The sequence below is a fragment of the Pomacea canaliculata genome, linkage group LG3 (assembly GCF_003073045.1).
Source record: "Pomacea canaliculata isolate SZHN2017 linkage group LG3, ASM307304v1, whole genome shotgun sequence".
Classification (NCBI taxonomy): domain Eukaryota; kingdom Metazoa; phylum Mollusca; class Gastropoda; order Architaenioglossa; family Ampullariidae; genus Pomacea; species Pomacea canaliculata.
This window is the reverse complement of record NC_037592.1, coordinates 743,567-865,462: the sequence shown is the minus strand read 5'-3', so window position 1 is coordinate 865,462 and position 121,896 is coordinate 743,567. Positions and strand designations below refer to the sequence as shown.

The following is a 121,896-nucleotide window of genomic DNA, read 5'->3' as shown; positions in this document are numbered from 1 at the left end:
TTTCGTGTCTCAAGCGCTGAGAGCATGCTCTTTCCCTAACGTGATCACACATTTTATTATTATGAGCTAAAATTTTGGTGCTGTAACCCTCGAGTTCTTGTGGCCATTGAAATGTATGAGCTTTCATCATCATAAGAACTTAACTATTTAAATCTTTTTATGTGTAAAAGAGTTCAACCATAATATTACTTCCTAGGAATGGCATGTAGAAGTCGTTCAGCATAGTGATGTGGAAAAAAAGTATGTTAGCTGAGGACTGATCACCACCAGTATATGAAGGCTGACAAAAATTTACAGTTTGCTGTATGTTTACAGGCTGACAAAAGTGCACTGTGTTTGTGTTTGGTGCATGTACCCTTTGTTTTTTTATATGAATTTTCTAGTCTATAAGTCTTTACAGGCCTCTATAGTTTGTAGTGATAGGAGTTGGGTGGTGGTCAAGAATAATTGGTAATTTTTTTCTCCTGCATACAGTGAAAACATTTGCAGCCTTGCAGGATGCTTTTGGCCATCTTCTCACTTAAATTCTCCATAGGAACATATGGACTACAAAGCACCTTACTCCAAGCATCTCTGATCACATTTAATGAGGAAATAGATCAACATTGATGAATATGTACACAATAATTCATATGAACAATACATGGACATGCTCATAACCTTGTACATGGTGTTACTACAAACACACAACATCCTTATGAACATGTGCATATGCCTATCAGGGCATTATATTACTGCCAGCCAGTCTTAGTCTTGCAACTGTACCAGTGTGGTAAATAATTTAAGACAAAGGTGTAGGTAGTTTTGTAGTCATTTTTATTAAGAATAACCTATCTTACACACATATGCCTGAGTGTTTGCACATGCACACAAACATAGGTATCTGAGCTCTTGCACACACACACACACGCAAACATAACATGCACACAACCACCTAAATTAGCTCAGCAGAATAAAACAACATGGTTTCATATTTACAAACTTTTCACACTCAAGATTACCAATGTGCCTGCAGTTTTCCTCGCCAGGTATGCCAACACTGCACCTAAACATATACAACTGTACTGCAGTGAAAGAGCCTAGACTGGACACAGAAAAGTAGCGCTAGTTATCAAATGCTGTCCCTTGTACAGTGGTACTGCAGTGAAATGGTTTGGATTTGACATTGACATTTCCTTATTAGCTCCAATGTAATCAGCAAACTCAGTAGCGGCTTTCAGGTGATATCTCTTGAAAGTCCTCCTCAAAGCCTCCATCAGGTTTAGAGTTCCAAGATGAAAAAAACACAGAAAAAGCAGTCTTTTTCTGGGTCATTGCTCCTTGCAAAGCCCCACAAGATCTGGAGCACCAATATATGAAAAACAGAAATACAAGAAAAAAATAAAGAGCGAATTAAGTCCTTAAATCTAACAAACATTCAGTTTTAAATTAATGATACTAGTATCAAGTATTCTCCAATTAATCATTTTAAATACAGTCAATTACATCATATAAAATCAAATGCAACTCAAAAATTCTCCCCTTCTACCCTCCTCCTGCCCCAGAACTGACAGACTCAAAAAAGACTCAACAATTTGCTAACTCACAAATAAAAACTGACTTGGACTCACTGCAACAGTGAATAGAGTTCTAACAAGTTTTATCAGGACTTCACAACAATGAGGAAAACTCTCAGGTTCCTCAACCTAGTCGAGAAAGAGACTACTCCAACAGAGGACACAAAACTGGCAAAAATCCCTCCTGGCCTTAGCCCTGACTTTCACGATTTATACTAGTGGAGCCTTTCAATGACATTGTTACATTTTTTTTTAAAAAGCAGCTGTCGTGAGATGCTCACATCCCCACACACATCCATAGGCAAATCCCTCATCATCCGCCCAACTTTGTCCTTTCCCATTTGCTTCTCAACTGAATGACATGAAAAAATAAAGCAGGTTTGTGATCCCCAGTCCCAAAAGATGCATAGTAACTTGAGTACACAATGGAATATATTGAACACAACGCACACAGAATTACCTAGAAAACATATACAATTTGCAAGATGTGTAAAATGTTTACAATCATATACAGCAGTCTACATATAAATGACCATCACTCCTAATTTTGAAAAATGCATAGCAGACTTAATAAAGTATATAAGGTACAGCAATCAGGCTGACTGAACGTGGATAGGTAATGCATAGCAGTTCATACTGACTGCAGCATGTAAAACAGTCCACACATATATAGGGAGAAATACACCGCAGTGTTATGGCAGCACTAATTGTAAAACAGTCATCACTTGACAATAATGTCTCAAAAGCCATCCATTCTCTGCAACAAAGGGGCACTTTTGGGTTGGAAGTAAGTTACAAAGTGGGAAAATACTGAATATAGTAAAAAGAAAATAGGAAGTGCATTTTTGCTTTGTGGCCTCGACTTCAAAATGGCCCAGCCTAAAAAAGGAAGTAATCCATTGGCAAAAATTGGACATCTACAAATCTACAAATTCAAATGACTTGGTCACAAAAGAACGCAGAAACACTGAACAATTCTTCCTTTCCATATAGGAAACAAGTTAACTGATCTATGAAGCATGTCCATTCAGACTTCTCTCCCCTTTATCTCAACCTTGTTTTTGTCACACTGTTTCATGTTTTCTTTGTACAGCTTTCATTGCTGTTTTGTACATGAATGTTTACAACTGACAGCCACTTCCCCCACAATAATGGAATATGTTCTTGACATTATTTTGTTTAGGGTGGTAAGTGTATGTGTTTGTGTGTGGGAGGGTGAGGTTGCAAGTGTTCTTGTGTGAGCCAAAGATGCATTTCTGTTATGGATGTGTGCCTTATACAGACAATAAATTTAATAAATGAATAAATGCTAACATACTCTTGGGGTTTTTTAATTTTAGATTCTTTGTGTTGTAATAGTGCTAAATGGCTGTCATATATCCTGCTTCTCTAGATAATACCACTGTCAAAAAGTATGCACATGAAGATAACAGTTCTCTCTTCTTAGGATTTTTTTCTTGGAAAGAAAAAAATTGGGGGGTAGAATTTTTTCCAAATGTAGAAGCTCTCTGTTATCCTGTGTTGGATCCTTCATTCAGTTTAGTTAGCTTAGGTCAATTGAATGATACTGAAATATGCCCCTTTTAGCAGCTGAAAAGAGAACTTGAAAAATTATGCTAGCACTTTGAACTTATAGGATAGTCGTGTGAAGCTACAATTTTAATTATCAAAACAAAATTATAATTAATAAACACTACCACCATTATCATCATGATCATTACGTGCATTGATGATAAGTTATTTTGTGAGTGAAGTGCAGCGAGCGATGAAAATACCATCAGCAGCACCAATATCTAAATTACAACAAATCATAGGAGTGGATAAAAGATCAATGTTTGATACACTAGAAAAATGACCATCAAAATCAGATACTTGATAGCAAACAATGACAGGAATAAAGTAGTATTTTGAACATCATCTTGGGGATGGTGCTAAATCTGGCAGCACAGACTGATCACATGGTAAATCACAGGGATATTTACAGTTCTGGCTTTCAAATGTGTTGCGGCCCTATGCTCCTCAAAGGAGCAACAAAGAATAAACTAAACTAAACTAAACTTTCAAATGTGTACAACACTACCCTCTAGTGCTAGGCAAGTTCAGTTCTGCCTTCTAGTGGGGAGAAACCTCCTAGTGTCATTCCTCTAGTGACTCAGTATGTCTGAAGGGCAGCCTGGTGGCAAATGGTTAATGCCTGTCACCAATAAAATGAGGGTTCAGTCAGTCAGTCATCCCTTGACTGGCACTTGTCGTTGGGGGTAAGCACATGGGCAGACGCGGCAACTGACATGGCCTGCCACTCTTGGCTATTGTGGGTGATAGTCATCACGTCCTGTACAGGGCGTCCTTACAGGTTGGCTGCCTTGCCGTGCTATTGCCTTAGTTGCTGGCTCAGTGTACAACACCAATTCCCTTCTCAGTATGTCTGAAGCTTTCATGCAGCTAGATCTTCCTTGTGCTTTCCTCTAGTGACTCAAAAGATCACCATGTCTCTAGTGCGGTTTGCTGTGCAAAGTAGTGATTGAATGCTGATAAAAAACATCAGAATGGTTCGTTTCCTGTAATATTTAGGATGATGCATGTTCTAGAACTGGAATGATAAATGCACTACACTGATATTAATCATTAGTAATCAGTACTCCCTGGACAAATACTACGTCAGATATTTAGCATCCTATACTCTGAAAAAAATATCCTGTTGCAAATAGCATCCTGTATTTTCTAAAGAGATACTGCAAATCACATATATAGCATCGTAAATTGTCTTGGAAGACAGATGTAAGAAATGGCTGAGTTTGGAGGTTATGCTGTATGGAGAAGAGGAAATGACAGTGGAAACCAGAAGTGAAAAAGTGGCCAACTGATCCTCATGAAAAGACTTATTGTTGCCACAGTCATTAAATGATGATGCATTTCCACCTCTCCTCAAACTTGTTGCTGTCTCGTGTTTTCTTTGTACAGTTTTCATGGTTGTTTCTAAGATTCAGCATAAAAATAGACACAAAATTTAATTCATTAATTCTCTCTCAGGCATAAATGGTGTAGCATGTGGAAATCTTAAGGAATTTTACAACTGACAGCAATTCCCCATCCCCCCAATGATGGAATAGACATAAAAATTCTCAGCTTTTAAGATCTTTGCGTTATATTAGCCAAGGCTAAATAGCTGTCCTATATCCTCTATCTTGCTGGTGTCTTCACACAGTCAGTGATGGCTAGTTCAACAGTTGTACAGTTCTCAGGTTTGCATCTGCATTTCCATGTCTGTTTCATGCACCTCATCAGCTGTTGGGGATGGTGTAAGCTCAGTCTGTCAACTTTCTTGAGCCTGGTAAGAATGCTGATAGCCACATCTGTAGCAAAGACCCACAGTGTATTACTTTTAACCCACAAAAATGATTGCTTTTAACCCACAGTGTCTCACTCTTAACTGACCAGATTTTTACTGCATAATTCTGAGTACTATCATGTTTATGTGGAGTGACTGAATATTGCACGAGAACAATAGCTGTAATCCAGGCCTATGTTGTTGCTTTTACACAACAGTGTATTAACTGTACTAATAACCCACAGTATAAAACTTCTTTTCTGAAAAGCTACTCAACACTTAAACATTAAACTCTGTAACAAAACAGTGAAAATTCTTGCTATGAATTTAAGAAGAGAATATTGAGTAATAAGAAAAACCCAATAGTTTACTAAAAGACATGGGTTTGATTTCAAAATTAACACTGAAGGAAAAGTACACAAAGTACTAACCCCTTTGCTTTATGACATGCTGTCCTGTTCCAACTTTATTGCTGCAAATTGTCTGTGAAGATCAGAAACTGATGACATCATTGGTGCAAATATCAGGATTCGCTAACCAATCTGCTGGTATTTGTTCACATTGTTAAAAAATGAGTACCTGATAACATTATAAAACGTACCTTTCATGTCATGTACTGAAAGGAAACATTCCAACAGTTCTTGATCAAAGAGAACGAAATGGATGAATACTGGTATTGTACTGTAAAGTATGATCCTATAGACAATCCCTAACCCTAACCCTAACCCTGCAGCACTGTGCCATTTCTAGAGGAATACTGAAGACACCCAAATGCCGCCAGCGGATCATCCTCCTCCACTTGCACAATGGACACTGCTAACTGTGCCTATACATGTACTGCCTGGGGCAGTCACAATCAGAAGACTGCTCATGTGAGACAGGCCTACAGACACCTAAGCATGTCCTGCACCTCTTCCCATTACTAAACAGCAATGGGGAGCCTCAGGAAACCACACCAACAGAAAAATCAAACAAAGGAAACAGCCTAGTTCATAATAAAAAAAGCCTTCAAGTCTGAAAAGCACGTTCTCTTGAACACAACAGGAAAAGAAACAAAGTCCTTATCAAGTGTTCTTTGATAAAAACTGCCAAAAATTTATTCATCGATTCTTTCTCTCAAAGACATTAAAGCTCCAGCTTGTGAAAATCTTTAGGGACCCTCAAAGTCACTAGAACCACTGAACCACTTTCTTAATACTTACGATCTAATAACAGATGCTTCTGTCAATGTTTCTGTGAAGTCATCAACATTGCCAATGTTTTCCTCAAAGTAATCATCAGCTGGAGGCAGCACCTGGGCTTCACGGGCTTGTTGAATGACTTCCTTCAGTTCCTACAACAATGAATGACTTTATTCAGTTCCTACAACACTGAACGACATGAGTTTTTTTACTGCTCTTCCAACTAGAACCTGTTACCTTGTGATCTGAGCTTTTACTGCTCTTCCAAGCAGGTCCTGTGACAATATATATTGTGACAATATATATACATAATGATGTGATAGCTTTCCTATGTGCTTAATTCACCAGAACACCAGATACAAATATTTTGTTTGTTTAAACTTTATTTGATGTGAGTACACCTCAAAACAACTGGATAACCAATAATTGTATTATCAAGTTTGACTTACCTTTGTTGGTCTATTAGTCAAAAATCACTAACCAGCCATATATATCAAATATGACTTATACCCTCTGGGTTATATGGCTTGAAATGATTTACTCAATTTAAATAAAATGTCACCTACCTCCCCTGAGTCATAGTCTTCAAAATCATCAAAATACTGGGTTGTCTCCTCTTCACTTAAAATCCCAGTGATTGCCTCCTCTCTTTCTCCTTGTATATCTAAAAGATACAAGCAGAAAATATCATATGACTGATGTCTTCCAATTTCTCTCCATATATTTGAATGGTATACAACTCTATTTTTCCCTCTTGATCTGGATTCATATTGAAAGAGTATGTAAACAGGTTAGCCTACTGTGCACACATTCACAGAGAATGTTAATATAGCAGGCGATTGGTTCTCCAACTATGGCTATATCATATGGTAATCTTGTGTTAAAACATTTAGGGACAAATCCTACAAGTGATATAACCACAAAATCTTAATAAAAGCCAAAACAAGAAGCAAGAAAACAGGAAAAAGAGTGGGTTAAGTATAAACAGGAGTGTTGTGGCCCAAAAAGCCACCAACTAATCAAAACCAAAAACAAAAAAAAACTACCAGAACATGAAAAGCTTAAGTCTTACAGGGCTTCTGCTAAGGCTAAATTCTTTTGGACCCCTTCTTCAGATTTTTAAGGGGTCCCTGTTCTTCGCCCTAATTTGAAGGGGACCCCATTGACGAAAATTGAAGGGGTCCTCCGAACTTTTAATGCGTACTGTACGCAATTTTTTGCGTAAGCAGAAGCCCTGGTCTTATGACAGAGCCCTATCAGTCTTAACAATGTAAAAATAGCTGCCAATAGAATGGACTTAAACAAGGAAAACAAAGAGTCTGTGGTAACAAAATTGCTGGCGGATACTCTGGAGTTCAGGACAAGTAATTAAAATATGAACTACACTACAATTTCTTTGACACCATGGAAAAACTGGTGGTGCTTCCCCTCATAAAAGGTGCAGTTGCATGACTGGTACTGCTGGTGTAGTTCACTTTGACTAATGTGTTATAAAGACTGGAGTTTATCTGCTCGATTTGCTCTGAGGTGACAGAAACAAACATGACAGCACCATAGCAACCACGAACTTGTATTACTGGACTGCTGGCAGATGATTTTTTCCAGTTAACTACTAAAACGAGGCATGAGACTACAAAGCTTCCAGTTTAGTCACATTCTTTGTTTGGGCTCGCCGAAACTAACAGCGGAGAATTTTGCAAGAAGCTAAGCGTTGGTCTTGGCAGACAGACAGCAATCCACCTATACACATCCATGATAGCAGCTAATGTGTTATAGCCCCACAGATTCCACGCTTATACAGTGAGCAAGGTCCAAGATGACAGTGAAATGTTCATCTGGTCATGTGATGGTCTCCTGCTCAGCTGCACTCCTTACTTCTTACCCTCGTCAATCTCTGAGTCTGAGGATTCATCAAAGTCATCTGAATAGTCCAAGCTGTCATCAGCCTCCTTCACCTGGGCAAGATGTTGATGGCCTGTGGAGGGTAGAAGCGATACTATATAGCTAAACACAATATGATGACACTACATAGCTAAATACACGATGTAATATGGTGTTGATGGCTTGTAGCGGGTAGAAGTGACACTATACCTTCATCCTTGTCTTAGATAGTATCAGTTGATTATGATTATGCTTGTTTTTTGGAACTGATCAGGGTAAACAAACTGAACAGACAGCAGTTGACAGGGTATGGCACTTGGGCCTGTGTTGACTGGTGGTCAATAGGTCCAAACCAGTTCCACCTTGGAGTTTACCCCCCCCCCTCTCCAAGACTCTGAAAAATGGTTTTAGACAGAGTATTGTGCTGGCTCACATGGCTGAAAGATGGTTTTAGATTATTGTGCTGGCTCACATGGCTGAAAGATGTTTTTTTTCATACTATTGTGCTCACTTACATGGCTGAAAGATTTTTTTATATACTATTGTGCTCACTTACATGGCTGAAAGATGGTTTTAGGCTATTATGCTGTCTCACATGGCTAAAAGATGATGTTAGACTGAGTATTGTGCTGGCTCACATGGCTAAATGAGATCAGCTGGCACCACTTGTCTGCTGTGAGAAGGGATTCCTATGAGGGTGACAACCATACCCTGTCCAAAGTCACTAGTTTGATGTTTCCTGTATAAGATTTGGATTAGCCGTTTAAAGTACTGGGAACATAAAACCACTGACCAGGCAACATAAGCCCAAGTGGTGTGTCCTGTAAACTGCTGTCTGCCCAGTTGTTCCCCCTGCCCAGTACAGAGGCTAGAAAGGGGTAGTGTGGTAGTGGTACTGAGGCTAGGCAGGGATAGTGTAGTAGTGGTACTGAGGCTAGGCAGGGATAGTGTGCTAGTGGTACTGACCAGTAATGCTAGAAAGGGATAGTCTGGTTAGTGGTACTGAGCGGAAGTCACTGCATCTACACTGATGACATTCACCTTCTTCTCAACATGAGTAGCTACACTAACCATGAACACAATGAACTCTTTGTTTTGAGACCTTTATTATTATTTTGTGTGTTTATATTTTTTGGTGAAACACTTTGATGGCAGGTTAAAGCGCTATATAAGTTAACTTTATTGTTATTACTACTATTCTGCTTCACTCTTGCTGTTAACCATGACTGCACTTATCAGTGATAGTCTCCTTTCCATATGACTTCAAACTGTTTGTTACTCTCTTGGTAAAATCTTGCAGTTCCTTTCTGGTGACTGCAATCAGATCTATGTTGTTTGCAAAGCATGTAGGCTGCACATAGGCCTCCCACCAATAAAAATCAAGGTGGGATGGTCTTGAAGGGTTTCTGATATGATGTGCTGTAGAAAGATGTCAAAGAGTACTTGCAGTGGGCGCCACTTATGTGAAGGACAGTCCCATATATGGTTATCTAGTAGCACTGCACTCACTGAGCTATTGCAGCGTTTTGAAGACTTGAGCAAGACCCTCTTCAATGCTGAATTTTCGCATCATGTATCACTTTCCTCAAACCAGGGAAATGCCTTTCTAAAGTCAATGAAGTTTTGGAAGAGATGCTGCTGGAGTTGGAGATGTTAGTACTGTTTAAAATCAATGTATCAACCGACATGAATACCTAACAATCCAGAAGAAACACACCAGAAACCACCAGAATATCATTTTTCCCTTCTAGGTAAAATATGAAGAACAGACTGCACACTTTTCCTTCAACAGCTGGTACTCACCTTCTCCTGATGCTCCAGGGTCCTTCACCTTAACACCAGCAACCTTCTCTGCATGACTGTCTAATTCTGTTCGGAAACTATGTTTTGTTCCTGGAGTGCCTTCCCAAGCTTTTAGGCGCATGTTATGAATTAGGTGTGCAGCACTGTGATAAAAAGCAAAAGTTTCATGCCCTTTACTTCTACAAACTCTAATCAGACAGCATCACAGGGTCATTTCTATGTTAACCTAAGCAGAGAACATCACAGGGTAATTATCTAATCATTTTTCCAGTAGAAAAACCCTTGGTACAACTAAAAAGTGTATATTTGGGCTGTTTTTACGTAGTCTTGATCTTAGCAGTGTGCTTGTAAGTGGAGTGTACAATGTTTACTTGTCCAATTCTGCATGTAATTTCAATTACCATGTGGCAAGGGTTTGTTGTATGCTCTTTCTCACCTGGTTGCCTGTTGTTTGAGAGGAGAGTTTTCACAAGACTGATCAGAGCACACTGGACTTCGTCCACTGCCAAGCTGCTGTCGGTAAGTCTCAGTCTCTGCTATAAAAGTTGCCAAGTGCTCCTTGACAAATGGCTTGTTCAAAATAGTACTGGCACTATCACAAAACACAGGAAAGAAACTGTGTTGGTGTCAGGGAAATATAAACAATGTCTTGTTCACAACAGTGAAAGTGTTGTCACAAAACACATGTAAAACAGCAGACTTTTTGAAACTGCAAACTGGCACTATTGGTAAATACACACAACCAGTGGCTAACTGAAATTAACTCTATGTAAATTTCTAAAAATGTATCACACAATTAAGTATATACACAGATGGTTGTTCTTACCTAGGTCTGTTATCTGGGGACTTGACCAAAATTGTGTTGACAATGTCTTGAAGGCCATCAGAGAAATAAGCAGGTAAGGGCTGGCATTAAAACAATAACACTATCATCCTGTATGTCAATTGATAGAGGCTTTTACTGCATGATATTTGGTTCCTTTTACTTAAGGGATTTTTATATGACAAATTGGTGTTTTTATGGAATGATATTGCATGAATGACAAATAGTTATTAGTTACAGAAGATGGCTGAGTTACCTCACACCATTTATGTATGCTTGAGAGGAAGCAAGAGAGATTTGGAAATAGGGAAGCAGGTTTAAGATTCAAACTTCAAGTATGTTGCATTCAGATGAGGTTTGATCATGTGGTGCAAGCACAAAAGTTCAAAATGAAGGCATATTATTTTTTTATCACATTTTCCCATAAAACTATGATTTAAATAAGCCTTTAAAATGAGACACAGCTCATGAGAAAGTACTGATAAAAGAAAACCAGAAGAAAATGCTGATTAAAACAGTACACATGAAAATTCTCCGATTTTATGTGCATTTAACTTGTTTTTACCCTGTAACTTTGCTTCGTCATATAAACTGACTTGAACAAGAATTTTCCAATACCTCAAACTCAGCCTTGACAATTTTATAAAACAGGCTGATAAGGCTGGTGCCAGAAAAGGGTGGATGAAGTGCACACATCTCATACAGCAGGCATCCCAAAGCCTGTTTAAAAAATAATCAAACTTTTAATTTCATAAATAACACTACAGTTTATGTTTACAGTTTACACTATAGTTTATGCTCCATTCTTTGAACTGTCAACCTTATGTATAAAGCACATGAAGAAATGAGAGGGAATACATGAGAGAGAGAGAAAGAAAGAAAGGGGGTAGATGTTATGCAAATACATGCCATCTGTCCAGTCCTAACCAAATGTTGAAGGAATATTCTGTCAATGAAAATTCCAGACATTTTGCTGAGACACCATTATTTTAATATCTAATAAGATGAGCAAATATTGAGACTGATGTCATTTCAGAGGACACCCTGTGGCAAAAAGAGACATATTTATATCCCCTTTGCTAGAAAGGTTGACAGTGTCTTTTCCTTTAACCCCATTATGATCAAATTAAGTTCCAAATTAAGTGCTGCACACTGCATTGTTTGCCAATGTAAATTCATTACATTTAAGACTGGTCTATCGAAGCTCACACAATTCTTACACCAGCTCATCAACTCAGGTTTATTATGCTCATGGCTATCTTTATAAAGATGGAATTTTTTGGTGGAAGAGCATAGTATGGAAAGGAAGTATAGTCAAAGAAATCACTGTCATAGCATAGTCATAGAAATCCCTTTCACAGTATAGTCATAGAATTCACTATCACAGCATAGTCATAGAAATCAGATTAAAACCTGTAATCAAATAAAAATGTTAATACACAGCCATCACATCATCGCTACAACAAGCAGCTACCAATCAAGCGCATAGGAGCATCTGTCATAATAACAATAATGCTGCACATTCCTTGACTGTACTGTAGACTGAATGTGCTTTACAAACATTTTCAAGCTACAAAACACTGAAAGCTCACATTCAACCTATACAAAATGTATATAACACACATACTGACTACACAGACAAAAGCTGGAATTGCACTTGTGGATAAATAAAGTTCTATTGTACTGTAACATATCAGCAAGAAACCAGCTAGAGACACATCAACAGACATAAAAGACAAACAAAATCTGTGCATGAAGCATGCCAGGTGTTTGGCATAGGAAAGGACTGGTAGACTGTGAGTAGGAAAAAGTGAATTTGAGAAGAGATCGGTTCAGATATCTGACTTGAGGTAGCGCAGTAAACCCGGCTTGCTTATAGACTTCTACTCCAATTGTTACTATTGCAAAACCTTCAAAGGTCTTTAAAATCTAATAATCATTTAGCTTAAATTTACAATGCCATTAATCAAATATTCCCCAATGTACATTCAACAAAAACATTAAAAAAGATTCAAAAAGAAAACTGACATACACTCACCTCAACAGGTTTTCACATGCATAAATTACACTCTTCTAGCAAGTCTGTTCAGGACTTAAAAACATAGCATAGAGGAAAACTGCTTGATTTCCCTATCCCAGTTAAGGACGCAGAACAGCTGCGAAAATCTCTTCTTCTTTCTCAGACTTGATCTTCACAATTTATGCTTGTGGAGCCTCTCAATGATGCCGTTACATCAAAGAAAAAGCGGTCATCGTGAGACACTTGCACCTATGCACTCCCATGCAAATCAACCACCATCCATCTTTTACATTTCCTTTCCATCCAAATGATTTGAAAATAAAATAGCAGGATTGCGACAAAGTTCACAAGTGCTGTCTATAACTCAATTACAAAATACTATCAACAAACATTTGTAACTTTCAATTTCAAACTATATGATCATTTTCCAGAAAGTATTGCTCACCCATATGTCAGACTTTGAATTATAAGGGATGTCTTGACAAAGTTCAGGGCTCAAATAGGATGGAGTCCCCACCACTGTCTTGGCAACATCAATAGTATTGTCCATAATCTTAGAGATGCCAAAGTCACCTACACAAAAAAATTAAGAAGATAAGATAAACTGAATGAATAATATTATTCTATTTTGTTCTAAGCCTCAGCCAAAAAGTTGTGGGTTTGTTGTTTCAAGGGTTAATGATCTTTTATTAATCAACTGTGAAAAGGTTCCTGATATTTTAGAGCAGAGGGAGAGAGATGAGCTTCCATCTGCATGCCAAGCCCTCTCAAGCCCTCTCACAGTTGTCTGTGTGCTACTGCCATTAGACTATAGGATTTTTTTCCCTTATCTTTACCTTGTCATTCTATCAGATTCCACATTTTTTAAAGTATTTGAGTACTGCACACATGATCTCAATATGTAGACTAATTTTACATGTACACTAGTGATAGCATGCCTTCCTGTCTTAAATACAGAGCAACATGATGAAGTTTTGCTTCCAAATCTCATCATCAATATTCACCATCAGTCACAGAACACAGGGAAAAGTAAAATAAAAGGAATCCCAATTAAAGAAATGTTGATAACCTGAAGAAACAGCTAACAACACAGCACATGTTAAATCCACTATCAATGTGACTCATGCTTATCAACAACAGCTCAAATATTTCAATCCAGTATCACAGTGACACAATATGTCAATAAATATGCATTGCAGCTACATTACACTCAGTTTAGATATTTAAAAAAAAGTGACAAACTTGTGATTTTTCCACAAAAGCAAGGTGAAGTCTAGTACTGAAACAGTGCTTTGCTAACAGAAATATCAGAGAATGTCTAAAACTGCAACAAAACCCTATTACATATCTCATTGCATATTGTATTTTACATCACAAAAGTTGCTGTGCTTAGAAACTCCAGTGATATGTTCTCACACTCTTGCCATCAAAGTAAAGAATTACAGTTCAATCTTGCCCATACTGACCAATTTTCACCACATTTTTCTTTGTCAGGAATACATTCTCTGTCTTCAAGTCTCTGCAAAAAAGCAAAATATATCATAAAACAGACTGCAAAAAATCATAATGAAATTTTTCCTTGTTTCAGAATCTTTAGCTTCTTTAAATCCTCTTCACAGATTTCAGAAAGAAACTGAAAATGCTATAGAAAGAAAATATTACCAATAGTTTTTGCTTTAAAAATACTTAATGTCTACAGTTTGAAAGTATTTGGTACAGTAAGCTTCTACCATGGGCATAGTGTTAACCTGCTAAGATATATTGCTATCTGCTGTTTATGACCTGCTAGGGCAGGGGTGGGCAAAGTACTCTCTGTGGGCTAGATTCAGCCCATGAGTGTTTTTAGACCAGCCTGTCGGCCAAAATGCAAAATGAACTTGTTTTAATAACTTTTCTTTATTTAACTTAGGTTAATTTGGCTGAAATTTTATTTATTAAATACGACAGTGTGAGGAATCATCAGTCTGTAACATTCTAATAGAAAAAATAGAAAAAATAACAAATAATGTGTCTCATGGAGCTGTGAGCATCAGTCAGTTGCCTTCAACAGAAAGATAGTTTAAATTTTTATTGTCAGCAAATTTAAACAGCTTCACTTTTCAAATTAAGTTCGGTAAGTGAAATTATTGTGTACGTATTTCCATTCCATTTTCACTAGATTTGTTGTGTAGTCACGGCAAGAATTTTTGGTATGTTACTGGCCTTGAAACATAGTTTAGAATTTTGAGATCGGCCTGCTAAAAATAAATTTGCCCACCCCAATGCTAGGGTTTACTACAAACTGCTGTCTATGACTTGTTAAGATTTACTACTATGACCTGCTAAGGTTTACTACTAACTGGTGTCTTTGACCTGTAACCTTTTTACAAGCAAACATTCAATCTATGAAAAATGAATGAAGCTTTGTTCATCTTCGATATGAGGATGCTCTGATATTCATTAATACCCAACTCGCCCCTATTAGTCTTTCTTAGCAGGTTGACTGCAAATGCTTTGACTTAACACGATTGAGGATTTGTCTGTTGGCTGCAGGACTGATGCAGGGGAAAAACCCTGACCTTGATATTAGGACAGCACATGCCATTTTAAAATTACAGTCGGACTAGATAAGTCGAACTCAAAGGGACCACAAAAAAAATTCGACTTACGGAGTTTTTGAGTTAGGGAAAATGGCGTAATAGGCGCAGGTATTTGGCCAGGAACTAACCATTAATTCAATATAGGGAGGTTTTCGACTTAGGAAAGGTCGAATTATCAAGGTCTGACTGTATATATATATTTGAACTCTCATAAATTATGAGATGACTAAAAGTGAATCTAAAGTCATAAAAGTCATAAAGTCATAAAATACTCTGTAAATCAATATCTCCATAAAATACTTTGCCTTTTGATGCATGCTAGTGGGTGCTTCTAATGCCTATACAGAACTTCCTAAGCAGAAACCTTTCTTCACCGTTTATATTCCTCATGTTGTTATATATAATGTCAGCATTCAATATGCATTGTAATTCTAGTTCATCTTACTAAAGCCAGGACTTACCTGTGTAAAATTTTTTGTGAATGAATGTACTGAACAGCTATGGCAATCTGCACAAACCACTGAAACATAAAGCCAACATCAACATTCTGATCTAGGAACAAGCACAAATAAAAATCGATGCTGGCTTTCTTAATCTAGAAAGAATCAACTGTTAATATGTAAAAAGTTGTGTTTGCATATGCACATGTAAATGAATGCATGGAGATGACTATGGCTCTGAAAACATTATCATCACTATAAACATATATATCTCATGATTTCAATACGATTTACTAATAAGGTTGACTCGAAAAAGCTTTTTGACTCTTAGATCAGCGGCTCTTTTAATTATTCTTAGTTTTTTATTTTTAATTAGTTATTAATCAAGTGATTATAGCGAAAAAAAATTATAGTTTAGGTAGAACATTGGTTTTGGGAGCTAAAAGCCAGAAAGTATCCTGTATTTCGGATGAGTACTAGCTAGAATCCTACTTAGATTTTCTTTGGCAATAGCTTTTATACTGCCATTGATAAGGCAACCTCTAAGATTAGGCTTGGCCCTAATACCTTCTATGCTATTGATATGTGTTTTAGCAAGCCTTTTTTTCTCCTCCTGGTATGCTTATATCTCGTTTTTATTTGATTTACGCCAGTGGGTTAATTGACTAACCCAAAACAAGTATGTAATCATCAACATGTATAACACTATATTTACTATATATAAGATTGCCCATCAGCATGTATAACATCATCATCACGATATATCTCACTACCCATCAGCATGCAACATTACAAGATCTTATTTACCTTACCTTTATTTAACTCATTCAGTGCAGAAGTATCAACACAAGTGAGCTATAGCTATGGACACAATGGTATTAGCAGATGCAAACTGTAAGGGAAGAGCTAATCCGACATCTATATGTATAAACTATCTGCTGACTTACAACACACACTAATCTCTCTTCATGCTTTATGTTGCAATATCAATTAACAACAGACCTGCATGATTTGTTTTTCTTTCAGCTTGATACCAGTCTGAAATGAAATTATAAAAAGAAGACAGCAAAATTTTTATGTTGTCCTCAACTTGAGCACAGACAAAGAAATTCCCTTCAATCTATCTCACTTGACCAATATTTTCTGAAAAGGATATAGATAAAAATGGAAAAAAAATGTGATTTATCCTACAGTTTAATTACTCAAGTATTAAGAGGGGCACAAAGAGCAAGATAATTAGGTATTAAGACAGACAAGAAACAGCAAGGTACTGAGGCATTAAAACAACAAAGACAAAGGTAATTAGGTATTAAGACAACAAACAGAAAGGTAATGTCAAAAACAAAAGTCACATTTAGCTTTCAAGTTAAATAGCATACAGAGCACAACTTACACTAGAAGCTGTTTGTATTTGGTCAGCAAGCGTTCCACCATCACAGTAGTCCTAGAAGACAAGCAACAGTGGGTTAAGTGCACACAAGAGAAATGGATCAATATATTTTATGTTTTGAAAGCATGTGTAAAAAATAGTTTTATTTTTATTTGAACAAACCAGACAACCTGAACTGAATATAGAGAACAACAAACACGTGGCAGAAAAGGCAGCCTTAACCATGAACACTCCAAGAAGACATAAAAGAAAGAAAAGCCCAGCTTCCGCTGGGTAGACAGCTAGGAGGCAACACCCCCACCCCCAAGAAGATGGCTGGATGGCTAAAGTGATGGTTAGCTGCTGTGCCACAAAAATGTTGCCCACAGCAGAGACAGAGTGATAAGCAAGATCTTTTCGACAGAACTGAGCAAAGGTCACCATGGAATCTTCCAGACAAGGAGATGGAGGTCTGGAGGGAGTGCCCCTACCCCCTTGTCTGCACAGATCCACTACTGCGGAGATGATGTTTGGGAGGATCATGATGTTCACACCTTGCAGTATTTCCTCCCTGATCTGGAGAGCTTTTCATGTTTCCAAGGACTCCAGGAGACTGAAGTGTACCTCATTGGTAAGCTCCTGGGAAAGGACAGTGCAAAATCTGCTACTAGAGCCAACCCTCCAATCAAGCTGAGAAAGAGAGAAAACTGTAGACATCAACACATTACACAAGTACAGCAAGGTTTAATAACTCACTCATGAGTTATAATGATACCAGTGGGGCATGGGGCTGGCTGAGATCTGATGGTCTAGCTTTGGGGAGACAGTAATGGACACAAGCTTTGGTACAGTGAAAAGGAAACTAGACAGAAGTATGACTTGCACTTTTTTAATATTTTATTATACTTATGCCTGGCACTTTTATGGATGTTGCTTCACTGAAGCATTGTTCCATGCTGTTATATTAAGCTGGATCTGAAGCTGCCTGCAGAGCTGGAGTAGATAACATTGGTTACACTAATGAATATACCCAGCCACCTGCATAGCTGAAGAAGTGGACAGCATAGTGGTTAAAGCACATTAGCTGGTTTGATACCCAAGTGACCCAAAGTACTTTCCCCAGTTGATTTGTCTGTCTGACTCATTAAACAGCTGGGGAAGGTATGGCAGTGAGAAAGAAGATATGTGACCTATGTCAACAACAAAACAAGCTGGTTCCCCCAGATAAGTGTGATCTCACTCCTCTTTAACCATAAAGCCACAGGACTACCTTTATTTCTGACCTGATATAACATGTGTAACATACACATATGCTGCAGGGGATACAGAACAGCTGGACAAGATATTCTGGAATTGCCTTGGATCTAGAACAGCTGCATAAGCATCCACATTCCAAAAACTGCACATAACAAGCCAAAGCCATTTTCAACATTAAAGACTACCTATTTTACTTTTTTTTAATAACTGTGGGTGTTAAATGACAATTTACCTGTATAATGCACACATGATGTTCATCATGATGGACAAAGCTGTCATAGAAGGCCACAATGTGTGGATGCTTGAGACGAGATAGAATGCTGATGAAAACATATAATCTGTTATCAAATTGAAAAACTGCTAAAAGAATTGTGTGAAATAACTACTGCAAGATAACTAGCAGTATGAATTCAATTTACAAAAGTATTGTTCTTGGTAAAATGCATGGTTATGACAAACTAATGAGAGCAATGCCACATACTATTTTTAAGTGAGAGATATCTATAGGAGAAATACAATACAAACACAAAACATCTTTATTAATCATTTTCAGGAAATTGTTTGTCTGCCAATGTTCTTCTTCTTGTTCCTAATCACCCCCAGTGGAGCATAGGGCCACAACTACACCCCGCCATCGGACCCAGTTCTGGGCATCCCTTTCCAGTTGAGACCATGTCATGCCAGCTGCCTCTGCCTTGCTGTGGACCAATCTCCTCCATGTCTGTCTGGGTGTCCCAACCTTGCACCTCCCCTGTGGGTTCCAGCCCAGAGCTTGTCTTGTTAAATTGTCAGCTGGCTTTCGCAACGTGTGACCAATCCAGCCCCACTTCTGCTTCTTGATGTCTTGGCTGGCAGGTTTTTAGTTAGTTCTCTCACAAAGGTCTGTATTGGAGATCTTCTTGGGCCATCTGATGTTGAGAATGTGGCTCAGACATCTGTTGACGAATGTCTGAATCTTGTTGGTGATGGTGCTTGTCACATGCCATGTCTCAGATCCATACAGAAGGACTGACTTTACATTTGTGTTAATGAAGCGGATCTTGATGTGTAGAGATAAAGCCTTGGAGTTCCAGAAAGGTCACAGGGTGTGAAATGCAAGCCTGGCTTTGTTTATTCGGCTTCTTACATCTTCATCTGTACCTCCATTTTCATGCACAGCAACACACACACATATATGCACATGCCCTTACAAAGTGTTTCTACCCATCTGCTACTATAACACTCACATTGATGGCACTGACATGCATAGCAGGACACACACATACATACGTACATGCCCTTACAGGTGTTTCTACCACTCTATTCTCTTTGTGTATAACTAGAAGAAATCCATACAGTCTCACTGTTTCCAGAAATGTATTCTGCCATGATACTGACTCTTCTTACTTGTAGATCATCATGTGATGATATATTCCCATAGGTATGACTGTTCTATCATTTCCTTTATCGATGATATCCTTGCTATCCATTATATTTATGATCGCTTACAACCACAATAAAGATAGTCTTAACTTTGGTCAGTAACAATAAAACACATTCAATTTTAAGACAACCTTCTCTTACATCAGGGGTGGGAAACGTCTGGCCTGTGTGTTGTACAAGGTCTGTGAAATCATTTGGTCTGTCCTGCCAAGGCAACCGCAGGTGGTAATAAAAATTCAATGCAACTAAGAGCTTTCCCATAGCAACATAGATTTATATTAAGTGAATCATAATAATATTGTAAATTTTGAAGGACAACCAAGGAACATTCTGAGGGGATTGACAGGACAGATATGAGCACATGACAGACAAGTATGCATCTTGTCAGCTGCCCATGGCCTGTATTATGATGACCCAGGACAGTCAGTGTCAGGCAGGTTAGGAGTGCACATGCTGCAAAAAGTGTTAACAAACCATCGCAAAACTACAGCTTGACCAAGTATACCAGGCTGATTTTTAAGTTGATAATTTTGTTTGGCCTGTAATTAATATTATAAATAATATGTACAGCCATAGCTATCACATCTAAACAAGATGACAATCATGTGACCTGTGATCATTGACAGCTGCATTTATTGGTAATGAAGACGTAATGATTAACAAACATATATTAATTCTACCTGCCTATAATAACATCTAGAGCACCTCAAATATCTGTGATAATGTACAACTGCATCTATATTTATTGGCCCAACTTTACCTGGCTTCTTTAAGCACTGCATCTTTGGTCCTCGTTTTCCTCTTTTCATCTATTTCTATCTTCTTCATGGCATAGAGCCTAGACAGAAATCAGTCAATAATAATAATAATTTGCAAGCAGGAGGAATTTAATCTTACTAGTAGAGCAGTAATTATATTCAGCATATATCCTACCTTTTGGATGTGGTATGTCGGACCAGATACACTGAACCACAAGCACCAAGCCCCAGTCTTTGTACACACTCATACTGTTCCATGGTTCCTGCCTGGAAAGCAAGAGTTCATTATTTCATGGTAAGTCTATTAACAATTGATACTCTGTACTAAATGAACTATAGGTGAAGCGCCACCCTGCTGTAATACAAACACTAGATACTGCAAGGTTTGAGTTTCTGTTACTGATACAAGTACTAGGTACTGCACAGTTTCACTTTCTGTTATGATGCCTGTTGTAATAGAAGATGTTGGTACTGCACAGTTTGACCGTCTATTACTGATAACGTGTCCGCGTTGATCTATTCACTTCCTTTTTGTTATTTACTGTGATCGAAAGACACACAGAACTGATTAAAACACAATTTTTTTAATACAATTAAATTATAAATGCATGTATACTCATAGACATTGGTCCATACTATCGTCACGGATAACTGATCATTAAAGAGCTTAAACTGTTTTAATCAAACTGAAGCCATGTTACTCGTGGACCAGAGACAACTTAACTGTTACCCTAATTCCGGTATTCAGTCGGTAAAATACCCGCTATCTTTGGTGCTGACATTGTTAAATTTGGAAGTTGAACACAAGAAGAGCACATTTTTATTCTATCGACGACATGCTGGATTGCTAACTTACAGTGGTTTTACCCGCGGAGACCTGCAGCCATGATGTCAACAAAACCTATTTCTATACATGAATTGTAAGACCGATTCTCATTGGCTACAGGAAAACAAGAGACCAATGATATGATAGATCTCAAAGTCATGGTGGAGTCCAGCATGGCATCAAACATGTCTTCTGTGAAATCGAAACTGCGAATTCTGGAATTGTACAGTGGGATAGGCGGCATGCACTGGGCTCTGAAAGGTTTCCGTTTTGTTAAAAAAATTTTGTTCATATTTCTTACGATTTTTATGTTATTTGTTTCGAGGAAAAAGTTTATTTCCTATGCGTTTGGATAGGATAAACCTAAAGACACCACACTCGCTCTCGTAGTGATAGGCGAACAACCGCTCAGTTAATTTGTAAAATGCCTTTAACTGTTGAATAGATACAGTCTGTACTTCTCGATGACGCGCACCAAGCCGTACTGACGTAGGAAGCAGGTATCGAGGTACAGTTGTGATCATTGAACAGAAGGGAGTGGAGCATAAACTCTTGAGACAAAATTAACAGGGAGATAGGGATATTTTATTTTGTTGGGTCATTTTAAATGAGAGCCTCTACAAAGAGCAGTTGTATTTGTAACTGACTTACCGTATTTTTGAATAACTTTTTAATAAGGATAAGATTTATGGGAGTCGGTAATTTCGCCCCAGTCATATTGGTCCACAGCCAAAATCAGTTCGTCCCAAGACTGATAAGTCAAATCGTTCCAGGCCCAAAAAGACACCGATGAACCCCTTCTACTGAAGGGGGTTCTTACCAAACATGTAAATGCTTTATTACTTCATCACATCACAGCACAAAAAAACATGCACAATTTCCAACAGATTCAGATAATCAGCCCAAAGAAGCAGATTCCTGCCCCTTCCATATGTTCATTTTATCAAGCCTGTTGAGAGACTATTTAGACATTGACGTGTATCTCAAATGGCTGACAGTCTTCCCAGATCCAGGGCTTCTGTTTACGCAAAAAATTGCGTACAGTACGCATTAAAAGTTTGGAGGACCCCTTCAATTTTCGTCAATTTTCAAAGACTTAAAAATCTGAAGAAGGGGTCCCTGGGACCCCAAAGAATTTAGCCTTAGCAGAAGCCCTGCAGATCAATAAACTTATACAAAATTTTAGACTGTCAGGTCTTGGTGAGCCCTTTGACTGTCAATATCCAGAATTCTTAATATTAAGAGTATACTTTTGATAAGTTTTAGAATAACTTTCTTATTTTTTTTCTTTTTTGAAAGAAATCATCGACCTCCTCTTCCCATTACTTGGATCTAATAAACCAAAAACATAACAGACCATATGGCTAGAGATTTTGTACCTCAGTCGAAGCAAAAGCTCACATTGTCTGCTCTTCTTGCTGGTGAAACTGAAAACCTGCTTGACCAGGGCCTTGTTTGAGAATTTAACCCGGAAAATTCATCCTGATTGATGTAGATGTATGTCTGTGATGTAGGTGTCACTGTTGGTAGCCTGAAAATGAAATGGAAGAACACCAGAACCATTTGGTCTTGGTCCAGTCTAGATTATTGGTGTTTTTGAATTAAATGTGAAGTTTGATTAGGACTTAATTCAGTTTCACACTTTTCTGTACCCATTGAAACCACTGAATAATTTGCATAAAACATTTATTTTCAGAGAGCGGTGTCCCATTTGAGGTGATAAAAGCCATGGATATCAACACCACTGCAAACAGAATCTATCGCCACAACTTTCCAGATATAGATGTTTGTACAACAAGGATTGAAGTAAGTTGAGACACTACACCAGGTACACTCACAATGCACCATAAAATTTGTGTACACCCTGATGCAATACAACTTTATTGATCCCCAGGGACAATTCAAGATGTTTCTCAGTTTGTTTCATAAATTCAACATTGTATGTATTTTATGTGATAAAGTAATATAGTTTTTAGTATTTGAGAGTTTATGCTTTAAATGCTTATTTAAGATTCTATAACCAATAAGTAAAACAATTCACAAAATATCATTAACCAACAGCTAAATGCTCTTCACCTGAGTCATCAAAGTATAAATTGTTCAGCAATGAACCAAGACCACCAGTCTAGGATCAATCTTCTGTAAAAGAACATTCAGTGTCTGGAATAGTCTTTTTCCTCCATCTATTTCCATCACTAAAAATGGAAATATTCTTAATTTGCCTGGTTTAGCATAGATCGGCATAGTCGCTCGCTTGGAAGAAATGCTCTACCACTGGTTCAGCTGATGGTCGGTGTTCTATGATGTTCCTGTATTTGACTTGCGACACACACATTGGCTGTATTGTGTCCCCCCCTGTCTCAGGCAGCAGCACAGCATTATCCTCATACATTCTCCCATGCATCGATTGCTTCAAGGTGGTGGGCCTGTATCTCCATAGTACGTCCCCACAGTCTTAGGCAGCTGCACTGCGTTACCCACACGCACTCTTCTGTTCAGAACTGGCCAGCCTGGTCTCCCATTGTTTTAAACTGGACCTGAGTCCAATGGCTGTCCAGTGTCTCGGCAGAGGTACTAACAGGTCTCCCACTTGTTGATGTTATACCAGTGGGTACTCAACCAGTTGCCAGGCTGTGCCTGGGTGGCCTTAAATTCCCACCCTGGTCAGGCTTCACATGGCTTGCACATGAAGCCCAGTAATTGTGCCAGCCTTCTAGCATGTCAAGTGCAGGGGAGGTGGGGGCCTTTGAATACAAATGTACTGACACCACCCCCACCCCCTTCTGTACTCTGACTGTGACAACTATAAACACTGCTTAGCCCAATAACCACACTCTTAACACCAGATTTAGTAGTACATTGGGTTAAAAATACTTGGAATACTATTATTTTTTATGCATATTTGTATGGTTTATCTTTATTGTGTTTACAGAGGAATAAGTAGAATTATGTAGTGTGATTCAGTGTTTCTCACGCATCTGCTACATCTATTGTTTCTTCTATGTTTTGGAAAACAGTGTTGGACTCCTTGTGCTGGTCATTTTTTAAATAAATTCTACCTGTGATGGCAGAATCTTAGTAAGACTCAGCTAGAGGGGTGGAACATTGATGTAATCCTGATGAGTCCACCATGTCAGCCATTCACACGCGTGGGGAAGAAACAAGATCACGAGGACCGTCGCACTCAGTCATTTCTCCACCTTCTTGGGCTGCTCAGGAGGTGATAATTACAGGATTTCATGGTTGATTAGATGATAATTATATTAGCTGTTCAGGTGATGCCTGACAGGAATTTAAGCTAAAAAAGACCAATACATATGAATTGTCATGAAATTTAAACTAAGGGAAATAACTTGCAGATAGGTAATTCAGCTTTTAAATGCATCATTTACTTTCGGTTTATATTAACCATTTACAATGAATAGAAACATAAAATTTCAGCTGCAACTAGTTGCTACATCAGTGTTGCATTAATTGGATATCCCATTTACTGCTTGGTGGACAGAGAGTGTTTCTCCATTTACTGGGTTGAGTAAATCTTCAAATCACTATCTTCTGTTCTGAAGTTGTGAGAACTTTATGTATTATAGAATGTGTGATACAATGTATTATGTTTCAAACAGCTTGTCAGAAAAACCGCATTACCTATTAGTGGAGAATGTCAAAGGCTTTGAGGTGTCAGAGACTCGAAGACTGCTGCTTGAAGTGCTAAAGGATTGTGATTACAGCTTTCAGGTATGCAGGCCAAGAGGATGCAACACTTTGCTAAATAAAGTTATAATAACAATAATAATAAAGCATATTTATTTAGCACTTTTTCCAAGCACTGGCTGGACTCAACCACTTTACATATGTATAAACACAGGCACACAATACTAGACAGAAACATAGTTGCTTTTTAGGCATGTGAGCATGACTCTTCATACAGTAACATACATGCATACTTGAACACATGCACACAAGACAAACACACACAGAGGGTGGAGAAAATTAGAGTATCGGGAGAAAATCACCAACAGTCAGCCCTATAAACAGAGACCACATCCAGAGAGAGAAATGTCAGACCTAAGATACGACCCCACTAAACCCATTCTTACAGTCATAACAGATGCTTCAGCTATTGTACCATCAAGGACCTAATGTCAGAGGTCACAAAACTGTGCTTCATTAGTGAGAGAGTGGGGTTTAATTACTATGATTGGATGAAGTGGGAAAAACACTTGGGTTTAATTTTACTAACGATGATTAAATAGAGTGAAACGGGGAACAGAAAGACCTAGATGATTTAGGGGAAAGCATAAGGCATGAGCATCACTGAATTGGTAGGGCACAGAACTCAGGTGATTTCATTACTACAAATATAAATTTTTAAATGCGGCTGGACATGTTAACTACAACTGCATACTTGTCTATAAACTAATAGCTTGAATCATTTTTTTGTTGTGAATTTTACTGCTCTTGCTGCAAGAATTTGCTGTCCTGCTCAGGAATTCTTGTTATCACCACTACAGTTTGGTATTCCTAATGCTAGACTTCGCTATTACCTCATAGCCAAACAAGGGCTTGCATCCTTTGGATTTCCTACATCTGCCAAGGTCTGGTTATCTTTAATTTTGGACCTACTTTGAACTGAATATAGAAAATAGCATTAGCTAAATAGATTTTCTGGATACATGTAATTTTTTTAAAGACTTCATTCACAGTGATTGCGCGTGATTTCCATTGCTTTGTGGAATTGTTTTAAGTATATGAATGTGTTGGTATGTAATTTGTATTTTTCACTTGATCATACTTAATGTCAAACACTGCTGTTGCTGAAGTAAACCACGGAAGGCATCCATGAAGAAGAACTGTTGCTTTTTTTTATTCAGGTTATCAGAGAGTACATTAACGCTTATGAGCAAGAAAGTGTAAGGTTTCAGACCTGTATATAGATGAATCTTTGTTATGCTAAATAAAAAAATTAAGAAGAAAACATGATGAAGTTTTGGGTGTCAAACATTAAGTGTATAAACAAAATATTGGGATTTTTAATATTTTTTCTTTATCATTTACTCTTGCTTATCATGCGACTTTTGTCTTTTATCTTTAAGATCATGACAACAGTTCCAGAAGAAGCACTAACATGGCTTTGCTATCGACAAAACCATGTGGCTGAGGTAAAAAGCCATTCCTGTAGTAATTCATGCCACAAGACTCTCTCTTCTATACCCAGTTGTAATGAGAGTGCTTTCTCCAAACAACCTGAGAAAATGTGCTCAAGGCAGTTCAACAGCTGTATGAAGGGTCTTGTAGGGGCAGCAGAGTGTGAGACTGAGAAAATGCACTCAGTAGATGATGAGACTGAGAGAACACACTCAAGGCAGATCAACAGCAGCATTGGGGAAGTTGAGGACCTGGCGCTTGCTGATGCAGGGCGGAATATGCGACATTGTGAAGAAGATGACCCTCTTTGCTGCAGACATGGCACTCAACTAAAAACATTTTTGGAGTACATGGATGAAGATAGTTTCCAGCCATTCATGTTGTCTGACAAAGAACTTAAAATGTTTGTTGTCATGGACATAGTACAGCCAAGCCTTAAGAAGACTTCTTGTTTTACAAAAAGGTAGGTCACAATACCTGGAAAACTTTTGGTACACTATATTTATTCTCTTTAAAATGTGTATTTGGCATGTATTTTGGATTGTCTAGAATGAATTGGATTTACATCGATTCATTTGAAAATAATTGCCTCGGTTTTCATCGTTTTCAGATTTCGTTGTCTTGGAATGCATTATCGAAGTTTGACTGTATAATAGCCATAATGCTATTGCACAGTGTGGCTGAACTGACCATAATGCTATTATCCAATGCAGCTATATTAGACATAGGTCTGTTGCTAGATTTAGCTGTATTGACCATAATGCTAGTCTTCTTCTTCGTTCTTATTCGCCCCCAGTGGAGCATAGGGCCGCAACCACACGCCGTCATCGGACCTGGTCCTGGGCATCCCTTTCTAGTTGGGACCATGTCATGCCAGCTGTCTCTGCCTCTCTGTGGACTGATCGTCTCCACATCTGTCTGGGTCTCCCAACCTTGCACCTCCCCTGTGGGTTCCAGCCCAGAACTTGTCGCATTATATTGTCGGCTGGCTTTTGTAGAGTGTGGCCAATCCAGCCCCACTTTCGCTTCTTGATGTCTAGGCTGGCAGGGTTTTGGTTGGTTCTCTCCCACAGGGCGGTATTGGAGATCTTCTCAGGCCATCGGATGTTAAGAATGCAGCGCAGACATTTATTGATGAATGTCTGTATCTTGTTGGTGATGGCATTTGTCACCCGCCATGTCATAATGCTAGTACCAGGCTATATTAGCTGTAATGCCGTTAGCAATTTTCAATGGACTGATCATTTTTCTGGCGCATACGACAAATGTATTAACTTTAGATGATGCATAATATCAACCTAATGACATGATGTAATTGAAAGTTGTAAAGCTTATGCATGCTTGTCTGCAGTCTCTGTCCTCCTGTTTTTTGTTTTCTGATCCTCAGAAGCCCTGTCTCATTATTTGATAGATACATCTTGTATCATGGGTTTGTATGATCTGACATACCTCTTTAGATGTAACACCTGTTTCCAGGGCTTAATATTGTTTTCTCTGGGTACCTTAGTTTCCTCCACCCTGCTGGTCTTTTTTACCTGACACTATAATGGTTTTTCTGTTTTTCCAAGTTGTCACTACTATGGACCTTCCACAACTTGAAGATCACACAGTCCTCTGCCTTAACGCTTTCATGCAATTTTTCTCTGCTTTGTGATTGATTGCATTAATACTAGCAGCCTTCAGGCGATTTTATCTCCATTGTCCTGAGTCTGTTGATCTGCATTCCCCACAGATGATACAATGGCTTTCTGAGCTGTAGACCTGAACTGTAACAGCTCCCAGTCTTGGTCTAGTTAGAGGATGTAATATAGCAGAGCAATGATCCAAAAACAGAACAGCTAGATTTTAGCCTTTCTTTTGGGGGTTTTCTTTTTTTTTTAGTTGTGTATTTGCTAAGACATATTGGACTGTCTCTGTATGTGTGTTCTGTATATTTTGTGTCCCTGTTACTTTATGCAATATCCTTTCTCTTTTAAAACACACTGAGACTTCTGCTAAGTCAGGAAAAGCGCTATATAAATTTCCTTTATTATTATTGTGTGTGTTTGTGTGCAATGCATGTTTATACAGGTGCATTTGATACCTACCCTAAAAAGGTATGTGCTTATGAGGCTGTGTATTTATATATAAAGCACTTTGAAGCTGACTGATGCTAGAGAAATACCCTATGTAAATGCACTGTTGTTGTTATTGATGTTGTTGTGCAGCAGCTGTACAAAATATTGTGGTGGGTACTGAAGTAACTAATAATAAAATTATAAACAGCTGGCGAATTTTTTCCTTTGCTGTGCAGGTATGGCCACTATGTTGAAGGTGCTGGTTCTCTCCTACAGATGACTACTGATATAGAAGTAAGCTATTTACAACATAGCAACCTACAGATGATTACTGATATAGAAGTATGCTCTTTACAATGTAGCAACCAGGTGCTGGTTGCTTCCCTTGTGTAGTCTGCCTTTGCACAAGACAGTGCACCACTTAAGCATGTGAACAATAATAATATTATAACAATAACAAGCAGCTCAGCCCATAACATGCTTCTTAGTATAAAGCCAGCATCATTACTTCATCATCAGTATAAAGCCAACACTATCAACTGCCCACCTTGACCATCAACATAAAGCCAGAATTGTTCATTGCACACCCCCATCATCAGTAGAAAGCCAGCATTATTGTCAGCCTTCATCACCAGCCCAGCCGGCAAAGCAATCTGCATGTCACAAGAGTCAGCCAAGTACATATTATGACCATTAGCAGTCTCCATGGCGTTATTTTGCATGTGAGGGTCCACATTGCCCATACACAGAAAGATGATGTCCAGAATCAGGTAGAGACAGAGTGGAGATAAATATTATTTTAAACAGGTTTCAGTTTAGTGAGATCATTCAGGCGAGCATTCAAGAACCTCATGCTTTCTACTGATATCTGTTCTGTTTTGCAGAACACTTTTGGCATTGAGTTTTCATTTCAGAAAAAAAGTTTATAGTTTCAAATGTGTCATTTACAATATTTCAATCAGAGCAAAGGGCAATTTCACTTCTAATGGCTGGAGTAACATTTTCAAACAGCTGAGCTCAAGCAATATGGCCAATGACAACCCATCCCAATATAAGTATGAGGTTCTTTTTCGACAAACACCACACCACTGGCCATCATTATCCAATTAAATGTCAACGACTTTTATCGTCACATAATCTTTCAGACTATTAGAACACTTTGAATAGTTATGTGTGACCAAAACTCTCTCTTGTCTGCCTCATAGTGCTAACGCTGTTTTGTCTCTGTTAGCCCTTTGTTGTCTACCTGATATTGGTAGTCATGAAAAACTTCCAATTGTTATGTTTCTGAGAGTACTGTCCCTGTTTGCAGGCGGTGAAGAAGGCTAGTGACTTCAAGTCCTTAGCTGTGGAGAAAAAAAATCGTGATCAGTGGGCAGAAACTGAGTTGTCTATTCTTCGAAGTCTTAAGTTACGCTATTTTACACCACGGGAAGTAGCAAACCTTCTTTGCTTCCCCCAGGAGTTTTGTATGTTGTTTTTTTTTTAAATTTTAATCATGCTTTATGTTTTACCAGGATGTTAACAGTTTTCTTGAATCATATTTTACAGTGAAACTGAAAGTTACACAGTAATAGACTGTTTTGCACAAGTGATATTAACAGTTAATCTGTTTAAAATTAAATGATGCACATTTTAAATTATCTCAGGTCACAGCTTTAATTAATAAAGTTGCAGTGGCAGAAAATCCAGGAAAAGTTACTATATGCATGGTTAGAATATTTTGCGTGTCTTGAATATTATCTTTCATCATAGAAGTTATGTAGTACATTTGTTTCAAATGTGTTGGAAGACAGAAAATACAATAAATCTGTCAGATATTATGTAATCAAATATTATGATATATATATAGTCTGTGCTGTATGCCAAAAGTAGGCATAGACTTTTCTAGTAACTTTTTTTACTTCTACAGGTAAGTTTGATATCTAACCACATGACGATATATTCTCTTGTACAGGCTAGCCTAGTCATACAGATATCTAACCACATGACACTCAGTAATATTCTCTTGTACAGGCTATCCTAATCAGACAGAGTTTTAACCACATGATACTCAAAAATGTCATCATGAACAGGCTAGCCTTATCATCATACAGATATCTAACCACATGGTACTCAAGATTGTCAGGCACTGAGGAGCTATAGTAGGATTATCATGGCAGTGTTGTACATGTACTGCTGTACATCCTAATGAGCAAGCCCTATCAACTAAAAAGTTAGGATCGGCCCCAGACTTACCAAATGCTCCAAAACTGCTACCTTAAAACTAAGCACCTTATCCTAGAGTATTCAAAGACATCCTTGATAAAAGTAGCTTCCCTAACATATGGAAAAGGGCCACAATAGTCCCCATCCCCAAACCAGGTAAAAACAAAAACAGCCCCATCTAGCTACAGACCAATCGCACCTACTTTGCATCGAGGCAAGGCATTTGAAATGATTATTAAAAACAGACTAAACCACTTCTGTGAGGCCAACAACATCCTACCCCTAGAACAGAGTGGTTTTAGAAAGAAATGTAGCACTATGGACTAAATAACAGCCTTACAGCAGGAAATAATGCCCCCACAGGAAAAAAAAAGAGTGAACCTCTGTGGAATTTTCCTGGACATACATAAAAAGCCTATGATATGCTCTGCCAAGAAGGCCACCCCCAGAAACTCCTCTGCATAGGCACCCCAAATAAAACAAATAGTTCAACTTATTAAGTTCTACCTATCAAACAGGAAAATATCAGTAAGAATTGAGAATCAAATTTCCAGCAAGGTATCACAAGATAATGGAAGTGTCCTCAGTTCCTTACTGTTCAACATAATGATTGCAGACCTCCACAAAAATGTCAAACATGTGAAAGTCAAGCAATTTGCATCCCTCCTAGGAAAAGTAGAAGTATGCAAAACAAGTAATCCTAACAGGCCTAAAATCATAGGAATAGATAAGATACAGGAGGATCTACATAAAATCATGAAATGGTTTAAATGTAAGGGCTTTAAACTCTCAACCACCAAAATCCAGGCACAGAACAGAATAGGCATAGTATGAGATACTGTCTCTCATAAAGAAGATTAACCAGGAAAATGGAGACATTAAGTTCCTTTGGGTTCCCTCCCATACCAGAATAAAAGAAGTGAAAAGGCTGAAAAACTAGCGAGACTTCAGTAAAACAAGAAACAAACCCCAAAGTCATCCTAAACATCCCTATTTCACCAGCAAAGAGAAGAATAGCATTGAAACCAGCAATAAAAATAAGGTGGCAAGAGAAATACAAAAATGAAGGTAAAGGACTAAAGCTACTAGGAGACTGATAGATGACCAGCCTAGTCACACTTTGATGTTCGTAAAGTCAGATAGGTCAGACCAAACCAAAATAACTAGAATGAGGCTCAATGAAAAATATCTAACAAGATGTAAAGACCCTCCTTCATGTGCCTGTGGGGATATACTTAGCACTCCACATACCGCTGGAGTGCAATGAAAATAAATTAGAAAGAGAAGAAGTAAAATATTCTTTAGATAAATACAGACTGGCACTAAACCTTAATAAGTGCCTCAACCCACCTAAAGAACTATGGCATAAAAAACTTTTATTAGTAGCATCAATAGCGACAGGCCACGTATACTTTAGACTAAGATAGGCAAAGGGTTAAAATTGGACAACATAACCACCTATATAGAAGTTTTAAAAAAAGCTAAATAATCTAGAATAAAACAACACAAGGGACACGGCAACCAATATAGTTCACCATTATGGCGAACTTGACAGGCTTCCTAGGAACTAATAGCAAGCGGCGGCAGCAGGAAAAGAGGGCACCAGCACAGTGCACCACCAACTCAAGCTTGAAAGGCCTCACAGATTAAAAACACGAAAAGAGGGCAGTAGCACAGTTCACCACCAAAGCAGACTTGACAAACCAACAGGTAAAGAGCACAAACAAGCATAGACAACACCTGCAGCACCACAAAGCAGTGCCTCTTCCCCCTCCCTTCACCAACACTATTTCACATCCCCCGCCCAAGATCCCCATCCCCCACAGTGTGAAATCACCGCAAGGAGAAAGCACTTTCCCTTCCAAAAGCAACAACTGCAACAATATGACATTAACAGTATCTGATGATCCTTCTTATGCGTACAGATGTGGATTGCTTATAGGTAGTAAGTACTACAATCAATGTATTGTTTAGTTCTAACTGATGTCTTTGTCTCTTTATCTTTTGCAGTATTTCCTCCAGAGTTAAATGCAGTCCAGAAATACCGTGTCCTTGGCAACAGTCTCAATGTCCACGTTGTTTCCGTCCTCATCCGACTGATGCTGCTAGAAACATAACCACAAGATGATGCTTGGGTGCTGTTTGCCACTGGACTCTGTGGATGATCTTCATCATTTGTCGTCTTGCTTGGATGATGTTCATTGCCTAACAGTACTGATCCCATTAATTTGTCCAGACAGCAATGATACTGACCACAAGCTGATGCATACCTGTGAGACACACTGTTGAATCCAATCAACTGACTCTATGCAGGTTGACTTACTAAAAGTCCACCATTTTTCTTCATGCAAATATCCTGTCAACAAACTTGATGATGGTTGTGAAAAATTTCATAAAACACAGGAGTCAGGCAACAGAACTTAGTAATTGCAGGAGGGAAAACACTTTTTCTAAAAATTACTTATCTTTCATGTGATACAAAAGTGTGGATTTTCACTGGAGAATGAATACGGAGTATATGATGTATAAGGTGTAGATGTGTATATAGTGTACATGGTGGAATTTGTGACTATTACACTACAATCTGCTGGAATGTATGCTGTACATGGCATAGATGTGTACATAATGGAATTTTTACTATTGCAGTACAGTATTCTGGAGTATATAATGAAGGTACCAAAAATTGAGTGACATGATATATTTCAGTGACATTTTCAAAATGTCGTATAGGCTGCCACACTGCATTTTATTGTTAGGATATTCAGGCTGCATCTACGTGAAAAAAATTTTTTTTCCTTTGAAAGTAATTTTACTTTTTATCGAATTTTAGTATTACTTTTTATAAGACTAGCAATGGATACATGTTTAGAGGCAAACCAAAGTCCACAGTGTTTGCGAAAATGAGTTAAGCAGTTGGACTGTGATAATCTTGTCCTCAATTGCTGCCACACAAGTGCAATCATAAGCAATCAAACTGTGATAACACTGGTACCTCACAGAGATGATGATGATAACACTGGTGCTACAGAGATGATGATGACACTGGTAATACACAGAGATGAGAATACCATTGTTGACAGATATACAAATAATTCCATTCGGGAAAGTGTCTCACCCAAACAGATGCGCCGACCCATAGAGAAGGAAAATGAACTCTTTGGATCGCCACAACTGACATTCTCTCCTATGAAACGCTCAGATCGGAATGTGTCAGGGTCACCCCAGGTCTCTGGAGCTTTCAACATAGAATCCAGGTTGGGGATGACTAACGTGCCTTTAGGGATCGTGTATCCACCAAACTCCATGTCATATTCAGGGGTGCAGTGTTGACGTAGCAAAGCATGATGACAGCCTCCATATAAACTGAGGTCTGGGTTATGTCTGTTTTGTATGCTGGGCGCTCGCTCTGTTCCAATAACCATGTGGATCTCCTCGTAGCACGTGTCCTGCATGTCAGGCTGGTGAAGGAAGTAAACCTGAGTCCGGGGTAGACGATCTTTCCAGGCCCCTTGTAATTGTAATCGTAAATTATTGTCCAAGTATATAAAAATATGCTTTGTTACTGGTTTGTCTGACATAACTTTTGTCTGTTTTTAGCTTTTGTCACTCTTGTATCTATGAACTTGACCAGCTACTAGTTGTAAGAAAGACATAAATACAGTAGTCAGGTCAAAGGTCTCAAAAACAAGTTGGCCTTGTTCAGCATCACCATCAATCAGATTAATGTGAGCAACATGTTTCACTGAGTTTCCTGGAGATACCTGATGTCAGTTATTGCAGACTGGTGGGTACTCCACACAAAGTTAGCTGGGGAGAAGTGGAGAACTTGTGCATAGACAAAGGCTGTTATGAACGCCACGACTTAAAACATAAAATCTGAAAAAATCCTGAAACCTTAACCCCATCCCTATGCCTAATCAAGCAATCCCAGACTAACTAAAAAACTCAAAATCTTAACCCCACCCTATCTTTAACCCCGCTTGGTAGGGTTCCTCGGAGACTTTAAATAAATGTTGGTGTGAAGTGTCATTTCTTCTTTATCAATTCTTCGCATTTCAATTATTAATTTTTTATTAATCTACTACATGCTTACTTAGGAGTTTACAAACTGTTTGTGTTCAGTGTGTTGTTTGCAGACTGGAGTTTACTGTTAATGTTGCCTGTTTAGTGTTTTGTGTCCGATGGCTTTCACATACCGTTATGTTCATAAGCGCATCATTTAGACATAGACATGACATCAGAGCATTCCCACCATGTGACAGGCAGATTATTACTAATAATATTGTAGTAATATTAAAATACAGAGGTTTATTTACAGTACGTACAAAGTAACAACAGGCTTACTAACACCCGACACTCTGGCTACCCAAGTACTATATAGTTGTAATCAAAATCTTTTTATCGCGTAAGCACAGCCGCAAAGGACTTGCAGAAAAAAATTTCGTTTCATTTTGCCACATAACAAGAAGCGACAGATATGTTAGTGTTACACAGGATATGGTAACTTCTGTACTCGATGGTCGAAGCGACCGAGGGTCGTAGTCGATCAGTAACCGCTTCAGGTATCAGGTTCTGCAGGTGCAAGAGGCTTAATAACAACATGTTACAGAGCTATTCCAATGTATTCTCATAATGTCACCCTCGGCTGGACAGACAGGCGCGGATTTTGTAATTTAAAAGTGATGGATGCTTCCATTCTCGTGCCCATGTGTCTACGTGCACACAGGCATGCAGCTCAGTACCCGCGGAACAGTCACACCCGTTAGTTGACAGCGGTTTCTTCCAACTCCTACACTCTGACATGGTCTCACTACAAACTTCTCACCTGGCCCCTGATTTCCCCTGTGCACGCATGCAGTGACTTCAAAGCTTAAATTTTCATATGGTAAAAGGAGGTGGGGGGGGGGATTCCAGTGGCGCAACGGTCAGCGCCTGTCACCGATACAGGGATCGAAGGTTCACATCTCGTCTCGGGCCCGCTGTTCTTTCTGTGCATGTGGCATCTGTTGACAGGGCTGACTGTCTTGTGATATAGTCTTAGTTGCTGGCCCGGCGTAAAACACCGAACTTTCCCTATAGTCTCGCGAGTCACTACAAACCTCTCACCTGGCCAGTTATTTCACCTGTGCATGCACACTGCAGCTTGAAGTAGAGGGTGCTCTACAGTCTGGCGAGTGACTACACACTTCTCACCTGCCAGTTATTGTGCATGCAGACACTGGGAAGCGTGAGGTACCTCCTACAGTCTGGCGAGTGACTACACACTTCTCACCTGGCCAGTTACTTCACCTGTGCATGCAGACACTGGGAAGCGTGAGGTACCTCCTATAGTCTGGCGAGTGACTACACACTTCTCACCTGCCAGTTACTTCACCTGTGCATGCAGATAGAGGGCGCTCGGCTAGTCTGGGAGGAGTTTGGAATGTGGACAACACACTAAACCTCTAATAATTGTTAATAATAAACATGTGACAAATATGCTATTACTTCAGTTAAACATATTAGTACAAAATATTTTGTTGTTACTTTTGAAATCTTAAACAGTGTGTATAATTATTTCTTTAAAAAAAACACGGAAGAAACTTGACTGATGCCCTCAGCTATCGACACGGAAGCACAGCTAGCGGAACAGCCGCCAACAGCCTGTGTTTGATTGACAAGGCGCCGACACGGAGTGTCAGACACTTGGACATTATTATACTTGGTGATTGCTTACTTTGGTGAGTAGCAAACATGCATTTATTGTCTTATGTAATAGAATCTACGTGAACTAGGAGCTGTAGATGTCGATACTGACAACAAATGAGGGTCAGTCCATCGGTATGCTTCTGCTCGGTGCGTCGTGCTGTCGGTCGGCTTGACATGCTTTAGCGCGAAGGCAACATTGCTCTCGTGAAAAAGTCAAAACAAAAACTGATATAAGTTTAATGAAAATAGTTTCTTGAGAGAAAATTGGCGTTGTATAGAAAATTTCCTTTTGATCCCAGATAGGTCAGACAGCGTGTAAATTATGCGCATAGAAGTTGGTGTTGCTCACTATGGCCGACACCGCTTGTAAGTAAACAGCTTGGGTATGTACACAGTCGTTTGTACTCAACAGCACTCGCACATTCCATTCCTGATGATAACTATGTTTAGAGATTCAGCATGCGTTAGTAGCATGTAAATCTGTATTACCCAAAAGCCCTGCTGCGCCCATATGTTGGTCATTTGGTGTGGTAACAAGTACTGTTCTGTGAGGCTATCACAGCGGAAGTAATGTTAGTACAGACCAGACAGCAGTAGTACAGTAGTACAGGCTAGACATTAGAGCAATAGTACACTAGTTTAGATTAGATGTCATACCAGTAGTACACTAGTACGGGTTAGACACTTGTAGAGGCTAGACAGGCAGTACATTTGTACAGGCTAGACAGCAGCAGTGCATTAGTACATGCTAGACAGTAGCATTACACTAGTACAGACTGGATGTTATAGCAATAGTACACTAGTAAATGCAAGACAGCAGCAGTACATCAGTATAAGGTAGACAGCAGTAGTACACTGTAGTTGTGATGGTTATTCTGCTATTAAGATACACATAGAGTGTCATCATTGACAGTGTTTGTGGGACCAACTGAAGGAATGTTTTTTGCAATTTAATTTTATATAAATAAGTAGTAAATATAAAAATTAGTATATAAAGTCCTTATTTGGAGTTTCATGTGAAGGCTTGCATAGATATGTGTGTATGTGTGTAACATGTTAACATATACAGTTATCTGAGGAGCTTTTGTTTTGAACTGACAGTGATAGCTTTTTTCTTTGCCTTGTTCACTTTCTCCATTAAAAACAGGCCTCACAGTGCAAGGCTTATCTTCAAGAGATGAATTTTTTGCTATCACATCCAGAAGTAATTTTTAAATGCTGACAACCTCTACAGACATAATGCTATCAAAAAGTAATGTTCTTTAATTTGTTGTGATGTAATTCTCATTCAGTCTGCTTGATGTAGCAGGGTGTTGTTGCTTAACGTTGTATCAGCAACAGAGCTTGGAGACAATGGAGTTGTTAGAATAGTGAGGGTTAGTTGAAACCATCCATTCTAGGTTGATTTTATTCCATCATATAGCTTCTTTTTAGTTTCAAAATAAATCTGCAATTTGTTACTTGCTAATCAGTACTAATTATAGATACAAACACTGCCCACCCCACTCAACACAAGTCATTATTTAGATTGTGTGACAGGCAGTCTACTGAACATTTGGAGGAATATTTCCCAAAGGATTTTTCTTCATTATGGCAGTTGTGCTGGTGACCTTTGCCAGTTATTTTTGAAGTCTGATGGTCTACACAGGAATTGTTTTTAAGGTAAAAAACATGAAGGTAAAAATAGAGGCCGGCCTAGGGAGACCACAGCTTGCACTTGTTGGATGGATTTCAAATTAGATTAAGCATTTGCTCCTGTGACTGAGCGTGTGAGGTCAGGCTGTCCATGCTCTGTTCTTTGTCTCGTGGTCATTGAAAGGCACCTCTGAGTAAGCTAATCATAAAATAAGATTGGAGAGGTCAGAAACCTCATACTCTTCTTGTCTGGGAAGTGAGGGGACTTTTATCAAAAATAGTGAGGAGAGCATTTTGTGAGGAGTGAGGAGAACTAAGACACTAAGTGATGTGATCTCTAATCTTACATATTGGCCAGTCAGCATACTTCATTGTATTTTGTGGGCATTTCTGTTCCACATTAGTAAGCAAGTCATAATATACCTCGTGATGAACAAGTAGGTGAAGTCAGCCCTTTTGTTGTCATTTCAACCACTCCCTGCACTTCCACTCCCTGTCAACTTTCTCCTGGCCTGAATGTTCTCAGGGAGGCTGTGAAGCATGACTGGGTGCCTAAGGATTATTTATAACTCAGACAGTGGAATGCATTGGTTGTGGTTTATCAGCATTCATAAGAAGGGGATAGGAAGAACTATGCCTGATGCCCATGGCAAAGCATACCTGTGTGCTTAATGTTCCTCATAAAGTGCAGTAACTTGTATGCACAGAAGGAACTCCATAAAGTTGGGTATTATACAGGTGGAGTTAACATGCCAGTTGGTAATGCTGTAATACTAGCTGTACTTGTACATGAAACATTGTAAAGTCATTTGTTGTCACATATGACAATCAGATGCACTGACATCTTCAGGGTATTCCTTCCATGAGAAGTGAGAAGCTTATGGACATAAATAACACTGCCCCTCACCCCATTATTAATTTGGGTTGAGGAATAGGGCTGTAAATAGCAGAGTACAGCAGTTGCTTACAGTAGTTCTTTGTTTTAAAGGAGTGGAAGCAAAGATGAGAAGGAATCGATATTAATTTAATGTGGGGTTGTTTTTTTTGGCATAATATATGTGGTTTTGCTGTAAGATAAACATGGTTTTACTATGTAATTTATGTGGCAGTGCTGTATAATTTTTATTCTAGTTTCTTGATTGTTTCATTGTTCAGACTGTCTTTAGAGCTGTGTGTGCTTAATTTTGTTATGGCTTGTCAACTTGCTTTTAATAATAATTAGCATGTGACTTTGTAAAGGATGTGTTAAATTTTATTATAGTTTGCTGTGTGATTTTGTTGTGGCTGTAAGATGGATTTATTTGATTGTATTTCTCTTTGATGTTGCAGACTTTTCTTGGACTGTTAGTGCAACTCTTTTTGCACTATAGACATCAATGGCTGGATCTTTGAAAACATAAAGTTCCTGGCAGGATTTTGTTGGGTGCAGATAGTATAGCAGTCTTGTCCCCAAGATAAAGCCTGGGGGATTCTAAATACAAACATTTAAATGCTAATGTCCTTTCATCAACCAGCCCCACTGCAGCTGATGTATCATCTTCTAGCATTCTTACGTCAGTCAAAAAGCAGGTAAGAGGGAAGGTTAAGTTCATTTTTCTGTAGTGGTAAACTTGCCCTACCTGTTGTGGAAATGATGCTTCTATTCTGCCTTTTAAAGCCACTCGAGTCCTCTGTTTTATTTTTCTGTAAGGTATGTAGTTTAATAAAAAGTATTGTTATTGATTCTGTTGCTATGAATGAGTTAAGTTCCATCATTTTATACTGTGTTTCTGATAGATAATCAAGTATTTTTGTTGATATAAGTACTGCTGCATTTCACATTGTCTGAAATCAATCACTAACCTTGTCTTGTTAATGTGCGCAACTGGGACTGACTGGCATCACAGTGTGGTTGTGACAAGCAAAGCAGCTTAAGTATTTGAGGTGGTTCATGGTTAACTAGAGTGCAACACAACACCAGGGTCAAGGTTAACAGACTGAATCAAGATGATAGCTTATATGGAACCTTCAGAGGCGGCGTTAGGAATACGCCGGGCCTAGGGCCGACCATCCATGCGGGGCCGGGGTAATGGAGTACGTGTATCAAGATCCCTATTGATATGATGCCGGAAGCACTGATTTATATACAGTTAGATAGGCTGGATCAATTTCACGAAATAACCACGAATTTAGTGTTTTCATTGTTCGTAACCTTTCCCACCGCTTGTGACAGCAGCGTTTTTTCTTAAAGCGAAATAATATGGGGACGATAACTTAATAAACTGCTTGTTATTATTGCTGGGCTTAACGTGAAGACATGGGTTCGATAATTTGCTTAATTAGAACTTAGAAGTGTTTTCTGAACGTTGATTTTTTTTTGTCACAATTTGTTTAACACAGCTAGCAATAAGTCATAAAGATGACCTCGGGGCTGAAGCGCGGGGCCCCTTCAAGAGTGGGGCCTGGGACGGCCGCCCCATTTGCCACCCCCAAATGCCACCGCTGGGGACCTTTACAACTCTCTAGTACACTTTTTTAATGTCAGGCGTTTAGAGAATCTATGATTTATTTTTATATTTATGTCAAGTGTTTAGAGTTAGAATGTACAATTTATTTGTATAGCATTATAGGCTTGATAGGCTGAGAACAAGTTGCTGGTATTGTCTGATACTTTGATACTGTGAGTTTATTTGTAGGACATTCATAGATTGTATGTAGATATAAAAGAATACTCCCAAAAATGCCAGTGCAACCCTTTTGTCAGATAGTCTTTGGAGTAAGAAGCTAAAGAACTGAAGAAGGCAAAAACTACAGTTGCTGTGATGACTTTTTAACAAGAGGAATTTCTTTTCCAGGAGATTCAGTGTCAGCATCCAGTTCTACAGTTGGAGGCTGAAAGAGAGAGTGTAACACTGTAATTCTAGTAAGGTAGGTAATTGTGGCTGGTGTTTGAGCGTGGATTAGTTTGTCATGTGTTTGAATATTTTTCATGTCATCACATATATAAAGTCTTGGCTTGCTAGATATATTAGCTTAAGCAAGTTGTATTGAACTGTGTGTGTGTAATACTGACAAAATGATAGATCATTATTGCAGTGTGACATGCCAATATTTCATTATCATAACATATTAAACAACAGTTCCATACCATAGTGTTGCTTCCAGATCAAATGACAGTTATAGCATGCTGTGTAACATGCCGGCCTAATGACAGTTAATTATTATAGAGTGATGCGCAGACCAAACAGCAGAGCTATGTGATGATCTTAAGCTCTGGCTAATGAACAAATCCATATCATAGTGTGATAGCCATGTGTGATGATGTTAAATGCATTGAGAAGCGTTTTCAGTTAGCTTTCTCACATTTTAATAGGAAGTTAAAGAGATATATTTAGAAACAGCGAAGGGAGCAGAAAGATGTATGATGACGAAATGGATTTCATTCACCACTTCAGTGTCCAAGGTTGTGTACATTTGCATGACACTATTTCTTTAGCATAGGGGGAAAAAAATTTGGTGTGCTTAGTTTGAGAATGGCTATTTTAGTAAAGAGTTTAGAAAGGTTCACATAGATTCATGCCACATGCTGCTTCAAAACTTGTCTTTTTATATTTACAATGCCTTTGATCTGATTTTGTGTGTGTGTGTATCATTTTATACTATTTTTCAGGTTATCAATAATCTAACAAAATACATAATGAATTTGTTGCGTATCTCAGTCTTAAATAGCACATCTATTGCAGACGTGAAGTAGAAGACTCTGGAACATTCAGCACCGGATACCATCAGTAAGAAAAAGAATTGTTTTCTGACAACAGTTTTATCAAATAGTTATACTTTCATACATCCACTGTGATGTGAGACTGGGAAGAGACTTTTATTTCGTGACTTTTTATCTGATTTGAAATGTCCATTTGTGGTCCATTTCTTTATTCTGTGTGATTAGCAGTGTAGTCCATTTTAGTCCATTTCTTTATGCTGTGTGATTAGTAATTTAGTCCATTTCTTTATGCTGAGTGATTAGGCAGTGTAGTCCATTTCTTTATGCTGTGTGATTAGTAAAATTACACTTGTGAGTGGTATTTGTAGAATTCTTACCTTGCTATCAAATTGTGTTGCAAAATTGCAGGTGTCAGCCTTAATAATGCTGAGTATAGAATTCTTCCTATATTTGGTGTAGAATTCTGCAGGCTATATTGACGGTGTTTCTTTCTTGCTGTTAATGGTGCAGGCTAGATCGACAGTGTTTCTCTTTTCTTATTAATAGGGAGCGAGGCAGGATGGACTACCTGCATGCTGATCATTACTCACATGGAGGGGACTCTTACTACACTCCTCAGGCCAACCCCTATATAGGGGCTGGCATGAACTACAACCCAAACACATCTTTTGATCGCCACAGCGATCAGTCATCGCACCTTTCCTTACACAGCACAGGAAGCAACAGGCCAGGTGCTCGACAGGTAAATGGTGCTTTTATCAGAGACTTCATTGTGTGAACCCTGGGAGCCAGACACCTTTGCAGGGAGTGTTGAAATCCAATACTGGCTGTACACAAAGCACCATGGTAGCCAGACATTTGCACAGCACAGTCTATTTTGTTTTAAATGACATTAAGAATGTAGAGAGCAATACATAATGCTTTATGCATGTAAATAAAAGCTTGTGAAACTAGTTATTTAACCATTTTTCATTTTTCCAGAAGAGACCTTGAAGCATCAGTCTTATATCACATGTCAAACCTTACTTTTGTTTGCTGCACATTTCTTGCTGTACAGCACAAAGGTTAATTGTTTAGGAGAGTCAAACTTTGTAGACAACTTAGGCACTTATTTAGCTTTTATGAATGTTTCTTGATTAGAGAGAGATTTTAGGGCTTAGTAAAGTTTAAACATGCTGGAACTGATATTTCTGTTTGCACAGAGTATTCTTGCTTCATCTATCTTTTGCATTATTGGCTGGGAATTGGCACAAGTAGAAGACTTGTAATGTTTAAATATGTAATTTAAAATTGTAGACTATTTTATTAATTTATTATAATGTGTGTAATGTATTATTTAATAAAAGGATGGAGTCTGAATAGTGCTACCATTGTGATCAAGAATAGTACAGTGTCTTAGGGTTAGTGTAAAACTTGGTATGAAAGTTTTTTAACATGTACATGAAGACCTTATAATAGTAGTATGGTTTCTTGCTTTTGACTCCAGGCACCAAGAATAGGAGAACAGTCAAATGATGCATATTCCTCCTATGCTGGTATGGCAAGGGTGTCTGAGGATGATCGTGGTTCCCCTATGCCTAGGAACCCCCGTGAATCCCCTTACCACAATCTCCCCCAGTACAGAGAGGCCCCTTCCCCAAACTACCCTGATCACACAGGAGTGGATGATAGCTTTGGGCCTAGGTATGTAACATCTTGGATTATTTATGGTGCAGGTATGTTATAGCTTCATTTATAACCTAGGTGTATACTCTTATCTAAATAGGACCTAGTGTATATGAACCAAATGCAAAGAGCTTGCATGTTCTTGTACTGTCATTTAATTAGGACCTGGCATATGTAAACCATCTGTGAAGTGCTTGCATGTTCTCAGTCGTCTAATTAGGGTCCCAGTGTATGTAAAATATGTGGCAATTTCAAATTTGCATGCTATCATCTAATTAGAGACCCAGTGTATGTAAAATTTCCATACTGTCGTCTAATTAGGACCCGTGTATATTATCCCTGGTGAGTGTCCTGGTATATTTATCACGTTCTCACCCTTATCATCTGCACGATTTCAATTTCTGCCTGCATGTTATCACTTGTCACCTGTTAAAGGCCACGCCATTTTCATGTTCTATCTTTCTCATCCATGTGGAACTGTGTTGTTAATATTGTATGAAGTGTTGGTGCTTTTGGTAGTTGTTTAGTCCACCTCAGCAATGTAACTGTTGTATTGATAATAGTGCTTTTTCTCAAGGACCCTAATAAAGATATTGCTATTATTTGAAAACATTATAACAAGGCAAGATCAAAGGCCGCTTTCCCCAACACCCTTAGTTGGAAACTACAGCTTGGTTATTGCAGTTCCTATCAAGTGACCATAGTTATCCTCTGGTGTCTTTAGATAGGTGGCTGTACCTGAATCTTGGGTTTTATTTACTTCAACCCTTTGTGAATCCTTTTTGAATCGTTTGCATTTCCTTTGTTCTCATTACCTGAATCATTTATGTTTTCTATGTATTTTAGGGTGGGTGGGGGTAGATATTTCTAATGATAGACATTTGTATATCTATGTTGATCATGTTACAAGATGCAGCCTTGACAGTTTTCAGCCAACACAGTCTGATATGTGTGGTGTTGTAATAGGGATCATTGCAGCACTCTGTTGTGTACAGTGTTAAATGTGTCAGATATGAACAGTTTTAGCTTTATATGGCAGGCATATGAGCAGACTAATATTGTTACATTACCACATATGGAGCACATAAATTTACTGCTGATATGTGCCTGTCCAACTCACAGTTGTTAGACTGTATAAACTTACTGACAGTTGTATTGGAGCAGTATAATGTGTGGACATCAAACTGTTATTTACTGTGCAGAGATGAGTATGGAGGTGTGGGGGCTGGCAACAGTTATCCTGTGTCTGGGGACAACTATCCTGCCGAGTACAGGCAGTCTCCTACAGGTGATCCCTATCAGACTCGTGGCCTGGTTCAACCTGAATACGTGGATGACCATGGTGACCCTGGTCCACCCTACGATGAAAGTTACAGAGACTCCCCATATCATCTCCAAGACTACCCCCCTAATGCACTTGGAAGGATTGCTGAAAATATAGATCACTACCATGATGGCCACCAGACCTTTCCACAGCAGCCAAACGAAAATATAGATCACTACCATGATGGCCACCAGACCTTTCCACAGCAGCCAGATGATTCTTTCCAAGGTGATCATTACCAAGGTGGAGAACAGCAAATGTATCGCCATGATCCCTATCTAGACTCCCCTCAGCAGCGCCACAGTTATGATCATGAAGGGTATCAGAGACAGAGCCCTTTGCCAGGAGTAGGCCCTCCTAGATACAGGGCCAGCTATGATGAAGGCCATCCCTTGCAGCAGTATGATGGAGAACTTCCTGGAGAGGATGGCCCACGCTACCGCGGAAGCTATAATAGAGAGGAGCCTGCTCCATATGGAGGCTTGCCAGCAGACGAAGCGCCTGCTCACTACAGAGGCAGCTATGACCATGAAGGCTCCCATAGTTATGGTGCATCTCATGATGACGGACAGCCAGCCAGAACCAGAGGTAGCTATCAGGATGGACGCAATCCCAATGATTCCTTTGAGGATCCTGGCAGGAAGTATGAAGGCCTGCCTCCTGTTCGCACTGATCCTTTTGCAGATGACCCATTCCGAGATCAGCGCAGTCATGATGGGTCTTTTGCTGGACTTCGTGACGAAGAGCCCTATCATCGTGGCCAGTCGCCATCAGGAGGTAGTGATATGTATCCTGGACGATTTTATGGTGAATAAGATTTAAATAATTATCTCCATGCATGGATGTTGTCTTGGCCTGTGTAATATTCTGTAAAAAGGCATGAAGCTGGAACCCATTTTTCTTATTTTGTATTCTTATTTGTCTTCCTTGCATGGTGATCATAAAAAAACTCTGGCAGTGCCAAGCTAATCCTCCTTTTCTGACCTTTTTGCTAAGATAGATGTATTGCTCAGCTAGCTTGCCAGCTATTTAGTAGCTCCAGCATCTCACTTATATAGTTCTAGTTCCTTCTTACACATTCAGTTGGTAGTCAGATTTAAGTTGAAGGACAAGACTAAAATCACTTATTATCTACGAAGTATTGGACAAACTGATCATGTCAGAGCCCCTGTTAGACATTTATCAGAATCACAAATTAAGTAGTTATCTCAGTTGATAATTAATAGTTTTCTGTTGGTAATAGAGTAGCTGTCTTAGTTGATAATAGTTATTTCAGTTGATTATGGAAAGTTGTGTCAGTCATAATAATCGTCTCCTTTTATAATTAATAGAGTAGTTATCTAAGTTGATAAAAATCAGTCAATGGCTTGACAATGATAGAATTTACAGTTATTGCACATATTATTTTTATTTCTGTTTAGTTGTAGTTATTTTACTCGCATCTACTTTTAGGCACTATGCATGGTCACTGCATAAAATTTCAACTATATGCTATAAATAGCAATTTTCTTAAGATGCATTTGTTCTGGAACAGCCAGAATTGAAGATTATTCAGCCCTATGCTCCTCGAGGAGTAACAAGGAATAAACTAACTAAACTAGGATTTTAGTCTAAAAAAAAAGTTGAGACAGAGAAGAAGGAAATATGTTTGTAACTCTTGTAATTGTTTGGCACAGACATGAGACAAGGTCCCTATGATCCTCATCCCTATGATGGCCATGAAGGCGCAGATTACCTGTCGGGTGCTGCCCCTCGCTATGATGACTATATGGAATCTCAACCTTACCCTGGGGAGACCGAAAGGGCTTTTTATCCTGATGAGACAGAGCGACCATTCTACCCACAGGAGGTGGAGATGGAGAGGCGCATGGGTTCTATGCAACTGGCGCCACCTGCAACAGAGGGGTACCACCCAGATGACAGACGTACCCCATCTGTGGATGGCAGACCACCATGTGAGTTTGAGAAATGTCATGCTAGCTCATTTATGTTGAAAATAAACTCTGAAATTTTATGAAAATCTTAATTGTTAGCTATTTTGAGATTATGGCATATTGTGAATGTTTATAGGAGAATTAAGACAAGTGTTAATGCATACAAATATTTTTGGAGTCTTCTTCAATGAAGTTACTTTTTTTTCTGTTTCTTGTCAGGACTTAGCAATGGAAGATAAAAATCATGTCTGCTGTGCAATAACTTACTTCCTGTATATTTGTTTTTGGTTACATAAATTCACAAGTCCATCAGATGTTACAGTTTGATGAAGAACTCTAGGGGCTAGATAATGCAGTAGAATATTGTGAAAGAAATTCACCTTTTTGCCCCTAAAAAGTTCCTACATGGCTGGATGTACCTCTAATGGTCTAGTTAACGGTGAAGTACTTTGATACCCAGTGACAGAAAATTTAGTCATGAGATGTGTTAGCTGCTGTCATTAGCTGTTACCATTAGCTGCTCTTATTACCTACTGGCTAACACTTGCAGGAAGGGTTGATAATAGGCTGCTCTCTCAAGTATATAGAAAACGTTGCATGATTTAAATATCAAGGACAAAACAAACTGGTTTCATAATGTAAGAATGAAACTGTTCTTTGCCAATAGTTCTTAATAGTTTGTGCCTGTGGTATGGCTATTCTATTAGAGACACCCATATAGTAATGATCTAATTCCCATGGAGTGAACAAAACTGTCCCATTTTCAAAATATTAAACCTAGGTCAGTTGACATACACTGTCACACACACACTCTCTCAAACACACAGTCACTGACACCTACATGATCGTCATTTTTTCTTTCACACATACACACACATAACATGTGAATGCATATGCACATTCCCTCTGTCATACGCACACATGCATAGTCACACAATTTTGTCTTACTCTCCCCTCCACACACATACACATTTTTCTTTCTCCCACATACTGTCACACACACTCACTCTGTCATACATATGCAAGTGCACACATTTTTTTTTCTCACTTTCTCTTTCTCACACACACACTTTAATACACACATTTTTTTCTCACTCTCCCTTCCCCCAACACAAACATATACACATTTTTCTGTCTCCCACATACTGTCATACACACTGTCATACATATGTGCCTACAAACATTTTTTTCTCACTTTCTCTGTCTCTCCCACACACACACACTCTGTCATACACATATGCTTGTGCACACACATTTTTCTCTCTCTCCCACACACATACTTTCATACTCACTCACACACACATACACTGTCATAGCCATGCATGTACACATCACATTTTTCTTTCTCACACACAGTCATACACACCCTCAAACTCGCATTCTGTCACACATGAATGCACACACATTTTTTTCTCGCTTCCCCCCACACTTTCATATACACACACACACTCTCTCTCCCCAAACACATTGTATACACACTGTCTCTCTCTCACACATGCACAGCAATACAAACACATTCATATCACACACTGTTATATGCACACACATACTCATGTACATTCTCTCATACACACATCCTGTCACAAACACAGACTCTCTCAAACTGAGATGTGCATGCAGTCCCTATGGTCCCCAGAAGTGAATTGAAATGCTGTAGGATACTGAAGCAAGTTTAAATACTATGGAAGTGAGAGTTCAAATGTTTCAGAGTAAGGAAGTGCTACAATTTCCAATTTGCTTGTAATGTCACATGTGGAGCCTCACCTTGTGCTGCTTGTCACTGATTTGTGTACGTTGTGTGGATTTGTAGTTGGAGACTACCACAGGGCCCCAGACTTGCAGGAAGTGATCGAGTACCTCAGCTCACCAGATGACAGCATCAAGGCCAATGCTGCTGCCTACCTGCAACACTTGTCTTTCAATGATGATGGGATTAAAGCTAAGACCAGGTACCGGTCCAGTTTAATGTGGGCCAGATGTGTAGCGCAGGCTACGGTGGGGGGTATTGTACTTTCCTGTGCTGTACCTGTAACAGTGGCTATTAAGGTACAAAAGGCTGTGGAAATAATGAGTAGTCTGTTGGTAGAAATGGCTGGGTGTGAACATAGATGAAATACAACCCAGAACACAGGTTAACCACGAACTCAGGTTAAGTAACACAACAAAAAGCAAAGATCAAGAAGAGATTCTTAAGTTCACAGATCAACAGGCCAGATGAAAGGCAGTGCATTCCTCTTGAGCCAGTGAGGCAAAGCGACATAACTGTATTTTATGCAGCACAAGTCAAGCTAGAACACCTGGAAGCAGAATAGATTTAGATTGCACAGCTGTTTTGCAGACATAAATACATCAAAATTTGCAGTTTGTATTTTTCAGTACTATCAAATTGTGCACGCTTTCCTTTAAAGCAATATTCTGTTTATTCTTTTACCATGTTTTCCCATGCTGCAGATATAGGCTATACTAATTCTGATGTTCATTTGAAGTGAGTTTCAAGTCAAAAGATGTAGATTATAGACATTTCATTTCCTCTGAGCTGCATTTTACAGCTTGAATAACAAGGTATGATGGTTTGTGAGCACCATATGGATTGTAGAAGGTTGTTGTATGTGCACCATGTGTTTCTCACAAGGAATTTTGCAGACCAGCTATTGTGACTGTTGCAGGAGCCTTGGTGGCATCCAGCCACTGATTGAACTTTTGAGTAATGAACTGACAGAGGTACACAGAAACGCTTGTGGTGCTCTGCAGAATTTGTCCTTTGGCAAAGCTAACGATGAAAACAAGGTTAGTAAGGTGTGGATTGCAACAGGTGTAGTGAGAGAAGGAAAGTTTTGCTTTTTTCCCATTTGAAACTGGTAGTTGAAACATGCTAGTTGAGCTCACCTGAGATCGTGGCATGTTCAGTTGGAGGCAGTTCTCGCACCAGTCTAGTCTACCTGTGTGAACATGTTAAATCATACAGTTGTTTACAGGTAATCCATTTATACATACAACTTGTTGACAACCGCCCTTTACAACAGGGGTGCCAACCTACGGCCCGTTTATTTTAACCAGACACAACATAATTTCATTTTTAACATCATGATTCTGGCAAAACCGCCATGTTCAGGCCAGTGAGATTTTATATCACATCCAGTACAGCTCTTGAGTGAGAAAAGTTTGATAAATCCTCCTTTCCAGCACTTAAGCAAAAGTTATCCCAATACACAAATCAGGTGATTCAGGCGACCCTACTACCTAATTATCGGCCAGTGTCAATCCTATCACCTCTCAAAGCCCTTAGAAAAACACATCCCTAAGCATCTACAAGAGCACCTTATAAGGTATGAGCTTCTCACAAACCAGTCTGGATTTAGGCCCCATCACTCTTGCCACACTGCACTTACATCAATGATGAAACAATGGCTAAATAAGGTTAATAACCATTTTTCTCCTGCCTTATTTGTTGACTTTGCTAAAGCCTTTGATGTTATAGATCATAATCTGATTATCAGAAAACTTGAATTGTATAAACTAAGTACTCCTTATCTCCTTTTTCTATCATCAAACTCAGAGTCACTGCAAACAACCAAATGTTTGATCCTCTTGAAATCAAATTTAGTGTTCCTCAAGGCTCGGTTTTAGGACCTCTTCTGTTCTCTGTCTACATAAATGATCTTTCTCTCAGTGTTAAGGAAAATTTCAAAAATTGGTAGAATTTATGATAGAGATATTTTGTGCAACATTGTATATGGCAGAGAGCAATTAAAAACCTGGGTGGAGTGCCTGAACTAATACGCTTGCTTCGCAAAACGGACCAGGAAGATGTTATGGACTCTGTGACGGGCATTTTGTGGAACCTGTCTTCTTGTGAGGTGAGAGAGTGTGCTGATATTGCAATGCAGTTTTTGTGTAGGACTGTAACAGCTCTATATGTATAAAATACTATAAACATGGAAAGATTTGAGCCTTTGGTTTTATGCAACTATAACTTGCTTTTTTGGGTGAAGTTAAATTTTTGTGATGTAGTACACTTTCAGCTTGCAAACTAAGCAAAGTGGTTTGTGTGATAAATATTTGTTTGCTCACCGCTGCTGAGACTGTTCAATTTCTGTTTGTAGAAAGGAAGGTTGAAGATTTTGGTTTCTCAATGATCTGACATTTTATATCTCACTAGTAGCTTTATTATATGTCATGATGATCATAAGCATTGTCTGTAGGTGAAAGTAATAGCCCTGTATGTTGCAGTAATTAGAATGTGTAGAATCTAAAGTGTCTTGCTTGTACAATGATATGTGACCATTTTGACTTGTGATAAGGGTCCTTTCTTAAGTAAGGAAGTTGTTAATCATTGTTATCATATAAGAAATACACAAAGTAATACTGGTGTGTCACACACAGAAATACATGCAGAGACACAGGAGTAAAACTGGTAAGTCAAATACAGAAAAGTAATACTCGTGTGTGTTGCACACGGCACCTTGCCTAGGCGGTCTCACCATTTTCAAAACATCCCGCTCCTCTTAGCGTCTTTGGAGGAATGCCCCGAGGGACGCTACGCTCTGGGGTTTGCTGCATTATCTCCCAGGGACTGGAACCAATGACCAGTGCCCACAACACACACCATGCTAAAGTGCGCGAAGGGTTTTTCACGCCAGACTTGCAGACAAGGTTGGGAGAGGCAATAAACAGCGAACCCCCTATTGCAAAAACAAACAGCAAACTCAGCACTCAAGCGGACGAAGCATGATGTAGAATGGGAATGACGTCAGGCGTCACTACAGTCAGTGAAAAAAGGCCTCAAGCTTCCCCCGTGAACCAGATAAAAATAACATTAAATCTGATGTCAAACGTCATCTGCTGTAAGCTGCCTTTCTGTTACTGGTGTGTCCCATGCACTGAGAGAAACGCAGGCATAAAGAAATGTCTGACATACCACAAGTACTATTGGTGTGACACAGACACAGGAGTAGTGTTGGTGGGTGCTGTGTACAGATATAGTATTTGTGTGTCATTTACAATGCATTTGTCTTTAGACTGCAGGTCAGTTTTGAAAGGGAGTAGGTCTAGTGTTTAAGACAGGTTGAAAGGGAATAGGTTAGTGTTCTAGACAGGTTGTGGTGAAAACCCTTCTTACAAGGCTGTGTTTATAAAGCTGCTGTATGCCATAGCTACATGTTGTTTCTGTTGTTGCATCTACCTTGCAGGATCTCAAGCAGGTCATTTTGGATGACGGTCTGACTGTGTTGGTCAATGTGGTGGTACTGCCCTACTCTGGCTGGAATGCAGGGATCTCACAACCATCGCAGCGACCCTGGACCACAGTGTTTAGAAATACCACTGGTATTCTGAGGTAACGTGAAAAGGTTGATGCAGCATTTGGCATCATAAGAATGCATCGTCTTTGTAAAGTTTTACTACGAATTTATGAAATTGCGTTGAGCAGACACCAAGACAGCAAAAGAAGTTTTCAAAATGTCACTCTTTGCAATAGGCCTAAGAGATTGACTCTCCTTGATTTTGTTTGTTTTGTGGTCATGCTTTGATTTGGATAGAAGTGGTGTGATTACTTATAAAGTGGTATCATGGTAGCTGTAAGTGTTCCCATGTGACCTGTTCTTGCTGTGTTACGTGGAGCTGCAGCTGCAAGAGTCCAGGTGTCACAGACCTGAGTAAGCATTGAAACCCAGGCTATCCACTCTAAAAGTCATGTGTACTTCGTAATGATTATGATCACTATGATGCCTGTATACTTGGCTCATAATGATTACAATCACCATAAAGCCTATGTATTACATCCTAGGAATATCTACATGGCACCCTGTCACTTAAAAAAGTGTAAGATTTGTGATAGCATTTGTTTATATTATCTTCTTTTCAGAAACATAAGTTCAGCAGGCTATGATGCAAGGAAAAAACTGCGAGAATGCCGTAGTTTGGTGAACGCTCTGATACATGCTTTACAACAGGCACGTGATGACAACAACATTGACTGCAAACCCGTCGAGAATGTGGTCTGCATTCTCAGGAACCTGTCCTACCGAGTGCAGGAGATGGAAGACCCCGATTTTTATAAAAAACGCTCAGTGCCTCGCAGTTCTGCCCCACCATCTAAAGGTGAGATGCACAGCAAACAAGATTGATCTAACTTTACCTCTCTGCTACTGTAGCTTTGATTAACTCTGCTTTACAACCAAATAATCTTTGTGTTAAAATCATTTCATTATTAAAACTTCATTATTGTCTCACAAACTAGTTGCACTAGATGCTCTGGAATAAGCTTTGTTATGAGTGTTACATCAATTTGTAGTGAATGTTTTATCAGTTGCATTTTGATTAATTGACAGTTTTGCTCTGTTTACTAGAAGAGAATTCTGGATGCTTTGGAGGTGGTGGGAAGAAAGCAGCAAAGAAAACTTCGACAAGAGAAAACACTCCACAACGGTGAGTTTGCCTTCTCTTGCTTTGGATGGAAGTATTCATGACTATGTTCTGACCTGTCTGGCTGTGGATGGTAGTATTCATGAAGGTGCTGTATGCCTGTCAGCATGGATCAACAGGAAACTGCAGGCATTGGTGTGTTACCCTAAGGTGTTTTACCAGCTAAGGCTATATCACAGCAAGGCAACCGGCCCTGTAAACAGATGCCACATGCAGAGAAAGAACAGTGTGCCCAAAATGAGAGCTGAACCCCATGGGTCAATAGGGAGGATGTTATCTTGTATTATAATAATAATAATGTATGATTTTATATAGTGCATAAGGAGTCATGAAGGAGCATGCTCTTTACGCTTGAGACAAGAACGAGACCTGGACAGCATATGAATGTCGGAAGGATAAACAACTGTGCAGACAAGCAATAAAAGGCAAGATAGAAGCGCAAAGAGTAATAGGGAAACATACAGTAAGGATTGAGAGTTGCATAAATCTGCAGAGGAAGATGAGCAAGTGGACAAATCAATAGAGAAAGAAATGAAAGAAAGGGTTAGAAAATTAACTGTTATGTTGATTGATGTGAGGTGTAATGGTTATGGAACAGATGTGTTTTAGTGCACATTTTAAGGATTCAATGGTGGGTAGGTAGCAGATATGGAAGGCGTGAGAGTTCAGCTGTTTTGCAGCACAGAAACTAAAAATCCAATGACCATATGTGGTTGTTCTGGTGACAAGGATAGAGTACGGTCATCATATGAAGAGCGGAGTAGTCATGGTGGGAAGTAGGCGAAGAGAAGCTCAGAGAAATAGTTAGGGCATGAGCCAGCAAAGAAATTAAAACACAGCACAGACAGTTTGTACTGAATTCAAAAACAGATGGGTAGCCAGTGCAGAAAACAGAGTGACATGGTCCTGTTTTTTATCTCTAAGTACCAGGGGCTAAGGTCTTGTCACATCTTGAAGCCACTTACAGACCGTTAAAGGTCAACCAAGTCTTAAATGCGATATAGGTCTTTGGTAACTTTAGGCCACTTCTTCTGGCCGAACCACCCTAGCTATAGACGGCTCACCCTATCTGTAACTCATTCGAGGCTCACTAAATTTTGCACATACAGAGTATTTCGAAATAGAGCCAGTCCCATCGATTCTAATAGAAAATATAAATTATATATAAAAGCAGAATTAGTAATTCTGAATCAGGGGTGCAGAGAAAACCTGTGCTGGCTATGATTTTTTCTGGTTTGCGCGTGCATATGCCCGGATTTCCCAAGCGTTCCCCAACGATGGGAGGACACGTATGAAATGTCAGCTGTTCATTAGCCGTGCTGCGGTTAAAGGGGCAACCAGCCAGCTCATGGGAGGTCAGAGGTTTAGCGATGAGTAAATGAGTAAATGGAGTTGATGAATATAAGTATGCATGGCAACCTGAGAACAAAAAGTTTCAGTAATCAAGCCTGGATAGAACAAACATACAGATAAAAGTGTTGGCAGCATGTGTTGAGAGAATGTGGTGGATTGTGCTGATCTTACAGAGCTCATAAGAAGCAGACTGACAGCTGTAACTGTCTATTAAGGATTATACCTTCAGTAATGATGAATCTGAGATTTTGGAGAGATGATGTGAAGGTGATGCTATAGTCACCCACCTTGATGTACATGGGCCAAAGATGATCAATTTCTTCTTCTTGAGAAGAAGGGGGCATCTGTTTTATCATTATTAAATTTAAGTTTATTTTGTAGCATCCAGTCTTTGATGTCGCTAACACCGCATAATTGGTATGTCAAATACATTGTGTTATTAACAGCATTGAAGCCAGACATAATCACAGCAAAACAAATTCCCAAATGTGCACTTGTCAGGTGTAGCAGAGAGAATTATGACGAGGGAAGAAACTGTGAGCTATGATTGGGATGAGTGAACAAATTATGAGGTGTACCATAGCTGTGATGTCTATTGGTTAACAGAAGTGTTGGCACCAGCAAAAATGGAAGAAGTTCCATTGGAATCTTGCAGTTTTATTTCTGTCAGTCGCTGCTTATTTATTTGCAAGTTGCAAGCTGACACTCTCCTTTTTTGTGTAGAATGCCCACATCAGGCAATGAGTACCAGTCACTGGTGGCAATAATTTAACACAACTATACTTTATGTGTAGATTTCCCCCAAAGCTACCACCATCAGGCAGTGAGTACCAGTCACTGTGGGGAAATGACTTGATACAACTGTACCTGCTCATTCTCAAGAGCTGTACCAACCCTGTCTCCATGGAGGCTGCTGCTGGCGCCATCCAGAATCTCACAGCCTGCGACTGGGAGGTGTGTAGACAAGTCTTGCTTTCACACACTTTTGTATGTCACATATTATTAGCCATTTGGTATCGGTTTTGCTTGATGCTGAGTATTTTATCCCCATAGTATGATGAGACTACAAAGATAAGTGCTGCATAATCAGTTTAATTTCCAGAATGGATCAGTTTAATGATCAGATGTCCAACTGTCCCAGCATTAATCATACAAGTAGATCCTTGTTGTACAAGGTGTATATGAGGATAGTGTCTCAACATTTATCAGATAATTCTACAGACAGACCCTTGTACTAGTACATCGCTTTATTTGATTAATCAGATAATTCTATAGGCACAACCATTGTATTAGTATATCGCTAGCCTGAGGTGATCTAAGGTCACCAACTGTATCTACTGTTTCTGGGAATTGTGTGTGAGAGAGAAATCATTTCAACATGTATGTATTATCTAGTATGAGCACTATCTTGAATTGCCCGTTGTAGATGAATAAAGTTGTATTGTGTTGCTTTATTTGATTAATCAGATAATTCTACAAGCAGCTCAGTATTGTTTTGTAATCCAATCAGTATTGTGCATGTTGTGATGAGTGGTTTGTGTGACTCAGTTGTGTTTTATGTCGCTATAGTTAGCATCTGGTGACCAATTTAGTTTCTCATAGCCATATCATTAGTCTTATGTTGTTTAGTCCTTGTTACTCCTTGAGGAGCATAGGGCTGCAACAACACTTCGCCAGCAGACCCGGTTTAGGGCAGCACCCCTTCAGTTGAGCCCTTGTGGTTCCCGCGTCCTTTGCCTACTGCTCTTTTCCAAGTCTGCTTTGGTCTCCCAACTCTCCTCTTCCCCTGAGGGTTCCAGTCAAGTGCCTGCCTGGCAATGGTTTGTTCAGGGTGTGTCCAATCCAGCTCCACCCTGCACTTTTTGATGTCATTGGCTAGCAGCATTCTGGTTGGTTCTTTTCCACAGGCTGCTGTTGGAGATCTTTTCAGGCCACCTTATTCCCAGAATTTGGCGTAGGATTGGTTGGTAAAGGTCTGGAGCTTGTTGTTGATGGTGTTTGTCAAACAAACACAAACACCAGTCTTATGTTACTGTCCTGATATTTTATGACCCTGTTGATGTTGTATTCTGTCATTAGTCTCATGATGCTATCATTAATGTATCTTTGGTCTTGTTTATTCATGCTTTGTAATTCTGTCATAAGATGGAGGGTAAGAAAGTTGGCCAATGTTTATGGATACAGATACAAATTTTGGTCTTGCTTAAAATAACTGTTGATGTCCTAATTTGTGTGACAGCCAGCAGTAGAGTGCAGAGCTTTTGTGAGGAAAGCGAAGGGCTTGCCTATATTAGTGGATTTGCTGTCAAATGAATCAAACCGGGTGGTGTGTGCTGCGGCCACTGCACTGCGCAATCTAACCATCGATGAGAAGAACAAAGAACTTGTAGGTCAGTATTTTTTTTGTGCTAACGTTTTTTTGTTAGATTATGTAAGACACAAGGTGGTTGGGGGAGAATGATCACATGTTTACATGGAGGTCTGGGCAGCTGACTCACTTTCTTCTTGTCATTAGACATTCTGATCACCAGTCCCTTTCTTTTTTTGAGCTGTAGTAAGTACATGCAGTGTACCAGAGCTAGCTAATGTCCATTGAATTCTAGAGGTCAGTACACACTTTTTTCAGCTATAATACGTAGGTAATTGGTTCTTTGTGAGAGTTGCATGTCATGTAAGAATTGTATGTTTTATGCAGGTAAATACTCCATACAGCAACTAGTGGCCTGGCTGCCACGTGACACTCGCCATGCAGCCAATAAGTGTCCTGATGACTTGATCTGTGCTGTTTTGGCTACACTGTATGAAGTGATTCGCTCAAACCAAGACTATGCAGTGTGAGTACCCAAGAGACTCTGTGTGAGAGCGTGTGTAAGAGACATAGTGAATGTGTTTGTTGTATTAAAAATGACCTCATTTATTCATTGTTGCATGATTATTAGTCCATTGGGTTAATCTGAGTATGTGTTTTATGGCAGTCCAAAACCTGATAGGTGTAATTTGCATGCAGGTCCCTGATTCAAGAGGATGGACTTTCGCGGCTGAAGTACATAAATACATCTGAGGGACGTTTCCTTGCCAGAACACTCAAGATTAACCATACGGTAATATATCTTTAGTGCTGTAATGGTAGAAATGGCAGAATACTCAATATCAACCTTATGGTAATAGAAGATGCTTAGTGCTGTAGATAGAACTGGCAGCAGACATTTGTATGTCCTTAGCTTTATTAACTCATCCCTGTGGTAGTTTCTCTCTATGCAAGCATTCCATGTGGTTGCCAGTTTTTTTATGCTTTTCAGAAACCTATACCTGTATAACTACAAATCCCAGAAATAGATTTATGCAATTTAAAAAGAGCAGCCTATAAACTATTGAGTATTGTCATTTCCATAAAATATTTTGATATAGGATTTTTAAATGGAAATATTACCAACACAGGTAAATGACTTAAGCCCTCTTTAATGCTATAATTTTTTCTTCAGGGTTTTTTTATCATTAAAATATTGTTAGCAAATTTTTCACACAAGTTTTTAGTCATTTCAGCATGGCATCTTTTTATTCTAAAGGATCTTACATTCCTTTGTGCCCAATGACCTGATGCAATATGTGGTAGGTTGCATCACATAGTCACATGACTTCAAAGACTGAAGCTACAGAAATCTAACTTGCTAAAAATAACTTTCCTTCTTAACACACAATAGATGCAAGAATCATTTGAATTGAAAATGTTATACTGCTGTCACTGTCACCATCTAGATGCTGACATCTGTCAGGATGCTGCCATTTTCAGAAATGGTGGTTCCCAAGTATTTGAAGCTGTTGACCACTTCAAACTAATTGTGGAGCTAAGATCCCCAAAAACCCAGAAGCCTTAAAAACATTTTTGTTGTGAGAAAACATGTACCCCTGACTGGTGTGTAATTTCCATGTGAATACATCACCTTCGGTGTTTGACAGATTTTCCTTCAGCAAGTGCTTGTCATTTGCATTAATCATTGTTATACACAAAACACGTTATGTGCAGTACTCATTGTTATAGACATTACTCATTGTCGCGGGGTTTATTTGTTGTTTTTTTATAGATCTTGAAGACACTGTGGAGTTTTAAGTCTCTGCATGGGCGCTATTCACACATGGGATTTACAGAACAGGATTTCTTGGTGTCCAAAGCCACACCCAGGTGAGACTTGTCACCTGAGTGTGCATGCTCAGTGAAACTTTCCCAGCACCAAGTTTGATGTCAGGAAGCCAGCAGTCGATGCTGTACTCATCTGCAACATCTGCACCTCCTCTCATGCACCATCTTGGAGACTTTTTCTCCACTTTTGAGCAACTGTTGTATGGTGCTGTAATAGTGTACTGTGATAAATTCTAATGCCCAGTCTTTTTATTGGTAATTTAACCAAGGAAAAAAATTAATTGGTTATTTTCAGGCCTGACGGTTACCGAGATAGCAAAAGCCGCAATGAAGGGCCAGTTTCCAGCAACCACACGACACCTTACAATACCTTGTCTCGTCCAATCTCTGCCCAAGGATATGATGACAGCACTCTCAGCACAGGCCGAGCGCCACCAAGGGTTGAACGTATGGGCTATGGAGGGGGTGCGAGAGGCAGTCGCAGTGACATGGATGGCTATCTGCAGATGAACCAGGGCAACCCAGCTTTCTTTGACCAAGGTCAGTTTGAGGCTGGTAATATTCTGTAACCGTTTTAAATCATTGTACCCATTTTTTCCACACTAGCCTAGAATGTTCTACATGAACTATTCAATGATGGAAATCCAATTGTGCAGCATGAAAATAGCATTGAGACACTCACATGAGTTTGTATTACAATGTTACTTTTGCTTGTGGTTGTCTGAAAAATAGTACAGCTTATGGCTGAAGAAACTGAGTTAATAGCTTAGGGTTTTTCTTTCCTCTATCATTAATGCCATTAATGAAGTGCACTCAGCTGGTCATGCAGTGTAATGATGTGTCTCGGTCATGCTAGGGCTGTGAATTTTACAATGGCTCAACAGACATGCAAGATTAAAACACCAACAAAAATATGAATTTAAAAAGATGAATATAACATTAGGAAAAAATAATCGACAACCATAAGGCTTAACTTTACACAAAAACACAACAGTAATCCCCCTTCTTCACAGTAAAAGTCAGATTAAAAGTTCACATGACAAGTCTGCTTCTGAAGCTTCCACCATCAGAAACACAATACAGTCTTTTGCTTCTGTTGAATTCAGCGTGCTAGCCCCCGTCAAACACAGGAGATCGAATTAAAAAAAAAACCTGGACAGAAAAAGGCACTACTTAAAAATCTGACAATCATTTAAAGACATATATTACTATTCTCATCCAAAACTAACTTACAACAATTAAAAAAACAAACCCGAAGCAGATTCACCTCAACGTTTTACATGAAAGCTGTACACCTTTTATCAGTCTGGTCAGGACTTAAATACAGCGCTGGAGAAAACAGTCAAGTATTCTTCCTGTCACAGTCAAGGACATGTGCATCGGTCAACAAAAATAGCTTTTTTCCTGACAGAAGTTTACAGATTTCAAGTCTGGAACAATTATTAGAACTATTTATATATGTACTGTTTTATTGCAAATTTCCTTTTAATTATTTTTTTTTGTTTTATGTATATATTTTGTTATCGACTGTGCAGATGCATCTGCTTGAATGTCCTAATGAAGTGTTGAATGTTAAAGTCTAAAGTGAAAAGTGCTGTCCAATGGTGCTCAGGGGATGGATTACACACTGGCAATCCATCACATGACAGTCATCAACCTAGAATGTAGTGTAGTAGTGTGTCTCATTCGTGCCATCCATTCATATGCGCAAATTGTGCTGAAAACGACATTAGCGTCCATTTATTTATTTTTTTATTTTTTTTTTCCTCTGCAGATCGAGGGAATTACTCAAGGGACAGAATTCCGGTAAGAATATGAAACTTGTTAGTACATAAATCTGCTAAGACAGTTCATTATCTCTGTGTAGTTGTATAGTATGACACTGTGGTGTTGTAGAGGGATAAGTTTATTATAGCCTAGGGACAGTACAACGCTTCCCTGTGGTGTCTTATATATATAATAAGCTTTACTTCAAGGATAGTATAGCATTGCAGTGCTAGGTATGACAAAGTATAGATAGAACAAGGTTTTTGTAACACAGGAAGAGCCGGACATTGTAGCAATGTTGTGTAGGTTCAGTACTGCAGGAAATGTGTGACACTGTGATGCTGTGTTGTGTAGGTAGAGAGTGTACCTTTGAGTGACATGGGGCCAGGCTATGCTCCCCTGGATGAGCCCCGCCCACACAAGAAGCCAGTAGGTGGAGTTCCCCTCTTTCCGAATTTGCCACCAGTAAGTTGTGTTCCAACAAATAACAACAGCTGAGTTGTCTACCTGTCTTTAGCCTTTAATGCCTCCAGCCAAATAAAATGCACTAAACTTAATGGTATATACTGTGCTTTATAATGTAGTAAAGTGAACAGTATATCCTGTAGTTTATAACACTGAGGTTAACCATGTTTACTGTACTTTATAATTGTCGCAAACACAGTACTTAACAACTCAAGATTTCCTGACAGTTGCGCATTGATTCAACAAATAATAAAACAGTTTCCATGGGTTGCCCAAGTCGTATGTATTTGTGGACCAGATCGAGGACTTTCATGACTTTCTGATATACTAGACGCACTGTTCCATCATCTGCTTATTTATCTCTAAGGATTTTCTGATGCAAGGGGCAGGGTTTTATCAATACTTACAGTTAGGCTGGAAACACAGATCTCATTGATATGTGGTCTGAAGACGAATAAGATTCAGCTCGAAGAAACAAGCATATGTGTATTCCAGATCTCACCTAGGAAGCATGAGCAGTACAAACTCTGTACTTGATGTATTGATAGTTCTGTATATGTACTTATGTATTTATGGTACTAATTGTATATTTGATGCATTGCTAAATCTCTGTACTTATGTATTTATAGTTCTAATGCACTTATTTATCAGTAATACTGATGTACGTGATTGCCTCACAGAGCAGAGGTGGAGATAGAGCACAGCAAGAGCCCAGTCCCACTCCACAAGACTTGTCCACCGTGCCAGAACCTTTATATGCCCAGGTCAACAAAGGCCGTCGACGTCATGATGATTACACCCAAGCTGCAGGCGGTGGGAGTTCTGCTGTCATTCTGGATGCCTCAGGGGGTCAAGGGGGAGCAGATTCCTGGGTGTAACCATTGGGTCTTTTCTGCTGGCTTCATACACATAGCCTGCAGGTGGGAGAATTTGGCGAAAAGGTTTGCAGAGAATACTGTGACTGTGACAACTGTCAGCACCCACACGCAGTACTTTCCTCCGGTTGCTGGAAAGTGGTTTTCTGCTTTAAGGTCTTTACAAACAAATGGAAAGAGAACATCTGTCATGTTGTGTGTGCTTTAAACAAAACGTGGTAGATATACTGTATATATATAGCTAAAACTGCTCCAGAAAGACAAAATGTGAGAGTCTACCAGCTGCTGTGCTGTCAAGCAGGTGTCGTGCAGTCTGGAGTGCGTTGTGCAAGGGGATATGCATCCTGCAGTGTCAGCTTGTGTAAGTGTTGTTGGCCTTGGATACTCTGAGGTGGGACAATAAGACTTTTGTTGCCGAGGCCTACTTCACTGTGCAGTACGTGTTCCGCAAGGGTGCTTGACCTTGTCAAGTGATCTTGTCCATCTTCCAGGTGTGCTGTTAGTAGTCAGTGTTTATTTGCTTACCTGTTGTGTACAGGCAAACAAACAAAGATGGAGGTTGAATTTTTTTATATTTTCATGTTCATGCTTGAAGCATGTCTCTATTCGTAAATAAACTGCTTATGTCAGTAAACAAACCTCTGTCAATACTAAATACATGCCTGGGCTACATCTGTAAATGAGCCTTATATCAAATGCCAGCTGAATACCCTGGCAGTGGTTGACACATTGTTATATGGGGTAGACTCATCAGATCAATTAATAAACCTGTTTTCATCTGTGACTAAACCTGTTTACATCTGTGAATAATTATGTTTTGTGAGCCAGAAGCAAGCTGTGCTTCTGTGTTAGTGCTAGTAGAAGTGTATAGACCCAGCTGACAGGTCACCTAGACGTGAGTATTTTAGATAGAGCAAGATGCTGTGACCACATGTTACCAGTGTAGAGTAGGTTGGTAATAGTAACCTGAATGGGTCACTTAGATATGAGAATTTTTGATAGAACAGGCAGCTGTCACCATGCATTACCAGCGTAGAGTAGGTTGGTAGCAGCGGAAAGTGTGGTGAATGTAACAAAGTGGAGTTGGTGTAGAGACAGCCATTAAGTTGCTGTCACTATGTGCTACTAGTGGAGAGAGTTGACGGCAGGGAACAGTGTTGTGAAGATAACAGCATAGAGACTGATATACAGTTGTATGAGCTGCTGTATAGGGCAGCTCACTCTTGACAACTATACAGTCATACAACTGAAAAACTGCACAGTGATGAGAAGCACACGGAGGCAGCCTTCTCACAAACACAACAGTCTTTCTGGCACCATCACAACAGCTCTTGTCTTGTACCTGCAGTCTTGCTGTGGAACGTATTATGTTTGGTGTCAGCCAGATGACTGTACTGTGTCCGATGCTGTGTGACTTGGTTCTGTCAGCTGAGTGTACATGGCAGCGTAGACTTCGTGCTGTGTTAGGTTACAAATCAGTTTCCTTTCTAAACAAAGCAAGAGATCCTCATGTGGACAAACTCTGGGCAGAGAGAACAGTCAGCTAGGCTGTACAGTGTAACATAGGTTTTTTTAGCGGTAGTTATGATATATGGAATCTACAGAGTATGTATTTATTTTCTACTACAGTTTTACTGTTTCTGTGGGAGATCAATTGTTTGTTAAAAAAAGAGAATGAAACACAGAACAGAAACAGTTTGTAACCTGGTTATGCGTGGCCGAAGCTAGGGCCAAATAAGCATGTGTGTTGTGTGTGTGTTCACGTGTATATACAAGAGAGATTTCAATGTTTAAATGTATTATTGTATACCCTCTGTGTGTGTGTGTGCCCATGGGCATGTGCACAAATTTGCAAGTATATGTGTGTAGTATCTGTGTGGATATGTGCATCTACAGGTATATGTGTGTGCATGCATGTGGTGTTGATAATTCATGTGAGCGTATGGGTAAGTATTACTGCTGCAGGCTGAAGGTGTGGATAATAATAGATGTGTGGCTTTGAGGGAGAGTAGAAATAACAAGATACAAACAGGTGAACATCTCAGGCTGTGGGATAATTAAGGAAAGTCATCAGTGACTCCTAAAAGGATCTGAACTTAAGCATAGCTTTAATCCATTTTTTTTTAATATGCATTGTGTTATTGCCTACAGTTATACTAATACTGTCATGAACAAATGAGTAAATTTCTCACATATTAAAGTATATCAATTTGTTATAAATATGCACAGTCATGTCATGCCACTTTGGCATATTTATCAAAATGAGTGAACATTGATCAGCTAGGGAAACTAGAGGAGACGTTTAACCTGTGGTGTTTTAGCCAGCTGATCTTGACTGCAGCTTTGAGGGAATGGGATAAGGCCCCTTAGCTTTTTGATCAGTAAGATTTTGTAGCTTACCTGAACCTCCCTTTCTTAATGTGCTAGAGGGGGTTGGTGGGGTGACTTTCAGCTCTTAATCATTAGACAAGATTTGTCTACTTAGGGAGATGAGACATTGGTGAGTAAACCTGCAAAATGAAACAACTTCCAGTTTTGTAGCTGCTAACTTGATACAATACATGCCCACTATAGAAGGGAGGACATGTCCATAGATTATAGTGACTGTTCAGAATGAGGTCGAGTTCTACTAGGCCAGTGTTGGGAGGAGCACTTTGTGATATATCCCAGCTGCTTGCAAGTGTGTGTGTAGCATTTTTGAATGCATGTGCACCTGTCATGTTTATGTGTTGTTGTAATGACATGCTCACATGTCAACATTTCCAGGTTGTGGTCTTGAAGCATTGGTGACTGAGCACACTGTAAATAATTTTTTTTTTCCTTTCATTTCATTGTATTTGTGAAAAAGATTTGATTTGTAACTTTCGTAGTCATTCAGGCAAGATTCTGGTTGTCATGTAGGATACTCTCCTGATGGATAACACCAACAGACATTGGTGTCATATTGAACTAGCATCACATGTGTTGATAAGCTGATCATGATACAGCAGAGAACCACTGTACATCTGTATAATCCAAATGGCCAGCCCCAGGTCCAGAGATCATTGCAGAATCCTTCCTAGAGAGAGGTGGCTTGTTAACCTGGTCGATGCTATGGATGCCTTCATCGAGTGAGATAGCTTTTAAACCCAGTTGGTGCAAGAGGTTTGATGCTTGAGTGAGATGGCTTGTTAACCTGGTTGATGCTACAGATGCCTTCCTTGAGTGAGATAGCTTGTTAACCTTTCTGGTGCAAGAGATTTGACACCTGAGTGAGATGGTGTGTTATCCTGGCAGGCGCAGTGCAGTGGACTGCTTGTTACTTGCTGCTTTCCACAGTCCCTGCTGACTTTTGTACCTGCTTGAATGTGTGAATATGCAATAGTAACAGTGTAATGGTCTTAGTGTGACTACTCAAGATTCAGGGCTTGTCCACTGTAAAGGTATGTTGTAGGCAGGTGACGTGGACATCATGATTTGACTCGCAGGAAATGTAAAGGAGAGTATATCATGGTTGGATTCTTCAGGAGAGTTGCAATGTTACAATATGTGGCCTAGCAAGTAACCTTGCTCACCTTGTCGCTCTCATTCCACTCTTCATACTTTGACCTAAAGGGATACATATTCCACAGCTAGCATTACGTGGTCTCCCTTGAACCCCGCCCCCCACTTCCTTTGTTATGAGCACAAGCAGTATGCTTCATTACAAGACCGCCACCATTCTGTCGGGCAGCATCTGCTTTATGTGATAATGATTTGCCAGATTAATGGAACAGCCTGTTCTTCGGTTTTACTACAGCGGACTTCCTTGAAAATTAAAACATTTTTCATAACTCCTTCTTTGACTTGTCATTGTGTTCTAGCACCACTGCACCTTGATGTCCTTGTTTGATGTCATTTGTACAGGTGTGGAGGTGACATGGTGTGAAACTCTAGTTAACTACGGGTGTCGAGGACAAATGGGTGTCACTCAAGAGAGCTGTGCATTCTTTAAGCAAATACAATGATTGCCAGGTCATGGGTGCCAGTTCAAAGGACTTTCTCCAGACAACAAATTACAAAACCAAACAAAGATTAAATGCCCTCTACAGACAATGCATGGCACAACCATCGAACAATAGTGAGGACAAATGACGGGCAAATGAACGATGCCTGAAGCCACAACAGGCGTGGTGGCAATGACCGTTACACAGGACACACGGACCCTGTATCCACTCATCCATACTACGTCACGAGGGGGGTGGTCAGCTGGTCACATCTGATTGACATCTGTAGCTTGTGCGTTGCTTTTAAATACAAGCATTTATTTCTGGTGCTTAAAATGCATTATTAATCAAACATGGTGGTCATCTAAACTACACAAAAACTTCATAGATGCACTCTAAATTATCAGGATTTCGCCTTATTTTAATTCATTGGGACGTGTTAATCACCAAGATTTAACGTGAAAAGCTTGTCCTCCACTGGGCAAGCCGGTGTGAGTTGGAGACCACGGCGTGACTATCTTTGTTCAACCATGAACGTAGATAGGATCTACGTTCATGATCTGACTGCCCGGCTTCCTGCCTCTTTGGTCTCTCGCTGCAAATCCAGACACAAACAGGGTCACAAGTGACCACTCTTTAGACAATCTAAATATACATTACATAGTGTATGGTGTCAACCTACATTGTAGTGTATCTGTGTATGGTGTCAACATACATTGTAGTGTAAGGTGTCAACATGCATTGCCATGGATTTGTCACAGGATTTTACGATAACCATTGTCAGGTTTTTTCAGGAGCGTTATTTCGGGATACTGACAGTCTTTTTATTTTTGTTATGATTGCAGGGCAAATAGTTCAACGGTTATTCTTCGTTTGTTTCTTTGCTTTTAATTCCTTTCATCGTTTTGTGCCCGCCATTTTCCACCGTTTACACCGGTGTGTATGATGTATGATTATTATCTGGGGCGCCGTCTTGTGTTTTTTCAAATAAAGTCTGGAAGGGAAACTGTTGGCGACTCGCGGTTTTCACCAGCAACACAATTCTTCCACCCCACACACCAAACACTTCCAAAACAGGGCCCGGAGCATTGTCGTGTGTGTCACGTGAGATTCTAACGTTCAGTAAGCTCAGCAAAGCTCAGTAAAGTTTGGAGGTGATGTGGTTGCTGCGGCTTTTTTCACAGGTGAAGGTCATCGGGTCAGCTGCCTCCGACTCCTGATAGAGATGTGGTGCATGCTAGACACAGTGTACCGCTCACAGGAGGGGGGACTTAACTCCCGTATGCATCACGTGGCGGCCCACAGTGCACCGGGCGAGCCACTCAGGCTGATGTTTTGTACGCCATTAGCCATTTACCTGGAGTGAGGTTGACAGTGATTGATTGACTAACACGGCCGCTACCTGCGCCCTTAGTTTACCGAGTGCTGATGACAGAATTACCGCCCCTGCTTTGTCAGGTGACTGAATGAAGTAGTTTTGCCCCAACACCGTCAAGAAATCTCGCTCTAGCATCTTGAGGAGCCGCGTTGTGCCAGAGTAATTCTCCGCCTCAACAAACTTGTGGGGGCCTCACCCCCTCACTCATCCCCCCTCACACTCACACACACACTCACGAAGGTCTGAGTGCAAACGCGTGTCCACCGGGCAGCACGACGGTTGATATCGAATAAAGCAAACAGTGACGTCACCATTCTGTCTTGAAGTGGCGCAAGACGCTAGGGGGCGCTAGTTGCAGTCAGCCAACGTCCAGTAAACGCTGTCAGTAGTTTCAACGCACCACGTGACTTGACAGCGTCACGTGACGTGTGCTACATTATAAAGGTGGCGGTCCATGCTGGCTCAAGTTCAACCTGAAGACAGAAAGTTTGCTGCCGGGTCATGGTGGGTGCCAGGAGGTACAGGGGCAGTGGTTGTGTAGCTACACCTTGACAACTAAGTTCTGATCACAGCTACAGCCAGTGGCTACTCGATGATAGGCTAGCACACCTGAGACTGCTACAGGTTACTTCAGGTAAGTTACAGTGAGTGATCACAGCTTCAACCAGTAGCTACTCGATGATAGGCTAGCACACCTGCTACAGGTGGAGGCTCTGCTACTGTGCTACAGGCTACTTGAGGTAAGTTACAGTGAGTGGTGATCACAGCTACAGCCAGTAGCTACTCTATGATAGGGTAGTACACCTGAGACTGCTACAGGTTACTTCAGGTAAGTTACAGTGAGTGGTGATCACAGCTACAGCCAGTGGCTACTCGATGATAGGGTAGTACACCTGCTACAGGTGGAGGCTCTGCTACTGTGCTACAGGTACTTCAGGTAAGTTACAGTGCAGTCCTGTAGAGTGTAGACAAAGGTCAAAGTACATCGTCTTCCACTTTAACAACTGGTGTCGACCGTTTGGTTTGTAAACAACTAATTGTTGACTGTTTGGTTTAAAGTGTTTGAAAAGATTTGTTAAAACAATTGACACGTGAACACCACTCAGCAGTAACGGGACAGACATGCTGACCAACGTGCCGACGAGTAGGTGGGTGAGGAGCTCACAGACTGACCCACGGCCAGCAGGCTGCTGACAGGCGGCACACGTAGTCGTGGATCTGTTGTCAGTGAGCGTTCTTCGCGATAAACACGCGGGTTGACATAAACATGCAAACAATAAGGTCGTTATGTATCAACAATAATGATAAACATGCAAACAATAGACTCTGTCGTGTATCAATAATGATAAACACACAAACAATAAAGTCGTTGTCATGTATCGATAATAATGATAAACATGCAAACAAAAAGGTCGTCACGCAGTGGGCGTTACAGGTTAAATAGTGTTAGTAGTGACGTAGCCACAGTCTCCTGTGACGACAGTTATTCCTGTCACATCTCGGGCTTTGTCAGAATGTCTCGTGTGACGTTACACATCTCTGGCGCTGTCAGAATGACACTGGGGTGGCTGTGATGTCGCGTGACCTGTGACGTTTCAGGAGGACGGCCATGGCTGTGGGTCTGGTGGTGGTGACAGTTGCGGTGGGCTTGGCGCTGCATGTGACGTCAGTAGCACCAGAGATTCTGTGGTCAGTGAAGGTGAGACAGGCAGCAGCTCACCACCTGCCTCAGCTTGACGATTACATCTCCGACGACGAGCTGCGATGGACTACGTGGACGAGGTCCGTGATCCACTGCGCAGATTTGTGCGCACGTGACGTCACATGCCTGGCCTTCACCGCTACAACTGTGACGTCACGGGGCGTGGAGTGTAGGGGTCACTGTGGGCTCGGGCCAGGGTCTACTCTCGGAAACCGAGCAAACACCAGGGCATACAGTCTTCAGGGTAAGTACCTACCTCTAGGGCAGTGCACTACTGCGGCAGTCAGCAAAGTGACGACATGTCGCACAGTGTACTGCAGCTTTAGTCGAGTGTTTAAAGACTTTACAGTCTCGAGAGTAAGACAACTTCCTCAGCCTGTTGAGTCTATCTCACTCTATAGTTTTTCTCTGTTTGTCTACTTGGACTATCGAGACAATATCTCTATGAATTCTATTTGTTTGTCTGTTTTTATTGTTTGGCAGTCTTGACGTGGCTAGACAAGACTTGCACCAAAGACTCGGACTGCACACACCCGAAGTCCGTCTGCTTCGCGGGTCATTGTCTGTGCTCCCCAGGCTTCTTTTACTCGCACTCACGTGACGAGTGTCTGGCAGGTGAGTTGGCCTTGTGTACCACCACAGTCCGAGGTCAGAGGGTCTTGCTGCTTTGAATCGCTTTCTAAGGTAAATACACCGCTTGCCACAGAACACAATTATGGGATGCACCATTTGATATTGGTATATTTATATTTTATATTGTCACAGAGACAGATGGCGCTTTATTGAGCTTTATGTTACTGTGGTTACTTTCTCTCTCTCCCCCTGCAGTCGTGATATGTGTTCATCTTACTTGAGTTCTGTCTGTCAACACTGAGGGACTTCCATATTGAGTCTGTCAAGTTTCATTGTATTGAATGCAGCCTATCCTGTACATCCTATTCTTCTCTTCTTTCCTCTGTGGGAGGAAATTTCTTTACAAACTGGAATTCGTGTACAAATCTCTCTACCAAACAACAGCTCGCCTGGATACGTCCTGTACACGGGTGGATGTTGACACCAGACACTGTAATGTGTCAGAATTTCATGTAATGCCAGTCCTTGCCCTCAGCTGGAGCTTTTCTCATTCTGTTCAGTAACGACTGACTTTGTCGCTCCACTTCTCCCTGTAACCTCTGTAACCTCTGTAACCCCTGTAACCTCTGTAACATCTGTAACCTCTGTAACATCTGTAGTGTCAGCTTCAGGCGTTTACCTGTTGTAGGTTGTAGGTTGGCTGTTCACTGTACACCTTGTATCACCTGTAGGTTGGCTGTTCACTGTACACCTTGTATCACCTGTAGGTTGGCTGTTCACTGTACACCTTGTATCACCTGTAGGTTGGCTGTTCACTGTACACCTTGTATCACCTGTAGGTTAGCTGTTCACTGTACACCTTGTATCACCTGTAGGTTAGCTGTTCACTGTACACCTTGTATCACCTGTAGGTTGGCTGTTCACTGTACACCTTGTATCACCTGTAGGTTGGCTGTTCACTGTACACCTTGTATCACCTGTAGGTTGGCTGTTCACTGTACACCTTGTATCACCTGTTGTATCTCGTGCCCATGTAGTTCCGCAGCAGCATTTCTTCCCATGACCAATCTCTTGTAGCGAACCAGTCCGCAGTCTGTCACAAATGTCTCTGGAATGTGATGTGACTCCAGGTGATGACAACCCATCTTGAGATGGAGCTTAGAAAACATTTTGCTTCCTACCACATGTTGTATCAGCTCGCGACCTGTCGGTGTTGGGGGTCCTTCTCTGAGTACGGCCTCATTCACTCCACGCATGTCTGCACCTGAGTGTCTACACTCACTACTCACTGCTCACTACTCACTGCTCACTACTCACTACCCCTTGCTTCTTTGTTGTATTCCATGAACTTTGAGTGACCATGTTAGTGTCACATCCTGAGTCCATCACAACTTCACTTTCTACTCATCCGATGAGACCTGGAATCGTGTTTTGTTCCTTTTTGAATTTTCTATCATGAGCACCTCACTTCTCTCACTTTTCTCTTGCTGTGTACTTGAGGTAGGAGTGCTTCTGTCTTGTAGTCGTCTTATGGGACACAAACTTCGCTGTCCTCGTCTTCTATGTTGCTGTCGTCCACATTGGTACTGATGTTTCCTTTCTTGGAAATGTCGTCTTGTTTGGGTTTTCCTTTTGCTACATGCAGGTGAAAGGAACCGTTGGAGTCGGAGTGAACATTAGAGTTACACAAGCTATTGTGGGCGTGTGTCACTACTAGTTTGTTGTGTCAGGCGTGTGTCACTACTAGTTTGTTGTGTCAGGCGTGTGTCACTACTAGTTTGTTGTGTCAGGCGTGTGTCACTACTAGTTTGTTGTGTCAGGCGTGTGTCACTACTAGTTTGTTGTGTCAGGCGTGTGTCACTACTAGTTTGTTGTGTCAGGCGTGTGTCACCGCTAGTTTGTTGTGTCAGGCGTGTGTCACCGCTAGTTTGTTGTGTCAGGCGTGTGTCACCGCTAGTTTGTTGTGTCAGGCGTGTGTCACCGCTAGTTTGTTGTGTCAGGCGTGTGTCACTACTAGTTTGTTGTGTCAGGCGTGTGTCACCGCTAGTTTGTTGTGTCAGGCGTGTGTCACCGCTAGTTTGTTGTGTCAGGCGTGTGTCACTACTAGTTTGTTGTGTCAGGCGTGTGTCACCGCTAGTTTGTTGTGTCAGGCGTGTGTCACTACTAGTTTGTTGTGTCAGGCGTGTCACTACTATAGTTTGTTGTGTCAGGCGTGTGTCACTACTAGTTTGTTGTGTCAGGCGTGTGTCACCACTAGTTTGTTGTGTCAGGCGTGTGTCACCACTAGTTTGTTGTGTCAGGCGTGTGTCACCGCTAGCTTGTGTGCAGCATCGTCCCGTTACGCATGCGCTCTCTTTCCCACTGAACCTCGCAAGTACCAAGGCTTACGTCACACACTCGCTGACACACTTGCTAGAATGATCTATAGGCGGCTCTAGTCAAAGCCGCGCGGCGGTCACCTGCAGGTCAGGCGGGGTCACATGCCGCCTAGAAATATTTTGTTTAAAAGGAAAAGCTTCTAACTAACAATCTCTGAGTTAGAAATGTATGAGACGAGGCTTATCCCATGATGCACAAGGGCGGGGGCAGAATCACGTGACTTCTGTAAGCGACTAATAAGAAAATCCGTAGCAGACACCGTAGCACTGTTGTACTGTTGCTATGGTTACATAACCATTGACCTGTCCCCTTGTCTAGACCCTGTGTGTCTTGATGTTCTGTGTAGACTGCACGGATGCTGACCTCAAGCCTCTGATGGTCAGCTACCCAGGGTGGTATATCTTCCAACATAACCTAAACAGCAGCGTGACGTCGTGGGCCGAGTGTGTCGAGTGGTGCAGCATGGACCCCGCTTGCCGCACGTTTGAGTACAACTTCAGTTCCTCTACCTGCTTCCTGGCGCACGTCACCGCCCTGCAGGAGGCCTCGTACTGGAGGGCACAGGACAACGACGACATCAACCACTACATGAAGACCTGTGCCTAAACACGTGACCTCTACACACCTAGGCATGTCACTGCAGAAAGAACTGCACCTACATCTCTCAAAACACGTCACTACGTCAAGACCTGTACACATCTAAGCATGTCACTCCATAAGGAACTGCCTTGAAGCACGTTACTCCACGAAATCCTGTGACGAAGCACGTCACTTAACGAAAACTCGCATTCATACACTTGCTTAAGCACGTCACTCCTTGAAGCCCTGCCTTTGCACGTCACTCAATGTACCCCAGCACCTGAGCATCTTAACCTACTTAGCTTGTGATGTACAGGATGCAGCTAGCTACGTAACATGTATAGCTTGTGATGTACAGGATGCAGCTAGCTACGTAACATGTATAGCTTGTGATGTACAGGATGCAGCTAGCTACGTAACATGTATAGCTTGTGATGTACAGGATGCAGCTAGCTACGTAACATGTATAGCTTGTGATGTACAGGATGCAGCTAGCTACGTAACATGTATAGCTTGTGATGTACAGGATGCAGCTAGCTACGTAACATGTATAGCTTGTGATGTACGGGGTGTACCTAGCTGAGTGATTCACTAACGAGCACCCAGAGAATGGGAGCCTGACCCTTGAGGTTTGATAAGACAGCGAGGGGGAGGAGAGGGACACTGCCGTCACGTGATTATGATGTCAAGGCCGTTATTTACTGACAAGGGGAGAACCAATGCCAAAGGAAATTGTGATCCATCTGCGTTCTCGGATGTTGCTGTGTGTTGAGAGAGCAGGAGGAAGCAACAGACACACGCAGCACATGTACAACATACACCACGGCATGACCAACACAAACATGGACGTTGTTATGAGGCTAAAACTCTCTTGTCAGCGCTGGCTACACAAACTTGTTTATTGTGCACAAACTTGTTTATTGTGCACAAACGTGTTTATTGTACACAAACTTGTTTATTGTGCACAAACGTGTTTATTGTACACAAACGTGTTTATTGTGCACAAACGTGTTTATTGTGCACAAACTTGTTTATTGTGCTGCAAGAGGGACACTCCAGTGGCAGTCACCATGACAACTGTCTAGTAAACAATGATTTAGTGTGATGTGCATGCAGTCGATGGGCGGGAGTAGCTAGAGTGTAGATACAGACAGGTGAGACTTGTCTGCTAATGGTATGTTTATACAGACAGACTCGCATGCTAATAGTATGTTTATACATACAGGTGAGACTTAAGTCTCTAGTATACAATTGTATACTAATATTATGTTTATAGGTGCGACATGTATACTAATAGCATGTTTATAGGTGAGACTTGTATACCTATAGCATGTTTACACAGCGTGAATATACAGACAGGTGAGACTCGCCTGCTAATAGCATGTTTATTGAGACTGTCAAGACGAGAGTTTCAGTAGTAAGATTAGAGTCACAAATAATTAGTCAAAATTAATTGCAAAGAAAGTTCTGGTCGTCTCGTAGCCAAGGGACTGTGACGTCCATCGGTGGGTCAGCTATTGGTGAGCACGGGAAACACGTCACTACAAGTCGATCCTCATTATCTGCCACAAATGTTTGAGTGATGTAACATCACATCATACAGAGTAACCACGACAAACACAGCTGCAGTCCCCTGGCGGGTGTAGGTGGCGCTGCACGCGCACATGAACGTGCTGACCTTGAGGTCACGCCGTGCTTTGGAACTTTTGGCGGGCAAGAGTGGCCTCCCATAGCTTGTCCTTCTCCTGGCTGGATGTGACGTCACGTCGCTGCTGGTTGACAGGTGTGCCGAACATGGCCTCGCCCAAATCCTCGCTGAGTTCCGCCAGCACCTTGGGATTGCGGAAGTGCGTCACCGCTTGTGCCATGGCTCGTGCGCGTTTCGTAGGGTCAGAGCTTTTGAAGATCCCGGATCCCACAAAGACGCCGTCAACTCCCAGCTGCATCAGCAGCGACACGTCAGCCGGCGTGGCTGCACACAATGGGACACGTGATCTGAGCATAGCACGTCACATACTATCCAGCATTAGCCTAGAGGCGCACACAGATGTCTGCAGGCCACTCTAGTAGGTCTATAGTGAGAGCATTCTAGAGTGAGAGTATTCTAGAGTGAGAGCAATCTATGATGTGAGTATTCTATAGTGAGAGCATTCTAGAGTGAGAGTAATCTAGAGTGAGAGTAATCTATGATGTGAGTATTCTATAGTGAGAGCATTCTAGAGTGAGAGTATTCTATGGTGAGAGTAATCTAGAGTGAGAGCATTCTATAGTGAGAGTATTCTATAGTGAGAGTAATCTAGAGTGAGAGCATTCTATAGTGAGTAGTCAGGACAGTCGATATTACAAGTCACAGACTGCTAGGTGTAGAAGATAACAACGAGCAAACGCTGGACCCGACATCTCGAGCTCAAGCGACTTGTGCTTCCTGGCGAGTCTCTTGCCCTCACTGCTGACCTCGGCTTCAAATGAAAGTGTGCAGCGCACCTCACGCATTGCCCTCACACACTGCTAAATCTTCTCGTCCCCTCAACCCTTTAAACGCTAGCAAGAAACGTCACAGTCACACCTCCAGCATGGTCTCTACCCCACTGTCACACCTCCAGCATGCTCTCTACTCCCAGTCACACCTCCAGCATGGACTCCACCAAACACCCATCGCGAACAAGATAGGCCTACCCCAGTTACCATCGGGGTGGTGTGACGATGTCTTATTGTGTCCAGTTACGTAGTTAGGGGCTTAATTAAGCACCTCGGCGCCTTGTGTCTTGCTGACGCCAGGGGCAAAAGTACCTTCGTGTCCTTTCCGTAGTTCGCACCTGTACGCTGGTGACGAGCTACCAGCCTGGCGGCAACATCAAACGTGGACGCTAGCCGACTACCTGGTGACTTGCTAAGCGAGCTACCTTGGGTAACAAGTTCAGACAGCATTTATAGGCAGGGTGCTTGCTGACACACCTGACCCTAGTCCTTTCTTTGGACTGTCATCGTCATCGTCATCGTCATCGTCACACCACCTACTGTTTAGAGAAATGCACCACCAGCCTTGCTGCCTATCAAAACGTCTCCCCGATCTTGTGTCGCTTGCACGACTGAATGGAGTGGTCGTCATGGTTACACATTACCTACAGCAGGTAGGCTCTACACACAGGATTCACGCCTCTAACCCTGAAGTTACAGCCTGCAGCTCCACTCCTCCATTCATACAGAGAACCTCAGCAACATCAACAGCGATACGAACTGCGACATTAACAACAATTAATGTACAATTAATATTGAGTACCATAGACATGTACAGTTAGTGTCACATACCCCGCAGTGTACAGTTACTATCAAGTACCCACAGTGTACAATTAATGTCAGGTACCCCGCAGTGTACATACCCAGTCCACCGGCGGCGAAGTTGACAACCGGCAGACGTCCTAACTGCGCCGTCTTCTGCAGGAGGTCAAAGGGCACACGGAGGTCCTTAGCATAGGAGTACAGTTCTGTGTGGTCCAGCGCTTGCGCGGTTCGAATCTGGCGCTGGATGGTCCGGGCGTGACGTACGGCCTCGCAAACGTCACCTATTGAGGCAAACACCAATACAATCACAGGGTCCGTATGACACAACACTACGTGACACCTACGTGACTACTGGCAACAAACAACTCTTACCGCCCTTGGATTTCCTCCTCCATGTAACAGTTGGCACTGATGAGGGGGCTGACGACACTGAGCTTTACTAAGTAGACATCAGTGTACGGTGTACCCATGTTACCATGTACCCGTTTGTTAGTGCAGACAGGGTCTGGTGTATCAGTCAGCACAGCTTGTCCCACTCGTCACGTGTCGAGACACTATATACTTGTCACACGTGTTCTCACGTGTCTGCTAAGACACTACATACTTGTCATACTTGTTGTCACGTGTCAAGACACTATGCCAAGACACCATATACTTGTCATACCTGTTGTCACGTGTCAAGACACTATATACTTGTCATACCTGTTGTCACGTGCCAAGACACCATATACTTGTCATACCTGTTGTCACGTGCCAAGACACCATATACTTGTCATACCTGTTGTCACGTGTCAAGACACTATATACTTGTCATACCTGTTGTCACGTGTCAAGACACCATATACTTGTCATACCTGTTGTCACGTGCCAAGACACCATATACTTGTCATACCTGTTGTCACGTGTCAAGACACCATATACTTGTCATACCTGTTGTCACGTGCCAAGACACCATATACTTGTCATACCTGTTGTCACGTGTCAAGACACTATATACTTGTCATACCTGTTGTCACGTGTCAAGACACCATATACTTGTCATACCTGTTCCAGCCTCGCCCTTGGTGCGAATCATGGCGGCGCCCTCGCTAATTCTGCGCAGTGCCTCGCCGAGATCACGTGCCCCGCACACAAAGGGCACGGTGAAGGCATGCTTGTCCACATGATTTTCCTCGTCAGCAGGCGTTAGAACTGTCAACAGTGAACAGTGAACATTGAGATGCTTGCAGTCAAAGCTCCCACTCGCGGCTCCAAACTTCACCTCAATAGCAACAACTCAACTGTCAACAATAATCACAATCACAGAAATAATGGCGACAATGAGCGCGTGCAGAACTGTGTCTACCTGGCGACTAGCCCACAGTGTACGTCACACCTTTCCTTCTCCAGGTGTAGACACACTTACATCCACGGTCCATGATGGTGCGTAGCAACACTTGTATCGCACGATCGGTGGTTAGTATCTACCTGTAGGTAACAATATGGCTACAATGGCTACAATACTGTGTTTAAAATGATCAACACCTGTCGCCATGGCTACAGTACTGATCAACACCTGTCGCCATGGCTACAGCACCGCCAAGTGGCATGCAGGGCTCGAGTGACAGCACGAGGAAGAGGCGGGAGACCTGTATGTAGCATGCAGGTGTGACCAGGCTGTCACAGGGCCTAGTGGCGACCAGTGTGTCACTGGGTCAAAGGGCAGTCAGTGTATGGCGGTGAGTACACAAAGATCAAAACCGATTCACTAGAGCGAAAAAGCACGTGGGCGAGCTGACTTACCTTCCGACTCGTCTACCATGTCGACCCCAAGTGATTCAAGGATCTGGGCCTCGGCGAAGTGTCCGATCCTGCACTTGGCCATCACAGGGATGGTCACGGCGTCGATGATCTCCTTGATGAGCTGCAGGAAACCAGCAAAGGATTGAGTATGCCGTCACTGGGGTCACTGGGTCACTGGGGTCACACGGGTACACAATGCGCCTCGTGTACCTGACATGACTTTGGCCATGAAGGGCGGTAGTAACCCTAAACCATTGGCTATGACCTGTTATTACCGCTACTTCTCACCTGTCATTAGCTGCCCTTTGTGTCCTGTGTGTGTGTCAGCTGACACCTGTAACGACTCGGCTGTTACCTACCTTGTGTGTGTGTCAGGTGACACCTGTAACGACTCGGCTGTTACCTACCTTGTGTGTGTGTCAGCTGACACCTGTAACGACTCGGCTGTTACCTACCTTGTGTGTGTGTCAGCCTTAAATTATTTCTGTACACATGTAAACATTTGCTATTAACTGCACTGGGTTAAACTTTAGCGTCAACACGTGTTGGTGTCTGTATGTGCGTATGTGTGTGTTTATGTGATGTAACAACTTAACAACTAGCGCCATGGAAGCTATGAAAGCTAACCTTGGGATCCGTCATCCTGGCCACGCCCCCCTGTCGCCTGATGTCTGCTGGCACGCGCTCTAGCGCCATCACCGCGCATGCCTGAAAATATAGCATGTGATGTACATGTGACATGTGACGTCAGCAGACCTCACAGCAATAGCGCGATGTACACAGCTTACGTCACCACTGACGTCTCTCAGGCCTGGTGAGTACCGTGACACACAAGCACGACTGGCGCCATTTTCCCGGTTGTTTACAGCAAGACAACAAACATCTAACGACACAGCCCACTGATATGAACACAGAGTAAACATCAACACACTCTGGCCTCTGGACATTGGAACAACGAGTGGACCGACAGTACAGACTGACTGACACATGAGAAATACAGGAACACAGCACGTCCTCACTGCTTCACACGGTGAATACAGTGATTCACAGACAACAGTTTCATTCACAGACAGCAGGAACATCACATTGTGAATACCAGTGATTCACAGACACCAGTATCATTCACAGACACCAGTAACATCACATTGTGATTACCAAAGCTTCACAGACGACAGTAACATCACATTAAGAAAACAAAATGCTTCACAGTCACAGACCACTTATGGCCGTTACATGAAGAGAACAAGATGTGTGACGAACCCCCGCTTCCTCTGCTATTCTGGCTTCTTCCGCCGTGGTGACGTCCATGATTATCCCCCCTTTGGTCATCTGTGCCAGCCCGGCCTTCACCTTGAATGTACCTGCCAAGAAGGTCGTGGCTGTTCTTATGTACATCGCAGGTAAATGTCATCATCACAGAAAGTTGCTTATTTACACCCCCGATAGTCCTCCCCACGTGCACGGGGGTCAGCGAGCTCAGACTAGCCTCCTCATCAGCAAGGGGAGAGCACCACGAGCTCCTTGGAGTAGCTGCCCGTGACGTGCACTCACTCCTCATCGACATACACATGGACTTTGTCACATAGATACTGTGCCACTCACACTTACATTTGCAAGTCTCGCAGTCAGAAAGAAAAGTGAGGCTAACCGAAACATATCATCCACCCGACCTACTTCCTCTCTCCGTGACGTCACGCTGGACATTCTGCTGCTTAACCTATTTACCTGCTCGTACTCTCCATTGTCATCGGATTATCTGCTGGTGTCCTACTGTGCCTACCCATCCGACTATCTACAGTAACTGTACCTGTGTGGTGCCACGTGTTTACCTGTGTCTAACCTACAATGTGACGTGTTTATCTGCGCCAGCTCTGCATTCTCACGTGTTTATCACTCAACTAACTGTCGCTGCCTCACCTGTCTGTTTGCCAGGTGTACTTGCGGCCTCAGTGACCACCAAGTTGGTGACGTCTGTCACGGCTCCTGCACATCCCCATGACACTTTAGTTTCTATGCACACGCGCGCGCCCACACACACAGACAAGCATGCAAACACAAACACAACACACAAACATACACATTCAAACACAAACACATACACGCGCGCACACAAAAGCATGCAAACACTAACATACACACAAACACACGCACAAACAAACACACACACACAGACCAAGCCGTCAATGATTAGTGATTAACTGAGCGGTGACAGGAGGTGACACGGACTCATACCCTGACCTTCAACTTCTGCCAGATGTCAGCGACCTAACCCTGATGACAAAGCTTTGACAGTCATGTCATAGTCATTCCCTGCTTCAGTAAAACTGACTTGTAAAGCGTGTTTCTACCCGGGGTACCCACACTTAGCTACTGACTCGACTGCTGACTACTGACTAGACTTGACTACAGACTAGCTCAGTGGTTCTCAAAGTATTTCGGACCGTGGACCACTTTACTTAGGTAAAAAATATGGCGGACCACCAAGGCCTAAAAATCAGTCTGTACTATGAATTTCGAATTTAAATTGCTGCATTTGTTTTATTACAATTCAAAACTAAATGTACTTTTGTGACAGTAGCATAGTAATAAGTTGACATAAAACTACGTATACCTCGTTCTTTGTAATTAAAATGTTAATGCGAGGAATACATCACTGTAAACATCACTTTGCTGACATGACGACTGTCAGCCGCGGACCACCTGACCTATGCACGTGGACCACCAGTGGACCACACTTTGAGAACCACTGGACTAGACTGTTAGCTATTAACTATGGACTATACTGTTGACTACTAACTAGACTGCTGACTATTAACTATTGACTATACCGTTGACTATCGACTCGACTGCTGACTACTGACAGTACAGTTTGGGTCACGTGAGGGGTAGGCAAGGATGGGGACAGGAGGGAGGAGGAGTTTCCAGTCAAGGGGGGATGATCCTGACTTTACCATCTCTGTACAGAGACAGTTGGGGTGGCGCTCAGTGGGGTTTGAACACAGCTCACCATCATCTGTACTCACCGTTCATGGCGCTGGTCTGGAGATGAACAACAAGTCCGTTAGTGTGCGCAGAGAGTTTGCTGCAAGCAGATGAACAAATACAATTTGATATCACTCCGTGAATGAACACGTGCTATTCTATATCACTGTGAATGAACACATACTACTCTATATTATTCCGTGGATGAACATGTACGTACTTCTCTACATCACTCTGTGAATAAACACATACTGCTCTATATTACTCTGTGAATGAACATAACTATTCTATATTTCTGTGAATGAACACATACTACTCTATATTACTCGGTGGATGAACATGTACTTCTCTAAATCACTCTGTGAATAAACACGTGCTATTCTATATCACTGTGAATGAACACATACTACTCTATATCACTCTGTGAATGAACACCTATACTATCCTATATCACTCTGTGACTAAAGTGTAGGCATGACAAAGATCAACTGTCGGTCATTTATATCAACAGCAAAGCTATATAAACAACAACAACAACAACAACAACAACAAATACAACAAGAATGGAGGAAAAGCTGCTCACCTGATGCCAAACACCTGGAGGAGGAGAGACACTGCGGTGGTCGAGAGCTGGAGGTGTCGGTGTAGACTGTCGTCGGTCACAACTTGTGGTGGCGGTCGTATGGCCGGTCACTGCAGGCTCGTGGCTGGGCTGTCACCACCTTGTGTCAGCTGATCTGTGGAAACAACACGTGTGATGCTTGGGCCACAGATAAACACCCGCACGCACCACCTCACCGCGTGATGCCGACCCGTATCTGACACCGCCCCCTTGCTCTCACCGCCCCCCCCACCAAGATGTTTTATAACAAACTGACCCCCTCACCCCCACTCACCCCACTCAGCTCCTCACGCCCCCTGGTGGTGTTACTGTGCAGGCGGACCACCGCCCAACTCCTACTCACCCACTTCACGCCCCTTTCCTTACCTACAGCTGGGGGGACAGCCCCCGACACCCCCCTCTGTGTGTGTGTGTGCTTTGTCTCTACCTGGCTGCTGACAGCCGCACAGTTGACAACTGTGACTGACAGGGTGACACTGTCACTACACTCACGTGACCCGCCCTGTAGTCTGTGGGGACCACTCTCCATGTGGCGACTACACAAACCCTAGGGAAGGCCGGCAGTAGCACAGACATTTAGATGTTTCTAGCACGTGGCACCGACAACATCCTGTCTGCGGATCCTGATCCTATCTGCGTGATCCCGATTCTGATCACAGGACCTTTAGGTAAGTGGAGCTGTGAGGGTGGCAATGATGGGTAGCAGACAGCGAGTGAAGGGCGCCATGTACAGCTGCATCCTTCACTTCTCGCCGGCATCACGTGACCAGGAGTGGTGTGTACATGTACAGGTGGCTGTACTAGCCTCGCACTGTACTGGGTGTACTACATTCACGTAGTTGTACAGGTGACTGTACTAGCCTCCCACTGTACTGGGTGTACTACATTCATGTAGTTGTACAGGTGGCTGTACTAGCCTCCCACTGTACTGGGTGGACTACATTCACGTAGTTGTACAGGTGGCTGTACTAGCCTCCCACTGTACTGGGTGTACTACATTCATGTAGTTGTACAGGTGGCTGTACTAGCCTCCCACTGTACTGGGTGTACTACATTCACGTAGTTGTACAGGTGGCTGTACTAGCCTCCCACTGTACTGGGTGACTACATTCACGTAGTTGTACAGTGGGAGAACTGTACAGGCTGTCGTCGTCATTTAGGTGTACAGTGTTACCTGCTATATATTATATGTATAGTGCGCCTATATGCAGTTGCCTACTATGCATTGTGTGTATAGTGAGCCTATATACCTACTACATATTATGTGTATTGTCGGCCTATATACGTACAGTTACCTACTATGTAATATATATTTGAATAGTCCGCCTATATCCAGTTACCTACTAGGTCTTATGTAATGCTCAGACGACTTCCGTTTACAGAGACCGTTACTGCATCCTGTATGTGTAGACAGTCCGGGGGCAAAGGTTACAAGGGTTGTGGTGTGTGTGTCTGGTGTGTGTGTCTGGTGTGTGTGTAACCCAGGGGGAAAGGACTGAACTGACAAGGAACTGACACACAGAAGACAAAAACCGTTTTAACCTTTGATCCCAATCTTCCTTAATCAGTGGAAGCTGATTTCCGGTTATCGCAGACTTGCAGACGGCTGAGGTGCAACACCTGTCAGGTCGGCCATCAGGGTGGTTGTCAAAGCTACAGACGGTGTAGTGATGTCACCACACTTGATATCACATATTTACATCAGCGACTTTCATCTCTGTTTACCTCTTCCAGTTACACTATACTGTCATTGACCCTTCATATCACACGTATACTCTCCAGCTCACTACTCGTCAGGTAGCCAAGCACTCCATCTACCTCCGCACCTTCAAATCGTCTTCACGCAACCGATGAGAGGTCCGCGAGAAAATGCAAATGCACGCAGAAATGAGGGCGAACATGCATAAACCCTGGGGTTAACCCCGAGGTCGTCATGTCACAGACTGGCTAGCGCTGAGGTCATCCAGTTGACTATCTCCTCACTGCCACAAGGGAGCCAGACCTTCATCTCACCTTGTCAGCCAGACCTTCATCTGACACCCTTCAGCCTCTCCCTTTTCTTACATTGTCAGCCAGACCCTCATCTGATCTTGCTATTTTGCAGAATCCAGGTGTCACCGCCGAAGCTGCAGCAGGTCAGGTGACAGTAACTCGGGGAGGCAGGCCACAGCAGCCGTACACCGGCCTTGGCCATCTCACCTGGACAGCAGCTGACACAGCCACCCACACCCATCCTCCCCATCCTCCAACAGTCTATTGAGCTTTGACCTCCAGGACAAGATGAACTCTTCCGAGTTGACCATCGGCATCATGGCAGTGCAGGGGGCGTTCCTGGAGCACCAGGTGGCGCTGTCGCGGGCTGCTAAGGAGATCCCACAATGCCCTGCGCTCAAGATTCGTGAAGTTCGCTGCGCTGAGGACATGACGGCCGACATGAAGGGTCTCATCATACCAGGAGGGGAGAGCACGACCATCAGTTTGTTTCTAAGGTGAGAAGGTCAAGGTCGCCATAGGACGGCAAAGGTCAGTCCGTTGAGAAACCAAAATGATGTCCAAGAGACAAAAGCAGAAGGGTAGAGGGTCGAGAGTGCGTCCTTGATTTTGTTTCTCTCTTTGTGTTCTTGATTGTTTGTTATTTGTATTTAGGGAGGTTGGGTCCTTGGTTGTTCTGTGGGTCCTTGACTGCTTGTCCTCTCTGTCTACACGTGTCCTTGAAGTGACACCGGCAGACCTATTAGGAAGTATTCAGTCAATGTGACATTGTGTCAGTATGAACTGTCAACACACGGCCACTGACAAAAGGACGCCCATGACACTGGCCCGGCGTGCAACTCGACCAACCAGGACCGCGAACAAAAGTCTGGAAGCGAGGAACATCACATCTTTGTGGTCGGCAAATGAACAAACACCACTCGATCCTGAATAGCTCCTGCTAGAGTGGTGCTGTGTGGTGCTGAGTGGTGCTCAGTGGTGCTGACTGGTGCTGAGTGGTGCTGTGTGGTGCTGAGTGGTGCTGAGTGGTGCTGTGTGGTGCTGACTGGTGCTGTGTGGTGCTGAGTGGTGCTGTGTGGTGCTGACTGGTGCTGTGTGCTGTGTGGTGCTGTGTGTGCTGAGTGGTGCTGAGTGTGCTACTGGTGCTGTGTGGTGCTGTGTGCTGTGGTGCTGACTGGTGTGTGGTGGTGCTGAGTGGTGCTAAATGGGGCTGTGTGGTGCTGAGTGTGTGTGGTGCTGTGGTGGTGATGGAGTGGTGCTGAGTGGTGCTGACTGGTGTTGTGTGGTGCTGTGTGGTGCTAACTGGTGCTGTGTGGTGCTGTGTGGTGATGAGTGGTGCTGACTGGTGCTGTGGCGTATTTAGCATGCTCGAGATCAAAGTGGCGCAGTGAACTCTGTGTGTGTAGTAAGCGACCAAAAGGTAGATTGACAGAAAGGTGAGAAAGGAGCTGGAGACAGGTACACGGCAACCGATGATCTTAAAAAAAGATTTTGACAATAATGACAGGTCGCTGTGTCGCCTAACACAATAATGACAGGTCGGTGTGTCGCCTAACACAATAATGTACCACCACATTCCCTAACATCCTCATTGGTGACGTGACTTTGCAGGAGAAATAACATGGAGGAACCACTCAAAGCGTGGATTGGTCAGCAAGACCACGTGACTTGGGGAACATGTGCGGGCATGATTCTCTTATCCAAGCATACGGAGCACCAGAAACAGGGCGGCCAGTCCTCGGTGAGTATAGAGTCCACTAACTCTAGTCCTCGGTGAGTATAGAGTCCACTAACTCTAGTCCTCGGTGAGTATAGAGTCCACTAACTCTAGTCCTCGGTGAGTATAGAGTCCACTAACTCTAGTCCTCGGTAACACTAGTATACTCTCGCAGCCAACAGTGGCTAGTATACTCTTACTCTGACAGCTTACAGTGGCTAGTATACTCTCACAGCTAACAGTGGCTATAATATACTCTGACAGCTAACAGTGGCTATAGTATACTCTCGCAGCCAACAGTGGCTATAGTATACTCTCACAGCTAACAGTGGCTATAGTATACTCTCGCAGCCAACAGTGGCTAGTATACTCTCACAGCTAACAGTGGCTATAATATACTCTCACAGCTAACAGTTGCTAGTATACTCTCACAGCTAACAGTGGCTATAGTATACTCTCACAGCTAACAGTGGCTATAGTATACTCTCACAGCTAACTGTGGCTATAGTATACTCTTACAGCTAACAGTGGCTATAGTATACTCTCACAGCTAACAGTTGCTAGTATACTCTCACTCTCACAGCTAACAGTGGCTATAGTATACTCTTACAGCTAACAGTGGCTATAGTATACTCTCACAGCTAACAGTGACTAGTATACTCTCACAGCTAACAGTGGCTATAATATACTCTCTTAACCACTTTTGTACCTATTCACCTCCCACTCTCCTTTGATACCTTATCTTATGTTTTCTACTAATTATTCTCATAGCACTTAATTACCTTAATTACTTAGTTTATTCCTTCCCCCTAAAGGGGTAGGGGTTAATGAAAAAGCTTATTTTACTTATTTTGTTTATTTTAGCTGTCGTCAATAAAGAACTGTCGTTGTGTCACTGTCCACAGCTCGGCGTCACGGATACCCTGGTGTCACGTAACTACTTCGGTCGCCAGGTGAACAGCTTCGAGGCTGACCTACCCGTCACCGCTTGTAGTCTGCTGGACGACCCGGCCAGCCACCAGGAGTACTTCCGGGCTGTCTTCATCCGGGCACCCGCCACTCTCCACGTCACCGCTCCGTCCGTGGAAGTGCTGGCGGCGCTGAGACTCGCACCCGAGCAGCATCCGGTCATCGTGGCCTTCCGCCAAGGGAATGTACTCTCAACAGCTTTCCATCCTGAGTTGACAGACGACCTACGTTGGCACCGATACTTCCTGAAGATGGCGCTGTGTCGAGTTTGAGAGAACAAGACGACTGTCAGTGATGAGGATGGTGTTGTACAGACGACTGTCAGTGATGAGGATGGTGTGTATGCGCATGTTGTTTTCAATAAGAAGACAGAGTCAAAGGTCAGCCATGGTGTTGTAGACAAAATCCTCGTCTTGACGAAAATCAACGCAGTGTACTCCAGGCTATAAATAAAGCTTTCTGTGGACACTTGGTTGTTTGTTGTGATTGATCATATTCACAGGTTGTTTGTTGTGATTGCTCCTATTTACAGGTTGTTTGTTGTGATTGATCATATTCACAGGTGGAAGTAAGCACGGGTAGGTACATCCTCAAAGGGAGGGAACTGACTACTGCTACTGGTTATGAGGCTAACAAGTCCTCCGCACACTTACCCCGCTGGCAGATAGGCGAATTAAAAAAACTTTGATGAGCCCGAGGAGAATGAAAGTGAAGAAAAGTGAAGACTTTTCTCTCCTCTCTTCTTTCTCTTTCCATTCCTGTCTCTCCCTCTTTTCTTTCTGTCTCTCAGTCATATCCTGTCTCCAGAGAATTTGTTGTCAACCTGATGTGTGAAGTCAGTTGGAGAAGACGAGTGGCACTACCGTCAGACTGAAGGTCAGGTTAGTGGACTGAATGTTGGTGAAGAGCAATCACTCAGACATGGAGTCGATCGCCTCACTACTCAATGTGCGGCCCAGGGACGAGCTGGCCAAAAGACAAGTCACCCGAGACTGCCTGAGGGACGATGATGAAAGTGTCGATACTTTACTGACCAACAACTATATGTATGTATACCTGGCTCTGGCAGCTGTTCTTGACTTTGTTCTGTCCGACATGTCCTCACAGACATGCACTCCATCGCTCCTATTCAGTCTGAAATGTTAACATGAATGCACCCGAGTCTTTACACCCCACTACAACATCGTGCTTACATTACCTGTGTTTCAGTTACTACTCGAGTAACAACAGAGAGTAGAGTGTGTTACTACTCTAGTAACAACAGAGAGGAGAGTGTGTTACTACTCTAGTAACAACAGACAGCAGGTAGAGTGTGTTACTACTCTAGTAACAACAGACAGCAGGTAGAGTGTGTTACTACTCTAGTAACAACAGACAGCAGGTAGAGTGTGTTACTACTCTAGTAACAACAGAGAGTAGAGTGTGTTACTACTCGAGTAACAACAGACAGCAGGTAGAGTGTGTTAGTACTCGAGTAACAGACAGCAGGTGGAGTGTGTTACTACTCTAGTAACAACAAAGAGTAGAGTGTGTTACTACTCTAGTAACAACAGACAGCAGGTAGAGTGTGTTACTACTCGAGTAACAGACAGCAGGTGGAGTGTGTTACTACTCCAGTAACAGACAGCAGGTAGAGTGTGTTACTACTCGAGTAACAACAGAGAGCAGAGTGTGTTACTACTCTAGTAACAACAGAGAGCAGAGTGTGTTAACAGAATAAAGAGCAGAGTGTGTTACTACTCTAGTAACACAGACAGCAGGTAGAGTGTGTTACTACTCTAGTAACAGACAGCAGGTAGAGTGTGTTACTACTCCAGTAACAGACAGCAGGTACAATCAAAATATATAGAAGTAAAAGCCACCAGTTTTCAAGCAGTCGTCGTGGCCGAGTGGTTAAGGCGATGGACTAGAAATCCATTGGGATCTTCCCGCACAGGTTCGAATCCTGTCGGCGACGTGAGCCTTTTACAAAAATCCCTTCAAAAAAATTCGCTTGTCACTAAAGAAATACATGTACAGGTAAACTTCGCCTTCCAGGCATTATACAAATTTTTATCATCCAAAGCCTGGTTTTCAAAGGAACTCGCTGGATGATTTCAAGAAAAAAGCATCATCAAGGCTTTGTCGTCTTGTTGCATGACGAAATGACAATTAAATGTGACCTAGTTGTTGATAAACGTTCAGGGGAACTTGTTGAGTTTGTTGGTAGTCAGGATGTACAGGCATCAACCCTGCCACCCATGCATGAGTATTTTACATTGTAGGCTTAACTACAAATACTGTATCAGTACAAGCATTGGTTTCTTTGCTTACTGCAGATGCTTTGTTTACACTTACGGCAGGCAGTTGGTCTTGTTAAGAAAGCAGGGTTTAAAGTGATATCCACAAGTGATGAGGCCTCGCCAAATCAAAGGCTCCATGAAATGCAGGGCAGCTGACGTTCCTCACTTACTCAAAACAGTGATAAACAATCTATATAATTGTGGATCAGGTCGGCAGACACGCTATCTTTGGTTAAATGGTCAACATCTGCTTTGGAAGCATGTCATTGATATCTTTAACAGAGATGCATCTAGTCAGCCGTACAGAACTAAACTTACTTATGATATGTATATCTGACACCTACTTCTATCATGAATGTGAGATTGGCAAGCCAGGTGCTTAGTTGCAGTGTGGGAAAAGTGATGTTTGAATGTGGTAGCCGTAGTTTTGACTGTTTAAATGTCCGTTCAACAGAAGAAGGTACTTGCAAGCCAAAGCCAGATCTGTTGCCTCACAGCGACATAAATGATGGGAGGTTTGCCTTCCTGCAAAGTTTCCATGAGTTCCTATTCACTGGCAGCAGTTTGTGATAACTCGAACTGGTGTGTTCAGCAAAGCTGAACGTTCAAAGATGTTTTTGTCAGACATTCAGAGGTTTGTGCATGACTATAAAGGCCTTTCCAGAAGTCACATGGTACCTCCATCAGAATGGTGTTCAGTTTGTTCTTAGTAACAAATTTTGCATAGATCCTCTTGAAACATACTTTGGGAGGCAGCGAAGCTTGGAGCACAGATATGAAAACTCCATCTTATGGATGTTTGGCTATACTGATAACAAAGTGAGAATAGGAAGGTCTTTATCTTTGACAATTCAACCCCAAGGCAATTGTACAAAAAGACAAGCAGATCAGACCAAGACAGTAGTAACCAGCACTAGCCCACTAAAAAAATTAAAAGACAAACAAAAGCTTTTGAGGACTGACTCATTTACAAATGATGCTTAGTGTTAAAGATTCTTCAATAGCTAAAATTTTATTTAAATATGGGGGAAGGAAGATAAAATGATTCTCTTAAAATAAACTGCATCATACCTCTTGATGCCATTACATGAATTGAACTCTTTGCATGGTAAGACACATTTATTTTGTGTCAGCTCGTTAAAACCACCTACAGTAGCTAATGGAAAAATAAGCCTCGTTTCATAACTAAAAGTTTGTTGAAATCTGTCAAGGAGAAATCCAACCACTGATGTTTTTCATAATGAAAATTGGTTAATGTCATTAAACACTAATTGAATGAAACTTGTGTCAAATACTTTTATTTCCCAATGTTAATGATCATGTTTACATACAATATATTTTCTTCCTTTCATTCACTGATAAGAATAACCTTAGTTTATATTTTAAGGCTGTTGACTGCAACAATTGACAGAACTGTTTAAAAGATGTGTTAAACAATGTATAGGTGACCTTTGATTTTGTGGGAGGGTATATATATATATAACGTCTCTGTCCCGATACGAGACTGACAAAGATGAAAGGAAAGTCGTGTAAAAGCGTTTTTCTTGAGACAGTTTGGAACATAGTTTGAAGCAGTTTGAGACATAGTTGCATCTGGTTGTTGATGACTCAAAATTCGACTAACGGAGGTTGGAAGCCCAAAACATCTTGGTGTTAAGGAGATCTAGAATACATTGGTCTGATGGAAGTTGGCCGGAACTAACAATTAATTCGATGTAGGGAGGTTTTTGACTTAGGAAGGTCGACTGATCGAGGTCCGACTGTACTTGCTGTTGGAGTTTAGAAAACTGACGTGAAACGGTTTGCACATATAGACCGTATACAGTCAAATCTCCCTACTATGCCACCTACCGGGACCGAGCAAAAGTGGCATAGTAGCGAGAGTGGCATAGTAGAGAGGGTTCGTAAAAAAACGGCTTATTTGCTCAAGTTACCCTTCAGTCCAAAGTAGGGGTGGCAATTAATTTTCCCAAGGGCCGCATGAGAAATTCGGATGGTTTTAGAGGGCCGGACTAATATAGTTAACTCAATTTACCTAATACTGTATGTATAGTATATATACTGGCGGGCGGGCCGGTCATAGACAGGAGGCCTTTGCCCAGGTCTGGTCCAAAGCTCTCAAGAATCTCGGCTTCGCTGTCTCCTCTCATTCTCCCTCACCTCTTCATCCTCCACCCTCCCAACCACAATCCCGCGCACAACTGCATCCTGTCGCTACTCGACCCCCTCACACCTTCCTCTGTCACGTGACTGTCACCCGGCCAGCGCCACCCCCCACACACATTCCCAGCCTCCACCCTCCTGTGTGCGTGCTATGTTCCATCCACCTAACTGCGATGTCCCACACTACCATACAGTATAATATCGAGCACTGCGCGAATTCACAACTTGTGTCTTTTAACAATCACAAAAAAAAAGTGGCATAGTAGCGAGAGTAGGGGTGGCATAGTAAATTTTTTTTTTTGTTGACATTGAATTATAGTCGGGACCGAGCAAAAGTGGCATAATACCGAGAGTGGCAAGTAGAGGGGTGGCATAGTAGGGAGATTTGACTGTACATGTAAGCACGGACTACAAGCGAATATTGACATCCCGCTTATGAGGAAGGGGGGGGGGGAATTGGTGTTTTAACACCGTGCTAGCAACTAAGGCTATATACGGGCAAGCAGCCAGCCCTGTAAACAGATGCCACGTGCAGAGAAAGAACAGCATGCCCGAGACGAGAAATGAACTCAGGGCAGCCAACCTTCACTGGATTGGTGACAGGCGCTAACAGCGCTAACCGTTGCGCCACCGGACCGCTCCCGCTTATGAGGAAAGAAAGATAAAGAGAAAAAAAGCAATAAAAATAAAGTTTGAAAATTCAGTTGTTTTTATGTTTGTGTCATTTGCGCTGTTCATTCTTCTCTCCTTTATATATTCTAGCTTTGTTTGTTTGTGGAGAATACACTCAGTCCTAACTCTGACAGTATGTTCAGATCGAAGTCGTTTCACCTCAGCGCTCAGACCCTACAGCAAGTAATGCATGAAGACGACTGGCCGCTAGAGGTCCGCACCACGTGTACTGACTGCCTTCCCTCGCACGGGCGATATACCACTCACTTCCCCAAGGTGGGAAGATATCAGCCTTTAAATGAACAGACTTTTAAATACAGTGATACCTCGGTTCTCGAACGCCTTGACTTTCGACCAAATCGGTATTCGACCAGGAAATTCGAGAAAATTTTGTCTTGGAATCCGAACAAATTTTGGAACTCGAACATCCGAACGTCGAGATGAGCCGAGTTGAGCCGAATGGCGTTCACTCGCCCAGCGCGCCTTGCTTGTCATCAGTGTGAGTGCAGAGAGAGAGAGTCACGTTTTGTGGAGAGTCATGAAATGTTGTCAAAATGGCAGAAAATCGCAAATTTTGTTGAACAACATCACCGTGATAAAGTGGTAGCAAATAGAGCGTTAACATTTTAATGACAATGTTATTTTCACTTTCCGCAAAATTTTGCAAAGAAGAAAAAACAGCAAACAATGACAAATTCTTCCGTAAAGAAATCAGACAAGCAACTGCAGAGCAAGATTCTGATTCCCTCATCAAAAGATACAAGAAACAGAAACACCCGAAGAGCAGTTACCCTCTGTTTTTATTGAAGAGGACTCCCTTCAAAAAATACCATCCCCCTTCCTCCTCCTCCACATTCATTCCCTCCTGCCATAAAGTTTGGTACAGGTACAGTAAATGAAACACAATTTACTGTACTGTACTGTACATTTTTGTTTGTTTGTTTGTTTTTGTTTTAATAAATACAACTTTATTTCTATTTTCTTGTGAGACTCATGTTTTTCTACATATTATATACAAATTAGGCCAGTAAATAGGCATTTCTGGGCTTGGAACGAATAATCCAGTTTCCATTACTTCCTATGGGTTTCATTGCTTGGTTCTCGAACAATTTGGTTCTCGACCGCCTCCCGGAACGAATTATGTTCGAGAACCGAGGTATCACTGTATTTCAATTTGAAATGATTAAAGGAAAGGTGTTGCGGCCCGGTGCTCCATGGGGAGTCGCCAGTAAGTTACACGCAACACGAGAATAAATTTGAAGATAATTAATAACTATAATGTTGACAGTGTGGTTTTCACTTCTAAATTTCATTCTAAGAAGCTGAAGACGATGGTTCTCTGGAGAGCATTCTTGCATGTTACTGTTCGCAACTTGTGTACAGAGGCTTGCATGGACTTTTGGTGCACCATGTTTTTCACTTCATTGCGACGTAGCGAAAAATAAATCAACCGGCTGGACCAACGACTGAAAAGTGGAAGTGGAAGCTTTACCTACGAGTTAGAGGCAATAGCGTGAGGAACATTAAAAAAATTGTGTGAGTATGATTTTGTCTTAATTTAAAAACATATTTTCTTCAATTGTTTGATATGGATTCTATCGCTAGCGGCATTGAGAGGCGAGTATTCAAGGCTCTAAATTTTAACCCAGATGCCCTTGAAGGTCTGGTTATAACTGGATCTACGCTGCTCACGCATGCGCGTTAACTGTGACAGATGTTTCCTGCCTGAACTCCTAATAACCGCAAATACTTTCAGCCAATGGCGTACGTACACTGCGAGCAGGGCGCCATATTTTAAACAGTTGTCGCCATTTTGTTCTCCAGAAGCTGAGCGGAAAAGTGTTCTAGTGATCAATTGCAAGCATTCGACTGTTCGACAATACAGTAAGTTTATATAACTTATATATACTCTAAACTAACTATACTATTTATTTATTAATTCCAACCATGTACAAAGTCAATGCAGAACACCACGCTCACAGAAGGATTAGAGCACAAGTTAAGAAATACACGAAAGCAATAAATGCAAAAAGTTTTCCGGAAAGAAGTAGGGCTCAGCAGTTTTGAACCCTTGCAATTTGATGATTCTTTAGTCGTAAGTGATGATGCAGAGAATTTGGACGTGTCAGAATTTCCTCAAATAAATTTGCAATTACGATTTATCTGGCAATATTTCATCAGCTTCGACTGAAGCTTAGGAAACAAATTAAAAGTTCCGAATCAAATTCACTCAACAGACGAGAAAATTTTTTCCAGATCAAAATTTAATGGGCAACAATCACAGACATTGCAATTTATGTTGCATTATTATTGATTCTGTTACTAAGTGGGTGCATTTGGGTTAATTTTTCTGGGTGAATTATTGTTAACAAAATATAAATACATATTTAAATGTGCATTTGTCTAAGATAAGCTCCAGAAGTTTTTTTTGGCAGGAGGTGGGGGGATAATTTTCAAGCACAGTATTTTTATTTTATACTTCACAATGACTTTTTTTACCATTAATACCAATAACAATTTGATACATATTGAAGTAAAAGCTTATTTAGCTGCATGCATATCAATGGTACACAATTGTTTTTAGCATTGTACAGGATAAATATACAACTGATAATGTATTCATGACTGTGTAACTATATTACTTGCAGAACAGAAGGCTGTAGAAAGCGTCTATGTTCCAAATTTGGTGCTTGATCTTTGTTTAAGCTTTTCACCAGCATTCATAGTTGATTTTAACAGCTCATGCTTTCTTTTGGTTGGCACTTATGTAGGGAGAAGAAGTTCTCATGGTAGACCTTTGAAAAAAATAGATGTAGATATACAGATCTCCGAATAGAGTTAATCCACTGGCTTTTGCTCCCATTATCTTTAGGATTTCCTAAAACCAGTGAAGTACAAACTCCATTGAGTGTCGTAGAGAACATTCAGCAACAGCACATTAGGTCCTGATCTGTATTCTTTTACTGAGGGTTGCATCTTTGCTTTTCGAATTCAGCTTATGTAGAAATTTTTTAGAAATACTTCCCTTTCATCACTTTCTGTTTTCTTGATGAATCCAGGTTTGATTTAAACAAAGATATTAATGTAGTTTATGTTTTTATGGTACTTTATGCTTTATTTCTACTGATTTCTGCTGAGCACTTATGTTGTCCATTAACGATTTTGCAGTTTGACTAAGTCAATTTGACTACCAAATATCAAAGTTACTATTTAGTATAATTGCTCATTTTATATGCATTAAATTAAATAAAATTTAAAAAAAAAAAAGAAATTAGTCACATGATATACATGAGCAAGGAGAAAACCCAAACATTTCTTGCTTTACACAGTAGCAGAGTAATCAGCATGCCCCAGCCATACTGTTTGTAGCCAACCGTCCCACCTTTTTTTTTAAAGAAACGCAGAGGGCTGAAAGAGTGACAATGTTATTGTTTACATGTAGAAAACTAATTTATATTGATTTGGACTCTCCCTCTTTCTCTCTCTCCCGCACACACACACACACACACAAAAGTGAGATCAACATGCATCAGATGAGAAAAAGCAAAAGACGAGAAAGGGGAGTACATTGAAGTTTTTTGGTGGCCAAATGATAGCACAGGTGATGATTTGGTTGAATTGACTATAGGTAGTGATGGTATAGATGCTCAAATCAACAAACGGTTTGAACGAAGCCGGCGCGTCGGGCTTTAGCAGTTCGAAGCACTTCTGTAACCAGTGTACTGTCTAGAGTTGTAACCCTGTGTGTAAATGAATGAATACTTAAGGGAGAAAACACAGGAACCTTTAGGTTACTTTCCTTTCGCAATTGCCTCCCTTTAGAGGCTGAAAAAAATCAACCAATCAGGTATTTTCTCGTGTTAAAACCACACTATACTTTGTTTACTTCGCCGCCATATTGACATTCGTTGCTCGCTACTCGATTTCATGTGGATTTATACAACAGAAAATGAGAAGAAAACATAAGTAATATTTCAATTCTAATGCATATTCTATTAAAAAATGATCTTGTTTGGTACTTTATGTTTGTATATAATATGTACAAAAAAAATTTCTTGCCTGCAGGGAGCATGTCATGGACAAGCATAGAATTGGAACCATCAATGACAGCGGAGAGAGACTGGCAGACTTTTGTGAAGAAAACAACCTACTGATTGGAGGCACACTATTCCAAAACAAAGACATTCACAAGGCAACGTGGACATCACCAGATGGGATCACAAAGAACCAGATAGACCAGACTCCGGCCCGCCTCCTGTCTCTGACCGGCCCGCCCGCTGGTATATATATATATACTATATATACAGTATTGGGTAAAACTGAGTTAACTATATTAGTCCGGCCCTCTAAAAATATTCCAATGTCCTTCGGCCCCTTGGGAAAATTAATTGCCCACCCCTGAGATAGACCATGTCATCATCAACCAAAGATGGAGGAGCTCACTTCAAGATGTCAGAGCCTTAGAGGAGCAGACGTTGCCAGTGACCACACTTTTGTGACAGCCGCAGTTTATCTGAAACTACGTTGATCGCGAGGAAAACAGGCACATCAGCAGAGAGTGGACTCTGGCAAACTGAAAAATCCAGCCACCGAACGGGCCTTTGCTATGGAAGTAAAGAACAGGTTCCAGGCACTAGGAGACCAACAAGAGATGACCTTAGACGACTTCAATCGAGTCTTACAGGAAACAGGAGAGAAAATGCTGGGTTTCCAACGGAAAAAGAAAGAAGAAGAACATGATTCGTTACGAGAGTTAAATTGTAAATACAGTTTCAAAAGGTTTCAGCCTCATAACTTTTATAGTTATTGGAGAATGAAACATTATTGTCAGCTTTTTGTGAAAGAGGTGCCCGCTGTTTTATTTTCCCAATTTGTTTAAGGCAGGGATGCAGTGAGAACATCCAAGTCTCAGGCTAGCAACATCATGTGGTCTGACCCTGGTAATGCAATAACTAAATGTTTGACCAAATATCACAGACTCTTGGCAGAAATAAGGTTCTACGGGGTTTTTTGTGTAGGCATGTAAATGTTGAGCATTTTGTGTATGGTTTAAGCTTAACTAGGTGTTTGCAAGCACAAATAATCAAAGCCATGTATATTTTTTTCTACACCCTTTCTTGCCTATGACGTGGAATATTTTTGACAGATGTGTTTACTGTTTTCTAATGCATTTGCAGATCAAAAGCCTCTCTTGTGTGGGTGCTAACGGATGCAAAGGATTGCCTTAAAAGAATCATGCGGCGAATCTTGACCAACAGGGTTTTATAACTGTTAAGGCCAAAGAGGAAAAAAGTGTGCTTTCAAGGGGCTTTCAAAGGTGCTGACCATGATATGCAGTAAGTGATGATGTATAAATATTAGTATATATTATTAAGTTAGACAGGGCTTCTGCTAAGGCTAAATTCCTTGGGGTCCCAGTGACCCCTTCAGATTTCTTAGAGGTCCCAGGCTAACTCTAAGGGGTCCCTTTACAAAGTGAAAAAAAAAATCAACAAATCAACATACTTTGTTCAACTGCCTTTCAGGCACACAAAGCACTGTAATGTCTAGTCAGAAACGGCGAGATTTCTGTGCCATGAAGTCTGTGCAAGCATCTGTGATGAGCTTATGCTCACTGTACTTGGGGTGCTCAGTTTCTTTTCGTTTCTGAGACGATTTTAACCACGCTGTCACCAACATCTTGGAAACTCTTTTGGTTAATGGAACTCTTCCCGGTAAGGGAAAAAAGCTCAGTGCAAGGGAAGTTACTCTCACCTTGTAGCAGACGACAACAATAGATTGGGCTATGATGTCAGACACTACACTTACCCAATTTTGTATCTGTTCTTCGCCCAAAATTGAAGGGGTCCTCTGAACTTTTAATGTGTACTGTAGGCAATTTCTTGCATAAGCAGAAGCCCTGGTTACAGATATATGATTTATTTTATATACATATTTTGAACCAAAAAGGAGAGGTGCTGATATAAGTGCTTATTTTTGTATAATATAAATTGACACTTTTCATCGCTAGCTCACAGTTCAAAATTTTTTTAAACTCTTGTCAGAATCAATTGTGCTTCCCTCTGTGAAACTTGCTTTAAGACACCCAAAAACAGAAGGACATGGGGGAAGAAGCAGAAACGCCATAGAACTGCAACAAGATGTGGGATGTGAGACTTTTAGTCTGTTTTTAATCTGTAAGCCTATTAACCTTCTTTAATTTACAAATCCCAATTTTCCCATTTTTATTATCTTCAGATGCCGTACAGAAGAACAATGGGTGGATGGAGGCTTCAGATAACATCGAAAAAAGCAGCAGCAGAAAGAGTCAGGGTAGAAAGCAGAGAGAACAAAACTAAATGCTAGCATATTTCAAGATGACAACCATGTTTCTGTGCCCTGTGAATTATCTGGAATTTACTGTACTATTATGGCAGAATTGTGTAGCTACGTTTCCTGGTTGGAATTTGGCGTGCTGAACAGCTGTATATGTTTTATTTATTTCTGGAAAATCATCTTGGATTATCCAGCTTTTTGCTGCACTATATCAACCTCTGTATACCAAACTGTGTGCCAATTCCCCCTCCCTCCCGCCACCCCCGCAACCAGTTCATCTATTTTCTGATGGAAAAAAGAGACTTACAAGAAACTGAAATTAAAAACTGTGACATCGTTATTATCCTCATCTTCAATTAAGGGCAGACACCTGAGGTAAAAAAAATTTTTATGTTTTATGGGATAGCGCAGATTTTTGTAGTCACCTTAATTAAAAAAACATTTGGTCTACCCATCTGTACTACACTAGTTGCCCCTCCGAATTCGCAAAAAACGCATTCTTCTTTGAAAAGGTCTTTAGATACTTATCTCTTTCTTGAACCAGAGCCTTGATCTTCTACTATTGTGCATACCTCTATTCCTCTCTCTCTTTTGAGTGAGAGAGAGAGAGACATGAACTGACTTTTGTATTATACCAAAGAATGGCTTTTAGATCTTGCAATTATTATTACTTAGATTTCTAGAAAACTTGGAACATTAACGATGTATGTTATCAGCACATTAAAGAGACTTTAAGTTATCTAAATATGCCAGAAAGGCATCAAAATTAACTCTGATTATTTATTACTAGAATAGTAATACATGTACCTCAGACAACAGAGAAGACCAAAGATTCATAAATAATACCTCTTTCTGACCGTACATGAGAAAAACTAACGCATTGATGACTATCACTTAGGTCCTTACATATGCATGAAAGGTCTTATGAGGTCCTTACCTGGCACCATCCCTGATCCCTGGGAACCCTGGAAAAACTTCCGAAGAGCGTTCCTACGTGTAGCCTATGACCCTGTCAAGTTTGACGTGAATTCTGATTGGGTAGATGCAAAGAATGTTTATGCATGCATCCATATAAGGACATTTCCGATCCTTTGTCTTGTCTAGAAAAGAGCTCAAATCATAGCGTGAGAACATTCTATTGGCCTTGACCTAGCCTTTGGCTGAAAGGTGATTTAAAGTTCTATCCGACAATAAGCAATGTGACCCATTTTCTCAAATGGTGGAGTGTGTCCCAATGTCCCAAACAGTCTTTATTCTCACTAATTTTGCTGAATCTCCTCTGTGAGGATTATCCTCTCTTATGATTGGTCAAGCATACTTCAGACTTACTTCCTACCATTCTGCTACCTAGCTACATCCAATCACTATGTAGCTAACACATGACGGACAGGTTGTCACTTTGACTTACTACTGCCCACACTGTACCCCTTTTTCTCCCCCTTTCACATGAGAAATGCGGTCTGCAATTGCTGTGACATCGCATCTGGTTTCCTATTCACTACCTGTGTCCAGCGGGAGGCAAATCAACGGTTCAGGCTAAACTATACAAATTAAATTAAGCTGATACAAAAAAATCAAGATATTGTACATACAGTTTCAACTGGTATGAATAATTAATGCTATAATATTTTACAGAATTTAAGGACACACCTTTTCACCTAATTCATAAACTCAACAAGAGTAGAAGTAGATCTCTAATAATGTCCTCTGGAAGCTTTGCTGTAAGGCTCGCCATTAACGAGAAAAATCCTGTTTCCCCATTTTCTTTCATTCAGCCTCCTCCCTCTCCTTGGTGGGGCAGAATCACTCCCCCCTTGCTTTGCCTCCCTTCATAATCATAACAGTTTATCTTATAGATATGCAAGCAAAAGATATATATATATTATATGGTCAAGTTGTAAAAAGGGACAAATAGGTGTCCCTTGGATAGTTGGGTCTCGAGGAGTGGAAGTGCAGAATCACTTCCCCCTGGCTGTGGCTCCCTTCGTTTTTCTGCAAATAATAAAATTGTGGCACAATTCATGTACTTCCACCTCTTGGGTGCGGAATCACTCCCCCCCCCCCCCCTGGAATTGGCTCTTCTGGGTTTTGCTGCAAGTAATTAAAAAAAGACTTAATGTTTCTAGGCGTGAACTATTTACAAAGTCTACCACAGTTCTGTGGCAGTAGTTATATATAAATTAATGTAGGTCTTGTAAAATTTCTTGAGGCAGCACATATGGCAGGCTTCCCATAAGTAAGAAAAACTTTTCATTGCTCATTAATTTCATTTGCTCCCTCCTCCTGTTGAACGGTGAATTACTCTCCTCTGAGGCTGGCCATCATTAAAAAAAAAAAGCCTCGTTTTGTGATCTCTTCATTTGCAACCTCCTCCTCTTCATTGAAGAATCACTCCATCCTGGGCAGTTGCTGATTGGGATTCGGGAGGGTCAGTTGCAGATGGGGCTTGTTATCGATTGTTGTAATCTATCACAAGTTGATAGCAATAATTATGAACCAACACCCTCACGTCTCTCAATATCTCTTCTGGGAGAGAGTTTGTGAGGCTGGCCATCATTGCAAAGAACGCTTCGTTGCGAGATCTTTTCGTTCGCAGCCTCCCATATTTTGAAGTTTGCGAAATCCAAATACTTTTAATTCCTATGCAGTGGAAGGAGGGGTGGGTGGAGTGAATTCTCCTGGGCTCCGGTGCATAGGCGGTCTTAACTTTTCGTCTTAAGATGCCTTGCTTAACTCGCTTTTCGTCTTGGCTAAGTTCGCGGTCTCAATCCTGTTGCATGAGCGAGCTCAGCCCCTTGCTTAGCTGAGAAACGGGTCAGGTCAGCGCGGCGGTCGAGGTCAGCGATATAAATAAATTCGTCCGGGGAGTGGCCGAGGCTTCCCTTGCCAACCGTATATTCCACCAATGAAAACTGCGCTACAGCGATGGTGCCGAGCTGCGAAATTCGTCTGCACACCATTACTGAAACGAAGGAGAGATGTGCGACAGCGAACTATTAGTCTTAATCGAGGAGGATACCAGGGAGAAGAAGAGGCTTTACCAGAAAAAGAAAAAGATGAAATAAGAAAGAAATGAGCGAATTTAAGATCTTCCATAATTTCCTTTCGCAGTCGTCAAAAACATCCACCAACGGACAGGGGGTCCACCAGAAACACCCGTGATGAATGGAGAAAGTGATAAATATTTTGGTAGATGATTTCAGAGTACTGATGGAAGGCACAAACATCGAAGGTTAGTAATTTTGTTTACCTGTGTAGACTTTTTTTTTTTTTACGTCTGTGTCATCCGCAGAAAAAGATCTAGATACCGAGAGAATGCAAATGCAAAGCCTATAGTCAGCACACAACAGCCAGTTTGAAAATAAGTATTTCCATCCGAAATACATTTATTTAAAATAACTAAATACATTTCTGATTTAGTTTTAGTTACAGGTGGTGAATCAGTTACTCTGGTTCCTCCAGAAGTCTTTCATGATAGGGAGAGTAATAAAATAATAATATTGACATATATATTAGGAGGTGCAATATAGAACACTCCAGTTCAATCTTCTAATTCAACAATGGAAATGCTTTTGTTAGAAGTATATCAGTTCAGTTATGCCCTTCGCCCCTCCTGGTGCATAGGCCATCGACGACCGCCCTCCAACGCCTCCTGTCCTGGGCTACCGTCACCAGCTGACCCATCCAAATCCGGTGAGCTTGGTGTCGCGGCGAGGTCCCGTCTCCAGGTGTTTCTCGCCTTCCTCGCTTTCTCTTTCCCTGGGGGTTCCATGTCAGCGACTGTCTTTGACGTTGGATGTTGGTTTCCTTAGGGTGTCCTAGCCAACCCCATCTTCTCCGCAGGATTTCCTCCTCTATAGGCTGTTGTTCGTTCTCTGCCACAGGTCGTGTTGCTTATCTCTCTGGCCAGTGAATTCTGAGATTCTTCGCAGGCACTGGTTCACAAACGTTTGGATTTTCTCGTTGTGCCCTTGGTCGTCCTCCACGTTTCTGCTCCGTATAGTAGACTGACTGACGTTGGAGTTGAAGAGATGGATCTTTGTCGTGTAGCCTATGCTCTCGGAGCTCCAGACCCTTCCAAGCTTTATGAAAGCGCCTCTTGCCTTGTTAATTCTTGTCTTTACATCCGCGTCTGTCCCTCCCTGTTTGTCCACCACACTCCCGAGGTAGGTAAAGGTGTCGACTTCTCTAGAAGTATATGCAGATTTATTATTTTCATGCATAACAAACAACAATGAATTGAACATTTCGGATGATGATGTTTTCAAATGGGAAATTTTAACAATGTACTTTATATCACATAGATATTCCTGATGGTATCTTGTCAATGGTATACACAGGGCAACTCAGTAAACAACACGATCAAGTGCCACTGTTACTACGAAAGCCGCCGTCCGGTCATATGTAAGCAGGGTGTCGCGGCTAAGCAAGGAGTTAAGCCAGGGGGGGACCAGTCTTAAATTTTAAGACGAAGACCGCTTGCTTAGCGAGTTGAGATCGCCCATGCACCGCGCTTAGCAGGCGTCTTAGGCTAAGACAGCGTGCTTGGCTTAACTGCGGTCTTAACTCGAGTTAAGACCGCCTATGCACCGGAGCCCTGCTCTGGTGACTGCTGTTGGTAATTGTCTTTCTGTTGTGAACGGAAGTGTTTCTCAACAGTATTTACTCACAGGGTGTGTATTTTCAGTTCTCATTGCATGAAGTCCCTTTTGGGAAATATTGTTGTCCTCTGTTGACTGGAAGTGTTTTTCAACACTTCTTATGCATAATGCTTGTATTTCAAGCTCCAATTTCATGAGCTCTCTTTGTGGAAGCTTTTTAGCTATGTTGGATGTAACCTGAAAAAAAAAAGGGGTTTGGGGAGGCTGGTGTTTCCAGCTCCCTCTTTTTTTTTTGGCAGACTTATGCCAGGCTCCAGGCTTATCTACAAAATATTAATAAAAAGACTTAAAAGGTATCCTGACCGAAAGTCTCGGTACCTACAAAGAAAATTGTTATTTTAATAAATGTTTTCAATGAAAAACGTACAAGTCTTTAAAAAGGCATACAGTATTCCCTTGTTTATCGCGGGAGATAGGTGCTATGATCAGCCGCGATAAACGAATTTCCGCGAAATAGGGACATACATGCAATAATAATATATACATGTAAGACAATATCGTGAGTGTAAAGTAATATAGTAATCATGGTATTAATACAGTACAATAACAAATTAGTGTAAAAAAATTATAACTTTACTCAGAGAAACCAAAAACACTGATGCGAACTAGCTGCGAGATGGGAGATAACTATCATGGCTCGTCGCTTACGCATAGCAATGGATTTCTGTTACACAATTATTTCTTTCTTTCTATCTACAAAATAACCATGGCATTTTAATAGAAATACAAATATAGCTACATTTTTCGTCTTTTTCCTGTTGAAATATCTATGGTATTTTGTAGAAGCGCGGAAGTATCGATCGATACTTCACTCAAAAAAAAACCCCGCGAAGTAGTGAATCCGCGATAGATGAACCGCGAAGTAGCGAGGGAACACTGTACACACTATTCCATATATCATATACCAAAACTGTTAGTGTTTTATAAACAAGAGACAGTAATCTAATCCACGTCATAAGAACTTTCTGTTATCTCAAGAGGTCTAGGAGATATAACCAGTCAAACATCATACCCACCTGTTGACTAAGCAATAGTATTATTTGCTCTCTTCAAATGTCAATAGCCAAATTAATGTTCCTACCAGGATATCTTATGACAACAGATAGTTAATGCAATTCTAAATAAAACTGCAAAATTTGAATGTTGTAGCACGTGAATATACATCTGCATGTAAAACTCACTCGCCGCACTCCTGTACCTTTTTCAGACAAAAAGGTCCGGCCAACAGTTAACATATTTAATTTTTTTTAAAGAAATGAAAATAATAAAATAATAATAAATCCTCATATGTTCTTAAGCAGAGGCAGGTCTTGGTAGATGTGAATTCTCTTGTGGCTGCTCCTCCTCCAACTGGAAATAACGTTCCACTCACGCATATGGCGTGAATTTAGAGTTGAAGGAGCATTAGGTCCATTTCTTGGGGAGGGGCCGTTGGCTCTCTCGGATGAGAAGCATTGAATTGTTTTAAAAACTCGTAGCATACATTATGTAGCTCCATGTGGAGTTCCAATAAAATCTCCTCAGGTAAAACGTCAGTGATAGATCTAAGAAGTCTGAAGAAATGCCTGCTTTCTTTCTTTTTCTTTATGCATCTCCCACCCTTGGCGAAGGGAGGATCATCCCCCCCCCCCCTGCAAATGGCTCGTGGGTATCGATATCTGTCTCGAAATAATTAAAAAAACACCCATACAACACACCAATTTATTTATTTATTTTTTTTTTTTCATTCGCCTTTAACACACCAATGATTTATGGAAGACAAGCAGAGTAGAAAATAAGGCTAACAAAATAAAACTGTCACAAAGAAAGCTGACAGTACTCCCAAGCATGCAAAGTAAACACAACCGTCAGGTTTTATAGAGTTTATCTCCAGGCAGTACGTTAAATCAGAAGAAACATGAGGGATGTACCTATGAATCTCTTTCGCTCTTACATGACTATCTTGGAAAAAAAAAAAAAAAAAAAAAAAGGAGAAACAAGTCCCTTCAAAATTATAATTCATTAGATCAGAAACATTTAAGAATTTTTACAAACTCCCTCCTCTTGGGTGCAGAATCACTTCCCCCTGGAATTGGCTCTTCTGGGTTTTGCTGCAAATAATTGAAATAAGACTTAATGTGTCTAGGCATGAACTATTTACAAAGTCTACCACTGTTCTGTGGAGGTAGTTATGTATAAATAAATGAAGGTCTCGTAAAATTTCTTCAGGCAGCAAATCTGTCAGGCTTCCCATAAGTAAGAAAAACTTTAAACATAAAAGAATATTTAAGGCAGCCAAAAGACCACATATGCATTAAATCCCTGTATCTACCCCCCACCCCACACACACACACAAAAATGCAAACCATTCATTTTAAGAATAAATGACAATGAAATGAGAACAACTTGAACAAAAATAACATTGAAACTAAAATGAATGGTTACGTAAACATTAAACTAGAGGCTGAAAAAAAAAGTCAGAGGTTCAATACATTGTGACTTTGCTGTCATTCATTTACCTAAATAATCCATATACGAATTAACAATTTGCTTGACTAAACAGTCATTAACCTACCTAAATAATACCGCTTCTTCTGGTAGATCTTCGGTAATCAATCGAAGATATCTAATCTGCACTGATTTTGGACATGGTTGGAATTAAATAAATAGTATATTTTCTTTAGAGTATATAAAGAAGTATATTTATAAGTTAAATAAACATTCTGTATTGTAAGTACAGGGCTCCTCCTTTCTTCCATTGCCCCTCTCCTCTTCTTGGAAACCATGTAACAACCACAGGCAACCATAATCTTTTTCAAATGATTATGCTCAATTTGAACTTTGTAAGAAAATAATAAAACCCCACTCCTCCATAGCTGACCGTTCAAACATGCATTCCCTAGCTGCACTCATATCTTTCTCGCGCTGAGGTCAGTCTAGTGGTGCAACAGTTTAGAGTTGATCGTGAATACAGATAAATGAAGTCCTGTTTTAAATTTCATCTCAGCATGTTGTTTTCATTTTCTTTATGTTTCAACTATTTACAAAACTGGTTCCTCTATGACGTTAGAGCTTTAGTTACTGGCCTTATAATGGCTTACCTTTTCTCTAATGAGATGCATTCCACTCGAGCATGAAACGATGACACTCGGTATGGAGTCTATAGCCGAGCTCCATTGCCCCTTCTTCGGGCAAATCCTCAGTTATAGACTGCAAGTGTCTGAACAGGTGTTCGATGGTGATTTTTTTCTTTTGCCACCTCCTCCCGCCCCTGGTGATTCCATAGGCTGAAAAAAAAAAAAGGCAAAAATACGTCATACACTCCGTACCTGGCTGTGTTGGTATCACTCAGTGAAGAAAGAAGACGAAATAGGTCAACAGCAAATAATTTACGTCATCCATACACGCATTCTGAAAACTTTCGTCCCTCACTCTCTTTCGTCACTCACACTCTTTCATCTGTTTTTTTATTTAAAAAAAATCATTTACTTGCTCTACCTATAAAATTTTTCTAAAATTATAAACTTAGAAAGAAAAAAAATTTCCCCTCAGCGCCCGATATATAATGCCTTATCCAACTTGGCTAACATCAATCAACTGCCACACGCAATTGTAACTGTATTGTACGTACAGTGCTGGTTTGCTCTACCACGACCACTCCCCCTGGCTGTGGCTGTGGCTGTGCCTCCGTATCAGTCTCGGTATCCGTCTGCAAATAATTTTTAAAAAAAGACTTAATTAATGTGTCTAGGCATGCATATGTGTGTGTGTGTGGGGGGGGTACATTAACTTAACCTGATCCTAAAGAAAAATTGTGGCACTCGGCTTGTACTTTAAATTGACCAGAAGCCAAAAAAAAAAAAGACATTAATGATTATACATGTGCATATTTCAGCCTACTATATAGGATAAATAAAATCAGAAGAAACGTGAGGGACTTACTTCATGTCTCTTTTTCCTGCTCCATCACTATTTTGAAAAAAAAAAAGAGAAAAAAGTCATTTCAAAATTTTCTCACTGACCGTCTGCAGACACGCGCATTCTTTCCACACAAAAAATAACGAGATCGCTTGAGGGTGGGCGCCGTCCCTCCTTAGAGGCACCACTACTATTACGAAAAAACACAATTAATAAGAACATACATAACACAGGTACGTCCTTGACGAAATCCAAACAAGTTAATAACCGTTTAGTCCCTGCAACTCTGCAGTACTCGATTTTATGGGACACTCTATTCTTCGCGTTCCGATAGTTCAATAAATGGTAAAAAGAGTGTTTTACAATACCGAGATGTTGCTATCAGGTGGGTGAGTAGAACGAAATGTACCTGAGAGAACGAAATGTACCGCTGCGATTAGGTGAAGAAAATCCTCTACTTCACAAAGTTCCAGTAATAACTTCACTTCTCAAAGCTTCACTTCACTTCAGCCGTCCACTGGCCGCGTACGGTCGGGCTTAAATACCCTCCCCTGTCAACGCTTGACACGGGGTGAGCACTGCCCGGACCGCACGTAGAATTCGCTGAATTTCGTGGCCCACTCTTTCCGCGAAAACAGCAACAACAAAAAACAAAATAGGACAAACCAGGGTGTCAGCCTCCCCCATCCCCTCATTGCGCACTTGTCCGTTACAAAATTATAAAACATTAGATCTAAAACATGTAAGAATTTTTAAGGCAGCCAAAGGGTCTTTCTGACCGCCCACCCTTGTTGCCACACCACAAGGCGGAGGGAGGTGGTCCTTACAAGACTAAAGATAGGACACACGTATGCCACGCAAGGATACCTCTTGCGAGGGGAGCAACCACCAGGTTGCCCCTGGTGTAAGGACATCTCAAAGTTTTACGCCTTCTAATTATCTGTCAGAGCTCAGATCATTCCGACGACAGTTTTTTAACGCAAACTCATTATATATCTTATTTAGGTCGTCTCATCGGCAGCTATTTGTGCTTTTAAAAAAAGATAGGACTCTATTTTTTCAAATAAATTTCTTACAGATAGATATAGCTCATTTAATTTCTGGTGTGTTGTGGCCTTTTGGGCTCCACCACCCTTTTTTACACCACCTTTTTTCTTTAACATTTTGTTCATTCATTATCCTGGTCTGTTTTGAAAATAAATAACTGAAGATTTATCTCGAAACTTTTAATCGTAAAAATTCTTTTTATTGCCATGATATAGCCTTAGTTGCTGGCATGGCATAAAATACCAAAAAACAAACAAACAAAAAGGCAGCCAAAGGACCAGATATGCATTAAACCGACTAATTTCTTTTTTTTAAAATATATTTACTTTAATGTATATACAATGAGTAATTATACTAAATAGACTGCATTCCAAAATCATCCGTGTCATTCTCTGGGCACAAAAAAAAAAAAATGTTTCTTGAACACAAAGAGAGCGATGTTTCATCAGTTGACTCAAAGACATGATGATGATGATGATGATGTCGATTTGTAATGCGCAGGTATCCATTCCGAAGAATGCTCATTGCGCAGAAAAAAGAACAAATGAAGAACAAAAAAGTGAACAAATATATAAAACACCAGGAAAAGTAAAAAATGGACAGAAGTGTTTCTTGGTAGTTTAAGACTGGCTTGAAAGAAACAGATGGGTTTTCAGTTTCTTGCGGAACGTGGTTGGTGAGGTGATGGTGGAGAGTGACGATGGCAGAGCATTCCACAGCTTAGGTGCCGCATTTTTGAAGGCCCTGGCTCCAGTGCGCTTCTTGTTGGTGTCTGTCACTGCAGGGAGACAGAAGTGTGACTGGGAGCCTGAGTGCAGGCTACGTGACGGCTGGTACGGAGGAACTATCTCCTGCAAATAGTCAGTCTAGTGGTGCAACAGTTTAGAGTTGATCATGAATACAGATAAATGAATGTCCTGGTTTTAAATTTCATCTCAGGCATGCTGTTTTCATTTTCTTAATGTTTCAACTATTTACAAAACTGGTTCCTCTATGACGTTAGAGCTTTAGTTACTGGCTTCATAATGGCTTACCTTTTCTCTAATTAGACGCGTTCCACTCTAGTAAAAAGCGACGACACTCTGTGTGCAATCTACAACCGAGCTCCATCGCTGCTTCTTCAGGCAAATCCTCGGTTATAGCTTGCAAGTGTTGAAAAAGGTGTTCGATTGTTACTTTTTTTTTTTTGCCACCTCCTCCCCCACCCCCCACCCCACCCCCGGTGATGCCATAGGCTGAAGAAAACATGCAAAAAGACTTCCTACACTCCGTACTGGTTGTGTTGGTATCGATCAGTAAAGAAAGAAGACGAAATAGGTCAACAGCAAATAATTTAACGCATTCTGAACACTTTCGTCACTCTCTCTCTTTCGTCACTCACACTCTTTCATCTGTTTTTAAAAAAAAATCATTTACTTGCTCTAGCTATAAACTTCAAATTTTTTTTTAATTATAAAATGAAAAAGAAAAAAAAAATTACCCTCAGTGTCCCATATATAAATGCCTTATCCAACTTGGCTAAGTGGCGCGAACATCAATCAACTGCCACACGCAAACAATTGTTCATTACTAATAAAATGAAATATTAAGAAGGCTGCAAGAAATCTGCTTAACAGCATGCGAAGAAAGCCTAATGTCTGCACTGAGAGGACATTTTGTCCAAACAACAGCAGCCTTCTCATAACTGCAAGACACACTAAATGCATATAATCTAATGGAAACTGTGAAACCATTCCTACAGAAAGAGTTCTGAGAGGAGATTATCAGATTTAGATTTTGAGAAGCCTTTCGTGTGTTTGTTAACTTGTGCTCTAATCCTTCTCTGATGAGCGTGGCATTCTGCATTGAATTTGGAGATGGAATTAATAAATAAATATTATATTTACTTTAGAGTATATATAAGTTATATAAACGTTCTGTATTGTACGTACAGAGCTGCTTTGCTCTACCACGACCACTCCCCCAATGCTGTGGCTGTGGCTCGGTATCAGTCTGCAAATAATTAAAAAAAAGACTTAATTAATGTGTCTAGGCATGCATATGTGTGTGTGTGTGTGTGGGGGGGGGGGTACATTAAATTAACTTAACCTGATCCTAAAGAAAAATTGTTGCACTCGGCTTGTACTTTAAACTGACCAGAAGCCAAGCTTTTTTTTTTTTTTTTTTTTTTTTTTTTTTTAAAAAAAGACATTATACATGTGCATATTTCAACCTACTGGTATAAGAACACCCATATAACACACCAATGATTTATGGAAGACAAGTACAGTAGAAAATAAGACTAACAAAATAAAACTGTCACAAATGCTTCAACTATTTACAAAACTTGTTCCTCTATGACCTTAGAGCCTTAGTTACTGGCTTTATGATGGTTTACCTTTCCAGCATTTATGAAGCTGTTGATATCATTAATTAGGATTGCACTTAAAGGAACGATGTCTTCCAACATCAGACCTTCAGCCACGGTTTGTATAAATCCCGTTATGTGCGCTATGGCAAGCTTTTTTCTGCGGTGGCGGGATACGCCTCTTGATGTTTCAATTGCTGAAAAAAAAAAACCACGCAAAAAGACTTCTTACACTCCGTACCTGGTTGTGTTGGTATCGATAAGTGAAGAAAGAATAGGTGAACAGCAAATAATTTATGTTATCCATACATGCATTCTAAAAACTTTCCTTACTCACTCTCGTTATTCACGCTCTTTCATCTGTGTTTTTTTTTTTTTAAATCATCGCCACTTCTTCAGGCAAATCCTCGGTTATAGCTTGTAAGTGTCTAAACAAGTGTTCGATCATTAGTTTTTTTTGTGTGGCTTAATTCATGTACTTCCAGAAAGAGATCTCTAAGAATGTCCTCTGGAAGCCTTGCTGTAAAGCTCGCCATTAATGAGAAAAATCTTTTGTTTCCCCATTATTTTTCATTCAACCTCCTCCCTCTCCTTGGTGGGGCAGAATCACTCCCTCCTGGCTTTGCCTCCCTTCATAATCATAATTTATCTTATACATATGCAAGCAACAAAAAAAAAATGTTATACTGTCAAGTCGTAAAACAGACAAAAAGGCATCCCTTGGGTAGTTGGGTCTCGAGGAGTGGAAGTGCAGAATCACTACCCCCTAGCTGTGGCTCCCTTCGTTTTTCTGCAAATAATTAAATTGTATATATAAGAAGATACAAATGTGCATGAGGGAGGGGGGGGGGAATCATATATATATATATGTGCAAATATGAGTGAGTAGGGGGAGTGTGTCAGGGGGATATTCCCACAGTCAACTGAGAAAAATATATATAATAAACTGAAGAGATTACTATTACACCTCATACACTCAGGCATTTAGACTCATGCCTAACCCCCTCATAAGACACAATTGTCAGATACACTTCCTCTTACTCTCTTACACACACATTGAGACTGGTACATTTGTTAGACCTGTTTAAGAGTGCTATTGCAGTTGGTAAGAATGACTTGGCAAAGAAGCTCTTTTTAGAAAAAGGCACTCTTATTTTAAATATATATATGCATGTATGAGTAAGTAGGTGTGTGTGTCAGGATAAATATAGATAAATATATATGTGCAGATATGAGTATGTGTGTAAGGGAGGTTACATGTGTACAAATATAAAAGCAGAGATGAGTGTATGTGCATGGGGGGTGGGGGGGACATAAGGCTGTGTGGGTGGGTGGGGTTACACATGTATCATATGTATGCATAAGCAGATGTGTGTGAGGGGAGATTTTATATTATATATATGCTGATATGATTAGGTGTGTGTCGGGGGAGAGTGGAGGCTTATATATATATGTGTGTGCATGTGGTTTGTGTATATATATATAAACATCAATGAGTATGTGTGTAAGGCGGGGATTTTATATATATATATGCAGGTATAAGTAAGAATGTATGTGTATATATCTGTATTTAGTTAAGAATGAAATGGAGGGGCAGAAACATCCCCTCCAAAACTTTTTGCTTGTTTACATGTGCTTATATACTTTGATTTATTTGATTACACATGCAGTGATGCAATTTGCATGAAAGGGCTAGAAGAAGGAAAGAACAAGTGAGTGAGGCAAAAAATTGGCTTTTAATTTATTAACTGTTACAAACTGACCAGTAAATGTGTGTGTGTGTGTGTGAGTGAGGGATATTGCATATAAAATATATAGTAATGCGTGTAAATATATGTATATTTTGAATATCTCAATACCCTTGAAATGGTTTTTTGAATCATAAGCTTCACAAACTGATGACACTCTGAAAAACATGAATGAAGTGCACAGGTGAAGATGTAAGGAATGAACCAAGTCAAGAAGTGCTAGATTACACAAAATATTTCTTCAAGAATTCTTAAAGTAAAAGGTTATAAAATCAAATCCCCACAAATACAAGCACTGGTTAAACATGCCTAATGCTTTGCTTGTCTGTCCATGATAGGAAGAGTTTGAACACTATTGCCCATGTTAGTTATAAGATCATCGGTGTCGAGCAGAGGAATTTGGGGTTTTATTACAATTAGTAACTTGTCAGGAAATTGTCATTTACTCAATATCTGAAAATGTCACTGCAGGAGAACTTGTTTTATTAAATTCAGGGAAACCTAATGCTATTCCAAAAGTGCAAAAGCAATAAAAATATATATATACAAAAAATCATTTCCTTTATCATTTCAACTGCTGAATACTAAGTGAAAGGTGTGTGAGTGTGAAGGGTATGGTCCTAGAATAGATGTAGGAAACTAGGATTTTTTTTATCAAGCCATTCCATTTTTTACGATGTACCACTATGTTTTGTTACTGAGCACTTTGTAAATTAGCAGACCTAAAGTTAACCTCTGGTATTACTAATGCTTGTCATTGGTCAATGAGGTTATATTTTGTGTGTTCGAATCACCATAATTGTATAAAGCAGTTTTCAACATAAACTACAACATTGCCCTCTCTAAATGCCACTTTGTATGTTTAGTGTGTAGACACTATAATTGTTAATTCAATGAGCTCCTCCATCGATGTGTGTATATTGAATAGTCACTTGCTTTCAGTTATTAAATTATTTGTCATCTGGGTTATCAGTGAAATAATGTAACGCAATAAACACAACCTTTGACTGAACACAGGCTATTTATTTGTAAATATTTACATTTCAAGGCTCAAGGCTCTTCATTTGTGTTTGCACTCAGGGCACTTCTAGTGCCAACACACATGCAGGTATTCACCTTTTGCATGTTGACTCCTCATGAAATTTTTTTTAGGTTGTGACTGTGACTGTGATTATCAAATAAAACACGATGCTTGAGGGAGATCAGAGAAAGCAAACGAAAAGTGGGAGCTCTGTCAACAGGGTCGGATCGACGAGAGTCCGCCCCTTATCGATGAAATACATGACAAAAAGTAGCTCCTCTGTATAATGTTGAAAGCAAAAGATGATAATGACAAAAAATTATAACAAACAAAATGACTACAAGCTCAAGTGGGCAGAAACTAAGCAAACCAATCTGAAAGAAAACAGCTAAAAATTATTTGAAGAAGCTGCACACAAAGCAATATAATTCAGCTATGATTTATTGAATGCCGTGTTAGCTATATTCAATACATATTTTTCAGGCTATTTGTCTGAAAGTCTGTCTATATGGTTATTAATTTACAAATACTATTTTTAGTTCATGTGTGCATGCATGTGTTTATGTGCGTGTTAGTGTTGTACATTTAGTTTAACATAAGCTGAAAGAACACATGTTATAAGAAAACATTGGAAAAAAGAGTTCACAAAAAAGTCCAGAAAATAGTATGGGTGTTGTACGATTTATTTCAACAGAGACAAAGAAAAAGATTTCAAGAGCATGTAGCAAGGAAAAAGTAAGTGAAAAATTTGTCTTTAAGCAGAGTGGAAATTTAATTAACATAGTGTAAATCCGAAGAGACTTGCAGGGTGCATACATCAACATCAGATTTTTTTTTTCCATGAGCAAAGGAAGCACAACACTTCTACAAATACTTTGGTATACATACTTTTCACAGTATAACAGCATATTTTGTATCATTGCCTTCGATCACAGTGGATTGCTCATGCATGACAACAGGACAAGATTAAGACTAAAATCCAAGCCCCCCTCCCCCAAGAAAACAAAAAAACAAAACCAATGCAACATGAGCAGACGACCGCGGGTCCAGCTATCACAAAAATGTAGTGAAAGACGTGGCATTTGTAATATGAAGATAAATCTGTGACAATAAGTTTTAAATGTCTAGAGAGATAAGCACCAAGTGTGAATTGAGAGACAAAGCAATTTCTAGCAGCCAAGCCATTGATATCAAGCCCAGCTACTCTGGTAAAATTGTGAGAAACCGCTATGTGCACTCTACACGGCGAAAAGTTTGTTTCAAAAGATTAGCAATCACATTCTCTCCACCTGCTAATTCTTCTGTTCTTTTAAGACTTTACGTTATTTAAGTGTTTAAAATGCTATTTTTGTTATCAACGGTTAGTATAACTTTAAACCAAGACAGGAATTTTTGTAAAGCAGTTCAATAATAATTTAAAGCTTGTTGCCGTACTCGTTGATTATAAGTGCTCTATGATTCGTGGGCACAATGTAGACTGAACAACGTGAGGTAGGGGATCCAACAAGAAGACATTTATTAACAATACTTTAAGCCAGGGATGGCGAACCTATGGCACGCGTGCCCACGGTGGCACGTGAAACGATTTTGTGCGGCACGCGACGACGCTGATGGATTTTTTAAAATTTCAAATTATCATAAGTAATAGCCTTCAATTTTTTTCAGAAAACTGTAAATAATATTAAAGAAGTGATGTTGGATCATATTCCACATAATTTTTTCATATTACTTTTATTAACTTGGGTATCATATGACATAGCGCATAATAAATTTTGAACAAGACAAATCTCGTTACAATTAATTATATCAAATCAGATGCCAGAAATCGTTTGACCGATGATTTAAGTGCGGCGTGTGTAACTTTGAAGAATACACGGTATACCCCAGATACCAAACTGTTATCATCTACCTCACAACAGCAGAAGTCGCATTGATTGACTTAATTGCCCCAAGACTTCAAAATCTGTAGGTCAGGATAATAACGTTGAATAAATAAGTATTATTTTATAATTTATAATTGTATACTAAGCAGCTTTATTTTTTCCGCGCAGCAAACTTACTGGTTACTGGCTGTAGCACTTCGTTTCTATAGCGGCGTCATTAAGTAGACCGACTTGGCACGCAGCAATTTTTATTGCTTTGAAATTGAAATAATTGGCACTCGGACTGAAAAAGGTTCGCCATCACTGCTTTAAGCCAAGGCAGAAATATTCCTTGGCCAACACCGGGGCTCGGTATCACTTTCAGCTTGTAGGCTTTTAGCGCAAAATAATAGCAATCACAGGCGCAGGTAACATCCTAACGCTGTTCATTTAGCTCTGAGCTGAGAGAAAAGAGAGGAAGAGAGTGGCCAGGCAGGAAATCGACACTCTCATAATGATCTTGTATCACGAATGGTTTTTCAGTTATGAGTGACTTGAGAATCAATAAATGTAATCTTTTTCATGAGTATAACCATTATACTCTTCTGACTGCTTTCAACAAATCGAGTCCCAATACAGTAAAATTCAACATTAGCAGAAGCTAAGTTGTCAAAGAAACAATTTGCTTTTTTTTAAATTGTGAAACACGCGTAGTTATTTTCTCTTTTTAACAACTTTTTATAAAGATGCAATTTTGATAGACAAATAAAACAAAAACAAAACAAAACAAAACAAAAAAACAGTCGATTTGAACACTTTCAATCAGGGGAAAAAAAACTTTCAGTCTCTACTCGACCAAAATTTTTAACTTCATCTATGGCTTCTTTGGCTACTCTCACACATCTATATTTGAATTAAAATACTTCACTCGTAAACTGTATTGAAACAGATTTTGTGGCAACCATAGCACATTGGAAAGTCAATAAAAAAATAAATCTTCACCTTCTGATTGAATTTTTTCGTACTAAAGCTACCAAAACCCAAACAAATTATATTTCTTATTACAGTAACCATGTAGGTATTATTTAAAAGTAAAAGATATCTTACACGTACATGACCATTGTTTGAAACTTTCAGCAGTGTGCACACGGCAGTATCAGCGGATAAACTGTTATGTTTGCATAGCAAAAGGTGAGACAATTTGAACAGCATCTAATATCGCGACTGTTTACTGAAAATTTGTGGTACTCGACGCCATGATAAAACACAGTTCGAGCTAGCTAGAAATATTGAAATTGATTAAATTGCGAAATTTAAGGCGAACTCAGCTTTAATCTTTTTTTCCATTAGAAAACTGTATATTGCTTTGGAAAATCGCAGCCAAACTGCTAAGTTGTAATCTCTTAAGTTGATGAATTCTTTACACTAATCATTTGCTGAGCATTTCTTTAAAAAGCACTTTGTTATGCTATAAAGGACAGGACACCACACACATCTGATTGTCTGCTCAAAAGATTATGGATGTCAGTCATGTTTTTGATTGTTTGCTCTTTCTGCGTTATCAATAAATACTTTTAGCACGTTTATATTACATGAGTCATCTTGAGTGCCAGACATAACCGTTGTGGAAAGAAGTAAATGAGAACTGATTGATAAAAACAAGGAAGACTAAACATTGGAAAGCTACGCTATGCCATAAACAAAATAATAATTTTTTAAAAAACCACTTCAACACACATGCAACAACATGTCAAGCAAAGCGAAAACTCGATCACTCAAAAAGCAAGCGGAAGCTCTGTAAGAAGGTTAATAAATAATATTTGCAGAGCGTGCAAAAACGAATGGAAAGCACCACAGTATTTTTCCTTACCTTTTCCTGCATATATCCTTCCTTCACTCGCTTGCTCACGCACTCTCGCACTCATCCATGCACGCACATATTTGCAAGCGCACCTCACCAACCACACACACACTGCAACAGACGCCTCAAAACCTCATTGAGGTGCTCCGCCGAGGTCCTTACTTTGTTCTGGTTCGCGTTTTTCACGGGAGGTAACATCGCGAAGACACGTCGAGCCTACAATACTGAGGGATGGAGAGAGCAACTCTTTGAGACGGATACAACTTGAGACGCCCTAGTTCCTAGGTGAACTACTGAGTCGTCTTCTTAGCAACACTCAGTATGTTTCTCTTCTATTCAAAGGCAGCGACTTTACAGAGGAAAGGCTTTTAGAGGCGAAAACTGAAGCTTCTTGCACAGGTTACAACTTCAAAATATTGGGAAAATGGAGTAATTAGTCAAATGAACATTGCTGTAATATTGTTTTAATATGTAATATAGTTTTGTCTTTTAAGCGACAGGAAGCGGAAATGGCGTTAGTATGGCTCCCACCGAAGTCGAAGTTCGAAAGATTATTACTGAAGACAAAATGCCAAAACATGACTGAGGGGTGCACATGGGAAGGGAAGGGGGCGTTGAGCAAGAGAAACACGTCACGGAAGGCCTAGGCAAGAGAGCACGTGACAGCTACTTAATCAGGTGACATTTTCTTTCTTAATTATCCCAGCAAGAGTCCTCTCGCGGCATACGTACTGCAAGCAAAACCATATTCCACAAACAAAAAATAATAATCATAAAATACAAATTAAAAGAAGTAGAAAGTGCCCCCTTCTTCAAACAACAAATGGTCAAAGTGAAGAGGAAACCAAGCTGCTTGGACCATGCCATTCTACGGGTGAGGGTAAAAGGTAGGCTCTGAAGCTATGGAATAGGGTTGCAAACTGATAAAATGAAATGAAGGTCGAAGGCAGGAGACCCGCACACTGCAGCTAGTGAGGATGGTGGCGATAGTGGTGGTGACGATGATGGTGATGCTTATGGCAATGACAACAACATACCCTCAACGTCATCAAGCTCCTCCCCTTTTACTTCATACACACGTGAAGTGAGAGTGGACGATTCCTCTCTGTCTCTGTACGTATGCAAGCGAGGTCAGAAACAGGCCAAAATCACGTGGGACAAAGTTTTTTAAAACAGCGACAATATAGAAGCCAAAACATCATGCATAAAAAGGCAATGTACACAAGGCGCAGCTCATTAGGCTTATTCTGCCATACTGCGTGACAACTGGAAAGAACAGAAAATGAATCTGACGGTTAATATATAACTTCAGTCATCACAGACAGATCAAACGCCACGCTGCTAAGTGGAAAACCATTTAAAGCCACTGCGTGGACAGGTGCACAAAAACAAAGAACGGTAAACATGCTGAGGAAGTCGACGGACTTCTACAAACAGCAACTAAACTCTGTGACCTCATTACCATGTGGGGAGAGTTGTGACCTCATTACCATGTCGTGGGGGAGTTGTGACCTCATTACCATGTCGTGGAGAGAGTTGGGATGAGTGAAAACATCGATGGGCGGTGGAAACAAGTGTCTAATTCTACACATTAAACCACTTCACCCCAAAATGCCTTTGTCTTCATATTCAGCTACTCTGTCGTCGTCATCGTCTTTTAGTTCCATCACGCCACTGATTTCCTCCTGTCCTCTCCGTCCGATTCGTCGTTTTCTAACGTTGTGTCTTTGGCGAGGGGTCGCTGCTCTCCCTGAACGAACTTTTCCTCGTCTGCATCCTCACAGTTCACGGCTATCATCTGCTCTTTCGCGTTTTCAACATCATCTAACTTTGCGTCGTCGGTTTCGTCCACGCTCACCAGTCTATTTCTTTCTCTGCGCACTCGTCAGCAGCCGTAGACTGCGTGTCGGACTCTAGGTTGCTGTCCGTCTCGCTATCTTTGCGCAACTCGACGTCTTTTTCTTCACAACCGTCGTCAGCAGTACCTTTAGCGTCAAACAATTGACTTTCAGAAAACACTTCTAAGTTCTAATTAAGCAAATTATTGAACCCATGTCTTCCCGTTTAGCCCGACAATAACAACAAGCAGTTTATTAAGTTATCGTCACCACATTATTTCGCTTTAAGAAACAACCGCTACTGTCACAAACGGTGGGAAAGGTTACAAACAAATAAAACACTAAATTCGTGGTTATTTCGCGAAATGGATCCAGCCTATCTAACTGTATATGAATCAGTGCTTCCGGCATCACATCAATAGGGATGTTGATACACGTACTCCGTTACCCAGGCCCCGCGCGGATGGTCGGCACCAGGCCCCCGCGTGTTCCTAACGCCGCCTGTGCCTAACCCTGACAGTAAGTTCAGTTCCAAACCGTTTCACTTCAGCTTTCTAACTGAAAACACCGAGTGAGAAAGACGCTTGATTGCTCGGTTTATTGCCTGTGATCTCCACCCTGCCTCAGGACCAGGGTAGCAATTAGGGAAAACTGACCGCTGGTACACCACCGTGTACTCCTACCTTCCCTCGCACGTGCGAAACCATTTCAAAATACGCCCACTTCGACATCGGCCTGCTGATTAACTCGAAATCCATTGGGATCTTTCCACCGAGGTTCGAATCCTGTCGGTGCCGTAGGGATTTGTTTTGTTTTGTTTTTATAGATTTGATGAAAAATAATGTAAGGCTCAGCTGTAGAGACAGTTGTGAGCGTTACAATGAGGGTGCAGTAGCAGCCATGGCGCGACTAGACCACCAGAGGCCAGCCCGACTACAGCTACTACTACAACTACTACCACTATATGAGGAGATGAATGTCTCGACAAAAGTCTTGGGTCAGAAGTGAACATCGCCTAAAACCAAATGACAAGACAAATATTCAGCACCGATTATTCTGGCATGTGTGACGTCAGAGATGGTGCGCCTGCGACTGTCAGCACCCGCGGCACCAGAGCATCATGGGTTTGTAACCTCTTTCTTTGTATGTCAAGGCTGGGTCATACAGTCATCAAGTGAAACCTGTTCTCATTGGCTGGAAGGTGTGCAGCCGTCCAATGACAGGAGTTGTTGTGGACGGGCCGCACTGGGCGCACTGTTGACAACAAACAACGTGGCAGCTGTGACTGCGTCTCGCTGCGACCCGCGGAGGTAAGGAGTAAATAGATGTTAGTACTTCTCTTGTCGGTGGTCAACACTACAGTCGACAGACAGGTTATTTGTAATATTGATAGCAAGAACTGAATGGTGTTTGAGAGCGAAACAGATGGAGAAAGCAAACTAAGAATTGAGATGATGATTCGCTCACAAAGCGATCGAGCTACACAAACATGTGTTGACTGCTGTATGATGTCCACGTCAACAATCAATCAGTCGTTACAGACAGCCTGCACCACTTCCACTTCACTTCATACCTTGATCAGTTGCATTACGTTCTACTCTTGTACTTCATCTTTAGGTTGTTCGGAGTGCCTACACGCGTCTTCTAATAATCTCGCCATCAAAATACAACTCAGTTTCCCCAAACCGAGCATTGACCTGTTCAAGATGAGTCTGAAATATTCTGGCAGTGTTCTTTGGAACAACCTTCCATTAGATCCCCAGAGAACAATATCCAGATTGTACATATTCAAAGTGGGACTACTACACCATCTTTTCCAAACTTTTGATTACCTACAGAGCTACCTGGCTTAATCATGCTGACAAAGCAAACATGTGCCACTAGTGTTCTGGCCAATATTTTAAAAAACCCTGTCATTCAGATATCACCATCTCGATGTTTTTATTTCCTTGTTCTGAATTAATGTAACATTTTAATTTCTACTAATTAGTCCAAGGGCTAGATTTAGCTTAACTTTTGCTTATTCTGTTACCCTCATAAATAATGATTTATTCATTTGTTTACTGTCCGTTGTCAGCTGCCTAATGCTCATTATCATGACTGGTCAGTGCAGAGAGTGTAACCTATCTTGATCATAATGCTGCATGATACAAGTACACTGATTATTATTATTATTACTTATGGTCTTGGATACTTAACTGTGCTGCGCTGTTGAAGACAGAACAAAAATTTGAGTGAATGTAATTGTATTCTTAAACAAAGAAAAAAATTGCGAAAGAAAACATGATCAATGACAGTAAAAACTAGTAACTAATAATTTTTAAAAAGTAGATAATAATGCTTTCCTCTAATGTTCAAACAGCCTCAGTTTTTTTTTTCTTGCACAATTTTACAGTGATATCAAATAGAGACCCTTCCTTTATTTTGAGCAGGAAACAAAAATATACAAATGTAAAACATATAGATTCCTCTTTTATACATAGGAGCTAGCTATTGTATGCAATTCATGTGATATAGAATCTTGTTATCATAATTACTGCCATAGTCTGCGTGGATAAGCAAGATGAAGACCTCAAAAGTGTTACACATTAATTTTTTTTTTTACATAATGCACAACTTAAAGTTAAAGACCTTCCCAAGTTCTTCAGGTTATGACAGATTCTGGTAAATAGATACAATATAAATAAATTCTGTAAATTTCAGCCCCTGAAATACAATCATCTGTATTATCTAATTTCATTATTGGTGATTTGCAGCTATATTCGGCAAATCCTGTAAAATCTTGCTCCTGCTATGTCAGAGCTTGTTCCAATCCATTTTCTGCTAAAAGCTTACTGAAAGTTGTAATGTGTTTATGCAAGAAATACTTTCTTCATGTCTCCTTAAATCTTTCCCACTTGATTTACCTCTTTGACTGACCTCTCACCCTATTTTCCCTTTTGTAAAGATTGTTCAAGGAAAATACCTATTAACCTGATAGAGTTTTTCTTTTTTTTATTTATTATATTTTTATGTATTTACACTGATTGACTCTCCATACTGACAAGATGACAGATTTCATGATATATATTTTCTGTTCAGAACAAGCTCAAGACTGGTCTGTACAGACTGCTGTGACAGTAGTGATAGTTGAATGGTCAGATGGTGAGGTGAAGATGGTATGAGGATCAGAGGCCGGAGGATCAAGCACAAAACATCCCTTCAAAACTCAACATTTGGTTGCAAAGCAGTCTATAACTAGTTCATTGAGTATTCAGTGCTAAAGAAGCTTGCCACAATGGCGAAACTGTTTGAATCGGTCAAATCCTGCATTTATAAGGTAATTTAAATCTGCTTTTAAGTGTCATGCAAAAATCTTTGTTGTGTGTTTTATTTTTTCTTTGTATTGTTTTAGTTTAGGTTGGAGTTTATTTTTCAAGCAGAGCTTTTATTGATATTTCAGAGTTCGTGAAAGGGGATTATTGTTTAACATAAAGCTTGGTTTATTTAAGAACAGAAGATTTTTAGCCAGCCGTTATTCCATTGTTACTAAAACACCAGCTCTTACAAGGGAGATAATTGGAGTTCTTGATATTGCTTTCTGTGGCTACTCCCCTTAATGTTCCATTTGATGAAGTTTATTTAAATTTTGTAGACATACTCTTAGTTCAAAGTAAACTACATTGGTGAGACTAGTTACAACTAGGTTTATTGATTGTTAGAGTACATTGGCTACTGCTGATGTTAGGGGAGAAGGGTCATTGCTCTGTGGCACCACTAATGAAAAAGAAACACAAAAAAGCCCAGGTAATTATATAGTACAACATGACAAAGCCCAAGCTCACCCACGATGGTGGTAATAACTAACATCAATTGGGAGAAGGCTTTATTGGCTTGCACTCAAAGCCTAAGGTCATAATAGCTGCAGTTCATTACTAACATTGGTGATGGAAGATTGTGTTAATCCCTTTGTATTCAGAGCCCAAAGCCTAAGGTCCCCTTTGTATTCAGAGCCCAAACTCACAGCAGGTGGAGTTCATTACTGATACTAGTGATGTCAAAGATACAGAAAGATCTCTGTCATCAGCTTCATCTTCCTCCTCGTCTTCATTATCAAGTTCTTCAAGCAAGAAAATGGATGAAAACCCAGGTAACTATGACTGGGAATTGACTGACTTCAGCGTCTTGGTTTTACTCTTTCTTGCAGCACTAGCACCTTGAATGCTGATAAAGTGAAGGTTCATCTGGGAATCAAATTAATTTTTATCTCAAAGAACTTGATTTTATATGTCTCAGATACTAATATGTCCTAAACTATGTATGTTTACAAACTAAGTATAACTGTGGTTAACCATGTCCACTATTTCACTTATAGTAGAGCCTTCTGGAATCAGTTGACAGGATTTGTAAATGAGTGTAGGTGTGTATATGTCAACATCCAAAAAGTAGCTTAGCACTAACAGCTTCAACAAAATAAGACTAGGCATTGTGTCATGGTCACACTCTCTCAGCAGATGTCACATTCATGCACCACTATGTCCGCACGCGTTCTTTAAGTCCACAAAACACAAAGACCAGTCTTCTCATTTGTTCTATTGACGGGATTTGAGCCTATAGGCAGTGGCAACTATCCACAGATCAAACCTTAAATATACTAGAAA

General features: G+C 40.8%; 6 protein-coding genes, 3 long non-coding RNA genes and 1 other non-coding gene across 16 annotated transcripts; 6 read left to right on the top strand and 4 right to left on the bottom strand.

Moving 5' to 3' along the window:
• Positions 1 to 802: 802 nt before the first annotated feature.
• LOC112560286 (serine/threonine-protein kinase Nek6-like) lies at positions 803 to 21,332 on the bottom strand. Of its 3 annotated transcripts, XM_025232042.1 has the most exons (18): positions 21,274 to 21,332; positions 20,593 to 20,684; positions 20,420 to 20,497; positions 18,470 to 18,557; positions 17,005 to 17,055; positions 16,614 to 16,649; positions 15,633 to 15,691; positions 14,059 to 14,111; positions 13,038 to 13,165; positions 11,191 to 11,292; positions 10,576 to 10,655; positions 10,186 to 10,341; positions 9,750 to 9,892; positions 7,948 to 8,040; positions 6,632 to 6,729; positions 6,087 to 6,217; positions 5,316 to 5,367; positions 803 to 4,909 (listed from the first exon to the last, which is right to left on the bottom strand). In XM_025232042.1, the coding sequence occupies exons 2-17, from the start codon at positions 20,673 to 20,675 to the stop codon at positions 5,325 to 5,327; spliced, it is 1,422 nt and encodes a 473-aa protein (XP_025087827.1). In that variant the 5' UTR covers positions 20,676 to 20,684; positions 21,274 to 21,332; the 3' UTR covers positions 803 to 4,909; positions 5,316 to 5,324. The 3 variants fall into 3 exon arrangements, with proteins under 3 accessions (XP_025087827.1, XP_025087825.1, XP_025087826.1); XM_025232040.1 differs by lacking the exon at positions 5,316 to 5,367 and having other exon boundaries at positions 803 to 1,339; XM_025232041.1 differs by lacking the exons at positions 5,316 to 5,367; positions 21,274 to 21,332 and adding an exon at positions 21,148 to 21,179 and having other exon boundaries at positions 803 to 1,339.
• A 45-nt stretch (positions 21,333 to 21,377) lies between these two features.
• LOC112560287 (tRNA (cytosine-5-)-methyltransferase-like) lies at positions 21,378 to 34,682 on the top strand. Its single transcript, XM_025232043.1, has 9 exons — positions 21,378 to 21,504; positions 22,940 to 23,049; positions 24,315 to 24,463; positions 24,867 to 24,978; positions 25,731 to 25,838; positions 26,337 to 26,851; positions 28,682 to 28,739; positions 29,758 to 29,914; positions 32,664 to 34,682. Exons 1-9 carry the CDS (start codon positions 21,384 to 21,386, stop codon positions 32,768 to 32,770), a joined length of 1,437 nt encoding a protein of 478 aa, XP_025087828.1. The 5' UTR covers positions 21,378 to 21,383; the 3' UTR covers positions 32,771 to 34,682.
• Positions 34,683 to 36,059: 1,377 nt separating this feature from the next.
• LOC112560283 (armadillo repeat protein deleted in velo-cardio-facial syndrome homolog) lies at positions 36,060 to 65,435 on the top strand. 2 transcript variants are annotated; one of them, XM_025232022.1, is made up of 23 exons: positions 36,060 to 36,373; positions 39,306 to 39,545; positions 40,811 to 40,883; positions 41,699 to 41,743; positions 42,223 to 42,418; positions 43,163 to 43,359; positions 44,544 to 45,472; positions 46,342 to 46,620; positions 48,410 to 48,548; positions 49,266 to 49,386; positions 50,340 to 50,456; positions 51,789 to 51,934; positions 52,463 to 52,698; positions 52,947 to 53,025; positions 55,170 to 55,329; positions 56,615 to 56,765; positions 57,071 to 57,209; positions 57,383 to 57,476; positions 58,458 to 58,555; positions 58,809 to 59,053; positions 60,288 to 60,319; positions 60,635 to 60,745; positions 61,426 to 65,435. In XM_025232022.1, exons 5-23 carry the CDS (start codon positions 42,236 to 42,238, stop codon positions 61,621 to 61,623), a joined length of 3,654 nt encoding a protein of 1,217 aa, XP_025087807.1. In that variant the 5' UTR covers positions 36,060 to 36,373; positions 39,306 to 39,545; positions 40,811 to 40,883; positions 41,699 to 41,743; positions 42,223 to 42,235; the 3' UTR covers positions 61,624 to 65,435. The 2 variants fall into 2 exon arrangements, with proteins under 2 accessions (XP_025087807.1, XP_025087808.1); XM_025232023.1 differs by having other exon boundaries at positions 36,061 to 36,373; positions 44,544 to 45,442.
• A 1,982-nt stretch (positions 65,436 to 67,417) lies between these two features.
• Positions 67,418 to 73,301, top strand: LOC112558921. Of its 2 annotated transcripts, none has more exons than XM_025229680.1 (4): positions 67,418 to 67,597; positions 68,563 to 68,909; positions 69,149 to 69,280; positions 71,964 to 73,301. In XM_025229680.1, exons 2-4 carry the CDS (start codon positions 68,573 to 68,575, stop codon positions 72,221 to 72,223), a joined length of 729 nt encoding a protein of 242 aa, XP_025085465.1. In that variant the 5' UTR covers positions 67,418 to 67,597; positions 68,563 to 68,572; the 3' UTR covers positions 72,224 to 73,301. The 2 variants fall into 2 exon arrangements, with proteins under 2 accessions (XP_025085465.1, XP_025085466.1); XM_025229681.1 differs by lacking the exon at positions 67,418 to 67,597 and adding an exon at positions 67,719 to 67,792.
• A 260-nt stretch (positions 73,302 to 73,561) lies between these two features.
• LOC112558919 (pyridoxal 5'-phosphate synthase subunit SNZERR-like) lies at positions 73,562 to 81,036 on the bottom strand. Its single transcript, XM_025229679.1, has 9 exons — positions 80,826 to 81,036; positions 80,284 to 80,342; positions 79,178 to 79,243; positions 78,521 to 78,621; positions 77,888 to 77,968; positions 77,261 to 77,381; positions 76,523 to 76,669; positions 75,577 to 75,759; positions 73,562 to 74,168 (listed from the first exon to the last, which is right to left on the bottom strand). Exons 2-9 carry the CDS (start codon positions 80,288 to 80,290, stop codon positions 73,882 to 73,884), a joined length of 993 nt encoding a protein of 330 aa, XP_025085464.1. The 5' UTR covers positions 80,291 to 80,342; positions 80,826 to 81,036; the 3' UTR covers positions 73,562 to 73,881.
• Positions 81,037 to 81,358: 322 nt separating this feature from the next.
• On the top strand, positions 81,359 to 86,007 carry LOC112558922 (pyridoxal 5'-phosphate synthase subunit PdxT-like). 2 transcript variants are annotated; one of them, XM_025229682.1, is made up of 4 exons: positions 81,359 to 81,532; positions 82,969 to 83,353; positions 84,468 to 84,597; positions 85,479 to 86,007. In XM_025229682.1, the coding sequence occupies exons 2-4, from the start codon at positions 83,145 to 83,147 to the stop codon at positions 85,812 to 85,814; spliced, it is 675 nt and encodes a 224-aa protein (XP_025085467.1). In that variant the 5' UTR covers positions 81,359 to 81,532; positions 82,969 to 83,144; the 3' UTR covers positions 85,815 to 86,007. The 2 variants fall into 2 exon arrangements, with proteins under 2 accessions (XP_025085467.1, XP_025085468.1); XM_025229683.1 differs by lacking the exon at positions 81,359 to 81,532 and adding an exon at positions 82,351 to 82,491.
• Positions 86,008 to 87,417: 1,410 nt separating this feature from the next.
• On the top strand, positions 87,418 to 87,499 carry Trnas-aga. Its single transcript has one exon. It is a non-coding gene; the product is annotated as a tRNA-Ser (tRNA).
• Positions 87,500 to 94,879: 7,380 nt separating this feature from the next.
• Positions 94,880 to 99,060, top strand: LOC112558924. Its single transcript, XR_003098250.1, has 3 exons — positions 94,880 to 94,939; positions 95,837 to 95,995; positions 96,897 to 99,060. It is a non-coding gene; the product is annotated as an uncharacterized LOC112558924 (long non-coding RNA).
• A 4,265-nt stretch (positions 99,061 to 103,325) lies between these two features.
• Positions 103,326 to 105,690, bottom strand: LOC112558923. The gene is made up of 2 exons (XR_003098249.1): positions 104,716 to 105,690; positions 103,326 to 103,725 (listed from the first exon to the last, which is right to left on the bottom strand). It is a non-coding gene; the product is annotated as an uncharacterized LOC112558923 (long non-coding RNA).
• A 3,067-nt stretch (positions 105,691 to 108,757) lies between these two features.
• On the bottom strand, positions 108,758 to 118,425 carry LOC112558925. Of its 2 annotated transcripts, XR_003098251.1 has the most exons (3): positions 118,305 to 118,425; positions 116,456 to 117,403; positions 108,758 to 109,716 (listed from the first exon to the last, which is right to left on the bottom strand). It is a non-coding gene; the product is annotated as an uncharacterized LOC112558925 (long non-coding RNA). The 2 variants fall into 2 exon arrangements; XR_003098252.1 differs by lacking the exons at positions 116,456 to 117,403; positions 118,305 to 118,425 and adding an exon at positions 115,428 to 115,563.
• Between the last annotated feature and the right edge of the window lie 3,471 nt (positions 118,426 to 121,896).

Coding starts and splice junctions, on each gene's coding strand:
- LOC112560286 (XM_025232040.1), bottom strand. CDS start 20,675: ATGGAACAGTATGAGTGTGTACAAAGACTGGGGCTTGGTGCTTGTGGT. Junction 18,558..20,419: donor GCAGTGCTTAAAGAAGCCAG/GTAAAGTTGGGC, acceptor TGTTTTCATCAG/CATTCTATCTCGTCTCAAGC. Junction 17,056..18,469: donor ATCATGTGTGCATTATACAG/GTAAATTGTCAT, acceptor CTTGTCTTCTAG/GACTACTGTGATGGTGGAAC.
- LOC112560287 (XM_025232043.1), top strand. CDS start 21,384: ATGATAGATCTCAAAGTCATGGTGGAGTCCAGCATGGCATCAAACATG. Junction 25,839..26,336: donor GATTTCCTACATCTGCCAAG/GTCTGGTTATCT, acceptor TTTATCTTTAAG/ATCATGACAACAGTTCCAGA. Junction 29,915..32,663: donor TTGCTTCCCCCAGGAGTTTT/GTATGTTGTTTT, acceptor TATCTTTTGCAG/TATTTCCTCCAGAGTTAAAT.
- LOC112560283 (XM_025232022.1), top strand. CDS start 42,236: ATGGACTACCTGCATGCTGATCATTACTCACATGGAGGGGACTCTTAC. Junction 50,457..51,788: donor GGAACCTGTCTTCTTGTGAG/GTGAGAGAGTGT, acceptor TCTACCTTGCAG/GATCTCAAGCAGGTCATTTT. Junction 57,210..57,382: donor TCAAACCAAGACTATGCAGT/GTGAGTACCCAA, acceptor ATTTGCATGCAG/GTCCCTGATTCAAGAGGATG.
- LOC112558921 (XM_025229680.1), top strand. CDS start 68,573: ATGGCTGTGGGTCTGGTGGTGGTGACAGTTGCGGTGGGCTTGGCGCTG. Junction 68,910..69,148: donor CAGGGCATACAGTCTTCAGG/GTAAGTACCTAC, acceptor ATTGTTTGGCAG/TCTTGACGTGGCTAGACAAG. Junction 69,281..71,963: donor ACGTGACGAGTGTCTGGCAG/GTGAGTTGGCCT, acceptor TGTTCTGTGTAG/ACTGCACGGATGCTGACCTC.
- LOC112558919 (XM_025229679.1), bottom strand. Junction 77,382..77,887: donor CCAGGATGACGGATCCCAAG/GTTAGCTTTCAT, acceptor GGTTTCCTGCAG/CTCATCAAGGAGATCATCGA. Junction 75,760..76,522: donor CAAGGGCGAGGCTGGAACAG/GTATGACAAGTA, acceptor TTGCCTCAATAG/GTGACGTTTGCGAGGCCGTA.
- LOC112558922 (XM_025229682.1), top strand. CDS start 83,145: ATGAACTCTTCCGAGTTGACCATCGGCATCATGGCAGTGCAGGGGGCG. Junction 83,354..84,467: donor ACCATCAGTTTGTTTCTAAG/GTGAGAAGGTCA, acceptor GTGACTTTGCAG/GAGAAATAACATGGAGGAAC. Junction 84,598..85,478: donor AACAGGGCGGCCAGTCCTCG/GTGAGTATAGAG, acceptor CACTGTCCACAG/CTCGGCGTCACGGATACCCT.